The sequence below is a fragment of the Capra hircus genome, chromosome 15, assembly GCF_001704415.2.
Source record: "Capra hircus breed San Clemente chromosome 15, ASM170441v1, whole genome shotgun sequence".
NCBI classification, from domain to species: Eukaryota; Metazoa; Chordata; class Mammalia; order Artiodactyla; family Bovidae; genus Capra; species Capra hircus.
Window position 1 is genome coordinate 5,621,850 of NC_030822.1, and position 140,586 is coordinate 5,762,435.

At 49.3% G+C, this 140,586-nt stretch overlaps 4 protein-coding genes across 14 annotated transcripts; 3 read left to right on the plus strand and 1 right to left on the minus strand.

Moving 5' to 3' along the window:
- Positions 10,827–78,069, plus strand: CELF1 (CUGBP, Elav-like family member 1). 11 transcript variants are annotated; one of them, XM_018059102.1, is made up of 15 exons: positions 10,827–10,935; positions 43,082–43,122; positions 57,496–57,683; positions 59,184–59,266; positions 59,799–59,847; positions 61,737–61,871; positions 62,426–62,505; positions 63,060–63,221; positions 65,601–65,676; positions 67,098–67,226; positions 67,601–67,714; positions 68,407–68,592; positions 71,191–71,334; positions 71,785–71,951; positions 75,180–78,069. In XM_018059102.1, the coding sequence occupies exons 3-14, from the start codon at positions 57,506–57,508 to the stop codon at positions 71,910–71,912; spliced, it is 1,464 nt and encodes a 487-aa protein (XP_017914591.1). In that variant the 5' UTR covers positions 10,827–10,935; positions 43,082–43,122; positions 57,496–57,505; the 3' UTR covers positions 71,913–71,951; positions 75,180–78,069. The 11 variants fall into 11 exon arrangements, with proteins under 11 accessions (XP_017914591.1, XP_017914588.1, XP_017914590.1 ...); XM_018059099.1 differs by lacking the exon at positions 43,082–43,122 and adding an exon at positions 49,328–49,479 and having other exon boundaries at positions 10,832–10,935; XM_018059100.1 differs by lacking the exons at positions 10,827–10,935; positions 43,082–43,122 and adding exons at positions 48,670–48,746; positions 49,328–49,479.
- Positions 90,307–102,647, plus strand: RAPSN (receptor associated protein of the synapse). Its single transcript, XM_018059103.1, has 8 exons — positions 90,307–90,648; positions 91,216–91,554; positions 98,487–98,645; positions 99,143–99,241; positions 99,319–99,441; positions 99,999–100,052; positions 101,746–101,945; positions 102,329–102,647. The coding sequence occupies exons 1-8, from the start codon at positions 90,457–90,459 to the stop codon at positions 102,399–102,401; spliced, it is 1,239 nt and encodes a 412-aa protein (XP_017914592.1). The 5' UTR covers positions 90,307–90,456; the 3' UTR covers positions 102,402–102,647.
- PSMC3 (proteasome 26S subunit, ATPase 3) lies at positions 109,779–115,721 on the plus strand. Its single transcript, XM_013969885.2, has 12 exons — positions 109,779–110,044; positions 110,296–110,379; positions 111,008–111,133; positions 111,573–111,677; positions 111,785–111,847; positions 112,088–112,225; positions 112,612–112,755; positions 112,881–113,029; positions 113,890–113,986; positions 114,191–114,336; positions 115,104–115,185; positions 115,561–115,721. The coding sequence occupies exons 1-12, from the start codon at positions 109,967–109,969 to the stop codon at positions 115,669–115,671; spliced, it is 1,323 nt and encodes a 440-aa protein (XP_013825339.2). The 5' UTR covers positions 109,779–109,966; the 3' UTR covers positions 115,672–115,721.
- On the minus strand, positions 118,776–125,990 carry SLC39A13 (solute carrier family 39 member 13; the record flags this gene model as incomplete). The annotated part of the gene is given in 10 exon segments (NM_001286991.1): positions 118,776–118,932; positions 119,025–119,124; positions 119,301–119,433; positions 119,750–119,800; positions 120,491–120,580; positions 120,691–120,795; positions 121,443–121,567; positions 121,789–121,902; positions 124,029–124,337; positions 125,924–125,990. Coding segments are annotated over 9 exon segments (1,095 nt in total). The 3' UTR covers positions 118,776–118,856.

Consider the following 140,586-nt stretch of genomic DNA (forward strand, 5'->3'; position numbering starts at 1 on the left):
TTATCCATTCATCCCTTCGGTTGTGAATCCCAGCCCTTAATTAGCTTGGGCAAAAAGCTATATTGAATTTTCTTCTTCTTTTTTTTTAATACTTATGGCTGTGGTGTTGGAGAAGGCTCTTGAGAGTCCCTTGGACTGCAAGGAGATCCAACCATTCCATCCCCAAGGAAATCAGTCCTGAATATTCATTGGAAGGACTGATTCTGAAGCTGAAACACCAATACTTTGGCCACCTGATGCGCAGAACTGACTCATTGGAAAAGACCCTGATGCTGGGAAAGATTGAAGGCAGGAGGAGAAGGGGACGAGAGAGGATGAAATGGGTGGATGGCATCAGTGACTCAGTGGACATGAGTTTGAGTAAGCTCCGGGAGTTGGCGATGGCAGAGTCGGACACGACTGAGCAACTGAACTGACTGGTGGGTCCGCACTGTAGTGCACAGGCCGTCTCCAGCTGCAGCAAGTGGGGCCGCTCCCTCTCTGCGTCGCTCAGGCTTCTCATGGCAGTGCTTTCTCTTATTGCCGCTCACAAGCTCTAGAACTCTGTGGGATCTTCCTGGATCAAGGACTGAATCCTTTTTCCCTGCAGGGGAATTCTTTACCACTGAGCCACCAGGGAAGCCTGAGAGACTATTTTTAATTTTAATAACTACTGTTAAATTTTCTTCTAACATCGCTATATCTGTATACATTAAGTGCCTGTTGTACGTTTTTTCACAATTCTAGCAACCTTCTAAATTTAATTATTTAATTTAGAGGACTTCCCTGGCAGGCCAGCGGTTAAGACTCTGAGTTTCTATGGCAGGGGATTTGGGTTTGGTCCTTGTTTGGAAACTAAGATTCCTACATGCCCTGTGGTGTGGCCAACAAGTTTTCTAAAAAGAAAATTACTTAGTTTGTTTCCCATGCTGACAGTAAAACAAAGTACACATTGTTTTAATTAGAATACCTTAATATTCACGAGTTAGGTTTGAACATCTTACTTTTGCCACTATTCCTGTTCTTCCTAGGCACTGTGTGTTTATTTCTTTTGCAGGTCTGGCTAATGGGTTGTTTGTTGTTACCCTCCCTGGCCATAGAACTTGCACAAATTCTCAGTGTATGGCTTGATAAATTTTACATTATCTACACACCCATGTGAACTCTACCCAGAATAAGATACAAAACATTCCAGTAACTCCAGAAAACTCCCTGGAGCTCTCTCCAATCAACAGTCAATGCCCTCTCCCTAGCAAAGTGGAAGTGAAGTCCCTGAGTCGTGTCCGAATCTTTGGGACCCCATGGACTGTAGCCTACCAGGCTCCTCCGTCCATGGGATTTTCCAGGCAAGAGTGCTGGAGTGGATTGCCATTTCCTCCTCCGGGAGATCTTCCCCACCCAGGAATCGAACTCGGGTCTCCCGCATTGCAGGTAGACGCTTTACCTTCTGAGCCACCAGGAAGATCTAGATTTCCCTAGCAAAGATAACCTCTATTCTGACCTTTCCTCCTTTTTCCCGCCCATATTCAAATTTCAGTTGAATAAATGCATACAGCGTATGCTCTTTTCTTGTGATTTGCTTTGCTCCATTTTATGTCTGTGCAGTTCATCAATACTGTTATATACAGTTGTGGTTTGTTCCTTTTCATTGCTATGTAAGTAGCCTGTTGTAAGTATATTCCATAATTCATTTATCTATCATTTCCAGTTTGGGCTATTATTAATAAAGGTACTACAAACCATTTTTTTTGGGGGGGTGGGAATAAGTATTCACTTGTACTGGGAGCAGAACTGCCCTTTGTCACGGGGTACAAGGTCATTTAGCTCGTTGAGTTTAGTGAAAGTGAAAGTCGCTCAGTCCTGTCCTTTGCGACCCCATGGACCATACAGTTCAGTTCAGTTCAGTTCAGTCGCTCAATCGTGTCCGACTCTTTGCAACCCCATGAATCGCAGCACGCCAGGCCTCCCTGTCCATCACCATCTCCCAGAGTTCATGGACCATACATTCCATGGAATTCTCCAGGCCAGAATACTGGAGTGGGTAGCCTTTCCCTTCTCCAGGGGATCTTCCCAACCCAGGGATTGAACCCAGGTCTCCTGCGTCTACATCACAGGCTGATTCCTTACCACTGAACCACCTGGGAAGCCCATATGTTTGACAAGAAACTTGTATTCAAAATATGTAAAGAGCGCCTCCAAAACAAACAAGCAAAAAGACAAAGAGAGAAAAAAGATTGAATAGGCGATTCACATACACACAAAAATATCCAAATGGTCAGTAAGAATTATGTATGTAAAGTAGGCATTGGGGGAAAAAAAATTTAACCACAATAAAATATCACTCCACTTGTACCAGAATGACTAATATTAAAGGACTTGAAAGGGGCTTCCCTGGTAGCAGAGTGGTTGAAAAATCCACGTGCCAATGGAGGGGACGCTGGTTTGATCCCTGGTCTGGGAAGATTCCACATGCCTCAGGGCAACTGAGCCGGAGTGCTGGTGAGCCCGAGCTGCACAAGAAGAGAAGCCACTGCGATTAGCCCTCGCTCGAGGAAACTAGAGAAAGCCCATTCGCCAACAACAGAGACCCAGCACAATTAAAAAAAAAAAAACTTAATTAAAAAACACAGAAAAAAAATTTATTAAAATATTAACAGAGCCTCCTACTCCTCACTTGGTATGATCATCCTTTTTAAAAAAATTTTTTATTTTTGGCTTCAAGTCAGTAGTTGGAACACTCAGGCTCAGTAGTTTCAGCTCACAGGCTTAGCTGCTCCAAGGCATGTGGGATCTTCCTGGACCAGGGGTCGAACCTATGTTCCCTGCATTGGCAGATGGTTCTTAATAACTTCCCTGGTAGCTCAGATGGTAAAGTGTCTGTCTACAATGCAGGAGACCCGGGTTCGATCCCTGGGTCAGGAAGACCCCCTGGAGAAGGAAATGGCACCCCACTCCAGTACTCTTGCCTGGAAAATCCCATGGACGGAGGAGCCTGGTAGGCTACAGTCCATGGAGTCACAAAGAGTCGGACACGACTGAGCGACTTCACTTTCACTTTCTTAATAATTAGACCCCCAGAGAAGCCCTCTTTCTTGGTTTTATCTCTTTCTCTCAACAAGCACACTCTCTAACAAAGATAGGATCTTAGTATACCTATTTGTCACCTGTTTTATTTATTTGATTGTGTTGGATCTTCGTTGTGACACCCAAGATCTTCGTTGCATCATGCCAGAACTTTCATTGCTGTGAACGGACTCCCTAGTCGTGGCCTAGCTGTGATACACACTCAGGCTTAGTTGCTCCGCAGCAGGTAGGATTCCTAGTTCCCTGACTAGGGATTGAACCCAAGTCCCCTGCATTGCAAGGCAGGTTCTTAACCACTGGACTACCAGGGAAGTCCTATCACCTGTTTCATTCACTAAGTATGTGTCATGAACATTTGCCCACAATTAAATGTTTTTTCTGTATTATTATTTGAAAAAAGCATATAATATGTGTGTGTATATATATATATAATATTCTAGGCTACGGATGTATCATACTTTATCACTTTTTGTGTCAAATTTTATGCTATTCTAACAATGTTATGATCCCTCTCTAGTCTTATCCTGATTATTTTCTCAAGAAATGCTCCTAGAAAGATATATAAACTTTCAGATTCCTCCAATCTGAATTTTACTCCCACCAGCACGTGGAAAAAGGCTTGCTTCCCTGAACCCTCATTAACAGTTTTAAAAACTAATCTTCCTCAATTTGGAAGGCAAAAAATTAAATGGGAACTTTTCATCCTTGTTTACCTCACATCAGGCTTTTTTTGCATTTGGACTGTTGAGTGTTTTTGTCTATATTGGGAAGCCCTTTGAAGTTCAAACAATCTGTAGTCTTCACGTAATTGTTCTGCCGCCCAGCTCTGGGCTTAGTGGTAATTAGAAAGGACCAGCCCTACCTCCGGCGGCAGATAGATGGGGAAAGATTCTGGTTGCCCGTCCAGAACTGTCTATGGAGCTGGACACTGAGAACCAGAGAGAGAAGAGGTTAGCAGGCCAGGTGTAGCCGAGGCTCATGGCAGGGTGCAGGGCTGACTGAGGGGGAAACTGGGTCTTGTTCTGATGGGCGGGGCCATGCTCAGTAAATCCTTAATCCAATTTTCTGTTGATGGGCGGAGCTGTGTTCCCTCCCTGCTATTTGCCTGGGGCCAAACTATGGTGGGGCAGCGCCACTTCAGACACAACTGGAGATGCTCAGAGAGCTCAAACAAACCTCATGCGCACAGAGGCTGAGACAGAACTGTGTTTGAGCATCTCCTGCAGAGGTACGGGCTGGCGGTGGTCTGCCGCGGGGACAGGGGCTCTGGGTGCAGCAGACTTGGGTGTGGAAAAAGCCCTCTTAGAGGAGGTTGCCATTAACCCCACCGTAGAGCTGCCAGAACGTACACAGGACTGGGAAATAGGCTCTTGGAGGGCACAAACAGAAGCCTGTGCACCAGGACCCAGGAGGAAGGAGAGTGACCCCACAGGAGACTGCCCCGGGCTTGCCTGCGGGTGTCGCGAGTCTCCGGCGAGGCTGCTGCAGGGCTGGGGGCACTGAGTGCAGCAGTGCATCATGGGACCTTCTGAAGGAGGTCGCCATTCTCTTCATTACCTCCACCATAGTTTGGCCCGGATAAATAGCAGGGAGGGAACACAGCTACACCCACCAACAGAAAATTGATTGAAGATTTACTGAGCATGGCTCCACCCATCAGAACAAGACCCAGTTTCCCCCTCAGTCAGTCTCTCCCTTCAGGAAGCTTCCATAAGCCTCTTATCCTTCTCCATCATAGGGCAGACAGAATGAAAACCACATTCACAGAAAAGGAACCAACCTAATCACATGGACCACAGCCTTGTCTAACTCAAAGAAACTATGAGCCATGCCCTGCGGGACCACCCAAGATGGGCGGGTCATGGTGGAGAGGCCTGACAGAACGTGGTCCACTGGGGAAGGGAACGGCAAGCCACTTCAGTATTGGTGCCTTGAGAACCCCATGAACAGTATGAAAAGGCAAAAGGATAGGATACTGAAAGAGGAAAGCCCCAGGTCGGTAGGTGCCCACTATGCTGCTGGAGATCAGTGGAGAAATAACTCCAGAAAGAATGAAGGGATGGAGCCAAAGCAAAAACAACACCCAGCTGTGGATGTGACTGGTGATGGAAGCAAGGTCCGATGCGGTAAAAATATTGCATAGGAACCTGGAATGTCAGGTCCATGAATCAAGGCAAATTGGAAGTGGTCAAACAGGAGATGGCATGAGTGAACATCAATATTCTAGGAATCAGCGAACTAAAATGGACTAGAATGGGTGAATTTAACTCAGATGACAATTATATCTACTACTGTGGACAGGAGTCCTTAGAAGAAATGGAGTAGCCATCATGGTCAACAAAAGAGTTAAAAACGCAGTACTTGGATGCAATCTCAAAAATGACAGAATGATCTCTGTTCATTTCCAAGGCAAACCATTCAATATCACAGTAATCCAAGTCTATGCCCCAACCAGTAATACTGAAGAAGCTGAAGTTGAAGACCTACGAGAACTTCTAGAACTAACATCCAAAAAAAGATGCCCTTTTCATTATAGGGGACTGGAATACAAAAGTAGGAAGTCAAGAAACACCTGGAGCAACAGGCAAATTTGGCCTTGGAGTACAGAATGAAGCAGGGCAAAGGCTAATAGAGTTTTGCCAAGAGAATGCACTGGTCATAGCAAACATCCTCTGCCAACAACACAAGAGAACACTCTACACATGGACATCACCAGATGGTCAACACCGAAATTAGATTGATTATATTCTTTGCAGCCAAAGGTGGAGTTCTACACAGTCAGCAAAAACAAGACCAGGAGCTGACTGTGGCTCAGATGATGAACTCCTTATTGCCAAATTCAGACTTAAATTGAAGAAAGTAGGGAAAACCTCTAGACCACTCAGGTATGACCTAAATCAAATCCCTAACGATTACACAGTGAAAGTGAGAAATAGATTTAAGGGACTAGATCTGATAGACAGAGTGCCTGATGAACTATGGACAGAGGTTCATGACATTGTACAGGAGACAGGGAGCAAGACCATCCCCAAGAAAAAGAAATGCAAAAAGGCAAAATGGTTGTCTGAAGAGGCCTTACAAATAGCTGTGAAAAGAAGAGAAGTGAAAGGCAAAGGAGAAAAGGAAAGATATACCCATTTGAATGCAGAGTTCCAAAGAATAGCAAGGAGAGATAAGAAAGCCTTCCTCAGTAATCAGTGCAAAGAAATAGAAGAAAACTATAGAATGGGAAAGACTAGAGATCTCTTGAAGAAAATTAGAGATATCAAGGGAATATTTTATGCAATGATGGGTTCAATAAAGGACAGAAATGGTATGGACCTAACAGAAGCAGAAGATATTAAGAAGTGGCAAGAATACACAGAAGAACTGTACAAAAATGATCTTCATGACCCAGATAATCATGATGGTGTGGTCACTCACTAGAGCCAGACATCCTGGAATGTGATCAAGCAGGCTTTAGGAAGCATCACTACAAACAAAGCTAGTGGAGGTGATGGAATTCCATTTGAGCTATTTCAAGTCCTAAAAGATGATGCTGTGAAAGTGCTGCTCTCAATATGCCAGCAAATTTGGAAAACTCAGCAGTGGCCCCAGGACTGGAAAAGGTCAGTTTTCATTCCAATTCCAAAGAAAGGCAATGCAAAAGAATGCTCAAACTACCGCACAATTGTACTCCTCTCACACGCTAGTAAAGTGATATTTAAAATTCTCCAAGCCAGGCTTCAATAATACATGAACCATGAACTTCCAGATGTTCAAGCTGGCTGTAGAAAAGAAGGAGGAACCAGAGATCAAATTGCCAACATCCATTGGATCATGGAAAAAGCAAGAGAATTCCAGAAAAACATCTATTTCTGTTTATTGACTATGCCAAAGCCTTTGACTGTGTGGATCACAATAAACTATGGAAAATTCTGAAAGAGATGGGAATACCAGACCACCTGACCTGCCTCCTGAGAAATGTGTATGCAGGTCAGGAAGCAACAGTTAGAAATGGACATGGAACAACAGACTGGTTTCAAATAGGAAAAGGAGTACATCAAGGCTCTGTATTGTCACCCTGCTTATTTAAATTATATGCAGAGTACATCATGAGAAACGCTGGGCTGGAAGAATCACAAGCTGGAATCAAGATTGCCAGGAGAAATATCAATAACCTCAGATATGCAGATGACACCACCCTTATGGCAGAAAGTGAAGAACTAAAGAGCCTCTTGATGAAAGTAAAAGAGGAGAGTGAAAAAGTTGGCTTAAAGCTCAACATTCAGAAAACGAAGATCATGGCATCCGGTCGCATCACTTCATGGGAAATATATGGAGAAACAGTGGAAACAGTGTCAGACTTTATTTTTTGGGGCTCCCAAATCACTGCAGATGGTGATTGTAGCCATGAGATTACAAGGCGCTTACTCCATGGAAGAAAAGTTATGACCAACCTAGACAGCATATTAAAAAGCAGAGACATTCCTTTGCCAACAGAGGTCTGTCTAGTTAAGGTTATGGTTTTTCCAGTAATCATGTATGGATGTGGGAATATAAAGAAGGCTGAGCACCGAAGAATTGATGCTTTTGAACTGTGGTGTTGGAGAAGACTCTTGAGAGTCCCTTGGACTGCAAGGAGATCCAACCAGTCCATCCAAAAGGAGATCAGTCCTGAGTGTTCAATTGGAAGGACTGATGTTGAAGCTGAAACTCCAATACTTTGGCCACCTGATGCAAAGAGCTGACTCATTTGAATAGACCCTGATGCTGGGAAAGATTGAAGGCAGGAGGAGAAGGGGACGACAGAGGATGAGATGGTTGGATGGGATCACCAAGTCAATGGACATTCAGTTCAGTTCAGTTCAGTTGCTTAGTTGGGTCCCACTCTTTGCAACCCCATGAACCTGAGCACACCAGGCCTCCCTGTCCATCACCAACTCACATAGTTTACCCAAACTCATGTCCATTGAGTCAGTGATGCCATCCAACCATCTCATCCTCTGTCGCCCCCTTCTCCTCCTGCCCTCCTTCTTTCCCAGCATTAAGTTTGGGCAAACTCGGAGTTGGTGATGGACAGGGAGGCCTGGTGCGCTGCAGTTCATGGGGTCGAAAAGAGTTGGACATGACTGAGCGACTGAACTGAATTGAGGTTGCAGGAAGTTTCTGAAGACTAGACAATTCATTCTTTTTTCTTTATACTCAGTACCTTGATATGTCTTCTTGTTAATTCAGCAATGTTTATTGATGAATCGGGGAGCTGGATGAAGGTGGTCAAAGGTACAAACTTGTCATTATAGATACTAGCAATATAATGTACAAGGTGATGACGATTGTTAGTTGAAATCTGAACATAGTTAAGAGAGATCTTGAGAGTTCTTATCACAAGAAAAAAACATTTTTTCTTTTTCTCCATCTGTATGAGATAATAAAGTTGATTAAACTGATTATGGTAATCATTTCACAATATATGGAAATTTAAAAAAAACGCAATATTTATTGATCACCTACATGGCATTATTTTAGGCCCTGAGGATGTGAAACAGACAGAATTCCTGTGCCCATAGAGTTTACCTTCTGGTGTGGGAAGAGTACAAATAAGTAAAATATGAAGTACAAAATATACTATGTTGGATGGTGATAAGTGGTTCAGATAGAAGATAGAAGCAAAGCAGGAAAGGGGGATTGGAAAGATGGGGGTATGTGTGTGTATTCTGAAATAGGGTAGTCAGGGAAGGCCCAGCTGAGAAGGTGACATTTAAATCAAGACCTGAAGGAGGTGAGGAGGTGAAACACATGGATATCTGGATGATTCAATGGTATACAAAAGAATGGAAAAGATTCTCTGCTTCAAAGGTTTCTACAGTCTACAGCAGCTGGGAGACAAGTATAAAAATAATTGTGGTAGTGTACATGATAGCGACTGAACAACAACAACATATGACGACCTTCTATAAGCTGTAATGGTCTATAAATGGAAGACGTTTTCAGTAAATTACACATAAAACTATTAACAAGAACAAGATCATGTATCAGCATTATTTGTTGTCACTAAGTCCTGTCCGACTCTTTGCAACCCCATGGACTGCAGCACGCCAGGCTGCCCTGTCCCTCACTATCTCCCTGAGTTTGCTCAAACTCACGTCTGTTGAGTCGGTGATGCCATCCAACCATCTCATCCTCTGTTATGCCTTCTCCTCCCGCCTTCAGTCCTTCCCAGCATGTCTTTTCCAATGAGTCAGCTCTTCGCATCAGGTGGCCAAAGTACTGGAGCTTCTGCTTCAGCATCAGTCCTTCCAATGACTATTCAGGGTTGATGTCCTTTAGGATCGACTGGTTTGAGTATCGGGCTTTCCTGGTGGCTCAGAGGTTAAAGCATCTGCCTGGAATGTGGGAGACCCAGCTTTGGTCCCTGGGTTGGGAAGATTCCCCTAGAGAAGGAAATGGCAACCCACTCCAGTACTCTTGCCTGGAGAATCCCATGGAGGGAGGAGCCTGTTAGGCTACAGTCCATGGGGTCGAGTTATAATGTATATAAAATGATAAACTATACAATACAACTAGAAAATCTGATAGTATACAATTTAAGGGTTAATTGTTTAGATCTACATGGTACTAGAAACACTGTTCCTATTTTTTTTTTCCTCCTAAGAGAGGAAAGAGGTGCTTCCAACACATGGGAAAACACTTGAGGCCTGTGCTTGGAAGTCCACTTATTTTTTTTTGTGGTAAGGTAGGGTATAATCAGTATTTGTGGGTAGAATAGTTATTGCTCTCAGAAGCCAGATGTTTCGGAGAAATCATTTGCAAACCCATGAGTTATTTGCATGTTGTTGAGGTCAAAAGGTCTTAGAACTAAGTTTTCTTTCTTTCTCTGCATTTTACTGTCCCACAAGATGTAGAACTTGTGGGAATAAATGACGTTGACCTTTTAAACAAACAAACGAAAGAAAGAACAAACTATTGAACTATTTGCATTCTACCTAGATCCTGGGATTTCTGGGTCACTCTGAAGAAGGTCTTCAGGAACCTAGCCTTGGTTACAGAAAAAAAAAAAATTTTTTTTTTCACCGGAAGAAGCAGGTTAGGGCTGGAAAAATCAGTCTTTTAGTAGAACTCTTATGAGCTTCCTGGCGCTCCAAGGATTTTTGCAAGGTTGTGAGTTCACCCAGCTGATCATCCTGCCAGAGGGCTTTCGTCTAACTCTGAAAGCTTGCAATACACTTACAGTCCACGTCTCAGCAGACAAGGAAGGCCCTGATCCCGTTGCTTATCATCTGGGTTAGAAGGGAGGGTGTGTCAGGTGCCCAGCGCTGGCCAAGCACCATCCCATTCACTCACCCATTCATTCAGCAAGTATTTTATTATGCGCATATTCAGCGCCAAGCAGAGGTCGGCGCCCGCCAGTTCGTCCGGAACTCTTGCGGGTGAGGGGCGCAGAGCCGAGAACTTCCAAGTTTTCAGGCCGGGGGTCTTCCCCGCGTCTTCCCTCCAGCGGAGTAACGAGACAAAGACTTGCCCTCGCCGGAACCCTCGGCCCCCAGGGCTCCCGCGCGGCTGCTTCTCCACTCCCCCGCCCGAGGGGGCGCTGCAGCGCCGGGCGCTCGGCCCGCCCCTGCGCCGGGCCCCGCTCGGCTCGGCGCTGCGGGCGGCACCGCGGCGGTACGTTCCCCCGAGCCGCCCTCCCCCTCCGCGTCGGCCCTCCCCGCCGGTGGTAGGCGCCGGAAGTGCCGCCATTTTGGGGTGTTCTGCTCTGGCGGCGGCGGCAGCGGCGGCGGCGGCGGGACGCGGCGGCTCCCCCGGGACTCGGCCTCAGCAGCGAGGCGGCGGCGGCGGCTGCGGAGGCGCAGGCAGCAGCTGAGGCGGCGGCGGGCTGAGGTGCAGCCGCTGGTGAGTGCGGCGGCCGCGGGATAACGGGCCGCGCGGGTGGGAGGGAAGGGGCAGGAGGGAGGCGCCGCGGGGCGGGTCCGGTCCGGGCGGCCCCGCGGGGTCAGCAGGGCCCCTCCCGGCGCGGCCGCTCCGGCTTCCCCGCGGCCCCTGGAGGCAGCTCCGCGGTCTCTCCCCGGGTGTCGGGGTCCTCCGCTGCCCGGGTCCCGGCGCGTGCCTCGGCGCCCAGGGAGACCCGCCCTCCTCGTGGCCTTGCCCCTTGCCCGCGCCCTTTGCCTTCCCTCTCGGGGCTCCGAGGGCTCGGTTCCCTGCCCCGGGGGTAGCTTCGTCCTCCTTTTTTCCGGCCGCCGTGCCAGACCGAGGCTGCCTGCCCGGGACACCCCTTCCCTGCGCCTGTCGCCCCACGTGTTCTCGGTGCTTATCCTTGGGGTAGGGGTGGGGTGTCCCCAGGACCCCCGCCTCTGGAGGGCCGCGCTGCTTCTCTGGAGCTTCGGGAGCCCCCCAGTTCCTCGCCCCAGATCCGCTAGGGCCTTGGCTCACCCTCCCCCCACGTCAGGTGCTCACCCAGTCATGGCCTAGTAGCTGGGCTGGATTCTCGCACCCGGGAGCGCCGAGAGCACGGCCGGGTGCTTTCTTCCTTCGCTAAAGGACCTGCTTTTGGAATTGAAGCTTCTGGCGTCTTCGGTTGCGGTTCTCCGGGCAGGATGTTGTTTTAATTCTCGAGGACGGTTGTCCAGGCTCGAAGCAGCTTCTCTTTGGTTTAGGCTCATCCCCGTAGTGGAGGGGCAGGTGGTAGGGTTTTGGTCGGAGGAGGCTGCTTTAGCAAAATGGAATCCTTTTTTTTCTTTTTCTCGCCAGCAAAGTTAATGCTGTACTTTTATTACCTTCGAGTGAGAAGGCTGCCTAGTAGTGTCAGTCAGCGTGGAGTGCTTTATAATGCTTGCAGTGTAAGAGGTTACAGACACCCGATGAATCCTTTGCGAGAACTTCACCCCTTAATAAAGGTCTTTTCGCTTTCTTGGATGCTCTGTAGGTTGAAGAGGCTTTAGTTGGATTCTCTGGCCTTTTCCACAAGTGTGACATCTCTCGGAGGGGTATGGCCAAGTTTCAGTGTCTCCTGAAATTCTCGCTGAGGAAGGGTCGTCTCTGAGAACCACCAAGGGTTCTTTCCACTTTAATATTCACGAGTCCACTTGGAAAATAATCCAGTTGCCATAGCGTGCATAAACTATTGCTCCAGCTCCCTCCCCTACGGCTGTGTTGTTACATTCTTCTAACTTTACTTATAAGTCTGCGGTTTCTCCTCGTAAGTTAGCAGAGATTGAAGCGCTGCTGGTAGGGAAGCGAAGCCGGAGCTTTCAGCTGTTGCTTCAACCAGGAAGTTGAGTTTCCCCAGCGGGCTCTTGGCTCTCGACTGCCCACAGCCTCTTTCCATTGAAAATGGCCCTTGACCCAGAGCACAGGCCTCAGCTTCTTTCCAATTATTCATTCACTTTTGCCCACGGGGTTTTCTTCTCCTCAGTTGGTATCTAGACTTAAAATCCATTCGCTGCTGAGGCTAGATGAGCTGGTGAGATAGAATAGCTTTTCCAACCACTTCACTTTTCAGATGAGGAAACGGAGCCTCAGCTTCCAGATTACTTGCTTAGGACAGTTTCAACATAGATTAAAAATATATATATATATATGTATATATATGATGAGCAGTAATGCAGATTGCTCTTTAAGATGTGGTGGAACGGAGAGGACTTGAAGTTGGAAGGCCTTAATTGTCATCCCTGCTCTGTTACTAGCCATACAGCCTGGACCAAGTGTCTTGCTTTGCACCTCAGTTCATTCTCATCTGTGAAATGTAGGGAATCATGACTGTTTCACATGGTACCAGTTCAGCTTCAGTGCAGTAGTGTGGTATCAGAGGCAGACAGTGAAATTTTAAGCCAGAATGATTTATTCTTCTGACAGTTATATTTCTTATTACAGAAGTTACAAATGCATTATTAAAAATGCAGATACGCCAGAAAGGGAGAGCTTTACCCTTAGTTTCACCACTCAGAGGTGATTGGTAATGTTTAGTCTTTATGTCACTATCTCTTTTTATATGTAGTAGAAAAATTTATTATTTTATCAAAATAGGCTTATCCTAGTTAATAGTTTTGTGATGTGTTTCTAGGATTTAATAGTAGGTGATAGGCATTAACAACTACATATTAAATGATGCTGTGTTTATCGCTCCAGCACATGTGAGTTAGGCCAGAGGCTATCCCAGCATGGGAGCTGAGAATTTGCTCTTTTAAATATGCTGGGCTGAAAGGAGAGGAGAGGAAGGGCAGAGACCTGACATTTATTATATGTCTACTGTGTGATTTTTTTTTTTTTTTTCCTTTTTAAAAATATTTTGGCTCTGCTGCTGAACGTAGAATCTGAGTCTTGAATTCTGTGCCCTTTCCTGTGACTGCCAGCGTAGCTTCTTTAACTTAACTTTCCTGGGAGGCCAGACATAGTACATAACAAGGAACTGGGAGGTTAAAGGTGGTGGTGATGTGCCTTGGGGAGGGAAGAAAAAGGGCTGTCACATGGAGGCTGGGGTGAAGAAGTTGGAGGAAGCAGAAGCGTAGGATCCTCTCTGAGCTCCAGGATCTGGGTACTTCCAACATATTGCTCTCTTTTCTTAAACCAGCAAATGATAGAATTTGGTTAAACTCTGTTTCCTCTGCTTTTTTTTAAACAGCTTTATTGAGATGTAATTCACATACTGTACAGTTTTGTAGTTTTAGTATATTACATTATTTTTAAAATTGTGATAAAATCTAACACAGTTTTGCCATTCTAATCATTTTTTTAATGTGGCATAAAGCGCATAACCTGAAACTTACCGTCCTGATTATTTTTGAACGTATAGTTCTGTAGCATTAACTTGTTATTGCCAAGTGGTGTCTGACTCTTTTGCAACCATTTGTACTACAGCCCGCTAGGCTCCTCTGTCCATGAAATTTCCCAGGCAGGAAAACTGGAGTGGGTTGTTGCCGATTCCTCCTCTAGGGGATCTTCCCAAACCAGGGATTGAACCCATGTCTTCTGCAGAGAGGAGAGTTGTTTACCACTGAGCCATCAGGGAAGCCCCTGGCATTAAGTACATTCATATTAATGGAAAATAGATCTCCAGAACTTTTTCATGTTCTAAATCTGAAATTATATATCCATCAAACAACTCCCATTTTCTTCCTCTTCTCCTCACCCCAGCCATTCATAACTGCCATTCTGCTTACTACTTCTATGAATTTGACGACTTTTCTATTTATAAGTGGCTATTTGTGACTGGGTTCTTTCACTTACTAGAGTGTCTTTAAGGCTCATCTGTGTTGTAGCATGTGGCAGGATTTCTTTCCCTTTAAAGGCTGAATAACCTGTTATGTGAATATGCCACACTTTGCCTGTATATTTGTCGATGGACACAGGTTGTTTCCGCCTCCGGGCCATTGTGATTGGCGCTGCTGCGAGTATGGCTGTTCAGTCTCTTCCGGCTGGTGCTCAGGAGTGGGTTGGCTGGAGCGTGGGGTGGTTTTCTGCTGAAGTCTTTGAGGAGCCTCCGTACTGTTTTCCAAGGATTACACTGTCACACCATCCCACAAGCAGTGCGCAAGAGTCCATCCATCTCCCCAGGCTCCCCAGCGTTTGTTTTCTTTTTTTGGCCACACCATGGGGCATGTGGGATCGTAGTCCTCCCCCCGAGACTGAACCCTGCCCCGTGGCTGGAGCACAGAGTCCTCGCCACTGGATGCCAAGGTTCTTCTCTGACCGTAGTCATTCTAACGGGTGTGAGGACCCCGTGTGGTTTTGATTTGCATTTCTGACTAATGATCAACATCTTTTCATATGCTTGGTGACCATTTCTATATCAGCTTTGCAGAAATGCCTGTTGAAGTCCTTCGCCCATTTAAAAAAATAAAAAAATTTGGGTGGTGTTGAGGTGAAGCTCTTCATTTGCTCTGAATGTTGGCCCCTTAGCAGATGTCTGAGGCTCACACACACTTTCGCCCGCGCCTTTCCACTCTGTCGTGTCCTTTGTTTTTGCTTTTGTAGCCCGTGCTTTTGGTGTCCCATCCCAGAAACCACTGCCCAGTCCAGTGCCCTGAAGCTTAGCCCCTGTTTTCTTCTCCGAGTTTCATAGGTTTAGGTCATTTTCACCTTTTTTTTGGCTGCTCCATGCCACTTGGCTTGCAGGATCTCACTTTCCCGAAGAGCAGTTGAACAGGGGCCACAACAGTGCAAGCCCGAAATCCTCAGCACTAGGCCGCTAGGGAGCTCTCCCCATTTCAAGAGTGCGGTGCAACAACACGAAGCACATTTGTTGCGCAGTCGTCGTCTCTGCCTGTTTCCAAAGTGCTTTCTTCAACCCGAGCAGAAAATCTGTAACCATTAAGTAATAACCATCCATTGCTCCCTCCTCCTAGCCCCTGGTAACCTCAGGTCTGCTGGCAGTCCCTGTGAGTTTACCTGTTGTGGATATTTCATGTAATTGGAATTGTGCAGTGTTTATCCTTTTGTGTCTGGCTTATTTCATGTGGCACAGTTTTCAGAGTTTGTCCATGTGTAGCAGGTATTAGGACTTTCTGTGGTTGAAGTCCTCTGCTGATTGAAGTCAGGGACATCTTCATCTTGGTATCTTGCCCTCTCTTGGTGCTCCCTAAAGGCTCTTGAATTGGTTAGAATGCTTGCTCTTCATGGGAATTGCCAATTACAGGGGGATGTCCACAGATTCCCTCAGATCTTTGAAACATATCAGTGTACTTAAAAGTATGTAACAGTAACCCAGATCACGATTATCAGCATCACTTCTAATTTGTGGTTTATATGTACAGGAGAAGCACCGCATGAAGAGAAAGAAAAGGCAAGTTTCTGCTCTTACTGTGTAACTTGCACGAGTGCTTTTTGCTCCAGGGGTGGGCAGGTATCCCGGTAGTCCATACTGTGTAGAGGAAAAGTCTATAGACCTGGCGTTTAATGGCCTACTTAGAATTAGTAATGAATACTTTAAGGGTTAGAGCCTTCTGAAGGTTATCATAAGCCTCCGAGTCTGTTTCTGTATATTCAGAGTATTCTCACGGTGAAAGGCTTTCTTCTTACGATGAGCTTTTCCTTGTTTATTTGGAGGCTTATAACTGATTTTGAGCTGCTTGACTGTCTACTTTTCCTCTCTGCTTTTTGGACGTAGCCTCCAACTCCTTTTTTCTTCCTCTCCACTAACAAAAGGAGCGTGATTAATATTAATTCTTGGGACGTGAGATGAACTGGAAGTTTTATTTGGTTAACTCTGTTGTCCTAAAGAGGTGTTACAGGCTTCCCAGTACTTGATGCACGGGATTTTACTGTAGTGTTAGCGAGGAATTTATATACCCCCCCTTTTTTTTAATGATTTATTTAGGGTCATAGTTGCTGCGCTCAGGCTGTCTAGTTAGAGAGAGCAAGGGCTACTCTTTAATTCTGGTGTGTGGGCGTCTTGTTGCGGTGGCTTTCCCAGTGGCAGAGCACGGTCTCTTGGGCACACAGGTTTTGATAGTTTTGGCTCTCGGACTCCAGGGCACCCAGTAATTGTGGCGCATGGGCTTAGTTGCTCTGAAGCATGTGGGATCTTCCTGGTCTAGGGATCAAACGGGTGTCCCATTCATTGCAAAGTGGATTCTTAATGACTTAACCACCAGGAAAGCCCCTTACATTCCTCTCTTTCAAACAATATGAACCATTTTTTTGTTCAGAACTATTCCTTGATTCTTGATAATTTTTGGTAATAGTTAAAAGTAGACTGTATCATGGAAGTTCAAGTATTTCACTATATGTTTGAAATAACAATTAACTTTATATGTAGGCCTTCTTAGCAGAACTTACAAATTCTGCTAATTGATTGCTATTAATATAATCTTGTATTTACCTGCACACCTCTTCCTAGAGGTGCCATGGCCTGCTGAAATGTTCAAAGAGCAAGTAAAATACAAAATTTTTATACTAATTTTTTAATTGAGGTATGGTTGATTTACAGTATTATGTTTCAGATGTACGACAGTGATTCACAATTTTTAAAGGTTTTGCCCCATTTATAGTTATCAAATATTGACTGTATTCCAAAACAAGAAATTTTTTAACAAAACGTGGAGAATTAATCTCATAATTGAAAGTTGATTCTAGGATTTTTGAGTTTTTAAAATTGGTTTGAAATCTGGTTTGAATGATGTGACTTGAATAGGGTTTATGAGCAGAGCCTGGCAGGGGTAGGTTTGACATCTCCAGCTTTGGGCCTTAAATTGGTAATATCACTGTGTGACCGTAACATTTCTGGCCCCCCCCCCCATCTTTAAAATGGAGATCACCTGGAGTGGTGATGTGAGGATTGATTGAGATAACTTGAGCTGGGCGCTGAGTCGTGCCTGGTACAGTGCTGATAATGCTGTTTCCTTTTTCCATCTGTAAAAATGGGCCTACTGCTGCTTCGTTGCTCAGTAATGCAGTTAAGCCAAATGAAAGGCGCAGTTAGCAGGGCTCGTGTGCCGCACGTAGACGGTAGCTATGCCAGCGTTCCTTCCTTCCCCCCTTCAGGTGTGTTCTCTTGCTCATTTTCCTTTGTTCATTGTGGCTTAGGGATAAGATTGTTTCCTAAAGCCTGATTTGTGCATCTGAATTGTTTTGCTGGGAAGAGTGTGCTTTCCTATGGAAACTTTCAGCTCACTGTTCCCTGTGGAATCCTTGGCTAATGTGGTTCCGTGACATCTTCACTTTGTGTATGTCACATAGAGTTTGTTAATAGGCAGTCTTCTGTGTTCATAGAAAACTGAAAAATACAAATGAGTATATTACTGGATTTTCTCTAGGGACACCTGGTTATAGATAACTAGTTTTAGGCTTGCGGAGAGGGTGGACTCTAATATTTAGAGTTGTAATGACAGAGGATGAGATGCTTGGACGGCAACACCGACTCAATGGACATGAGTTTGTGCAAGCTCTGGGAGACGGTGAAGGACAGAAGCCTGGTGTGTTGAACACCACGGGGTCACAAGGAGTCAGACAGCTGAGTGGCTGAATGAAGAGATGAAAGAGTTAATTGGTTGTGGCTATTTGCTTAGTAAACTATTGTATCAAGAATTCCTATCTCAGTTTGTAATTTACTGAAGACAGTTTTCTTGATGAGATCTTTATAATTGTAACTTGTCCTTGCCTTGAAATTGGCAGTTGGCAAAGTCTCCTTAAAGTACTGGTTTCCTAACAGAGTTAATCAACAGAACTGTTGTGTAGTTTGTTTGGATTTTCCGGGGGGTGCACGCAGCTTGTGGGATTTTAGTTGCAGTTGCCCAACCTGGGATCGAACCTGGGCCCACTGAAGTGGAAGCCCTGAGCCTGAAACACTGGCCCGCCAGGGAATTCCCGTGCTCTGTAGTTACTGTTTAACCTGCTGCGCTGTGGAAGCCGCGAGCATACATTTATTTTTAACTTCTTTGAGTTCCAGACCTGTAAAAATTTTCAAGAATGTTTTGTATCCATGAACTCCACATTAACTTAACACATTCTTTCTGCTAAGGAAATCTTTAATTCTTCAAAAATGTTACCTCACAGGCTAGAAGGATAAATACCAAAGTTTTTTGGGGGGATTGCAACATGAGCAGTTTTTTTTTTCTTCATATTTGCCATTGTTTTTAAATTTTCATACAGAGAACATGACTTTCATAAAAGTTACATTAAAATTAGCCTGTATGCTCAGGAGATGAGAAAGTCTAGTTTGGGGAGACCGAGTATAAAATATCTTACATTAAATGATTTTAAAGCATTTCAATTCTTAGAACTTTGTGAAGTTCTGATGTAACCCTCAATCAGCTGACCTTTTCCCCACTTTACAAGAAATGGACTCACTTTTAGAACAGCATTTGAGTTGTAACATTTTGATTTTTCTTTTACTTCACTTAGAAAATGTGGCAGAAGATAGGAAGAGGAATGGTGAGTTCTGGTTTGGAGGCGGCAGTGAGATCTAGTGGATCTCAATTACTTGGTTTTCATATGCCTCTTTGGGGATGTGCTTGTAGGTTAGTGGTGTGGCTTTAGAAAGAACTGTTGGCTAGCTTTTTCTGGCCTCCATGGCTGTGTTCAGCTTTGAAAAAATGGAGTTAAATATCACTTCCCCCTCCACATTGAAACTCCATTGAAATTTTATCCCCAGATTGGGAAATGTCTTTAGTTTGGGGATTATACAAAATGAAGTTTTTTGGTTCTAAAGCTGTTTAATTTTATAGTTTTAGACATTTAATTTTGATAGGTCTGTAGTTTTCATTTACATAACATTGTTACTCTTCACCAAAGGAATCAGTGAATTAGAAACTGTCACCACTTTCTCATTGTTCTTTTTACCTTTTTGTTTCTTGTGAGATTGAGGCAAGCTCTCGAATGTGGGAATGTGTGATACTTTGGTGATAGTGCAGGGTAACTAATAGTCTACTGTGAGTAGACTGTCTTTTTTAACCCAGTAGTTTTTGGACATCTGTTAAGTTTTCGCTAGTTTCTGTTTTGTACAGATAATTTAGGCTTTTCCCAGTTGTTTTGTGCTTACAGCTTTTGTATGTGGGAAACATTCCTCTTTTCTGTTCCAGTCCCCTCCCCACGCACTACTGTCATCCAGCTCAGCCTGAGTTGTCTGCGTGGTAACCGTGCTGGGTTGGGTGGGATATTACCAGTGAGACACCTGTGCTGCCCTAGCGGCCGCCTGAGCCAGGATCTAGGGGATCCCGGGGGTGACAGGAAGTCAGGGTGGTGGTGACAGGAAGTCAGGGTGGTGGTGACAGGCACCTTGAAAATGCGTGGCCCACGTTCGGCAGCGGGCAGGTCACTGCTGCTCTTTGAAGCAGGACTGCTCTGTGGCCTATAATCCTTTTAAACCTCACGGCACGCTTTCAGCTAGGATATTTCACAGAAGATCTGTATGTGGTAAGAGACTGTCTGTTCCTTAGGTCCCTAATTCTAGACGTGTCGCCGAAGTGAGAGGAGCAGGCACTGCATCTTGTGCCCCTCGGCCCTCCCTGAACACGGCTCTATTTCCGTCTGTCGTTTGGTGCACAGCTGGCCTCTGTCATGAAGCTGTTCCTGCCCGTTCATTCTGTAGTGTGTCATAGGCTATTATTTAGTATTAATATATTTTTTCAGTGAGACTTTAAGTTTCTTTTTGAGGATGCAGACTGCCTTATTGCTTATTTAGTGTATTACACATCTTCTGAGGAGTCAGGCATGCAGTCCCTACACTCTGTGACCTAGCTCTTCTTTTAACAGTTTACTGGACCACGGGCAGGCACTTAGCCTAAGCTGGGCAAATCAGTTTCTCCTAGGAATTTGAGACTGGAACTGAGACGCATGCCTTCAGGGAACAAAGAGGTCCACCTGAATTCAGAGAACTTGGAACAGATAGGCAGATGCCAGGGTACTGCCAAATTCAGGCTTATATCTGTGGAAGCAGGGAGGCCAGTATGGGGGGGCGGGGTGGGGGGGTGGGGGTAAGATTTACCCAGAAGGAAGCGCTGCTGAGAGGCTTATATCTGTGGAAGCAGGGAAGGCCAGTACAGGGAGGGAGAAGTAAGTCGATTTATCCAGAAGGAAGCGCTGCTGAGAGGTACAGCCCTGGAGAGAGACCCACTGCAGACACGTGTGGAACGGAAGCCTGGGTGTAGAAAGGCTTTCCAGGTGTGGCCCTGTTACACTTCCTGCCTTTGGGTCCTGTCTTTTCAGTTAGTGCCTTTTTTGCTTAAGATAGTTTGGAGGAAATTCTCCTTAATTACAACCAAAAGAGCTTTGGCTAAGACGCTTACTGCAGAGCCCTGCCTAACATTTCTTTTTTTTTAATTTTAACATTTCTTAAAGTCATTTGAATCTTAGGAAAGTCAAGCCTGGGATCATGGCTCTTTGGAATGTTGCCTTTTCCCCTCCTCTCCCTGCCCCGCCCCCCCGGGCTGCTTGGGCCTTTTCTTCCCCACCTGTGTGGTGCAGACATGCATTTGTGCTCTCCCTTCTGGTGCAGAGTGCTTCTCTCATGCTTTGCCAGCTCAAGATGGAGGGCTCGGGCTTTTTTAAAAAACAAGTTTCTAATGATTATTTGTTTACAACTCGTTCTTAGGCATGTAAAACTGGTAATAAAGTAATACTGCTATTTAAGATAGGGAATTTAAAGTGAGCCATCATTTTTAAAGAGTTTTTTGTGAGGCATATGAATTAGATCCTTTATTCATTTTCTAGTTAAATAACACATTTGCTTGTTTCCTGATTGTTTTCTCTTTTGAGAAAATTGATGGACTTGAGTGGAACACAATAATGTGGGTTGAACGGCGGCTGAGACTCTAAACAAAGGGTGACGGTGAGTGGCTGTGTGCCCAGTTGGTGGAGTCTGTCTGGTCTCAGCTCAGTTAGGAGCTTCATGAATGGTCTGTGACGGGAGCGTCACAGTGATGTTTTCCTGTGTGAGAAATGTTAATGAGGGGGAGAGGGAAGCTCTGAGAAAGACAGTTTAATGCTTCTAATTTGACTTCTTTTTCTTCCTGCGATCATTTGGTTTCTGTTAAGTTGAAAGACTTTACACCAGAGAAATGTAACATTGCTCTATACTATTGAAACAGGAGTTAAAAAGAAACATGGATTTGTATACAGCCAGGAAGGTATATAGATGTGCAGGGCAGGAAGAGCTGAAAGTCACTATTTTACATTGAAACCCAAATTGTTGCAAATACAACCTCAGTAATGCTGTGCCTTCGCCTTGTGCCACAGCATGTGTATAGTACTGAGCCAAGCGCTGTTCATAGAAGACGTTTACATTTTTACAGTCCAGAGTGCTTACTGGTATAGGGCCCTTGCACAAAGTAAGTAATCGGTAAATATTGAAATACTGTATATCAAATGACAATTTTATGTTTGAGACAGTTCAGTTCTAAGGATTAGAAATAGGAAGGAAACTTTTAAGACTGAAATTCTGTGGCTCCATTTCTTTAAATCATTGTCTTCTGAAAATTGTCAGTACCTTAAAGCTCCAGAGAGTTTTCTGGGGGGATAATAAAAGCCACTTTACATTGAAAGAACATTAAGTTGGCTGAGATTTGTACTATAAAAGCCTTTGTGTATCCTAAAGCCTCACGCCGTTTGCTGCCTGGACAGAGTCAGAGGCTCCTTGACAGCCCAGATTCTGGCTCTGTTTTCTGCAGCTCCAGAAAATAAGAAAAGGAGAATCTGATACTGTTGGCAGTCTGTGCTCTCTTGCTTTTCTCGGCCAAGACATGCATTTAAAAATAAAATCAAGGAAATTGTAAACCAGTAGTAAAAACAAACAAAGCACCCAAGAGTTTGCCTCTTCCCAGGTCCTGTGACCTGAGTCTCTCTCTGTCTCTGGATGTCTAATAGTGAACTGATGTGTCAGCACTCTGCTTTGGGCTTGTCTTTTGTTCTTCCAATTTAAAGTTTATGGGAAATGATCACGGAAAGACGCCATGTTTACTATTTCATTATTGTTTGTATCAAATGCCATGTTTCTTCAATAGCCTCTGGATGCAAGTCTTTTTTTTTTGCTTGCAAACTTTACTGAAATAATCTGGGTTATAGATTGTGGAGATTGGATTGGGAAACTGCTTAAAAATAACCCTCTTGGACCTGCTCTAGGAAAGCTTGGGTGAGTAAATGCATCAAAACCGGATGGAGTGTTTCTGTGGAATATCCTGATGCCTGTTTACTTTTAGTTGCTAGTGTAGCTTGTCTCCTTAGGTCTTTTTTTTCCCCCTATTTAGACCTGTAAATTTGTGATTTGTTTTTTAGGTTATGAATTCTGTTTCAACACATTTTATCTTACTGGTGTTTATATTTAGGTTTTTCAATAATTATTAGTGTGAGATCAAAGAAAGATTTTTGTGAGTACAGGGACACGTCTTTCAGCTTTGTTCCAAGTACCTTGTGGCTCTTGGGGTAATTGTGCATCAGGCCTCGGGTAGGTGCAGTTTCAGACTATTACTGTGAAATCAAGTGCTATTTTTATTAATGTTAATTTGTCTGGTGTAACTTTGCTTTGGGTTAAGTAAGGCATAGAGAAATGTTTTATTCTGAATTCTGACGGCTCCTCTTTTCTAATCAAACCGGATCCACAGATTAGCCTTGTAAATGACCTTCTTTCTTAAGGTATCTTCTAACAGAATGGGTCTCGGGGGAGCCTGAGCCCCAGCACACACTTAGCTGGGAGTGACAGTCCATCTCCCTTTGTCCATACACAGCAGATTTGGAGGCAGACCTGCAATTTAAACTCTGTTCTGGTCTGAACAGTGTGATTTATTTTATAATAAGTTTTGTTTTTATGATTATTCTCTGTAATGTATTTCTGACAGAATCGTGTTAGCGAAGCTGAAATTTCTTGAGGAGAATCTTGATTTGGAGAACTTTGAAGTCTTGATGGGAAAACACTAAATACAGCTCCGCGGTGTGGTGATCTGAAAAGAAATGACAGCATACACAGGTCATGAGCCTTCAGTGGGCTTGTGCTTATTTGCTTCTATGAATAGAGAGATTAAAACTTGACTGTAACTCATAAGAGTGTCATTAAAACAGGTAATATTTTGTCAGAATTGTATGCCACTTGGGAAATGATCACAGAAAGACACCAGTGTCTCTGCTATCGTTATTGCTTTTATCGTGCCATTTTTAATAGCCTCTGGGTGCACTTACAAGTCTGTTTTTAAGAATGTGTGTTCATTTTCGGCTGTGCTCCGTCTCTGGTGAGGTGCACGGGCTTCTCACTGTGGTGGCGTCTCCTGCTCTGGAGCCGGGGCTCTGGACTCAAAGCTCCTGGGCTTCAGTAGGTGCAGCTCCCGGGCTCTGGAGCACAGGCTTGGTGGTTGTGGCGCGTGGATTTAGACGCCCCATGGCCTGTGGGATCTTCCCAGATCAGGGATTGAACCTGTGTCTCCTGCACTGACAGGCTGATTCTTTAGCACTGAGCCATCAGGGAAGGACCCCCCCCCCCCACCTTTCTTTTTAAAGCTTACAAACTACTGAATTAATCTGGATTACAGATTGTGGTTATGGGATTGGCAAACTTCTTAAAAAATAACCCTTTAGACCTGCTACATTTCTTAAAGGCAGCTTGCCAAAGAAAAAATAGATCAGGCTTTCTGAATTGGTAGATCCAGACCATCAAAAAATGCTCTGACCAAAAGGGGGGAAAGCCTGCTGGATCTCCCCCCCCCCCCCCCGCCCCGGGAATCCTAATGGGTCCCCATGGTAACAACCTCCTTGCTTACAACTTGTCATTGTAACTGTCACTGGAGTTCAAGAAGAGCCAGTATATCAAGAACTGTGTGGCATTAACTACTCCTTGGTAAAATGCTGTTGCACATTTGCAACAAGCCAGAAATAGAAAGTTAAAGGTTTTAATTTCTGTGTTCCATTAATTAGATGCTTTAAAAAGCTGCCTAATTATGGTAAGGTGCAGTAGTGGGAAGGTGGTGGGTGGCCGAGGCAGGCATAGGAGGAAGCCGTAGGCTCAGAATGTTAGGATCTTCATTTTCTTCTCTCAGTCTTTCATTTTGAAAGAGGAAAGTGAAATGCCTTATTTAAGTTCACATAGAAGTGGAAGCAGGATTCCAACCCGTGGCTTCTAATTTTCCAGCGCTGTTCTGCTCTCTGCCTACACATCACACTTGCTTTGCTTCTACTTTTCAAAAACCGAGTCTCAGTTTCTGAGGTTAGGAAAAGACCTTAGAGGTCATGAAGGGAAATTTTCCACCCAATGGAGGAATCCCTCCTACAGCATCCTGAGCAGCTGGCCTCTGCCTCTTCCCTCAGCTGGGGTTTACCTGTCTAGTTAGTGAAAACCCCACTTCCTAACTTCAAAGAGAAGATAATTTTACATGGCTTTCCCATTTTAAAGCTATAAGCTTTGTTTTTCTACCTTACAAAATAGCAATGGAAAATCAGACCTGAATGGTTTTCATTAGCCTGTTTATCTCCAGTTAAGTCATCTTGTCAGTCATGACAAGACAGAATAATTTGTTGAAGAATTATGTCGTGCCTAAATCGTAGAACTTAGAAAAGATAATGCCATATTTGGAACAAGCTAGTCCTTTAACAGCTGGGAGGGAAGAGATAATAAATGCTATATTCAGCTTAAAGTATTTTATAATATGCTTATTAATAAGATGAAATGATGGTGAGCTGAAGAGTTTTGCTGTTCTTAGAAGGCCTCAAAAGAGGCCTCAAAGTATTTTAAAAGCAAAATCAAGAGCTAAATAGGCAAGGTGTTTTGTGGGGGTTTTTTTGGTGGTACATTTGTGACCATTTCTGTCATTGTTTAGAGTAGATTCATTTACACAGAAGTGAGTTTTGGATTCAAAACCAATATTATTTTGGTAATTATTAATTGCATGTACCGAAAAAGGATTTTTTTAGGTCTGTTTTCTGGATATCGTTGTTGCTCAATATGCCAGTCATTTGATGTCCCATCAGTAAGTGCTTCAGCTTTTATTTCACTTTTCTTCTTTCCTAACTACTGGAAGGGTAGTAACAGGTAAACATTTAAGATTATTAGCCTGAGGTTTTGTTTTTTTTAATACCTTTTAAGCAAAGCATAAATGCATATTTTCTAATAAAGTATACAAAAATGATTTCAGTTTCTTATAACCATGGATATTTTTTCCTCGAAGAATTTAGCATGTCTAAAAATGGAGAATTTGGCTCCAATGTTAATTTTTCTTTTTGTCTTACCAGAAAATTAAAGTGAAAATGCTGTTGGCAGTCTTTTGCTGTCTTGACTTCAACACAGTAGAGAATGCTATAATGAAAATGTGGCTGAGTTTTTAGTATTCTGGAATTTCATGACCACCAGCACCTCTTGGTTATGCAGCCAGGATAATTAAGGTAATCAAATATTTTAGTCGTTAGCAGGTGCGGCCTGGCTCTGAGAGACATATCTAGTCCCAGCTTCAACCCAGTGCCCTTTTCCCTCATTTACTCCAAAACATATTATTTTTGTTGGTTCTGGTTCTTAATTCGACCCGTGGGTTTTTGCATGAAAGTTCATTGTGCAGTTTTTCTTGATAAGAAAGTATGCTGGATTACAGTGTAGTGATCGAGATTAGCTGTTGGACCTCGTGTTTCGGGTGGGAGGTGGGGAATGAGAGAGGAGGGAGGAGAGGAGGAGAAGGATGAGACAGAGAGAGAGGGAGAGATGGCTGCATCTGTGCCGAGTTGTAGGCAAGAGAACTTGCGTTGGGAACCTCAGTGAGGACGGTGACTCATTTGGGTCATCCAGCTATCAAGTGGTAGGTCAGGGCGGGACTTTGAGTCCACGCCCCAAATTCCGTGCCATTTTCCTTTGCTTTTCTTGCTTTTAGAGGCTCAGACTCATAAAAATAATGAAAAAATTCATTTTTATAACCACTCTCTTTCATGTGGCGGTAAATTTTTAATTGTTAATCAGTCATGTAAGTTCAGTGTCTCATTTTTAGAAGTTCTCACCTTGAGTTAAGGGGGAAAATGGGCATATCTGTGAACTGCTCTGACTAGGTTTGTTTGTGTACCTTACCTAAGCTGTTTTTACCTGTTTTCTTGTTAAGAAGTAGGAGTAGTTTAACCCTAACAGAAGTGGCATGGAAGTAATGGTTTTAAGGTAGGTAGCATTCATAGCACCTTCAGGTCTTTGCAAAGAAATGTATGGCATTCCTATGGGCAAATAAATGAGGGCATCCCTCCCACGGGTCATTCACTAGATGAGAAAACTAGAAGTTGCATCCTTATTTGGTTCCTTATGAGAAATGGTGTGGCATGAAAGGCTGCTGTCTCCATTCCCCCTTCTCCCTAAGGTCTGGCCCTGATCTCTGCTCCCAGGCCCACAGCCGTCCTCTTGGCTGTGACCTCACCTAATCCTAAACAGCCGCCTTCCACAAGCTCCTAGAGAGAGAGAGATGGCCAGTCTCTCCTGGCTGGCTTGCAGCCAGTGCCGCCTCACCAGGTGGTCTGCTCTGTGGCCGTGTCCTCTTGTGGCTGGGCCCACATTAAAGCCTGTCCCAAATGCCGTCTTGATATGTATGTCCTTGCTAGCAGTCTTGTTTTTTAAGCCTCCATTTACAGGTTGATTCCCAGTGGGGGCAGAGCCATGTTCAGAAACTTTCTGATAGCCTGATTTTTCTTGTCTTTCATCTCTTTGCTTCTATTTATGTTCTTTGTGCCTCTTTCTTGAGCTTGCGCCTTCTGCATAGCTGACTCTATTATATCATCTTTGAGGCTGCAAAATAAAAGTTGGAAGATTTGAAAGTTAAAGTTCCCAGAATAATGTTGTCGCCCACATTGCACATATGTCACATTTTGAGTTTACTAGTTAAGCCTCTAAATATGCGCTTTATATACAGTATGTGCAGTGTGATGACTTTGGTTGCCATGAGAACCTAAAAATTTTAGGCTTAAATGGTTCAGTAACAGACACATTTTTTTTCTCTTTCATTGTCTTAGAGGTAGGCTAGCTTTTTCTTTGATCTAATGTACTTTTTACAAATTGAGGTATTAGTCAGTGTCTGTTCTCAGGTATCACCTCTTGCTGACAGGGTGGGTAGCTTCTTTGTTTCTCTATTATCAGTCTCCTTTATTCCAGTCTTCCATGCTCTAGTTTTTTCCCTGTCTGTCTCCTATTACTTTGCTACAGGATAGAATTAGAAGTAGGAAACTGGAAGCCTTGCCTTCTTAGAAAAAACAGTATACCTGGTAAGAGAGGAACTGTCTAGTGGGACAACCCTAAGCACATCTACCGAATTCCACTCATGTAAGCCTACTGTGATAAGCTGTGGTGGTAAAATTTGCTTAAGGGAAAAAAAAAAAATTTTTTTCCTGAACCAATGTACTAGACTTCTTCTTCTTCTCTTTTTTTTTGTAGTTGAGGTATGGTTGATTTACAGTATCTCGAGAATTTTTTAAAAAGAATTATGATGTTAGTCTGTCATCTAAAACAATTCAGATTCCACTTGAATTGGAATATATTATTTTGAATAATTTCTTGGCCAGAGTGACTTGTTTATTTTTGACTAAGTTTAGTCATGAAGATTCCCTCTTTTTTGGACTAGGAAGTAGAAGAGGAGATGACGGTATGTTAACAAACTATATATCGTTTGCTCTTTGATTCTTAAACCTGTTTTGCATCATAGACCCCCCTTTGATAGTTCATGGAACTATTTCCCTACAAATACAATTTAAGTACATAAATATTTTTGCATATATATGTAAAATTTTGCACATAATATAGTAAAATTTATGGAATCCATGAAATACCCGGGAATTCTGTAGGTCTGTGGACCCTAAACACGGACTCCTGATCTGGCCCAATGCCAGTTTTCACCTGAGAATGTGGGTATCGGGAAAGAAATGACTTGCCAAAGGCCAAACTATAGGTGTGTTTAGCCATGTTGATTTGTGGTTATGCTTTAATCACCCTTGGTGTATATAGTTGTGATGTTTTGCATTGTGTTTATTTTTACATAAGTAATCTTAATGGATAATTAAAGCTGTGATGTCATCCAGAAAGTAGCATATTAGTCCACAGTACGCTACATTTCGGGAAATCAAAGTTCCTGTAATAGGCCCGGTCAGAATAAATTAAGTGTATAAGCCACCAGCACGGCTACGAGGTTTTTAATGAAACGTTGAGCAGTTGCGCATCTGCGATTTGTGGGACATGCCTGGACTGCCTCTGCTGCTGGGATCCTGCTGTGCTCTTCTGCAAGCACATCAAACAGGGTGTGGACAAGGCTCTGCCTTGCACCAGGGGATCCAGGAGGTGGGATTGAGAGATCAGTGTATCTGTGATTGGGCCTTTTGCTCATCAGTACTGAATTATGTACAGAAGGCACAGAGAAGATTTCGAATGGTTAGTTTGCTTATGAAATACAGTAAAGTAAATAATTAATGGTGGACCAATTAATTTTAAGGATTTGAAAGGTTTTCCTTTTTTGAGTTTTAGGGAAAGCATTTTGCTGGGGTGCTACCCAGCATGTTTGAGTATTTATGTCCCATAAGCTGGAGGATTGTGCACACGCGTAAAGCAGGCATTTCAGTGACAGAGAGGAACTAGGCAGTGCTGTCTTCTCCAGAGCTCCCCTTCATGACTGGGTGACTTAGCAAGTGTTTTGTCATCAAAGATATTAAAATACACACTCAGTATTGGTTGATTCATTGAGAGCTAAAGTACAGAATCTTTTGAGGCCATCAACAATGCATTTCTTTCATTCTCTGGCTGCGGCACCCCCCCCCCCCCGCCTTTCTTTTTTTTTTAACCATGCATTTCTTATCTGTGGAGAGTTTACTCTGGCCACAAATGAAGCTTTTCATATATGCTTTACATTGAGATGAATGTGAATGAGTTGTTCCAAGTAGAATAATTTTTAGAACATAAACATTTGATGTTTGGGAAATACATTTTAAAAGTTATACATTGTAAAAGTTATATCAGGATTTATTTTAACTTGTAAATCAGAAGAGCACAAGAGACCCGAAATGTAGTCTGAGAGTTGGAATGAGAGTTTCATGCTGAAGACACAGCCGAGGGGCCTTCACACAGATGTGGAATAACGTTTTTTGCATGTTAAATTCCAGAATTTAAATGGCCAATTAAACCTTGTGGTGGCTGCTGCTGATTGGGTAAGACGCTGCCCTGCTAAAGTGCTCACAGTGTCTTTCCTGTCTCCTGGGGCAGGGGGATTCTTGATGTATAAGTGACTGAAATTATTGGGAGGTTCCTTGGCTGAAATAGAATCTCAAACCTTTCTTCAGGTAACAGCCTGTGTGTTTCTGTTTTTTGTCTGGAGCATGTGAACACAGTGCATGTGTGTGAGATAATTGGGCTTTCACTGGCGGCCCCCTTTCAGCAGCCATGTATGGATAAAGCTGTTCAGGTCCCTGCTCCTCCCTCCGGAGCAGGATCTGTTCTGCTGAAGCTGCTGCTGCGCTTCTCAGCTTTCTATATTTGTCCCGCAGCGGCAGGGGCAGCCCATCCTGGCTTCGGCCGGCTCAGGGCCCAGCCGCGGCTTGCAGCGTGTGCTCTTACCTGCTTGCATCTGCCTTTGTACATTTCTGTCGGGGACTGAGTTTTCAGATTAAAGAGGTGACCTGTTTGCCTTGTTTTGTATTGCTTTGTCAGTTATAAATGGTAAAGAATGTTTCAGAATCTTGAGGGTGGGGTGAGGAGGAAAGATTTGTATTATTTAACAAAGTATATTAGGGAGAGGATGCCAGACTGATTTTAAACATAGTGTCAGAAGTGACTTTGTTCTCTTAGAAACTTTTCTCATTAAAGTAGTAGCATTTTTTCCCTTTCGTTTTTCACTAGTCACAAGGCCCAGTTCTTCGGGGTGAAAGTGAATTCTTCCTGGCACGTGAATTTCCTGATATAAGAATTGAGTAAAAAAGGCTGAGACATCTACCTCCTTATGAAATGATCTCATACGCATCTTTTTGTAAGAGGGGCTTCCCTGTGTCTCAGACTGTAAAGAATCTGCATGCAGTGCAGGAAACCTGGGTTCGATCCCTGGGTCCAGAAGATCCCCTGGAGAAGGGAATGGCTACCGACTCCAGTATTCTTGCCTGAGGAATCCCATGGTCAGAGGAGCCTGTCGGGCAGCAGTCCATGGAGTCTCAAAGAGTCCAACACAACTGAGTGATTAACACTTTCACTTTTATAAGTAGGGGCTAAGCCTCTTCCTTTGACCTTTTCTTGGAAAAGGAACTGGGAAATGCCCCATTTCTCTGGGCTTTGCAGTGACGATGCTGTTTGCACCGTTTCAGAGGGCTTTGTCTAGTCTGGCCTTACAGAAGGCTCGTGATATTTTTTTGGTGTCATGTCTATTTAAGGACATGACATGTAGACGAGTTCAGGTTATTCCAGAGAGTACTGGGTTTGTTATATATTTAAGGAGTACTCTCTTGCTTTGTTGTATGGTATTCTAATTAGCCAGAAATACATACCTCATTCTTGGTCAACTCAAGTCTAAATTCAAGTTGGTTTCTTTGTTTTACACTTGCCTTTTACTCCCCTCCCCCAACTCCCCATGAGTCATAAGCATGCCAAGTTGGGAATAGACCTTGTCAGCTGAGTAGGGATGAGACACTTCTCTGCACATATTTGTAACTGGCTGGTGAGGAAGGTAGAGGACTTTAAATGCTAGAGAAATGCGTTCACTGAGGCAGCTGCTTCTGTGGCTGTGTAGTGTGGCTGCAGGGTTCCGTGTGACTGTTCACTGATGCAGTCTGCCTTTCAGGCCCTTAGGAGTCTGTTGTCCTGTGACTCGTTTGCCTGTGACTTTTCCGTTGTTGCCTTCAGGGGTGTGTATTTGTGTAGGGCCTAGGACCTGGTACTAAGTCTCTCATGGGTCCCATTACTTTCTGAAATTCTGTTGAGTGTGTCACTGAGTCGGCTTCACCTTCTCCTTGGCAACTCTTAGTCCCTGCCTCATTTTACCTTTCTACTAATGTTTTCTCATTTATACCGTGAGTCACTGTATACTCTCTTTAGGGGCTGTCACCGGAGATTAAAATCAGTGGCAGCTCTCAGATTTTAGAGCTCAGTCTCAGTAAAGGACACCATGATTTAGCACATGTCTTATTTCAGCTTTTCCTTGATCTTCTAAAAACTTTTATAATTTCCCTAGTCTCATTTTATTGGTTGGTATTTTTTCATTGTATGCTTCCATAAACCCTTTTTGGTATGATGGTAATAAGTAAATGTTTATAAATAAATAAGTGCTTTAGAACAAGGGGTTCAGTCTTTTGTAAAGAGGGTTACACCGACACTGGACTCCTAACAGACGCAGTTGGAGGTTTGTCTGCCAGTCTTTGCCTTCCTATCTCCCTCCCTCCCTCTCTTTCTAACTGGTGTTTCTGTATAATCTTAGGTGCTCCATTTTGCCGGGGTTGGCATCCGCACACTGCAGTATCTAAAGTAGATAACCAACAGGGATCTACTGTCTAGCACAGGGAACTCTGTTCAATATTCTGTAATAAACTGGATAGGAAAAGAATTTGAAAAATAATAGAAAAATATCTCAGGTGCTCAATTTTGAAGAGAAACATTCCTGTCCTGCCATAGGCGTCAGCCTCAGTGCTTGGCATAATCATGATAGCAGAAGTTTATTGAGTACCCTGTGTGTGCCAGGCACGGTTCTAAATGTTGTATATACATGGATTTTTAAATTCAAACAAACATCTTCTAAAGTAGATACAGTTGCTGTGACCATTTGCCAGATGAGGTAACCTATAAAAAAGCTAAGCAATTCACCCAAAGCTAAACGTGGCTAGTAAGGTCGAAATTGGGACTAGAAAGCAGTGGTGTGACTCCAGAGTTTGAGGGCAGGGTGTATTACTGGCTCTTAGTCCATATTTGACTAATAATTTTATTAACATTCTGAATTTTATTTGGAGATTTTTGAATCATGAGTCATCTAACCCATTTCATTTTAGAATTTCCTTCTAAAAATGACTACAATGTATGACTTTGGTTTTGCAGGTCACTGTCAGCTAATTCATTTATTGATAAGAAGCTGGAAGGCAAGTAAAGTAGTGAGCCTGCAAAGCACACCCCAGATTACTAATTTATCTCTGCTAGTGCCAGACTGTGTGTTGAAGATACTGAAAGCAGAGTTAATTTTAGCTTCTTTAACTCTGGGGCCCTACACTACCCGTCTTTAAGAGATGCCTTCGTAGGGGAGCATGAGGAGCGAAGCCTGGCAAATTTTGCCTGATCCATTAGCTGTAATCTATGTGATGGTAACAGGATAATAAATATATTTAAAAGAAATGATGATGGTAGAATTATTGGTAGGCAGAGTAATTTCAGTGGAGGGTAGCAAAAATGTTCTTCTAATCTTAGACAGTGTGGTTAACTAGCACGGAAGTGTGATTTAGACAGCGAAGGAAGAGCCCGCTCTCCTGCAGTGTTTGTCTCTCTTGAATTGATGACAGATTTCCCCTGACCATATATGCTTTTCCCTTATATATATGCTGTCCGGGGTTTGTTGTTTGCATAAATCTTGTCTTCTGAACAAGGACAAGGATTGGGCCTTTTTTGTACCCCCACTGCTTCGAGAGTTAAATGTTCTCTATGTGCATTTTTTGATGGATAGCTCTCACATTTTGTAAGGAGCTTGTTTTTGTAAAAATGAAATCAAAGCACTGACAAGTTTAATTTTGTGGAACAGTGGGATTTTTTTAGAAGTGATTTGAAGGAGGTGACAGAGATCATATAAATGGGTGTTTAAATGTGAGAAGCACTTTTAGGAGCACAGTTCGAGAGTGATGAAAGCATGATAATTGAAGCCGCTTTTTTAAAAAGTGACAGTATTAAAGAGATATATAGAATTTGCCCTAGGGCTGCACATCCTTCGGGACGCATCAAGCCATGCTGAACACGTGCCGTGATTGGCTGAAGTAAAGGTATGATTTTCGTATCTCAGGGAGCATTTGCACGGAACGAAGTGGTTTCTGGTTTTGTAGAATTATGACCTTAACAGAAAGAGGTTGAGTAGAGTTTCCTGCTTTCCGACTGAAGAGGACACGCCTCCTGAGACAAGGCCGTATGGAGGCGTCCTGCTCGAGCGCCATGTGCTGAGGTTGAGGTTGGGGCAGGTGATGCAGGCAGGGTTCCTGGCCGCTTGGTCAGGGATTTTGGAGATGGTAGGAGTTAGATGCTAGGCTGTGGAAGGACCGTTGAATGTGATGCATATTGGGCATGTCCGCCTAAGAGTTGAAGTGAGCTCAGTGAGAGACTGTTGATGTATTTGGGAGTGTGGGGATAAGATAAGGGAAGAGATAGGAAGACGCTGACTTCAGTGATACCTCAAATTTGATCTTAACCTCCTGAGATTAGGAAGAAGGAGACAAGCTGCGGTGTGAGAAGCAGGATTCCAGATCCCTGGCCTCGCTTGTTCCCTAGAGACTTCAGGTGAGGTACGGCAGGACTGCTCAGTTAAGCCCCTCCGTCGTGTCGACTCTCTGTGACCCCATGGACTGCAGCACACCAGGCTTCCCTGTCCTCCCAACTTCTGGAGCTTGCTTGAACTCATGTCCATTGAGTTGGTGATGCCCTCCAACCATCTCATCCTCTGTCGTCCCCTTCTCCTCCTGCAGGACTGTAGGATTTTTCTATTTAAGCTTGAAGCTGTTTTGATCCCTTTTTGAGATACTAGGCCAAAAGCTGTATTTATAGAACTTGTTTTGACATATTATCTCACCCTGTCCCCAGCCTTCCTTACTGGAATCCAGCTAATGTTGCACTCTGCCTGGCAGGAAGGATTGATTGAAGAAATGTACACATATATATACAGCTGAGTGATTGGAAATAGCCCCAGACTTTGTAAATAGGCCGGCTGTAAGGTTTGCAGTCGGTTAAGTTGCTGGAATAACTTCACATGGTGTAATTCCTCAGCTCACACGTGGTGGGTATACTGCTGGTTCACCGGGACATTGGCTGTTTCCACACGTTTCTGGAAAGCAGGAAAAAAAATAGAGAACAAAATGCTTGGTTTGTAACAGATTGAGTTAGGATTTTTCTTTACTTTGTCCCTCATAACTTCCCAGAGTTTTCTTTAAAAAAAAAAAAAAAATTCTGTAGAATAGATACAGCGTGTCCATATGTGGGTGATTCAGTCAGTATTCCACTGCTGCAACCGTGCTAGCAATGTTTCTTCATCTTTTGGGAGATACTCTGTTCTGTTTTATAAATATTCTATTTATTCTTTTTTTTTTTCCTTTGGTCAAACTGCGCTGCTTGTGGGATCTTAGTTCCAGGGATTGAACCCAGGCCCTGGTGGTGAAGGTGCCCCTGGACACAAAGGAGTTCCCGGTCCTCTCCTGTATAAGTACACCCTCCTGATCAGTACTTAGTGGTACACTGAAACTACCTTTTCTGTTTAATAGCTACAGAGGTATTGTGTCTCTATACTACTGGCAACCCACTCCAGTACTCTTGCCTGGAAATTCCCATGGGCAGAGGAGCCTGGTAGGCTATAGTCTATGGGGTCACAAAGAGTCAGACACGACTGAGTGACTTCACTTTTCACTTTCACTACAGTTTATTTAACCAGGATCCAACTGATAGGCGTATGTGTTTCCCTTTTTTTTTTTTTTTTTTTTTTTTACTGTTATAAACAATGTCCTTATGAATGGTCTTTTGTGTATGTCAAGTATAAGTTTATTTGGAGGCTGTATTTCTGGAACTGGAGTTGCTGGATTCAAAGTGCATATATAGTTGTCAATATTGATACACATACTTCAGATCATTTTTTATATTTTGCAAGTGATGTCTGTTGAAGACTAGAAAGATTTTTAAAAGTTTTTATTAAAGTATATTTGATTTACAGTGTTGTGCTGATTGCTGTACAGCAAGTAATATATGTATTCTTTTTCATATTTTTTTCTATTATGGTTTATCACAGGACATTGATTATAGTTCCCTGTGCTATATACAGTAGGACCTTGTTGTTTATCAGAGTAGAAAGATCTTAATGCAGTGGCAGTCAAACCGCTAGCCCAAACAATTACTGGAATGAAGAGCATATGACCTGAAAGGGAAGATTTAAAGAGACCGTCCTGAGATAAGCTGAACTATCAAAACCAGCAACCATTATTGCTGGAGAAGAGCCACATTGCCTAGAGCAGGCAGGTGTAGCCCCTCCTTTTTTAAAGTTTTTAGGGAACATGGTGATGGTAGCTGAATCTGTAAGCCAGATATATTTCTTTCACTCTCAAAATGTTAGTTTCACCCATTTATGATCTCTGCCTTAGAAAAACATTTGTGGTCCATATCTCATTCAGTCCTTGTCTCTTTCACCTTCTCAGGTAGATGTCATGAGACCAGTCACAAGAATCAGCCAATAAATTCCAAGTAGTTGTTATACCTAAAGTTTAATAATCACCTCAGAAAATAAAAGCAATAATATTTTGAGTGTGCCCCCTCCCCCCGCAAAAAAAGCACATTTTGCAAGCAGGTGTATTTTACCAAATAAAGCCCTGTGAGTCCAGAATGTACAAGTTTCACTGGCTGGCTGTGGAACCTGCGTCACTCAATCTGGTATCTTCACTTTAGTTTCCTCATCTGGAAAATGGGACTAAAAATGCTGAAGAATCTCTTTTGAGCACTCAGAAGAATAATTATAAAGTCATCTCCAGAAGGTTGTGTATTACAGAAATGACTCTTCAGAGACATCAAGATTATAAGGTAATTTAAAAAGTAACTCTTGACAGTGTTTTAGGGAAAAAAATCAGTCACATTCTGCCTACATGGTACTAACATATGGCACAGCCCTCATGAGCTGCACAAGTGGGCTGAAATCAAAATGCAGTTGGAGAGAGGAGCAGCAGTGACTCACTAGATGAGACAGATATGGCCTTACGGCAGGGCAGGGGAACCAAGACGGAACTGGTGGTCTCCGAACATGCCAGATTTCAGCAGAGGATACGCGAGGATTCCAGGGCAGGAGAAGGGCTGAGCCCCGAGATTCGAGATTCGGTGCTCCGGCAGTGAGTCAGGCCCCGAGGCCCTCTCTCCCCAGTGCCCCGACTTCTTCCACACTGTGGGGACCCTGCGCTGCCTCGGACTGCTGTGTCTTTGGAGGTGGAAGCCACTTGGGGCTTCCCTGGTGGCTGAGATGGTGAAGAAGCCACTAGGCAAATATTTAACATTGTTATCACTGGAACATCGGGTTCAAACTAGAAAGACATGTAGGAGAGTTGGCAGTTCTGCCCAGAGAAGGCTACTCGGAAGCTCAGCCACCATTTGTCAATTGCTCCTGCTCCATCAGGCGGTCCTGTTGGCCGGGACTGACGGCGCTGCCAAGGAGACAGGAGGAGCTGACGGCAGAACGAGGTTCTAATTCACTGCCCCCACCCTCCCAAACAGAGAGCTGGGTGGGGAGGAGAGGGGAGTGCTTAATGGGGATTTGAGAATCACTTAGAGATAGAGGTACTTGGGGAGGAAGTACGAAGAGGTGTGTGTGTGTTTTTTTTTTTTAATGTATTTTGCATTTCCTGTCTGCCTCACCAGAGCACCTCCAAAATGGAATGGAGGTGAACTCTTGTTTCCATGTGTATGTAATCATGTGAGAAGGTCATGTGACTCAACAGGAGATGAAACTGCAGATCAGGGGAAGGAAGAGCAGAGCCCAGCTCACCACCATGCAGCTTCTTTTTTTTTGGCGCCATTCTATTTTGTGGACCACTTTTTGTAACAGTTTCAGATTTAATCATTATGTTAGCTTTGTCAAATAGGTGTTATATTTATTGATTTCTGCATACAGATGATATTGGCAAAGTCAGGCTTTATACTAATTCTGACTCTTAATTCTTAAATATGCACTACTCACAAGAAAATGTTTATAACAATCATGTTTTAAGTGTTGTTATATTGCGTGATAGTGTTAACACTACTGAAAGTGAAAGTGAAGTGTCTCAGTCATGTCCGACTCTTTGCGACCCCATGGACTGTAGCCCTCCAGGCTTCTCCATCCATGGGATTTTCCAGGCAAGAGTACTGGAGTGGGTTGCCATTTCCTTCTCCAGGAGATCTTCCCAACCCAGGGATTGAACCCGGATCTCCTGCATTGCAGCAGACGCTTTACCATCTGAACTACCAGGGAAGTGTATACTAAAAAATGGTTAGATGGTAAATTTTTTGTTTTGTTTGACCCTGCTGTACCTCACAGCATGTGGGATCTTTGTTTCCTGACCAGGGATTGAGCCCATGCCCCTCTGCATTGGAAAGTCCCTGTGTATGTATTTTTTACCACATTTTTTTGTTTTCAAGCTGGAGAAAAGTTGTTGCCTCTAAAGAAAAGATGAGCATACTGGCCAGTGGTGAAGGAGATGAGGTTGAGATCTGTTTATAAACTTCTCTCCTAGGGTCACAGAGAGGACACACACAGATGACTCAGTCAGTAAAGAATCAGAAACCCCAAACTTGAGTCTGAATCATGGAAATAGTAGCCACAGAGCAAGTGTCGTAAGGCGGGGAAATGGTTTTTATACACCCCACAGAGAAAGTGTCGAGTTTATCCCTGCTGACCAAGACAAGTCAGAACTAGGCCTGATATAGTGCAGGACCCAAGCTGTTTAACATGAAACAGTTTACTTTGTGGAAGGAGGTGCTCTGGGAGTGAGGAGAGTGACAGGGGGGCATTTTTTTGGTGTTTCCGTGCATCTGTTTAATTTACCTAATCGCCTGTTTTACAGATGAGCGAAACAGTTAGTGGTTAAATAGTTTCTCAGTCTTGTGTCCACCTATTTGCTGCTGAGTTCTTTTACACATGTTATTTTATTGAATGCTCAGATCACTGAGGTGGGTTCTACTCACTGTTGGTTGTGGCATGTGTGCCCAAGATCCTGGATTAGGATCTGGTGGCAACTGCCGTCCACCTGCTACAGGTTCCTGAGGGAAACAGAGCAGCCAATCTGGGCAAACCCCACTGGATTTAGCACTAATCCCGGTGGGGTTTGGCATCAGGAAGAGCTTGGTTAGGTAGGACAGCTTCCAGAGTTGATCCTTTCATCTGGCTGTTTGGCTTTTTAGGGTGTGGGGGTGGAAGAACATGCAGTTTTCCAAAGCAGTAAGCCCAGCGTTCTTACTGACCCAGCCACACGACAGGAGGAGAAAGACGGACAGGAGGGCATTGCCTGCAATCTAAAAAGTGACAGACAGTTTTTAAAGGAGCACAATTTTTGTAAGTCATTCCTATTATTCGTTTCCTCTTCCACTGAGAGACTTGTACAGTGACTTGGTTATGTTCTGGGCATCCATTTGGTTCCTTTTGAGGGGGGGTAAAGTTAAGTTCTCTTTTACAGGTGGGGAGACTGACCCTTAAGAGATGTTAATGAACTTGATCAGAGTCACATGTCTCCTGAGTAACAGGAAGTTTTCACTCTTGCTGCTGCTAAGTCGCTTCAGTCGTGTCCGACTCTGTGCGACCCCACAGATGGCAGCCCACCAGGCTCCCCTGTCCCTGGGATTCTCAAGGCAAGAACAATGGAGTGGGTTGCCATTTCCTTCTCCAGTGCGTGAAAAGTGAAAGTGAAGTCCATCCATGGGATTCTCCAGGCAAGAGTACTGGAGTACTCTTGCCTAACCCCAGTCAAATCTGTCAAGACCGTTGAGACTTTGGACGTTTACCTACTTACAAGATTTGCGTTAGAAAAATGGTCAGATTTGGCTTTAGGGAACTCAGCGTTTACGCAGTCTTTTCTGTGGTTTCTGCACAGGATCTTCCTTATAGACAGCTGGAGTGAAGGAGAGGCTCTGGGAAAGATGGGACTTGGAGACGAGAATTGATGATGGGTTTCAGTGTCAAGGGTACAACCGCCTCTCTTTATGTTCCATCCAGCTCCGTTATTGCCTGGATTCATGTGATCTTGAGAGTTACTGTGTTCCTTTGTGCCTCGTCTTGTCTGTAAATGGAGATAGAATAGGCAGGAGGATTAAGTATATAAAGGACCGAAAAGCACTGCATGGTGTACAGTAAATACTCAGAACGTGTTAACTTCTGTAATTGTAGCCTCTTGTACATGACTGGACATTTCTCCCTACTTTCTGGTGTACAGATTTTAAATACATATCCCATTGGTTTGAGGATGCACACACTTACTGCCATTGATGGCATCTTAAATTTCTTGATTTGTGATAACCTGTTAGATTCAAAGAGAAAAATCTGTTCAAGAAACTATTCATCTCAAAGCTAGACATAAAATTGGTGAATTACCTATTGTTTTGAATTATCCAGGCCTGTTAATCAAATGTCCAGGAGACCTAGGGTTACCCTGAGGGCCAGAATAGGCAAACAGGTAGGATCTGCCGTGCCTCTGTCTGTCTGCCACCTGAACAGCTTTACATTCATGTTTATGGGGAAGACACTTCATTTAAAACCATTTCAAAAGCCCCTCATCTGGATCATTGTTCTGTTCTTCTTTAGCTCCCTGCTGTATTATTAACATATTAATCATGTCCAGGTTTTGTTAAGAGCGCTTGCTCACAGTGGTCAGTTAGTGAGTCATGCTGGTGAGGCTGGAGTCATGGGTTTAGGCCTCATGCAGGTCTGAGCATCACTGAGCCTGGTGCCAGCCTCTGTACCTGGAGTCTGCCTCAGTGCACACGGTGTAAGAGCTGTTGGTGGAGATTGAGTCAGTTGACTCTCTGTCTTCCTTTGAAGGACTGTGTTCTGTTCTTCAACATACAGGCCAGCAGAAAACTCTAAGAAATAAGGTTCATTACCTTGCCTACACTATGGGAGGTGTGTAGGAGATCTGAGACCTTTCCTATCAGATCTCCTTGTGAGAGGAGATACTGTTCACTCTTGCATCCTTGAAACATGTCACGATCATATAAAAGTTCCGAGATATATTCCAAAACCAAATATAAATGCTTTCCAGATTGTGTGTTGTGGGATAAGTACTTTGTTTTTCAGAGTCCTCTGTCCCATTTACTTAGAAAGTATAATTTTAACTCGAGCAGGTCATGCTTTGAACATGTGAATATCACAAGCAGACAGTCCTGCTCGTTTCCCTCAGTGCTGTCTTGCCCCCACCCTTGTCTGTTGCCCCCTCACCCCAACCCCACCCACCTTTTTGGTACTCCTTTTCTCCCTTGACTCTTCTTCTTTACCCCTCTTTGAGACTACTTCTGTGCCTCCGCACATGGTGATTGAAAATACAAAGGTAATGTTAATGGAAACAGACGTTGTGGAGCCCCAGGGAAGCATAGAGCAAAGGCAGTTCAGGCTTCCGCACAGCTTGCAGTGCATTTTGTTTGGTTCCCTACATAAACGAAAGATGTAGAAAATTCAAACCTAGGGACTTTTCTGGTGGTCAAATGGCTGGGACTCCGTGCTCCCGAGTTCGATCCCTGGTTGGGAAACTAGATTCCACTAAGAGTTCACATGCCACAACTAAGACCCAGCACAGCCAGATAAGTGCATAAATACTAAAAGAAAGAAAGAAAAAGAATATCAGTTAAAGAAAATCCCTCAAACCTAAAGCTTTTAATTTCCGCATAGCTTTCCTGTCTCCCCAAAGCGTTTCTGTTCTTTTACAGACAAGGCAACAGAATGTAAGAAAAGTAAAACTGGAATGACAAAGCTTTTTAGAGAAAACACCTTGTGTATTAATCTTCGCACTGTCCTCCTTCAAGTGACGAGGGCCTGTGTGGAGGAAGACAGTGTGTCCTTTTTTTGTGCGCTTACGTTTCCTTTAGAAAGTCTTTGGGTGACTTAGTAGGATGATTAATCTCCTACTTATGTGTGTGTGTTTAAATAAATAATTCCGTTTTCCTTCTCTCCTGGCTCTGCACTTAGGCGTTCCTAGTCCCTGCAGGGCTGCCATGCTCGCTGGGGCCTTGACGTGTGTCCTTCCTACTTTAATGTGATTGCTCCTCCTTAACAACCCCAGCCTGCATTTAGCTCTTTGTGTCCTGGAGGTTCCCCAGCCAGCATGCAGTGTGGGTCTGGTCTCACAGGGTCACACAACAGTAGTGTTTCTCAGCTGTTCCGTGTAATATATCGGGAAACATGACTTTTATCTGGTCTTTTATCTGCCCTTTATATCTTCCAGAATCAAACTGACAAGTAGACACTTAGCTTGTTCTCTACTGTCTTAACAAGCACCCAGAGCAAGCTCAGCACAGACACTGTCCCTATACAAGTCTGTGCGGCCTGGATGGGTTCTCTGTTTATCAAGAGAGATGGACTGTGGGCTCTGAAATTAGAATTCCTCATGTATTCAGTAGATTACTTTAGCTTTTGAATTCCGAGAGTAGTCCCCACCTTGGAATGGCCATAATGATACAGGATTGAATGAGGTGTTATGAACTTCCTCTTAATAACTTTTGATGATGTAGGCAGGTCCAGGACAGTGCTTTTAGTGTTTCTGTGTGTTTGTCTTAATGTAAACTTTACATTAAGATGGTTGGAAGCATCATTACTTCATTAGCAAAATTGGAGACTGGTTAAGTCTGTATGAAGCGTCAGTTAAGTATTCATGCACCCATTTTATGCCAGTGAAGAAATGTCTTTGAGTTCAATGAGGGTAGGTAGAGTGCAGTGTCTCATGGTGAGTTCTGGTTCTGGCTTTGTCTTTCAGAATTCTTGACACTTTCCCTGGTGGACTTGGTGACTTTCTGCAGTTCTCTGTAGCCGGGGCCAGACAGAAGTACAGCGGCAGGAGTTGTAGATGGACTTTTGTAGGAATTTGGGCAACTTTTATAGAATCAGTCTTTACTTGCAAGATTGTTCCATATGTGTAAAAATGAAGTAGATTGGTGTTTTGGTTCCTCTGTTTGCTTTTACCTTCAGTTAACTTCCCCATCTTCTGATTTTTCTTTTTTTTTTTTTGGTTTCAGTGGTTCACCACTTTCCTGAGGCCATCAGTATGCATTTACAAGGCAGGAACTGCGGGTTACTTTTGAGGAGTTTTATACCTAGCACCAGCCTGTTCAGGACAATTGTTTTGGGGAAATAGCATGGCTTCTTCACTTAACAATACGATCTTTAACTGCTCAGGGCTTGCCTTGTGGCTCAGCTAGTAAAGAATCGGCCTGCAATGCGAGAGACCTGGGTTTGATCCCTGGGTTCGATCCCTGGGTTGGGCAGATCCCCTGCAGAAGGGAAAGGCTACCCACTCCAGTATTCCGGCCTGGAGAATTCCATGGACTGTATAGCCCATGGGGTCGCAAAGAGTCTGACACGACTGAGCGACTGTCACTTTAACTGCTGAAAGGATTAGACAGCCTTTAGCTTTGTGGTAGTTCCCACCCAAGAGCAGATGCTAAAAGTGATTGTTTCGGTGACCTAGATGTGCTGTAGTTCAGTCTCATAAATTCTAGTCATTGATTTGCTATTTGTGGTGACATTTTGGGGTAAGCATCTTTTTAATAAACCTTTTAGCACTTTAGTTCTCCATTTTTAACTAGATGGTGTTCTTAAATTAACTTGGAGGTGTTAATGTGATTGTGTGTTGTGTGCTTTCACATTGGGAGAGGGAGTGTTTACCTTCAGTCTCGGTGACAAAGGGGCTTTTGTTTGAAAAGAAGCTATGTATCTGAAATTGTGAGAAATACAGGCATGGTCCACTTATTTTTCTCTCCTTGGTTTTTTAGAGTGAAGACAGTAGTCCAGAGAGGGAGGTGGAAAGCTACAGGTATGGGCTAACTGCTGGGTGGTTGTGCTCTGGTTAGCTTTTTAACCTTCCTTCTTGCATGAGGCCTGTTTTGCAGATGTGAAAAAATTGCCTTCAGAAAGGTGACGGATTTTTTTCTACATTTTGGGATTAAATTTCTTGTTCCTGGGAAGCTAGATTTTTTTTTTTCTCCTTCCCAACTTTCTCCTTAGCTGTTTACCAAGGCAGGCTTATCTCCCATTTGAACTAGCTTCTGCCTAGTTCAAATAGTTGGAGCTAGGCGGGGGGTGTAGAAGGCATGGGGAGAGAGGGAGGGCACGTATGTATATGTGTATATATCTACACACAGCAGCTGCCTGGCTGGCTTCCTTTCCCCTCTCTACTTCATAGCTGGAAAAGGATTCGTTGCTCAGTGCTGTCCGATTCTTTGCAACCCCATCAGCTGTAGCCTGCCAGGCTCCTCTGTCCATGGAATTCTCCAGCAAGAATACTGGAGTGGATTGCCATTCCCATCTCCAGGGGATCTTCTCGACCCAGAGATCGAACCTGGATCTCCTGCATTGCAGGCAGAATCCTTACCATCTGAGCCACTTCATAGTTAGAAGACCCTAAAAGTGAAAAAGTGAAGGTGCTCAGTAAGTGAAGTCCTCCCGACCGAGGAATCGAACCTGGGTCTTCTGTGTTGTGGGCAGACGCTTCACTGTCTGAGCCATGGTGGTTTATTGGAAGACCCTAAGTAAACTAGAACAAAGATGAGGATAAAACTCATTGAATTTCACAAAGATGATACAACCCTCTTGGAACCAGAATTTGTTCAACATACTGATTTTTAAGTCAGCACTGGAACCTAAATAAAGCTTCAGCTTACAGTATATTGTTATCAACTAACAGTTATACTTAAATTCCAGAACTAGTTGGGGACCTGAAAATATGACCTGATTTAAGGGGTGGTCACAGTTTGACAGGATGATTTATTTGGTCAGGTGTGTCCCAGAAACTCCGTGGACGTCTCTGAGCTGACACTTTGGCTGAGAGAACTAAGCATAGAAGAATGTCTTTCTGCTCGGACTTTGGCGCTGACTGGGGAGGAGATAGGTGATTAAAGACAGGGAAAGGAGATGGAACACTTTTAGATTTCAAAAGTAAATATTCCTCCCTTCAGTCTCGTCCTATCTTTTTAATGTACCATATATAATTTACAGGAAAACAGTCTTAGATGTAACAGTTACTAAACTTAGTGCTTCTGGTCTTACTGTGGTTTTAGATTTGGAATAGAACTTTTTGTTTTTTAAACAATACTTCTATCCCTTCTTTAACCCCCTAATTCCTTCTTTAACCCCTCCACCCCCCTCTTCAGAATTTTTTCATTGTCTAGACTCTCATGGAAACCCAACAAAGGTTTTCTGTTTTAAGATATGCTCAACTCTCACATGTTTGCAAAAAGTCTCCCACAAAGTGAGATGTCACAGAGATGATTAGCAATTTAGGTCAGTGTATTTTTGCATATGCAAAGTACTAGCTTGGGAGTTTTAGGAGACCCACTAATTACATTAGAGGTACTAAACTTTAGAAGTGAAATTCAAGTCCAGAAAGATTTTAGGCTAAATTTTAAGTTGTTCTGGTTGGTTATTTTCAAGTAGTATCAGTTCGTTGCTTCTGAGGGGATATCCAGTCCACTTCACTGTGTTAGGTTATGACTTTTCCCTGGATTTTTGCACTTTTCCTTAAATAGACTAATGATGGAGTTTTTTTTAATAACATAGGCTCTCTTTTATAATTTAGTAGTAGGCTCTCATTTTCCCTATGCTCATATAACCAGACTTCACATTTTTGCCTTTTAAAACACATTGAGGTTATTGAGATGGAAGTATAAAATCCCTTCACCTGTCATTGAACTCCTGGTTACATCAGTCAAGATCGACAGCCTGACATTTGCACGTTCCATGTGGGCTTTTTTGCTTAACTATACTTTGCTTTTTCTTTTGACAAATCGAATGCTGTGATTCTAGCATTTCTGTCTTCTAATCCGGTTTTTGAGCTGTTTATTCCCTTCTGATGCTCTAAATGCAGGGTGCGCTGCTCTTTCGAGGGTGTCCTGCTCTTTCGAGGGTGTCCTGGATCCTCTGGCAGTATCCACAGGGTTCCATAGGAACACAGGGCAGAGCACCTGAGGGATTCAGGAAGGCTTCCTAGGAGAGATGATGTGTGTGTGTGTGCGTGCATGCGTGTATGTGTGCGCGCGCGTGTGTGCCCTAAGGGATTCAGGAAGGCTTCCGAGGAGAGATGATGTGTGTGTGTGCGTGTGTGCATGCGTGTGCACCCTAAGGGATTCAGGAAGTGTGTGTGTGCTTGTGTGCATGTGTGTGTGTGCATGTGCGCCCTAAGGGATTCAGGAAGGCTTCCTAGGAGAGATGATGTGTGTGTGTGTGTGCACGCGTGTGTGCCCTAAGGGATTCAGGAAGGCTTCCTAGGAGAGAGATGCGTGTGTGCGTGCGTGCATGCATGTGTGCGCGCGTGTGTGCTCCCTAAGGGATTCAGGAAGGCTTCCTAAGAGAGATGATGCGTGTGTGTGTGCGTGCATGTGTGTGCGTGCATGCGTGTGTGTGTGCCCTAAGGGATTCAGGAAGGCTTCCTAGGAGAGATGATGCGTGTGTGTGTGCGTGTGTGTGTGCCCTAAGGGATTCAGGAAGGCTTCCTAGGAGAGATGATGCGTGTGTGTGTGCGTGTGTGTGTGCCCTAAGGGATTCAGGAAGGCTTCCTAGGAGAGAGATGCGTGTGTGTGTGCGTGCATGTGTGTGTGTGTGCCCTAAGGGATTCAGGAAGGCTTCCTAAGAGAGATGATGCGTGTGTGTGTGCGTGCATGCGTGTGCGTGCATGCGTGTGTGTGTGCCCTAAGGGATTCAGGAAGGCTTCCTAAGAGAGATGATGCGTGTGTGTGTGCGTGCATGCGTGTGTGTGTGCCCTAAGGGATTCAGGAAGGCTTCCTAGGAGAGATGATGCGTGTGTGTGTGCGTGCATGCGTGTGTGTGTGCCCTAAGGGATTCAGGAAGGCTTCCTAAGAGAGATGATGCGTGTGTGTGTGCGTGCATGTGTGTGGGTGCATGCGTGTGTGTGTGCCCTAAGGGATTCAGGAAGGCTTCCTAGGAGAGATGATGCGTGTGTGTGTGCGTGCATGCGTGTGTGTGTGCCCTAAGGGATTCAGGAAGGCTTCCTAGGAGAGATGTGTGTGTGTGCATGCATGCATGTGTGTGTGTGCGCGTGCGCGCCCTGAGAGATTCAGGAAGGCTTCCTAGGAGAGATGATGTGTGTGTGTGTGTGTGTGTGTGCGCCCACGTATGTGCCCTAAGGGATTCAGGAAGGCTTCCTAGGAGATGTGTGTGTGTGTATGCGTGTGTGCATGCATGCATGTGTGCGCGCACATGCGTGTGCGCGCTGTGTCCGACTCTTTACCACCCTATGGACTGTAGCTCGCCAGGCTCCTCTCTCCATGGGATTCTCCAGGCAGGAATAGTGGGGTGGGTTGCCATGCCCTTCTCCAGGGGAACCTTCCCGACCCAGGGATCGAACTCACGTCTTCTGCCTGCGTCTCCTGCCTGCGTCTCCTGCATTGGCAGGTGGATTCTTCACCACTGAGCCACCTGGGAAAACCCCAATATCTTATACTCTGATCATTTTTAATGATTTGGGTTCTTACTGTTATAACAGATAACAGACTGATTGTTCCTACCCTCACATAATCAAGCCTTGAATTATTGCCCTTAGGAAAAAAGAGAATATTCAAGGCAAAGAAAACTGAGACAGCCAACCAGGGGAAGAAGAGGAAACCATGCGTGTAAATTCACAGACGTGGTTAAAGAGAGACCGAGGGAAGGTTAGGGCCTTCTGTTGCAGTGGACCCTGGGTTTTAGGCCTAGGCTGTGTTTCTGATTAAGAACTTTTAAACAACTGCTTACGGATAGTTTGCTATGAATAACTTTTAATTCTCCTTTTTAATTTCCCTCTGACAGCTGCATTTTTGTATTTCCATAATTGTTTTTATCGTCACTTTGTGACCCTTTTCTAAAATGGAGTGACTTGTGATTAATTTCTGTTCTTTCTTTTCCTACAAGCATGTTGAATTTAATTATACCGAGATAATTCTTGTGACCTGTTTAAAGAGAATTCCCCCTCCCTCCATGTAATAACATTTCCACCTTGTAGGTTTTTAAAACATTGCAGCCCTATCCATCATAAAATGAATTTTAAAACGTTGCAACCTTTGACTCGGTAAAAATTACTATGAGGAGTACACATCCTTTGATACACTGGCCAGTACTCTCGTTATAGTTGTGATTCTGATTAAAATAGAGATGTAGTTAGGAGTCATGCATTTTTGGTGAATAATAAAAGCATAGCAACCAGTGGACTTCCTGAAAACTTGATTCATTTTTAAAGGAATCCTGGAACTAGAAAATCTAATTTGATTAACTGATCTCACACAGTTACTCCTTAGTCAGGTGCTTCCCTATAGGAAGAGGCGTGTGATCGGTTCCAGTGCTCTTAGAAACCGACCAGACAGGCCAGTCGCTCCGCCAGCTCCAGCTGGGGCTGCCTGCTTTCTCTCTGGCAGCCGGGCTCCGCGAGCTCTGGGTGCCGGTTGCAGGCTCCTCACTGGCAGCCTGGTTCTGCTTCCTCTGTTAATAGGGTGGCAGAGAGCTCCTGTCTCTTCTGTCTCTCTAGGAGATCGGGTGGGCCAGGGTCTCTGACAAAACGGAAAGAGCAGTTACCTACTGTTTTAGTTCTAAATTTTGGGTGGTTGTGTCTGGATATTGGACAGAAGACACAGCTTTTACCTTTCTCAGTTAGATGTAGACAGGTGTCAGCCTTTGTTAGACAGACTGGAACATTTAGACCTGTGCCGTGACATAACTGCCTTTCATTATTTTTTGTTTTAACGTCATTCTGTATCTTTAGTTCATTTGTTTACCTCTTTACATAACTTCTTTTTTTCAAAGTTCCCTATATTGTGATCTGAGCTTGAGTGAAGTGAAACCTTTGAGGTAAGGCAACCCTAATGGTAAAAATGGAAAGAAGTCCTGTGAAATTTGGGAGCCTTCAGAGATAGTTTTAGAGTCACTGCCTAAATATTGAAATGCCACCATTTGTTGTTTGGAGGGATGTGGAGCTAAATTGAGAATGAGAGTACCACATCTGCCTTGACTGCTAAGTTTATCTATCTCTGCTGCTCACCCATAATAGAATTTTTATGTGTGCATTCATTAATCTTGGTTTTAGGAACAGTTTAAAAGAGGGCAGACAGTGAAGAGGCTTGGTCTGCGTTCCTCTCTCCTTTAAGTATTTGAGCGTTCGTCCCTGGTAGGCCCCAGGTCTTCTTCACTATCATCACTGTGGTGGCTTTTGTTTGTTTTTCTTTTGTTTCTCTAGAAAGGTTAATACTGAATAAACTGTTTCTTAGTACTCTGTCAGGAGGCAGAATATACTATTTTTATTTTTTGTTTTTTAAATTTTCTGACAAATTAAGATTCAGAGTTCCTAAGGAAGTTTTGCCTTGTGCTCCCTAAGTGAATGCCGCCGCAGCAGCACTTTTTAAAGCCCTTCACTGCGATAAAGATCATCAAGAAAGCAAAGTTGGTCCAGCGCAGAAGGTAATATTAATATAAGAGCGGTATGTTTCTGGTGGCCAGTTCTTCAGCCAGCTTGCCTCTGGCCTGCTTCTGATGGGTCGTCTGAACCATTTAAGGAACTCCTTAAATGACTCTTTGGAGGTTAGTTTGGAACCCAAACAGTGCGTTCATTCCAAGGCTAACCCACCCAGTTCTTTCTAAAACATTTTCAGACTACATGCCGTGAACCGCGCCCCCCTCTTCCTTGTGCTCAGGTAGTTCAAGCTTGGGGGGTTCCTCGGAAGCTGCTCGGCGGGGAGCAGTTTGGAAGGTGGAAGCAAGTCTGTGTCTCTTCTGCTCTGTTAGCCGCCGCTCTCTTCATGGGCCTGACACTGTGGATCTGACAGTGCGCTTAGTGCTGCTTCGCCAGGGAAAATCACACAAAACCAGCCTGGCGCATCAGCACTTCCATTGTGTGCGGGGCTGAGCCTCCCTCCACATGCTCACACCCCCTGTTTAATCCCCTGCTCCCTGCCCCTTCCCCAGTCCTGCCTGCTTCTGTGGCACTCACTGCTGGCGTCCCTGAGCTCCTGTTTCCACTTTGTGTTTTTTGTGGGGCCCAGGAAGCTAAAGCTGTGTATATTTGTGGATCAGACAAGTGCAGCAAGTTAATATCGTTGGCTTCTGAAGGGGAGAGTGAGGTGATGGCTGCGTTTAAGTTGGATTTCCTTCCAGAGATGATGGTGGATCATTGCTCTTTGAATTCCAGTCCTGTGTAAGTATTTTTGTTGTCTAATATTTATCATAAGTAGAGGACTTGGGCTGTTTTCTTTGTTACTTGATAAAATGAGTCCCTTTGCTTAAAAGAGGGAAGAAAAAGACTGGGTGAGGAAGCCAAAGTCCACACTATTGTTATTTCCCTATTGTAGTCTGATTCTCTCATTACTGCTGACTTCCTGTAGCTGTAACTAAGTTTTGTACAAAAGGATGCATTTGATGTATGACCAGCAGCATCAGCTCAAGTGTGCTGGGCTTAGTTCTTCTGTAGTTTTCCTATCTGATAGATTCTAAGGTATTTTTTTAAACCTTAGATTTATTGCTTTGGGTTGGGTATACAATTTCAGATCATCTTTTGGGAAGCTATTTATGTATGTTTTATTTCTAATGATCTAATTTTTATATTCATATCACAGAGTGATAGCTAGGGTGTGTTTAGCAGTGTATACAGAATACTGTATTGATGTGTAAGCTAACCCTGAATCTTGACCCTCCCCCCCACCAACTAATTGAACACGCAACACACTGTGTGGTTTGGGGACATCAGATGTGCCCCACCCCAAGGACGGCAAACTAAATTAATCTCGATTGGCAAATTGCCTAAATAAATTTTGAACGTAAAAAGTGAGAAGCCTGATCAGTTTGCGTTATTGTTCACCGTTGTATGCAACTAAAATGCCAGCCTGGCTCTGAGTTGTACCTGTAGGGAGCCTGAATTCTGGGCTCTGTATTAAAGAGCACACTTCTAACCCTTGATTTGAGTTACTTTCACCAGGCTTCAGAGTACCTTGTAACCTAAGTGAAAGAGACTTAAGTCATTCAAAGCCAAGAATATTAAATGGTAGAATACCCCCTAGATCACAGGGGGAGTGCAAGTCTTTGACATTAGGCCTCAGTGTGCAGATCTGCCTTGGGATTCGGTGTAACAAGTGTGGTGGTAGCAGATTCTCAACAGTTCTTTGTGGGGTAGTTTTGGGGGCCTCAAACAGAGTTGGCTCGCTCATTTGAAACGGGTCCTGCGCCTTCTCTGTAGTCTCCACAATAATGGTGATTTAGAAGTGTCTTTCTATGGGAGTTCTCTTCACTGCTAAAATAAACTTTAGCGGTAGATTACAGGTGAAATCACAGTGAATGCCGTCATAAAAGCTGACCGTATAATAAAAATATTCCCACATACCAGATGGACGGTCCCTAGAGTTAGCTGTCTCCCGTTGTCTGTGCATTGCCGTTGCCTGGTGTTCCGTCCTCCGATCCAGTGCTCTTCCTCAGCCTGTTTCCTCATCTTTTACTAGGTCGGCCTAATTCAGTATCCCATGAGATCTGGATCATGGACCACTCTGTAAAAGTCACCTGGAATTAAAAATGCAGGTTCTGGACCCACACGCTGATAATTCTCATGCTAGAATGGGCCCGAGAATCTATTTTAATAGTGTCCCATGTGGTTTTTATGTACACTGAAATATGAAAACTAATGGACTTAGTACAGTGCTCATTCTGAGTAGAAGAGAGTACTCTGTTAACATTATTATTTTTTTCCAAGAGCATTTGCTTTTGTTCATCATCCGTCTTCACAAAAACTTTGTGAGGTTAATTGGGCATAGGCTATTGCCCCTGTTTTACAGATGAGAAACCCAGCTGAGAGAGGCTATGGCTGACTGAACTGAGGACAGCTGGTATCAACCTTGGGCCTAAAATACAAGTTTGATGGTAGCCTCTTTGTTCTTTGCCTGCTGGACTTGGCTTCCTCGGGTGCCATTAAGCAGTTGTCGCCCGCTCTTCTCGTGACTGCAAGCCCTCTGGCCCACTCGCAGGGGCACCACACGAGTGGAAAGAAGAAGGTTCTGGAGAACGGTGGGTGCTTGCCACCTCTTGGATTCTCAGCTCTTCTTTTCACTCAAATGGCTTTAGCAGTCGGCTCGACACCACTGGTTTTCTCTCTGAAGTGACACTGCCTGGGAGTAGGACCTAGCAATGTATCTGTTCCGCAGTTTCAAATTACAGCAGACAAAAATTGCTGCAGGAGCTGTGGAAGGGCTGAGGGGGCCCGCTCCCTAGCTCCCTTTCTTGTTTATGGAAAGAGGTGTTGCCGATACCTGCTCTGTGTAACAGAGGAACAGGGAAGCTGAGGGGCACTTGGCTTGCGCCCTGGGACAGAGGTGTTCTCTAGGCTGGGGTCATCTCTCAGCCCTGACCTCTTAGCGCCCCTGTTGTTTAAGGGGGCACTGGTACGCTTCTGTGATCCTCAGATCTTTATGACTGTCCCCTGATGTCCCTTGAGTTCTGTGTACCTAGTCTCGTTGCCCTAGAGAACAGCTGGTAAGTAACTTAGGCCAGTGTTTCTGGGTCCTCTTCATGCTGATGTTCTTCTGTGCACATTGTGAGCCAGAGGACCAGGTCAAGGTCACGGGTGTCTGGAGACTGGGATGCAGCAAGTGTTTATGCCTGCTGGCGAGGTAGAGGGATTAGTAAGTATGTGAAATTTTTCTGCTTGTATAATGAACAAATGGAGGTCACCAGGTAATAAGAAGGGAAGAGGGGAAAAAGTGAGTAAAGATTTTGGAAATGATTTTTGGACAGTTGTGAAGGTAGTATTTGCCAGCTTATTTGGCTACAAGGAACAGATTCCACTCAAGCTAGTATATATGAAAGGCTTTTCCTGTAAGGACGCAATGGGCTGGACTATAATATATCAGGAGCTCTACCCCTCAAAGACGCGAAAACTCCGGCTTTTGGAGCCAGGGCACACGTTCGGCTGTCTGCACGTGCCTCTGCTGTTCATCTCCTGGATGGTTTTGGTTGCAGTGTGACTTGGCTTTGCCATTGCCTTTCCAGGATGTCTTGACACTGCCCGTGCCCCTCCTCCCCCGACCGTGCAGGTATAATTAACACAACACAAAGTTTACCCTTTTAAAGTGCACAGTATCAGTGATTTTTAATTGATTTTTTACTATATCCATAAAGTTCTGTGATTATTACCACTGTCTAATAACAACTTTTTCATCACCCCCAAAAGAAACCCTGTACCCTTCAGTGAGCATGCCCTCCCTTTCTCCCCGCCTCGAGTTCCCATTCCCAGGCAACCACTAGCCTGCTTTCTGTCTCCATAGGGTTGCCCATTCGTTTCACAGATGTAGAATCACGCAATATGTCACTTTTTGTGATTGCTTAATGTTTTCAAGCTTCAGCTGTATTGTAGCGTGACTCCGGTTCTTTCTTGCCACTGCCCTTTCATCTTAGCTCAAGCTGTCCTGAGTTGCAGCTTTTCCTCCTGCAACTTCATCACTGACTGCCTGTTTCTGTCAGTGGGTTCTAGGTTCTGTAGAGCAGTCCTGGGCAGCAGAACTTGCTGTGACGTTAGAAATGTTCTTCTGAGTAGTCCCTGCTGGTCCAGTACTTAGGACTCCAGGCTTTCACTCCTGAGATGCTGGGTTCAACCCCTGGTGAGGGAACTAAGATCCTGCAAGCCGCACGGCATGTCCCCACCCTCCAGAAAAGTCTTCTGTCTCTCATATACTGTGTAGTCGACACTAGTCACATGTGGCTAGTGCCAGTTGAGAAACTGGATTTTAAAAATTAAATAGTCACACGTGGCTGGTGGCTGTTGTCTTGCTCAGGGCAGCTATAGGGTCTTGCCTAGCTGGCCTGTGCTTCTGTTTTAAGCATAGGGCACAGTCTTGGGTTTCTAGCCAGCCGGTGGACCATCTTGTTAGGTTAAGATCTGCCTCCTGGTCTTGTCATCAGGGGCCAAGGGATGGGAAAAAAAGTAGAACAGAACATTAACTCTGCCCTCTGAGCTGGGAAGTTTTGATAGGAAAAGGTGAAGACAGGGGTTAAGAGTTTGGAATGGAAATGTACTTTGGCGACACAGCTCTTCAGTTCCCCGCCCCGTCTCTTCCAGATTGGTTGTTTCCCTTTTCTGTGGTGGGTTCCATCAGGAATCAGGTAGACAAGACAGCCTCTTGTCCTGATCCCTCCTAGTTTCTCATTCTTAATGAGTCACGAGTTGGCTGCCAGAGCCAGAAAGATAAAAAGAAGCGGATACCATGCCTCTTTCCTGAGATGCTGGCTGCCTTCTCGTCTCCCTTCTTCCCCTGTTGCCGTGGGCCTGCTCTTCCTCTATTCCACCCCACTCCCCAGTCAGCACTCTGCTGGCTGGCAGTGCTCCCACAGAAGAAAGGCGTCTCCACTGACCAGCCTCTTAGGAATGACAGGGACGTCATATATAACTTCTCCAGGGAGTTTGTTGAATTCACTGATTCTTGAATGAATGTAATAAATATGTTTAATTTATGATTACTGACTCTGAGGAGCTCTCCATCAATGGGCAGGTGAGACACAAATTTGAGAATGTGGTAGGTGATGTGCAGAGTAAAGGCCATACCTGGATATTGTGGGATCCTTGGCATGTCACGCTGGGAGTCTCGTCCCCAGGTGACTTTTTTATGTAGTGGTTACTTCTAAGGACAAGTATGTGTCCTTCTAAGGGCTAGACGTATGTGTGGAAGGTTGAGAATGGAAGAGCACTGTTGGTCGTCTCTTCAGACACAGTAACAGTCGATGATGAAGTTTGTGACTGCTTACTACATACATATGTGGTTGCTTTTCTCTTTTTTATCTCTAGCTGATACTGGCACTTACCTTTCTAATTGTATCTTTGTGTGCTCCAGAGAAATACCCCGTGTTTTCCTTATTCACTGATGCATACCACATCTTGAGCTCCCCTTGTAGCTCACTCAGTTGGTAAAGAATCTGCCAGCAGTGCAGGAGACCTGGGTTCGATCCCTGGGTTGAAAAGATCCCCTGGAGAAGGAAATGGCAACCCACTCCAGTGTTCTTGCCTGGAGAATCCCATGAACAGAGGAGTCTGGTAGGTTCCCAGTCCATGGGGTTGCAAGAGTCAGACACGGCTTAGCAACTAAAGCACCACTGCCACACCACGTCTAACGCTGTGCTTCCGCTGTGTGAAGAAGAGCTCAGTAGTAATGGGAGGAAGAAGTCAGTCAGTCCATAACTCCAGCTGGATGATGTCCACTGCATCTTGAGCGTGGCCTGATCATTTGCTGTGCTCTAGAAGTGCTTCTCAAACTGGTGAAGGGCCATGTCCCATCCTCCCTCCACCCAGCTTGTAAAATACAATAAGATAATTTCATAGAAAAACAAAATAATGAGGTAAAGGCTTACATTTTGCATATCTTTTTAATATTCAGTTAACCATATGTAAAATTATGGAGTGTGGTTCTTGTAAAAGGTTCTGATGGTTAAGTTTAAAGATTGCCCAAAGTTCTTAGGGGAGTCTTCTGGTTCTTGGATAGGTATACTCAGGGGGAAGGGTGATTCAGGCAGAAGGTGGGCATGAAATGAGCAGGGTTTGGGGAGTAAAGAGAAAAAGGAAAGGCACTTGTCTGGAATGCTGAATCTCCACCGAGCTTTTGGATAAATCACAAATCATATAGGTCGACTACATTTATGCTTTTGCACTAAAAAGCAATGTAAAAACTTACAAGTGGTACACAGATACAGAAGGAGGGGACAGACTGAGAGCCTCCAATGTTACACAAGCGAATGGGCTCCTGCCTCTTCAGAAATAGCGCTCTGCTTCTTTACGGTCAAAACATTCTAAGCACCGTTTATTTGGGTGCTATGTTAACCCTCCCTGGAATAGAAATGTGATTAAAAATTAGCAACATTTTAATAAAATATTGAAGTGAAAGTAAAGTCACTTAGTCGTGTCCGACTCTTTGCAACCCCATGAACGGTAGCCTACCAGGCTCCACCGTCCATGGGATTTTCCAGGCAAGAATACTGGAGTGGGCTGCCATTTCCTTCTCCAGGGGAACTTCCCAACCCAGGGATCGAACCCAGGTCTCCTGCATTGCAGACAGACACTTAACCGTCTGAACCAAGTGGTAATTAAAGTTGTGGAGCACGGGTGGTAGGAAGTGATTCCCATTTTCTCACTGGTCATAGGACTTTAAAAAAAAATTCATGATAGAATGATTTCTGTTACAACATTGGGATTAATCTTTTAGAAGTAGCTATATTTCTGCAGCAACTTGCCAAACGTGGTTTTAAATTAAAAGGGAAAACCAGTAAAACAGTATATTCCAAGATGCTTAAAAGGGGGGGAAGTAGATTGTTCCTATGACAGTCACAGGAGAGAATACCTGCTCTCTGGTCTGTGAGCCCTTTGTGCACGGCATTCATTTTTATCAGGCTTAGGTGCTTAAATGGAATTGTTGAGAACAAGAAGTGCTTCCCACCCCACATCTGGGTAGTTACCAGGCGCCAGTCCCAGGTGTGACTATAAGAATATGAAACGAAGCCGCTTCTGCCCTCGAGGAGCTCTCAGTCTTGCTGGGAGAGGTAGCTGGAGCTGGAGCGTGCTAAGAGGTGTTCAGTCCTGTAACTGAGCTGGAAATTCTGTGCTGCTTGAGTCTTAATGGAGCTGACTAGTCAACCTGGGGGAGAGTGTGGGGAACCCTCATAGACAAAGCAACAGTGATTGGTTGATATGAGATTTATCTTACGCTTTCTGATGTTTAGCACCTAGACATGAAAATAGCCCTGTATTCAGTTACAGGAGGTGTAGAAATTAGAGGATGAGCTGCTAGATTCAGCATTCTCAAGGATTTTCAAATGCCAGTCAGAAGGCAGCAGTGTGAGAAAATGCGCTGCTGCTAAGTTGCGTCAGTCGTGTCCGACTCTGTGCGACCCCATAGACGGCAGCCCACCAGGCTCCCTGTCCCTGGGATTCTCCAGGCAAGAACGCTGGATTGGGTTGCCATTTCCTTCTCCAGTGAATGAAAGTGAAAAGTGAAAGCGAAGTCGCTCAGTCGTGCCAACTCTTAGTGACCCCATGGACTGCAGCCCACCAGGCTCCTCCATCCATGGGATTCGCCAGGCAAGAGTACTGGAGTGGGGTGCCATTGCCTTCTCCTGGTGACAAAACTTACTGTTTATCTTTTAAAGAAAAGTGGCGTTTTATTTGAGGTTGAACATTAGAAAGAATGCATGAAAGAAAGAAAGACACATTTGAACATGGTGATGTAATTTCTGGATTTATCAAACACTGACAAAAGTTAACCATGCTAACTATTTGGAATGTCAGGTGTTTCTAGTTTGGATAAATGCTCAGAATAAGATTGTGAAAAGGTGGTAGGAGAAGCACTTTGATTCATTCTGAATGGAAACATTTAATAGTGTAAGAGTTTCCCCCATGGTTCTTGACAGTGGCAGGGGTAGGAATGAAGGCATTTAAACAGGAGTGTTACAGGTTTGGTGCGATCAGATTCGAGGAATTTGTGGACATTATAACAGTTAGAGTTGGTAAGGGAATTAACTGGTAAAATCTTGGAGAAATAGCAGCAAATCGGATTACTTAGAAACAGAAGACCCTAGAATGATGACATCATTGTTTATATAACAATCGTTTGTAAAAGTTTAAGAGGTTTTATTTTGTTTTGATTGGAGGGCCTCACTCAAGAGTACCAGGATTATGCATGAGACAGCAACACCCAAAGATTAATGTTCTAGTCAGTTCTTAGGCCTTGGAAGTCCTGGGTTCTGTTCTGACATCTACTGAGAGAAAACTTTTCACCCATCATTGTGTAGATTGAGAATCCTGAATCCTGCCCATAAGCAGTAGTCTTTTGTGATTTTGTGGACATTTTATAAAATTTTATTAGCTCTACTTAAAAATGATTAAAGCTTTCTTTAGGAACTTTACCTCTTAAGTTCTTCTGAGACTTCTCTAGCTAGACAAGGAATGACTGGCGTCCGTTTCATGCGTTAAAGCCCGGGGCACCCTAATCAGAGTGGTGCCTTTAGCCTGGGGTCAGATGGAAGGGGTGGCATAGTGAGGGGCGGCTGGGGAGTCTGGCAGATTGAATGTAAGTAGAGAAAAGAAGTGGGTTTTTTCCCCCTTACTTCTTCAGGAAGTAGTTGAGACTTTTAAAGAAAAGAACTTTCTCTTAGAAACAACATGAATACATAATAGAAATTTCATTTTACGCAGCTCAAAGAAAATGAACGGCACCCTGGACCACCCAGATCAACCAGATCTTGATGCTATCAAGATGTTTGTGGGCCAGGTTCCAAGGACCTGGTCTGAGAAGGACTTGAGGGAACTGTTTGAACAGTATGGTGCTGTCTATGAAATCAATGTCCTAAGGGATAGGAGCCAAAACCCTCCACAGAGCAAAGGTAAGGAAGGGCTTTGGGTTCATGTGTATTTGCAGTCACACACATGCTCTGCCTCGTTGCCAGAATGCACTTGTGGTCATGGCGGGGGTGTTGGCGGGGGGATCTGACTGTCTTTTTGTTGCAGCTATATCTCCCAGTCCAAACACGTTTAATGGCTTAAAAATAAAAGAAAATCCTCATGAGTGACATCATGAGGATAATTTGTAAGTTGGATCTTGGGCAGTCATTTTCAAGATCTGTAAGGTCAAGAGACAGACTCCTGTGAGTGTCTCGTTTGATCCTGGTAATGGAGTGACAGAAGTAAAGTTGAAGTAAACCAACCACGTCGGCGGTTTTCAGTGTTTTAGCTAGGGCAGGTGAAAAGGGGAAGACTGTCCAGGTACGCGTGGGCTTTTGCTGGTGTTACAGAGGCCTTCTGGGATGGCTTAGCAGCTAGGAGGGGCTTGTTTATAGATCGCCTGGTTGTTATAGCCTACAAAATGAACAGGGGAAGGAAGGCAAGCTGCCTCTAGAAATACCCAGCAGAGGAGAGGGTTTATAGGACTGATAGTAGATCAGGTGTTAGCTTTGCCCCTAGACACATGCAGATATACACTTGTTTTCCCAGATAACCCATTTCAGAGTGATTTTCTATGGAAGCTGTCCTATAGTACAGAGGTAAGCAAGCGTGATTGTCGTGCTTAAACCAGCTTAATAGCGAAGAATCTAGAGCTGAGGAATTATTTTTTATTTGTGGCGTAGTTAGCCAAAAGTAAAAGGTATTATAGTTTCCGAAAATGACTGTCAGTGTAATATACAGTAATTTAAAATCTTAATTGCAGGGTGATTTTAAAAGAAATCTATATCATATCTTACGGGACTGCGGGCCTAAGATTTACAAAACATACTTATGCCCTCCCATCCCCAGTAAAGACACAGAGCACAGAGTCCCAAGGTCTCCTCAGTCAAGTGCTGTTGGACATGTAATTATATTTGATGAGAACCAAGAGTCCAAGAAATAGATACTAAGAGATCCTTGCTCTTAAGTCATTTTATAATTTAATAAGTGATGATTATGTTAAGGCATATGGTAGAAGCTGGCTGCAGTGTAAGGCCTGTTCTGAGAAAGGAGGAGTTGTAGACCACAGGCTGTAAGAGGGCAAGGCTGAGTCTTCGTGCCCAGCGCACTGCCTGGGCAATGGAGGGCGGGCTGAATGGCGTGGTTCTGTGACCTTTGTAAGGACAGCCATCTTGCCAGAGAAGTTATAGGCACAGCTAAAGAAGAAGACAACCAGGTGATGATAGCAATAAAGAAAATGGTAGAAAATCTTTCTTTTTTTTTTCTCTTCCTTGTTAGATTTTCTCCATCTCCCTCCCTCCCCTCTCACCACCCACCCACCTATTTGAATAAACCCAGCCCTGGCGTTTGACTTTCAATGTATCCCTGGAGGAGGGAGTGCTCTCGTAAATTATCTGCTTTCAAAGGACTGGTTTGATTTCATTAAGTATTGTTTATTGCAGGGTGCTGTTTTGTTACATTTTACACCCGAAAAGCTGCATTAGAAGCTCAGAATGCTCTTCACAACATGAAGGTCCTCCCAGGGGTAAGAAACTCCTACTAGTAAGTGGAACGGCGGTGGCTTTGACGCGTGGAGCACACTTACGGGGGGAACGGGGTGACTGCCACAGCAACTGATGCAAAGGAGGAATAAAGGGAATGTTTCAAAGAAGATAGATTGAAAGTGATTCTCAGCCAAGAGAATTTTGACTTGTTGACTCACATTCTATTTTGAAGTTCTGTTGAGGAGAGATAATGAGGCAGGCGTGAGTTCAGAGACAGTTCTTCCTTTCTTTGGTGCGTCGGGTCTCGGTTGGTTGCGTCATTGCAGCGTACGGACTCTGATTGTGGCGCATGGGGTTAGTTGCTCCAAGGCATGTGGGATCTTAGTTCCCTGATCAGCAGTTGAACCCACGTCCCCTGCATTGCAAGGTGGATTCTTAGCCACTGGATCACCAGGGAGGTCCCCAGAGACACCTCTTAAAGCTCGGTTTTGGTATTTCCCTGAGAGTCCTCATCTGTGTTTCTGAATGCCTTCAGTGTGTGTAATGCTAATAGTCACGTGTCTTCCGTTTTAGATGCATCATCCCATACAGATGAAGCCTGCTGACAGCGAGAAGAACAACGGTAAGCGAGCACGTGAGCGAGTCCTCCCCGTATGCGGTTCCTGCGGGTGTGTTTGCTGCCCTCAGGCGTTTGGGTTGCATTGTGCGCTGATTGCCCTTCTGTGGAGGTATAATTGGCGTATGATATGTCAGTTGCAGCTGTGCAGCATGATGATCCAGTGTCTGTGTGTGCTGTGGAGTGACACTGCGGGAAGTCTCGATCTGTCACCATGCACAGTTACCAGAGTTGTTCTTCTTGTGATGAGAACTCTAAAGATCTGCTTTCTTGACAACATTGAAACGTGCAATGCACTATTAACTATAGTCACCATACGTCCTCGTGACTTATTTTAAAACTGGAAGTTTATGTATAATAAGCTTATTAATACTTCTTGGCCTCCTTTCCCGATTTTGCCTGCCTCCTTTCCCTTGCTCCTGACAAGCACCAGTCTGTTCTCCACGAGCTCAACTGTTTTTTTGTTTGAAATATTCATATTTAAAAGAGAGCAATGCAGTATCTATCTTCCTGTGACTTACTTCACTTAACAGAATGCCTTCACGGTGCATTTCTGTTGTCACATAGGCCCACATTTCATCTCTCATGGCTGGAGAGTAATTGTGTGTGTGAAATGCCCCTTTTCCTGTATCCCTCCCTCTGTTGATGGATACTTAGGTTGCTTCGGTACCTTTGCTGTATAAACATGGGTGTACATAGATCTTTTCAAGGAAGTGTCTTCATGCTCCTCAGATGAGTGTCCCAGGTGGGGTCGCTGGGTGATACGGCGGCACTCATCCCGATGTTCTGGAGACTTTCTGTGCTCCTTTGCACAGTGGCTGCGCCACATCGGTCCTGCCAGCAGTGAACAAGGGCTCCCTTTTCTCCACAAATTCACCAACACTTGTTCTTTTTTGTCTTTTCGATAATAACCATTCTAATATATGGGATGATATCTCGCTGTGGTTTGAGTTCCCTTTCCCTGATGGTTAGTGGTATTGAGCGTCTTTTGTGTCTCTGTTGACCCTGCATTGGAAGTATGGAGTCTTAACCACTGGACCACCAGGGAAGCTCCTGGGGAAGCTGTGGGTTTTTTTTTTGTTTTTTTTTTTTTCCGCTTTTGGTGTCGAATCCAAAAAAAATCATTGCCAAGACTCATGTGAAGGAGTTTACCAAGCCCAACTCACCTAGGAGTCTCATGGTTTCAGTTAATCTGTTACTTACTCAGAATTAATGCATTTTGAGTTAAGTTTTGTGTCTGGTGGAAGATAGTGATTCAGTGTTGTAGGTAATCTGTCATCTGAGTTGTTCTTTAAAATAAGCATGGTAAATAGAGGCGATAAATAGAGTTGACAGGGAAACATCACAGGAACGTCTGAGAGTGAACTGGAATGCCTCTCATCTGCATAGTTCCTTACCAACCAGAATAAGGAGGAGAACTGAAGAGATTCCCTCCCTAAAAAATTAGGAAGAAAAGCTTAGTCCTCAAGAAGATAACCAGAATATGAAAGTGGACCATTGCATTCACTGAGTGTGTGTTCTGCTTCTTTTGTCTTATCAGTTAAGTGTGAGCACTCATCCTTTGGTACAACAGTGTTTCTGGTGAGAGCAGACCTCGCTAAGTACAAGGCAGGATGCTGAGTACTTGGTGTTTAATACCCACAGCAACCTCCGAGGTGAACCAAGTTTCCTCTAGTAATCACACGAGGAAATAGGCACAGTAGGGTTAAGTAACTTCCATGAGACCCTGAAGCTACTATATTTCATCTAAGTGCTCCCAGTTATGACTTATAAGAGCAGGTGCTAAGTTATGAAACAGAATGCATCTTAAAGTCAGTGCTGTAGGTTGGCAGGCACAGCGCTCTGCTGCACCGCCTCCTGCAGTAACGGCCAAGCATTTGTGTTCACTCTCTCAGCAGTGGAAGACAGGAAGCTGTTTATCGGTATGATATCCAAGAAGTGCACTGAAAATGACATCCGAGTCATGTTCTCTTCGTTTGGACAGATTGAAGAATGCCGGATACTGAGGGGACCTGATGGGTTGAGCCGAGGTGGGTACACTTGTAACTTTTAAAGTACCTTTAGTACCTTTAAAAGTATTTATCTTAAATTTGGAGTTATTTTTAATTGGATCAATGGAAACCAGTGATCTCCAGCTGCCGTGAATGATACTGTCAAGATGGAGAGGGTTGAGTATGGTGTTGTGTTTCTAGGTCCCGTTGTGATTCCTGTCAATTGATCCCAGTTCCCCCAAGGAATCTGCATTCTGCACTTAAGTGTCGTGCATTAAAATTTTCTGTTTCTGTCTTTGGAGAAATTCTATGCCCAAGTGCGAACACCCCTTTCACGAGAGAAGCTAGAGAATGTGATTCCTCCTTTATCTGTCAAGCACTTTCTCTCCTGTTTGTGCTTCCCTGATTTCTCCCTGAAGCGTGTATCGCCTGGTGATAACACATCACCTTCCCCACTAGATCGTGAACTCCTGAAGGCAGGAATCACGTCTGTATGGGTAGCATGGCACTTGGGCACGTAGTAGGTGTTCAGTAAATGTCGGTCAGATAAATCATTAAATGAATGGATGAGCTATTTGCTCTTCTCTCACCAGGTTGTGCGTTTGTGACTTTCACAACAAGAGCCATGGCACAGACAGCTATCAAGGCGATGCACCAAGCGCAGACCATGGAGGTAGGCGCAGGCGGGTGAAAGGGAGGGCTCCCCAGCGCCAGAGCGCCAAGGCCACTGAGCGCCGAGGCCCGGTAGTGTGTGTAGCATTTGCTTGCCCTGAAAGGTGCTGTGTGCGAAGTCACTCTAGTCACATGCGACACTTTGCAACCCCGTGGACTGTAGCCCACCAGGCTGCTCTGTCCGTGGGATTTTCCAGCCAAGAGTACTGGAGTGGGGTGCTGCTGCTTCCTCCAGGGGCTCTTCCCGACCCAGGGATCGAACCTCGGTCTCTTAGTTCTCCTGCACTGGCAGGTGGGTTCTTTCCCACTGATGCCACCTGGGAAGCCCTGAAAGGTAAGCCAGCCAAACATCCGAAACACTGGTGCTTTCTTTAAAGTTAGCACAGTGCAGCTAGTTCACCCTTTCAAGTTACCTTTTGCCACTTGGTGTCTGTCAAAGAGGAGAATCATTTGGCACTGAATAGAATGAGAGTGTAGCCCATGGGACCCTGGAAAGGAGGGTTTCCCTTCACCCAGAATGAGGAATTTGACCCTTTGGTTTTGGTGTTTTCATAGGGTTGCTCCTCCCCCATGGTGGTAAAATTTGCTGATACACAGAAGGACAAAGAACAGAAGAGAATGGCCCAGCAGCTCCAGCAGCAGATGCAGCAAATCAGCGCAGCCTCTGTGTGGGGAAACCTGGCTGGTCTAAACACTCTTGGACCCCAGTATTTAGCAGTGAGTCCTGTGGTTTGCTTTCTGCAGGCTGTGCAGGCTCCCAGCTGTTTCTTCTCCTGCTGTCTCTAGCTAACACATATAATAGCACTCACAGCTTTTAGTGTATCCCAGGTTTTACAGAAAAATTCAGGCCACACGGTGTCCTTGTCACGTGAGTCTCGCGTACGCGCTGGCTCGCTCTCTCGTCACACATTGCTGGTTATATTTTGAGCTTCTGCTCCAATTAGAGTGAATTCCTAATTTCCTAATACAAAGATTTGGAAACATGTGTCCCTGTCCCCAAGGAAAAGAGTTCCTGGGGAATTCTTAGCTACCAAGTATCTCTCTCCATCTCTTTCTTTTGTAGATGTAGAGGCCATCAATAAAATTCTTCCTGAGCCTTCCATGAAGAGTATGACAGTAGATTTTCCCATTGACAGAGAGGTCAAGAGATTAACATGGACATTAAATGAGTATTACAGGTGTCTATTTGAGTTCACTAAATAGTAAATAGATTTCCTTTAATTTGAATTCTCTCTTGTCAAGTTTGAGTCATATAATCCAAAAGCAGGCTCTAATTTGTTAGATTATTAGGTCTGCAGTGTATATTACAGGGGATTATCACTGCTTTAACCCTCAAAAGAATCACAGATGGCACAAGACACTTAAAACTGTCTCATCTTAGAATCAGAAAGAACAAGTCATCTGTGAAGCTACCAAAGAAGGAAAACAAATGGTGAAGCCACCAGGTAGTATGGATAGCCTGAGAATACCCACAGAAGTATAGTCATTCATTCCTCATCCTTTAACATATTATTTTACATGGAGACAGGAGAAAGGCAGTGGTTTCTGCCCTCGGTGCCAGGTTTTGGCTAATTTGATGCCCTCTGGTTTCTATGTTTCTAAAATATTAGAGAATTATCTTTGCTAGTATTTCTCTGAAATCAGAAAGCCTAGATGGTGGTTCTGTTTCTGCAGATTAAATTGTTCCTTGGTGCTAGAACATTGCTTATAAGTTGAGAAAATTCAGAGATTTTAGTCTTCTGCCAGAATGATAATGCTTTGGAAATTATCTCCATGGCGTGTGCTTGCTTTTCTTAGAGGGTTTGGCACCTTCTTTTAGGGAAGATTCACCTTTTTGTCGTCATTACCACATCTAGCGGGCACATGATGGTATATGTTGAGAGCTGTGGCCTCTTTGTTTCAGTTAAACATGATCCCTGCACTCAGAGCTGGTCTCGTTTAGGAAGGAAGTGCCAAGTACAGTATGTACAGCCCACTAGTTGGGACTGAGCCCATTGGCCAGGATATTGAAGAAGACAGAAATAAAGACGTGTGAGTGATGGACTGTGGAAGTGATAGCACGCCATCATTAATTAGGATGCACTAGAATGTGTCAGCTTGAAACCAGGGCAGTAGTTCTTAAATCTTCCAGGTTGTGGAGCCCTTTGAGAAGCTGATAAAATTCTGTGTGTGCACACTTTTTCATCCTACTTCTGGAAGTTTGTGAACTTGCCTGAAATGCCTGTAGACTGGAGAGATTCATGATGACAGAGGAGCCAGGTCAGATGTTTCTAGGAATGGGTAACAGATTGAACCGAGGATCCAGAAGCAAGAATACCAGCCATTCAGTGATTGGGTTTGAATGGAACAAAAGGTTCCAGCAGGTTGTTTAGATCAGGGTTCCAGTTTGCTAGGTACAGGGTAAGGCCGTGGAGATTCATAGCTTATGGACAGGTCCTCTCGTTGTATTTGTTACGGAACACTCATTGAAAGAGAATGTTCCGTGGATGAGTGCAGCCTGCGCTGTCATTTGGTCATCTGCAACAGTGAGGTGAATGGGGCTAGATGAACGAGTAGTATTTTAGTCACGACAAGGTTGATCTAGTCACAATTTCATCGTGGCTGGTAAAGGATACTCTGAGAAAGAGCCTGAAATGGTCCCACTTGGCATTTTAAGTAGTCAGCTAAAGTAGAAATTAGGTCTCCAGATGGGAACAGCCTATAAAATAAGGTGTATGGACCTGACCAAGGAGGATTTGGGAGAGAAGTTAGACATGGCAGTCGCTCGTCTGCAGACGCTCCTGAAGTGGGCTGCATGGCTGCCTGAGCTGAGCTCGGGTCTCCCCTCGCGCTCTGTCCTCTGCTGCTGCGCTGTGTTGCCAGGGACTCGGGCCTGACTTAGGATGCAGCTGACATGGCCGTCCTCTGCGCCAGGGCTTCAGCTGGGTTATGCTGTCGTAAGCCTCATGTTTTTGTTGTGTTGGCTTGGGTTCTTGTCTTCGACTTTCTTCTCTCTGGGGGCCTCTGCACTCTCGCTTTGCTGTGCTGTAGAGTTATCCCAGATGCAGAACCAGCCCTCACTCTCACTCTTGTTCTGTTTTTTGGTGTAATGTCTAGCTTTATTTGCAGCTCCTTCAGCAGACTGCCTCCTCTGGGAACCTCAACACCCTGAGCAGCCTCCACCCGATGGGAGGTAAGTGTTTCACCACTGCGGAGGAGCAGCAGCAGCCAAGCCAACAGACGCAGCTAACAACAGTCTTGAGAGTTTTCTACTGTTCGTGCAGGAAAAAAAAAATTCCCCCTCATTACATAAACCTGACATTAGATGAACACCCTGGGACTCATGCCTCCTCTCTCGAAGGCGGCCCGTTTAGTTACTGGTGTCATAATGCTCTGCAGCTGTCTGCTCCCCACCCTTGTAAGTCTCTAGTAAGAAGAGCTGTTAGTACCTGCAGACTGTCTGCAGCCACTTTGATAAGGAGAAAATTGCACGAATTGTTTCCACAATAAAGTGACTTTTCCAGTGATTCTCAGAGGAAAAGTATAAGATGGCTTCTGTGTGTGTGGCTTGCCCTGCAGCTGCTAGAACCTCGAAAGTTAGTGTCTGATACATGTTATTCCTTAGGTAATTACTATTTTTGGTGTTAACAAACACCAGAAACTTAACTGACAGATGCCCAAGTTGTTAACAAAGACGGCTCCACAGGCAAACCTGAGGCAGGGACAGGGCCGCTCCAGAGCCGCCCAGCCCCACCCCCTCAGCACTGGGATACGGCCAGGCAGGTGCATCTGAGGAAGGGCTACTCCTAGGTGAGGTGCAGCGTGCCACTGGGGAAGTCTGATGGATTCATTTTTTGTCCCAGGGACTCAAAGGTTGCTGTGTTTTCAGAAAGTTGCCAGATTGTAAATCTGTGCTGCAGCCTCTCTCTTCTCATTAACTCCCCACCCCTGCCCATCTGCCTTTCCCCTACCTAGTGAATCGTTTGCCACACGTCGGTGCAGTGCAGACTTTTTCTCTCCTTTTGCCAGTGTTGCTGGGTTCCACTTGGAGGTCTTCTCCTCGGAGTTTGTTTTCTCTTGTTTTTCTGAGGATTAGGCTGCTATTCAGGTGGTGGTTCTTTCTTTGTTCTCTCTGCTGTTGCAGTTTTCACATGTCATCCCTCCATGGTCTTCTGGATCTCTGCTACATTTTCTGCTTGGTTCGCCTCCATTGCAGAGCAGATCCCCTGTAAAGCATGAGTGAAGGCTCAGATACAGATGTATTCTCTGCCTCGGGCTTTCCCATTGTTCTCTTCAGTCTGCCTGTCTCCATGGTAGACCACAGAATCCACCCCTTTTTTTCTGATTTTCTAATTGCCCATCCATTTATTAATGCTCACTCACTCGGGCTGGCCTGCTATTGTATTAGACATGTCTTATCTGAGGAAATGTCTAGTTTCTTAATGAGTTGAATGGTATCTGAGTCTTTTTGGAGCTCTGTAGTGTTGCCTGTAAGGCTTATACCTGGAATAGTTCCGCTTTGGGATGAGCCTTCTGCCAGTCTGCTCGGTCATTGCCGGAGTGGATATAGGGCACTCTTAGCTGCTGGCTGATCGCTTGCTTTGGATGTTGCAGGGTTAAATGCAATGCAGTTACAGAACCTGGCTGCACTGGCTGCTGCAGCTAGTGCAGCTCAGAACACACCCAGTGGTACCAGTGCTCTCACCACGTCCAGCAGTCCCCTCAGCGTACTCACCAGTTCAGGTAAGCATGTGATAGCGGCCGGGCGCCCTTGTGGGCCTTGGGCAGAATCCCACGTGAGGATTATGTTGTTCTGGAGAATAGTTAACACCCATTTCCAAAGGGGTCAGATCATGAACAGTAAAGTCTCAAATGTCTTCTTCTGAATTAAGAGAGCTCTCATAGTTTTCAGTTAGTTGTAATCATCGCTTCTGTGTACTGCAGGAGCATGTTGTTTCCAGAATCATTCACTGGGGCGAGCAGAGGGCGGGGGACTTGGTAACCGAAAGCCCCCCTATAAAGAGAATGAAGAGTTGAGTGACGCGGCTTGTGCTTTGGCTCCTGTTGACACGGGAAGGCAAGTGTTGGTTTGAGTTTAACTGGTGGGTGTCTGACAGCAGGGTCCTCACCGAGCTCCAGCAGCAGCAGCTCCGTCAACCCCATCGCCTCCCTTGGAGCCCTGCAGACATTAGCTGGAGCAACAGCAGGCCTCAACGTCAGCTCTTTGGCAGGTGAGGGCCAGTCCCTGGAAGTCATCCAGTCACTCTGTGCAGGTAGCACATTTTAAACTGCTCTGGTAGGGACACTTAGAGTGAATGGTGGGGGGTGGCCCAGTGGAGTTAGAAATGAGTGTGGGGTTTTGAGTCAGACCTGACCCTGTACCTTAAGACCACCTTTCTAAGGGCATTTTCTCGTCTGTGAAGTGGGACTAGAGTTCTCTGAGGATTGTCAGGTAAAATGAGAATCCAGTGCAGTGCTGAGCACATCGCCTAGTACAGCGTCTGACCGTGGCACACGCAGTAAACGTTGGCAGCTACCCCGATGATGGGATTCACCCACCTCTGTCATACAGTGTATGCACTGGTTTTAGGCCCCAGGCCTGGGACTATTTTACCACATTCCATTCTTAGGAGAAAATGGCAGCGAATCCAGAGAAGAAGTGGGGCAGGTCACGTGTCAGTGGTATCGCTTCTTGTGCAGGTTGGAGGATGAGCTGCCTCTGGGTGTGGCCGTTTAGAATGTCCCCGTTAGCCATGGGCCCTGGTGACTGTCCTGAAACCTGACCCGTCAGATGGCTGTTCCTTCTCAGGGAGAAGCTAAGGAGGAGATGACAGGGTGTACTTGGGCATTTGTCTTTCGCATCAGTTGAGTCTTTCCGATTTGTCGCTCCTCCTCCCCCACCCCCACCCCCACCCCCACCAAGGGATGGCTGCTTTAAACGGTGGCCTGGGCAGCAGCGGCCTTTCCAATGGCACCGGGAGCACCATGGAGGCCCTCACGCAGGCCTACTCGGGGATCCAGCAGTACGCTGCCGCAGCACTCCCCACCCTGTACAACCAGAGCCTGCTGACACAGCAGAGTGTCGGCGCTGCTGGGAGCCAGAAGGAAGGTGAGTGCGGGGGCACTGGAGTCAGGGCGGGGTGGGCACACTCTCTGCACCAGCACTGAAGGGCAGGCAAAGCCCAGGAGAGCTGTTGAGGTGGTGAGGCCAGCACTGCTCTTTGGCATGGTCAGGGGTGGACTGAGAAGCTGCGGTCCGCACTGGAATGTGTTCTGGTTGTGGCTCGTCTCAGAACCTCTGTACACCCTCCTCGAGTGGGGCTACAGCTTTCAGGCGAGGGGACATGCTGGCCTCACTGTGTCTGGTGCCGTTTGGCAGTCTGTTTTTGAGAGGAAGTCTTCTCTGTTAGAAGTCTGCTAGAGGATGTCTTCTCTCTTAGAAGTCTGCTAGAGGAAGTCTCTCTTAGAAGTCTGCTAGAGGATGCCTTCTGTCTAGGTGTCCCCTTAACCCTGTCATTTGGCGTTTTCCTAACTTTCTCATCTGTGCTTTTCCTTACTGAGGACAAACCGAAGGATGATGAGACAGAGTTACAGCCTGTGGGCTGATGGAGTAGGGAGTAGGTGCTTTGACACAAATGGTATTAAATTCAGGAGAGGCTTTCTAAGCAGAAAGAGGCCTGAAAGTGGTTTGTGTGAGTAGAAAACCCTGCTGACATCTCTGTGCTCTTATTTGATGGGTTTTCATAGCCAGGAGCTGGCAGGATCTAAGCGTTCATGTAGGAAAAGACAAGCATCCTCTCTTGCTTTAGCCCCAAGGAGCCCCGGTGCAGCATGCCCTCCCTGCTCTAAGCTGGACATTTACCACCTGCCCTGGGCTGTGTTGTCCGGGAGCTCCTGGAACCCTGGAGACAGGCGGTGAGCAGAAGCGTGAGGTGTTCCAGTGGTGCTCTGAAGAATAACACACAGGAAAGCAGAAGAGAGTGCCGGAAGGATAGCATTTTCCATAGAGGTTTCTCCAAATGGACGTTTTAAGCGCAGACCTTAGGGAGGGAAGGAGCGAGCCGTGTGTGTATCTCGGGGAAGAAGAGGAATGGGGCAGAGGGGCAGCAAGCGCAGAGACCACGAGGCAGCGTGTGCCACAGTATCTGACGACAGTAGGGAGGCCGGGGCGGCTGGAGGCTGGCTGGACTGCCACTGTAATAAAACTCTTCTTCAGTGCGTGGTGCGTGTATACAACAGGCTGTACCCAGCCGTTAGAGAGAATGGAGTAGTGCCATTCGCAGCTACATGGACGGGCCCTAGAGAGCATCATGCCGAGTGAACTAAGGCAGAGAAAGAGGAATGTGGTGTCGCTCATATGGGGAGTCTTTAAAACATGCTGCAGATGAGCTTATTCACAAAACAGGAGGAGTCACAGATGCCGAAGGCAGGCTTGTGCTGACAAGGCGGGAGGGGTAAGGAGGGGCACACCGGGAGACTGAGGCTGACACACACACACACCGCGGCACGTGAAGCAGACCAGTGCGGGCGGCCGTGCAGCACAGGGGACTCTGCTCAGTGCTCTGAGGACCTGCATGGGAAAGAGCCTCAAAAGGCGGGTCTGCGTGTGTGTGCGCGTAGCTGGTCTACTTGGCTGCACAGCAGAAACTGACACCACATTGTGAATCAATTATACTCCAGTAAAAATGCTTGTTAAAGCTTTTCTTTCGTTGGGAAGTCCTTGAGTTGAAGAGGAAAACATACTCTGTTTTTGAGCTTTGGTTACTTATCTTATATAGTGAAAGTCACTCAGTCGTGTCCAACTCTTTGCCACCCTGTGGACGATACAGTCCATGGAATTCTCCAGGCCGGAATACTGGAGTGGGTAGTCTTTCCCGTCTCGAGGGGATCCTCCCAATCCAAGGATCAAACCCAGGTCTCCTGCATTGCAGGCAGATTTTTTACCAGGTGAGTCACAAGGGAAGCCCAAGAATACTGGAGTGGGTAGCCTATCCCTTCTCCAGCAGATCTTCCAACCCAGGAATCGAATCAGGGTCTCCTGCATTGCAGGTGGATTCTTCACCAACTGAGCTATCAGGGAAGCCTGATTATTTATCATAGGCATGTATTTTAAAAATACATGTTTACTGAGGCACAATTTACTTATGGTAAAATTCACCCTTTGGTGAATATAGCTCTGTGAGCTCTGACGAGCACATGTAGTCACGTTCCTGCCACCATAGACGTAGAATATCTCCATGACCCCTAGAAACTCCCTCCTGTCTCTCTGTTGTCAGTCCCTGCCCCACCTGACTCTGGCGACTACTGACCTCTTTGCTGGCCCTCTAGTTTCTAGGCACTCTTTTGAAACCCATTTTACTTATAATCTCTTTCTACTGGTTTTTTTTTTTTTTTTTTTTTTTTTTGCTCCAAATGCAAATCTGCCTGCTACTGTCCCAGCATGCCATCCTCCCACAGGGTCAAATTCTGCCCTCTGTCGGTGAGACAGAGCATGAGAATGGTGAACAGGAAAGAGGGCAGGAACCTGTTGCAGAGATTGCCCTTCAGCTCCCTGCTTTGTGTTTGGAGAATCATTTTAGTTCTCCAGACACATTTCTGTGTTTTGGGGGATGCTGAGAGTTTTAACACAGGTGGAAATGGGGCTCAGCTGGTGCGGGGGAGAGTGTGCTTGACCCTGATGCCGCTTCAGTCAGTGGGAATCTTGCAGGTCCGGAAGGAGCCAACCTGTTCATCTACCACCTGCCCCAGGAGTTCGGAGACCAGGACCTGCTGCAGATGTTTATGCCCTTCGGAAACGTCGTGTCTGCCAAAGTTTTTATAGACAAGCAGACAAACCTGAGCAAGTGTTTCGGTATGTTGGTGTTTCTTCTGGTGTGGGGAGGGTTGAGTGTCCAGTGAGCGAGAAGGAGAAGGGGCTGACAGCAGGAAGAGCTGAGTTTGACTTTGTTTAGGTTTAGTTTAACTTTGCTTTGAGTAGATTACATTACCTCGTTTTGAGCCTCAGTTTATTTTTTCATTTCTCTAAGTGGGAATGGTGATTTGTACCCACACTGTCGCTCCAGAGGTAAAAATAATGTATGAAAAATGGCTTGGCCAAAAAATACTTGAGGATACCGTGTAGATGTCAGCTGATACTGTTAGGAACCTGATTTGTTTCATGTGATGTAATTTCAAGAAGTCTTCCTGCTGAGAAGAATTGAGATTTGAGACTCAGCTCATGTAAGGATCCTGCTGCATAAGGAGGACTGAGGCTGTCCTTGCCTCTTCACGCCCCTCACTGGGTTTCTGCTCGGACACACAGGTTTTGTAAGTTACGACAATCCTGTCTCGGCTCAGGCTGCCATCCAGTCCATGAACGGCTTTCAGATCGGCATGAAGCGGCTTAAAGTGCAGCTCAAACGTTCAAAGAACGACAGCAAGCCCTACTGAGCGTGCTCCCCTCTGAGACTGGAGTGAGAGGGTCTTCTGGTAAGTGGGGGAGGAGCACCCTTAATGATTCGAAGCCCTAAGGCTGTGTGTTGACAGCCCTGGACCCTGATCCCTGCCACTCTCGCAGGCACAGCTTGCCCTGAAGACTCAGCTACTGCCTTCTGTGGGAATTTCGCTTCGTACAGAGGACAAGTTTGTGCTTTGGTTTCCAGTGTTTTACTTTGGAGTTTAGGTGCCATATCCTGAGTTTTTTTTTTTTTTTTCCTTTATTTAAAAGTTTGCTGTGTTTGTAACCAGTGTGTGTTGAGAAGGACCAACATCAAACTGCCCTGGGGGAGGAGGGGAAATGGAAAAACATTAAGAAAGAGGATCAGAATTTGCCCCAAACTATCCCAAGAAAGAGGACGAAGTTAGACGAAAGTGGACCCCCAGAATCTTCTGAGCACGAGAGTGGGTGACGTGAGAGCTGATACCCAGCAGCTTTTGGGGGCATAGCAGGTGGGGTTGGCTTTGGAGAAGGAGAGTGACTTGAAACCCGGCAGCCCTGGGAGCTGGAGGCTGAAACTCCTCTGTAACCGCCTTCACTGGAAAGTCTGCATTCTTGCCAGCGATTTTTTAGATTCTCATCTAGGATTTCTGCCCGCTTACCTAAGAAGGGGTAACAAGTCTCTGGAAATAATGCACCTATTAAATTAGCCTAACATGCAAAAAGCAGGGATTTGTCATCCATTACCCAGCCAGCCATTGGTGTTGGATCAGCCCTTCCTTCCTGGCTGGTGGCTCTTAGGAAGAAACAGCCAGTCAAAGGGGTTGTGTATAGTTTATTTCAACACCAGACCGCTAGACCACGGCCCATGTCTACCAGGCCCCTTTAAAGAAGGCCTCTCGGGAAGACACTGTCGGGTTTCCTGTTTTGGAATTGACCACAGCAAGGAATGTCACTTCCACCCCCAGCCACAGTTTTCTCGTGAGGGTAGATCCAGGAAGGGCTATGGGATCTGGCAGAAGGGAGCTTCTCTCCTGAGCAGAGCGATTAAAAGCTGTCGCTGGGGGAGGAGGAGCCTGCTTCTCAGCGTACCTGAGTCCTGGGGTTCCTTTGAGCCGGTGCTGCATTTCCCGGTGGCCAGCACCCAGTTCTTAAAAGGATTAAGCTGTCTGCGGTTGCCTCCTTGGTTGAGATGGCCCAGGCGTGGCGTCTGAGTGGAGACAGGCCCCTCTTCTGCCCCTCCAGCCCTGTGCTCTGCTCTTGGTGACAAAGGCGACGGCAGGACGTTTACAGCCTCCGTGTGCGCTCAGTGTTCATTTACCTCAGTAGCACCCTGTTCATTTTCGTCCTCGTGCTTACAGTCAGCTCCCTGCTGCCTCCCACAGGTCTCACTCCTGCCTGTGACCCACACAGCCTCCGGGCTCAGCCTCTGCTCCAAGAAGCGCTGGTAGTGGGGAGGCCCGGGAAGGACCTGCTGTCGGCAATGTGTCCCTGGGCAGAAGTGGCCCTGTTAGGATATGACCCGCAGCCAAGGCCAGGGACCGTCCCTGGGGTCCTCAGCCTCACAGACGCCAGCCGTGCCCCCTAGCGGCAGAGGCGAGATCACAGGGGTTGCTTTGCTGTCAGTCAGGGGCGGTCTGCTTGCCATTCTGTCCTCGGGCCTCAGGTGAGCGTTGACCGGCTTGCTGTTGTGCGGGTAGTTGGTGGTGGTGGATTATCCCATTGAAGCTGGGACAGTTGTTCCCTTCTCATAGTGATAACTTGGGTCTGTTGTCCTCTAAGAAACATGAAACATACTTCTTAAGCTGAACCACGTAAACTTGAATTCTGCGCACTGGGAGAAATGTGTCCTGTGTTTCAAGGATAAAACTGTTCCAAAGGCTTCCAGGGTCATGATGGGATTTTTTTTAATAAATGCAAAAAATAAAAATAAAAAAGAAAAAAGAAAACAAAAAAAGAAAAAAATGCTAGGTTGGGGAGGCGCTGTTCTGAATCCCAACCGGCTGGAACCAAGAATGTCGTTTCTATTTTTATAGAAGTTTTATACAGCTCCGGGGTGGAGAATATTTATTACCTAAATTATATCTCTGGAAAAGGCCAGGATTTTATAGAATCCAGAATGTGATTGTTGTACACACAGGGTGCTGTGTATGATTGAAACTACTGACTTTCTGTGGCCGTCTGCAGCCCAGCTAATCTGCCCGAGGGGGAGGCGTTAACGCTGTGAATTGGCGGAGGAGAGAGCTGTGCTCCCCAGGTTGCTGCCGGTCTCACCTTCTGTTCTGTCTTCCTCCTTGGCCCGCGTGGGGTTTTCCAAAGCCCGGAACTCCACTCTGTGCCCACCTTTGTCCCTGTCCCTCCCTCCTCCCCCATTTCACTGTTACTTGCATACCTATTTGTCCTGGGCTCCGGAACCCCTTTGCTATTGGCATGAAAGTTAAAGGTGTAATCCGCCTGCCTCTGATACCAGACCCCGAGGTTTCCTGCCTGCTGTGGGTTCCCTCGGCTGCCCCGGCCCCGCGAATTCCCATAGCAGCGCCGCCCTCGAGCACAGTTCTCTCCCCGGGCCAAAGGTGGTGTTGTGGAGAAGCTGCTCCCCCTACAAGTCTCACGGTGTGAAAAGGGTTCAGCTCGCAGAGGGGAGACTCGCAGTCAAGTCTTAAGCAGTGCTTTTCTGTTGTGGGGGTCTCACTTATATAATTGTGTTTTCTGCTGTAGCTTTGTTTCTTCCTTGGGTTTCATCATGAAATTGATTTGCCTTGAATGCAGCCAGACACTGTCTCCTGGGTCCCGCAGGAGTGGCCAGGGCCCTCGTGGAAGCTAAGAGCTTGGATTTCTGGCAAGAGGGCCATCCCTATAGGAAGGGGGAGAAATTCTGGCCCTCTCCCCCAAAGAATTCACACCCCCCGCCCCCCCACAAGCCAGCAGCTCCAGCTGTCTCCCTGAGTCTCGACCAGGAGTGAGACTCGGGAGGCTGAGGCTCTGCTCCGCCCGAGAGCTGCTTTTCGGATGCGCTTGGGCGCTTCTGGGGAAATCCAAGCCTTAGGTTCCCCGTGTTTCTGGCAGTTGGATGTTTTCTTGGTGTCCTCCATGTCCTTTTTGACTTTCCCGTGTCCATTGTTAGCATGTGCAAGAGTTCCGTCATTGCCCAGCCTCCCCTGCCCGCCTCCTCATTTCAGGGCTGTACACAGTGAGTGTTCCTGTTCTCTCTCTCTTTGTTTGGATGTATTGCTCTGTGTAACTCAGTGGGTCTCCCTCTTTCTGGTTTGTTTTTTTTCTAGATTCCTGCCGTTTGTTCATCGTTGTGCCTAAAGCATGTCGATGTGGCGTCAAGTACATCGTCCAAATCCCTGTCTCTTCAGCTTCTCTGATGCTTGAACTCTCACCTTTGACCTTGTGTTGACCTTTGATGCTGATGTGTATTTTTATTATGTTTGTTTCTTTCTTTGTTTTTTCTTTTTTCTTTCCTTTTTTTTTTCTTTTGTGCTGCCAAATTGGTTTTGCTAGAACGACTGCTGAAGGGGAAATATTTAAACTTGCATTTGAATATAAAAAAATCTATTTTTCTAGAACTTCATAAGATAACCACTTGATTTTGTGATTCCAATTCTTTGTAATTGTCTTCAGAGCAGCCCTACTAGCACATACCGCGTGGTGTTTGTATTTCTGTGAACACACAGCCAGTCCGCTTCTAGGCTTTGTTTCTCGGTGTGTTTAGTTTTAAAGACAACTTTGGAGTAAACAATGAAATAAAAGATGTCACTCAAACCTTTGAGGCTCCTGAGCACATTTTGCTGATACAGTTTGTAGGGCTTGAGGAGACTGCATGTGTTCCTATTTTTGTTTTTTTTCTGAGTTCGCAGCTGCAGAAAGCCCCTGAACCCTTTTTCCTTTCTGACCACCGGCTGCAGCTGGGCCCAGGCAGCCCCCGCCGCCTGTGGCCCTGCCGGGGAGCGCCCTTGTGGGGAGCCTGCGGGCCCCCCAGCCCCGCCGCGCCCGCCCCACACCTGTTCCTGCCGTCTCCACAGCAAAATGTGATGCTTCGGGTTTTTTTCTGTTTTTGTATTGTTTTTGTGTTTTTGTTTTGGATTTTTCCCTTCCTACTAAGATTGTGCCCAGAAACCCGAGCTCTGCGTGTTTCCTGCTGTTTCTTCACACCTCCGTGTTTATCACCTCCACCTCTCTGTTTTCTATAGTTTGTGCAAAAACTGACCGATTTAAAAGGGTTTCAAAGAAGCTGTTTTAAATTGTTGTGGGGTTGATTTTCCCCGGGTTGTGCTGTTGTGTTCTGAAGCGGCAGCTTCCTCCTCTCTCGCCCTTAGAGCGCGCGCCTGTGCATTTAGACTGTCTCCCCACCAGGCCTGCAGGCCTCGGGGGGGCCTCCGGGGCCGGCTGCTCTGCTCAGAGATGGGTGGGAAGGGGGTCCAGAGAGGCACAGGAGCAGAGAGAGCACCCCGGGGCGGCTGTGGGCAGCAGGAGGCTGAGCGCGCTAGGGGCCCCGGGCTTCCCTCGCCCCCGGAGGCGGAGAGTGCCCTGAGCCTCTCAGAGGGGGCCGTGCCTGCACCAGGCGCCAGTGCCCCTGCCAGCGTGCTGTGCAGCCCCCGGCCCCCGCCACCCCACTCTGGCTCTTCACTGCAGCTCTGCTCTTGCTTAGCTGTTGGGGTGGGGGTCGGGGCGGGTTTTTTGTGTTTATTTTTTTTTAACTGGGTGAAGAGCCAGATAGCTACTGTCCCCGGGTGCCAGGCAAGCCCCGGTCCTTGGTTCCCTGAGGGGAGCCTGCCCTCCTCTCTTGGGGCACCATCCAGCCTCAGGGTCTGCAGGGACTTGAGTGAGAGTGTGCATGGTAAAGGGTGAGGCCAGAGGAGACGTGAGGTCGCAGGGTGGGTCTGTGGAGGTCAGAGGTTGCAGGGCGGCGTTTGGGATAGCTTCCACCCAGGCCTGAGCGGCTGGTGGGCTGGTGGGCTGGTGGGTGAGTGAGCGAGCTGGGAAGCAGGGCTGTCCAGGGAGGGGCGGGGAAGGTAGAACGCTGTCCGGGTCCTCCTCGCTGCAGGTGAGGGTCTCGGCAGCGTCTCTGCCCCGGGACCGGGCAGGCAGCCTAGTGTTAGCTCGGGGGCCCCTTACCCAGAGGAGAGGGTGGCCAGGTGGAGGCCCAGTGGATGGTAGGCTGCTTCATTTCTTCAGAGGGGTGAGTGGATGGAAGGAGGCCAGGAACCCCAGCCTGAGCGAGACCGCCGCGCACCCCACAGTCTGACTGCACAGAGCGGCCTCTGTGGGCAGAAGGCGCCGAGGCTCCCCTTCCTGTGTATTCAGAACCCATGTTTGCCAATATATTTTGCTTTCAATTCCAAGAGGAGCTCTGGGAAAACCTGTGGATAAAACCAAATGCCAAATGTTGGACGTTGTTTCCTTTTCCTTTTTCTCTCTCTGATTGTTTTAATTGTTTTGTGGTGGTTTTAATGGATTTGAGACCCTGGAGCGGCAGCTGCCTTTCTGATTTCCAGCTGCTTTTTGTGAATAATTTAAAAAGAAAAAAAAAAAGAAACTTTACATTTTGGAGACAAACCTGTGTGAGTTTTTTATTGGTACAAACGTTGTATTTAACACTAGGGGTTTTGTACAGTTTTTTGCCTTTTCTACTAGAAAACAATGTAAAGTGATTTCACAATGTGAAGAGAAAAAATTGCCACTATGACCAAACGCACAGTCTGTTCTGCAGCAACAACGGGATTCAATCAACTCAAAGTCGTGATTCAGCCGTAGAAATGCTTTTTCTTTACCTTGTTTGAGCTTTTCCTTTCTTTCCTGTTTTGATTTGCAAAAGAAAATGTCTTTTTTGTGTGAACTTGTGTTGTACTATGTAGAAAATTATGGATTTTACTTTAATGGTTTAAAAAAAAAAAAAAAAAGGCAAGAAGAGCCCCTGTAGCTTTTCTGACCTGATCACAGAGTTTGTGTAGTGGATTAAAAAAGAAAAAAAAAATTGTTACAAGTTTGGAGCAAGGGAGTATGTGTTTAAAAGGAAATCTTCCTTTTTTGTGTGTTTTTCCTTTTGTCCCAATGGGGAACCTAAAATCTGTTTTAATTGCACAGACACACGGACAAAAAGTCATTTTGTATCTGCCAAGTGTGGTACCTTCCTTTGTTTATTTGCTATTAAACTGTTTGAGAAGAGCTGCCGTTGTCTTCTGTGTTACTGATTGCTGGGGCAGGTGTGGCCTTTGGGGCAGATTGGCCTTCCTGAGGAAGGGGTGGGCACTCTAGTGTGGTTTCACTTTGATGTGCCTGTTAGTATCCAGTGGGACCACCCCAGACTCCTGAAAGAACAGGATTTCTTTCAGAAAAGTGCCTTCTGTGTGGATCCTGCATTCTTCTCAACGGACCCACTAACCAGGAGGCCCTTACACAGCTTTTTGGCAGCCTTCATTTCTGTGCTTCTTCCATCGCCAGTAGTGGACGCCACCCTGCAGGACTGGCCCAGACCTGTGAGTGCAAGTCCCTTCCTTGGCTGCGGGGTTCCTGCCCCCAGGGAGGCAGCCAGCGAGCACCGAGGTGCCGCGTCGGGCCTTCTCGCTCCAGACCAAAGTGCGTGGGCTCCTTTTCCCCTCTTTCCTGACCTCAGGACAAGGTCACATTTCTAGGGTTTCTTGGGTTTACCTCTCAGTAATTCTAGATCACTTTCCAAGTGAGGCCCATACCGAGGCTTCCCCTCCTGCCTCTGTGGACTGTGGATGCAGTCAGCCCCTGGGCCGGGAAGCTCGCCCCCTGGCTGAGGCATGAGCTTGTCTTGCCCCTTCCTACCGCGGTCAGCATCACTCCCCTGGGAGGCCCATCCTCGTGAAGCTGGCGCCTGTGCAGGGGCCTGCAAGCGGCTCTGGCCAGTAGGTGGGCCAGGCCTCAGCCTTCTCATCAGGCTGGCTCCGTGTGGGGTGGGTATGGAGTAGTGTTTGCCACAGTGGGTTGTACTGGGTGCTAGTCCAGCAAGTGTTTATGCAGTCATTGTCCCAGCTTGTGTTCACTGACCACCGTCCTAATGCTGCGGGGAACACTGGACGCACTAAACGCTCTCATCTTTATAACCCCTGGGGGGCCTACTGTTCCCATCCCCACCAGGCAGATGAGCAAACTGAAGTTAAAAGAAATTGGGTTGTGGGCCTCTCTGGTGATCCACCGGTTAAGACTCCATGCCTCCACTGCAGGGGGCATGGGGTTGATCCTGCGCGCCACATGGCATGGCCCCCAGGATAAATAAAAATAAGAAAAATACTTAAGAAAAAGAAATAGTATCGGGGTGAGGGGAGCATTAATCTTGCCCTCTGCAAAAAAGATAAGTCAAGTTTATTTACAAACATCTAGTATGTTGAGTTCAAGAGTTTGATCCTTTTTTCAAAGAGATTGCACCTCTTAAAATGCTCCCCTTCATATCTTGTCTCCTGAATTCCCCACCCGGCCCCAGCCATGCCGCACAGCTTTTGGAATCTTACTTCCCCAACCAGAAATTGAAGCCCAGGCCCTCAGTGGTGAAAGCACAGAGTCCTAACCGCTGGACCACCGGGAGTTCCCTCTTGGATTATATTTCAGGTCGTGAGTGTCTTGGTATGAAGATCAGCAAATCCAGATCCAGGCTACAAAATTCACAGCTAGTAGCTTCCACTTGTTTTCCCCCGAAAGTGGGGAAATCTTCCCACGGACGCTCTGTCCCAGCGTTGCAACGCCGGTGGATCTCTGCGAAGGTCTTGGAGCCTGAAGGTGGAAGTGACCGCAGCCACCCAGCAAGACTGCCTTTCCCAACCACCCCATCCCCCTGTGTCCAAAGTACTGCCACACTCCTTTGAGTCTTTTTGTCCTGTGCACATTTTAGAAATAGAACTAGGAACTGAAAAAAAGGAGACACTGAGTTGCTCTTGGGAAGTGGTGTGCACCGAAGAGTCAAACCAGGTCTGCCTGACTTGCAGGCCCTCATCCTAGAGAAGTAACTCCGTAGAAGCGACTGAGTCTGCTGTGCTTACCTGTGCAGACTCATCACGTGTGATCAGCGTGCTGTCCTCTAGGCTCAAGGGGAGGGACCCTACATCCCTCTGACTCCCTCAGTGGTGCATTTATCTCAGCTTTGTCTTCAAAGTGACTCTCAGTCACTTTAAGGGATTCACTAGTAACTCAGTCTCCAAATTGTTGGTCAGCATGCCCCTGCGAGGTGCCACTTCCCTTGAATACTGGGGTGCTTCCTAAACGTCATTCCTGCCACACAGTTCTTTCTTTAGATCAGTTCAGTCACTCAGTCATGTCCGACTCTTTGCGACCCCATCAGCCGCAGCATGCCAGGCCTGCCTGTCCATCACCAACTCCCGGAGTTCACCCAAAACCGTGTCCATCGAGTCAGTGATGCCATCCAGCCGTCTCATCCTCTGTTGTCCCCTTCTCCTCCTCCCCTCAATCTTTCCCAGCATCAGGGTCTTTTCCAATGAGTCAACTCTTCACATATGGTGGCCAAAGGATTAGAGTTTCAGCTTCAGCATCAGTCCTTCCAGTAAACACCCAGGACTGATCTCCTTTAGGACTGGTTGGATCTCCTTGCAGTCCAAGGGACTCTGATCTCCTCCATCACCTGTTGCCACTTAAGCTCATCTTTACCTTGTGTTTAATTTTTTTTTTCCTTTTGCATTGTGGTAAGTTAACAATTTCCTATCCACACCATTTTTAGGGAAACAGTTCAGTGACATTCAGTACATTGCCAGTGTGGCACTACCATAGCCACTTAATGTTTTAAGTCAGCTTGAAACGCACCTTTGGTAACTTCACCTCCTTCGGGCCGTTGGTATTTGTGAAGTCACAAGTTCGATGCCCTAGTTGTATGTTTTAAAATAACACATCAAGGGATTTACCTGGCAGTCCCGTGGTTAAGCCTGGGGTGGCACAGGTTCGTTCCCTGGTCAGGGAACTAACACCCCACATGCTGCTTGGCCAAGATAAAAAACACCTGAGGCTACGTGATCATCGGGACACAAAACGGCCACACGGCACCTTCTCAAAGGATCTGTGTTTCACACTTTGGGAATTTGGACCAGGGTGAGGAGTCGGGCTTGCCCATGGACTCTTTGGGACCTGTTGCCTCTGAAATTAGAAGGCGCTTGGTTGAACCTGAAGCTGTCTCCCGCCTGACCCGGATGCTCTGATTCACAGTAAAGAATGAGGTGGTAGATCTCTTGAAGTCTTTGCGTTTGGACTCCTTCATTCCTGAAACAGAACTTGACTTAAAAAGTACGACTTGAACATCTAGTTTAACATCATACTTAAAGGCTGTTATTTCTCTTTAAAATTTACCAGAAAGGGATTATGTCAAAGGTATTCTTTTGAACCTCAAAAAATTGTAGGCTGGTGCATCTCTGTAATCATATAAACTGTTTATATATATATGTTAAAAAGCTCCCATTCAGTCACCTTTATTTTTTTTAAAAATAGACTCCTCAGGCATCTAATTTTTGCCACACTCCTAGTTCCCAGCTTACTGGCTTTCTCAGTCAGCACACGACCCCCCCCTAAATCTCCCAGGAACATCACATACTATGCTCACCTGAACATAGCAGTCCCAGATGAAGATGAGCCATCAGGAAGGAAATGAGAACGCAGGTTTGTCCATTCACCTCTGGGAATGTCAAACTAATGTATGATGACATTGCCCTTTCATGAGGGACTATGACTCGGCTTTCTCTTGGACCTCCTGCATTTTTCAAGCTCTTCCTCAGGAGCCCTTTCCAGCCTCCCCCCCCCCCGCCCCCCACCATCTGGTGTTCAATTTCTTTTGCATACGTTGACTTTCTCTTTACTGGCACAGGCTCCAGCTATAGAAAGGGCTCTTGTTCTTCTAAATCACAGTCAGATCTGGGGATGGGAAAATGAACACATTTCGGCCAGGAAGACCTCGCCCGATGCTCCAGCCAAGTCCATAGGACCTCAGCCCCACTTCCATCCCCACGCCCCCATGAAGGCTCCCAGGGACCTGAAGCCACCTGTGGTTTTGAGTGTTTTCGAACTGCTTTACTGAGATGTAATTCACACACTCTAGAGTCTGCCCACTAAAGCAGCCAGGTCTGATTTTGAGTATTCTGTACCATCACCATAACCTAATTTTAGAACATTTTCATCACCATAGAAAGAAACCCTGTACTCCTTAGCCATCAGTCACCTTCTACCCCACCCCCACCCCCCCTTCCCATTTCCAGCCCCTCAGTCCAGTTCAGTTCTGTTCTGCTCAGTCGCTCAGTCATGTCTGACTCTTTGCGACCCCATGGACTGCAGCACACCAGGCTTCCCTGTCCATCACCAACTCCCAGAGTCCACTCCAACTCATGTCCATTGAGTTGGTGATGCCATCCAACCATCTCATCCTCTGTCATCCCCTTCTCCTCCCGCCTTCAGTCTTTCCCAGCATCAGGCTCTTCTCCAATGAGTTGGTTCTTCTCATCAGGTGGCCAAAGTATTGCGAGTTTGAGCTTCAGCATCAGACCTTCCAATGAATATTCAGAACTGATTTCCTTTTGGATGGACTGGTTGGATCTCCTTCTGGATTTGTCATATAAATGCAGTCACGCGGCACATGCCTTTCTTGTTTGGCCTTCACTCAGCCTACTTCCTGAGGCATCTTTTCCTTTCCGCACTAGCCTGGGTCTGCCTGCTCCTGCCGTTTCTAGCCCTTCTGAGCTTGTGTCCTATTGTTTCTGTGGCGCCCACAGCCACAGCCCTTCTCCCAGCTCCTCCTGCCTGACCCGGAGTCTCTTAGACCTGCCCTGCCTGCATCGTCCACTATGATTACGTTAGCCAACAGAGCTACTAGTTAAGAATGAAGACTTCCTTTCTGGACTTCACTGGCTAAGATTCCATGCTCCCAATGCAGGGGGCCCAGGTTTGCTCCCTGGTCAGGGTTCTAGATCCCCCATGCCACAACCAAGAGTGCTCACGCCGCAGCTAGAGTCCACACGCTGCAACTAAGGCGTGGCACAGCCAGGTAGAGACGTATCGTTTTAAAAATAAATAAATTCCACCTTTAGAATGAAGCTTCGTGAAGGCAGGGACCGGGTGCAGTGGCGTTCTTCACTGGAGCCCTGTTGTATTGTCTGGTCGCTCAGTCGGGTCCGACTTGCGACCCCATGGACTGTAGCCCTGCCAGGCTCCTCTGTCCGTGGGGTTTCCGAGGCAAGAATACTGGAGTGGGTCGCCATTTCCTTCTCCAGGCCACCTTCTAGACCCAGGGATCAAACCCTGGCCTCCTACATTGCAGGCAGATTCTTTACCACTGAGCCACATGGGAAGTCTCACTGGAGCCCTAGGGGCTGGTAGATAATAAGCATCCAGGAGACATTTAATGGAAAAGTAAATAAATATCCAACATGAAGAAATAAATATCCAAAGGTGACGGTTGCTTCTGTCAAGAGCTTCCAGGTGTGTTTCTATATTACGTTAGATTTTTATTTAGACATCCATCCACTCCAGAAAAAAGGGAGGAACATTTCACACCCGCTTATAAGCCACTAGCTACCAGCCAGTACCCGAATTCTCTGCATGTCCCTTAGAGACACTTGGCAGGAGTGCTGCTAATACAGCTTCCTGCTTCTTGAGGAGACTAGTGTACCACCTGTTCCCTGGGCCCCTCTGCTGCTGGAGCGCCCCTTTGGCAGCCAGGGAAGGCCCTTGGCAGCGGGGAACCTGTGTGTGGCCCACCAGCCCGGAGAGTGTCACCAACCTAGTCATCCCTGCAGTGAAAAAAGCGCCCTGAGCCTGGGGCGAACATGACTGGCCTTTTTAAAGGTTATAAGGGTTGAGGGGTTTTTTTGTTGTTGTTGTTGTTTTAAATGCAAAATGTATATAGAAGAAGGTTTAGTGTGTGGTGGGGAAAGCTTATGTGTGTTTAGAAGCCTCTTCCACCAAATGAGATCCAAATCCCAGATGGCGCCCGTGGTAAAGAACCTGCCTGCCAATGCAGGAGACTTCAGACACATGAGTTCGATCCCTGGGTGGGGGAGATCCCCTGGAGGAGGAAATGGCACCCCGCTCCAGTATTCTCGCCTGGAGAATCCATGGACAGAGGAGCCTGGAGGGCTACAGTCCATGGGGTTGCAGAGTCGGCCACGACTGAGCATGCGCACATCGCTGTCCCATAGCTCATTGATGACTGTCAAACAGATGGGGGAAGTACGCTTCCAGAATTTCTCTCTATACAAAGGTGTGCATACATAATTTTTGTTAATAAAAATGAGATCATGCCTTAATGTACAGAATGTTCTGCCGTCTGCATTTTTTTTTTCAGTTACTGTTCCATGGGCACCCTTCCATCTGGTATCTACAATTTTCACTTTTTAGAGGCTTCATAACATTTCATGGTTTCTCAATGACTTTCCTATTGAATGCAGGTTATCTCTAAATTGTTCACTATTGTAAACTGAAGAGCCAATTCAAGGGAAGTTCAGGGGGTCCTCTAGAGGGCTGTTTGTGCCACGTCTTGTTTTCAAAGCCAAGTTCTTCCTTTATCATCTTGTTTGGTTTTCACAGAAACCTTCCCATGAAGGTAAATCCCCATTCACAAACAGGAAAACGAAGTTTGTTGAGAGGGACAGACATCTCAAGGATACCAGTAACCATGGCAGAAGGGGCCTGGGACTGTCACCTCCGGTTACACTTGTGCAGGGGCTGTAAAGTCAGGGGCCTGCAGGGGCCAAGCCGGTGATTCAAGCCTGCAAGAGGAGGCCAGTCTAAGATGGTAAATGACGCTTGGCTTCAGTGTCGAGGCAAGAACAGCAGGAGGTGGGGGCTGCAGGTGAAGGGGGACCTTGTTGGTCTCTTGACTTCAGACACCGACCCCTTGAGCCCAGACACTGACCCTTTGACCAGTTGACTGTGGACTCACAAGCCCAGGGATCACTTGAGCTTCCAGTCTTCAGGAGAAACAGGAAGTGCAGATTATTACATGAACTCTCCCAGGTAGCAAATGTAGCCACCTTATGTGGGAATCTTCAGCAGGCCAGATTGTGAGTCCCACTTCAGGCCCAAATTTCATTTTCTGCTTTCAATTATCAACCAGGGCACTAAAAGGTAGGCCATGTAGCTGGTACGCGACACAGCAGGCACTGGAACAACAAACCCCCAGGCCCTTGCTGTCCCATCACCCTGTGAGGGCAAGTGGCCCAGACAGAGACTCATTTTGTGACTTGCTCTCCTGGATCAGCCTTTGTTGCTGGGCTTTGTGAGTAAGGCTTGATTCTGTTCACCTTCTCCTTAGCCTTTTTTTTTTTTTTTTAAGAGCAATTTTTAAAAAATACTTATTTTTTTATTTATTTGGCTGCTGGGTCTTAGTTGCTGAATGCAGGATCTTTGATATTCATTGTGGCATGGGGGATCTTCAGTTACAACATGTAGGATCTAGTTCTCAACCAGGGATTGAACTTGGTCCCCCTGCATTGCGAGCCCAGAGTCTTAGATCCTGGACCACCAGGAAGTCCCTCCTTAGCCTTCTTTGCATACATTTCTCCTGGCCAGCCAGGTCAGAGCCTGGACAGGGTTCCCAGTGGGCTTGGTGTGTCTGGCGAAAATCACTAAGCTTCCTGAACATGGCTATCTACGTCCCCTTCACTTTTCTCCCTCTCTCCTGGGACAGTGTCATGATCAAGAGTAAGACCCCTGGAGTAACACTGCTTGGGGTCCACTGCCTGCTCTGTCTCGAGGTTGAGGTGTGGCCTTGGGCAGGTCACTTCACCCTTGGGTGCCACCCAGTTATCTGTAAGCTGGAAGAAGTGCTCAGCTCGGGCAATGTAAGCCTCCTTTTGATCTCCTCTAACTTTGCCAGGGGCTGAGCAGATGCTAGTACAAAAACCACCCTTTGCCCTAAAGGAGCATGCTGCTGCTGCTAAGTCACTTCAGTCGTGTCCGACTCTCTGCGGCCCCATAGACAGCAGCCCACCAGGCTCCCCCGTCCCTGGGATTCTCCAAGCAAGAGCACTGGAGTGGGTTACCATTTCCTTCTCCAGTGCATGAAAGTGAAAAGTAAAAGTGAAGTCGCTCCGTCATGTCTGACTCTTCGCAACCCCATGGACTGCAGCCTACCAGGCTCCTCTGTCCATGGGATTTTCCAGGCAAGAGTACTGGAGTGGGGTGCCATTGGCTTCTCTGAAAGGAGCATGACCCTGACGTAACTATGTTTGGAAATCAGCAAATGGCTCACTTGGGAGCAGAGAAAACTTGGTCAGGTTTTTGAGTTTTGAAATCATTTGAGTTCCCAGGTACCTGGAAGGCTGTGGTCCCAGATTCCTCTGGGATGCTGAGGCAGAGTGCCCATCTACTTCTTGCCAAAGACTCAAGGCAGACTCGGGGCGCTGGACTGTATCTCAACCACAAATAGGAGAGAACCTGCTGGCTCTTCAGCACTTTCCCTGTGGGGTCAGCTTCCTTCCCCTCTGGAGATCAACCCAGGACCCACCTGTCCCAAGACAGTACTGTGCCAGTGGCTCCCAGCTCTACCCCTTTGCCCAGCTTCCTGTGCACCAGGTTCGAGAGCACGTCCCCCAGGACTTCCCTGGTGGTCCAGCGACTAAGAAACCTCCCGCCAGGGCAGGGGACATCAGAGCAACTAAGCCCGTGCACCCAGAGCCCACGCTCTGCAACAAGAGAAGCCACGGCACGGAGAAGCCGGCCCACCGCGGTGGAGAGCAGCCCCTGCTGCGCCATAACTAGAGCAAGCCCACACGGCCCCAAATAGACTTGACTAATTCATTAGACGGGCTTCCCTGGTGGCTCAGACGGTAAAGACTCTGCCTGTAATGTGGGAGACCCAGCTTTGGTCCCTGGGTTGGGAAGGTCCCCATGAGAAGGGAATGGCTACCCCACTCCAGTATTCTTGCCTGGAGAATCCCATGGAAAGAGAAGCCTGGCGGGCTAAAGTCGGGGTCACAAGGATTCTAACCTGACTGACCAGTTAAATAAATTTGAAAATTGAATTTAAAAAAAAAAAAAAAAAGCAGCACTTCCCCTGGGATAGCCCAATGTCTTTGTCTAGTCCCAAGGGCCTATTCCTCTATCCTGGGGCATGGACCCTCCCCCCCCCACCCCCCTGCCGCCCCATGCCCAGACTGTCCCACTCTGGACCTGTTTTGCTCTCAGCAAACAGGAGGCAGTGATCTCTGCCTCTGTTCAGCTTCCCCAGGATGAAGGAAGCATGGCAGTTTAGCTGTAAGCCTGGAGCAGCTACTTTAAATTTCAAAATTAAGCTTTCATTCCTCCCTGTTTTTTCCCATCCATTCATTTAACATATTTATTGAGTGGCCACTGCATGCCAGGTTTTGCTCTGGAGACAGGTCAGTGAAAAATGAGATAAAGTTCCTGCCCACACATTTGAGAGGGGCAAACAGATACTAAGCCAATACCCTCATCAATGAATATAAAATTATAGAGATACACCTTGTATCAGAATGGAATTTAATTCTCTGTGAGTATCGTGAGCTGGTCCATCCCAAATGGGCTTAACTGGGCAGTAGGGAGGGGAAAAGGGACCATCAGGGGCAAAGGCCCTGGGGCACTCAGATTCCTTACAAGTTGAACACAGAGTTACCTATGACCCAGCAATTCCGCTCATAGGTATATACTCAAGAGATACGAAAACTTGTCCACATGAAAACTTGTGCATGGATGTTTAAAGCATCATTATTCATAATCGGAAACAACCCAATGTCCATTAACTAATGAGTGGATAAGCGAAATGGCATAAATTCACAGTGAATACTGAAAGTGAAAGTCGCTCAGCCGTGTCCGACTCCGAGACCCCATGGACTATACATTCCATGGAATTCTCCAGGCCAGAATACTGGAGTGGGTAGCCTTTCCCTTCTCCAGGGGATCTTCCCAAGCCAGGGATCGAACCCAGCTCTCCCACATTGCAGGCGGATTCTTGACCAGCTGAGCCACGAGGGAAGCCCCAGAATACCATTCAGCCAAAAAAAGGAATGAAGTACCACTCACGCTACAATATTGAAAACACTGGGCTGAAAGGAGCCAGTCACGAGGGGCCGCGTGTTGTACGAGTCCATTTATATGAGATGTCCAGGACAGACGAGTCCGCAGCAAGTAGGTTGCGGTTGCAGGGTGTGTCCGTTTGCTCAGGCTCCCGTAACGCTGTGCCACAGACGAGGGGGGGTGGGGGGGTGCTTAAACAACAGAAATGTATTGTCTCACAGATCTGGACGCCAGAAGTCAGAGAGCAGGTGTCACACCGGTTAGTTTCATTCCGAGGCCCCTCTCCTTGGCTTCTCAATGGTCCTCTTTCTCCCTCTCTGTGTGTCTGTGTCCTAATCTCTTCTTACGACACTAGTCGTATGGGATCAGCGCCCTCTCTAGTGACCTTGCTTTACCTCTTTAAAGATGAATTCCTGGCAGCCCCGTGATTAGGACTCTGAGCTCTCACTCCTGAGGGCCCAGGATCAATCCCTGGTCAGGGAACGAAACTCCCACAAGCCAGGCAGTATGGCGAAAAAGAGATGGTGTCTCCAAATAGGTCACATTCTGAAGTCTGCAGTCAATATCACATATGAGCGGGGTGACTGCTAATGAGCACAGGGCTTCTTTCCAGGGTGATGAAAATCTTCTGGTGTTAGTGCTAGATCAATGTTCAACTTTGTGCATACAGGCACACCTCAGAGATACTGCAGGTCTGGTTCCAGACCACCACAGTAAAGCGAACATCACCATAAAACGTCACACAAGTATTTAGATTTCCCATTGCATACAAAAGTTATGTCTGTGCCATATTGCAGTCTATTAAGTGTGCAATAGCATCATGTCTACAAAAACAATGTTCAGACCTAAACTGAAAAATACCTTATTGCTGAAAACATAACCATCAGTATCAAAGATCACTGATTACAGGACATCCCTGGTGGTCCAGTGGTTAAGACTCCATGCTCCTAATGCGGTGGGCTCAGCTTCAGTCTCCGGTCGGGGAACTAAGATCCCACGTGTCCCACACACAATATGGCCAAAAGGTTAACAAAACAAAATAAAACAAAAAAAAAAGATGTTAAGCCAAGGGCACTGATTACACGTCACCGTAAGAAACGTAATGAAAGAGCTCCAAATACTATGGGAACTGCCAAAATGCAACACAGAGACACGAAGTGAGCTTGTGCTCTTGGAAAAATGGTGCCAGTAGACTTGCTCGATGCTGAGTTGCCGCAAACCTCCCGTTTGTAGAAGACAAGCATCTGGGAACTGCAAGAAAATGAGGGATGCTTGGATGCTAAAAGCCACTGTCCACTCTGAAAGGACAACTTTGCCCTGGGGCAGGAGGGAGCCTGGTTTGCAGATTGCAAAGAGAACGATGCAGTGAGATGAGCTGTTAATTTTGTCAGAGCCCTCTCTCAACCCCGGGAGACTTCACGGGTCTGCCTGCTCCCTCTATAAGACCTTGCCCTTCTCCATGGTGTCTGGCATTCAAGCTCATTATAAGGCACTCTTTCAAACTGGCATTGGAATTTTGTATTTTTTGTTTTTGTATTTTTTTTAGGTGAAGTAGAAAAGAATAGCTTTATTGCTTCGCCAGGCAAAGAGAGCCACGGAAGACTAAAGCTCAGAACTGTGCGTCCCTGCTACTGGATTTTTTTTTAAACCTTCAAAAACCAATTTCTACTCCTCGTAGACAATTTGCCATGGAGCAGACGAATGCTGCTTGAGATAACCTCTTGCTTATTGTCACATGGTGCTTCCCGTGTGTCAGGCACTGTTCCAAGTCCCAGCCAGCTACTAAGGCGTATAGTTCCAACAGTCCAGTGAAGTGGGAACCAGTGCTCTCCTCCCCAAAGGCATGCTGCCCATAGAACTAATAAACGGCAAAGGCAGCATTCAAAAGTTGGCAGCCTGGTCCAGGGTCCACACTGTTACCCATCATAGGTGAGGGTTTATTAGCTTATGACAGTTCCATTTTACAGATGAGGAAACTGAGGCCGAGAGGTGAGCAACTTGTTGGCTGGGCTGGGCTGAGCTGTGGGTGAGGACTCATTGGGATAGGGTGGGCCTGTGTGCAGGTATGTGGCTTCCGTGGCCAGTTCCTCTCAGAAGCAGAGCTGGGGAGGGTGGCTCTGGGGATGGTGGTGAGGCGGCAGAGGAGGGCTCAGAGCTGGGCATCCACTCCAGCCTCCCTGCTGCCCATGTGCCCAGCTTCATCCCTGCTTACTCCAACTCTCAGGCTGCAGGGAGAGCCTGCCCTGCCAGGGGGGCTCACGGGGCTGGGGTCAGAGGTGCTAAAGAGATGCCCGAGGGGGTGCCTGGGGCAGGAGGGGGCGGGCACCTTCCTCCCAGCTCTGCAATGGCCCGCGTGACCTTGTGGCTGACATTCCTTGGCGGCCACGTGGCCCCAACTGGCAGGGACAGCTGCGCACAGGGGCCAGACCGGCTTTGTTCCCAGGGTGGCGCCCGCTCTCCATTTGGGCCCCGCGCCTGTTTGGGGCTGGGTGGGCAGTGGGCACCAGGAGTAGGGGGGTGGTCCCATGAGAGCCTAGAGGCTCAGGGCCACCGGGTGTCTCTGGGAGGATGGGGCAGGACCAGACGAAGCAGCAGATCGAGAAGGGGCTCCAGCTGTACCAGTCTAACCAGACGGAGAAGGCGCTGCAGTTGTGGATGAAGGTTCTGGAGAAGAGCTCAGACCTCGTGGGGCGCTTCCGCGTGCTCGGCTGCCTCGTCACGGCCCACTCGGAGATGGGCCGCTACAAGGAGATGCTCAAGGTGGGAGCGCGTGGCCAGGCTGGGCAGGTGGGGCCCGGCGGGGCTTCTCCCAGGCTTCCCGGCCCCCTCCCGCCTCCTCAGACTCGCCCGTATCCCCCAGGCTGGCGGCCAGGTCCTGAGGCCCTGAATCCTCCGCATCTCAGGCCCTAGGTCTTGGATGCTCCGTCTTGGCTTTGGATTTGGGCCCGTGGCCTTGAGCTTTGGTGTCTGAGGTTCTCAGCCTTGCGGTTTGAGGCACTCAAGGCCAGGTCTCAGACTCGAGGCTCCAGTCCTCTCCTGTGGGGTTCTGAGTCTAAGCCTGGGGAGGGGGGCACTGGCTCCAGGTTTGAGGCTGGGGGGCTGGGCGGGTGGTGGAGAGTGCAGACCAGTTCCGGGATGAAGTTGAAAGCGGGGGGTCTGGGTTTGGGAGATGAAGGCTACCGGGTTGCAGCTTCCAGTCTGGCTGGGGAGCCTAGCACATATCTGAGGCTTGGGGTGGGCGCTCTGGGTCTGAGGCTCTGGGCTGGGGGTGGGGGGGGCTTGGAGGGGCACAGGCTGAGTGCCCCGGCCCACCCCCGCGGGGGGCAGTTTGCTGTGGTCCAGATCGACACCGCCCGGGAGCTGGAGGACGCCAACTTCCTCCTGGAGAGCTACCTGAACCTGGCACGCAGCAACGAAAAGCTGTGTGAGTTCCACAAGACCATCTCCTACTGCAAGACCTGCCTCGGCCTGCCCGGCACCAGGGCGGCTGCCCAGCTCGGAGGCCAGGTCAGCCTGAGCATGGGCAATGCCTTCCTGGGCCTCAGTCTCTTCCAGAAGGCCCTGGAGAGCTTCGAGAAGGCCCTGCGCTATGCCCACAACAACGACGACGCCATGCTCGAGTGCCGCGTCTGCTGCAGCCTGGGCAGCTTTTACACTCAGGTCAAGGTGCGCCCCGGGGCCCCCGGGGGAGGGCGGTGGAGGCCCCGGCTCCCAGAGAGCCTCCTAGGGGCCGTGCTCCCTGTTGCCTCACCGTGTTCAGTCCTCCCATATAAGTAGGGACGAGGCAGATGGGAGTCTGAGAAGAGAAGGACTTAGCCGGGAGGAACAGAGATGGCCAGGCTTCCCAGGTGGCACTAGTGGTAAAGAACCCACCTGTCAATGCAGGAGACATAAGAGATGCGGGCTCGATACCTGGGTCGGGAAGATCCCCCTGGAGGAGGGCATGGCAACCCACTCCAGTCTTCTTGCCTGGAGAATCCCAGGGACAGAGGAGGCTGATGAGCCACAGTCCACTGGGTCGCAGAGTCAGACACAAGTGAGGTGACCTAGCGTGTAGAGATGTGGCCAGGCAGGGCAGAATCAAAATTCCAGCTTCAATCTGTCTGACTTCCTGGGGGAGTGGGAAGCTCCCATGTGAGGACAGGCCTTAAATCTGTACTACTGTGTGTTTGCTGTGTGATCTTGGGCAAGTCACTTCTCTCCAAGCCCATGAAATGAGGGCGAATGGAACCCGCTTTATAACATGGTTTTAAGGATCATTCTTCAAACACATATTGAGCATCTATTGTACCCCAGGCACTGTTGGTCAGGATACAGCAGGGAAAATAAGAGCCAAGTGCCTGGGCTCACGAAGCTTGCTTTCTAGCTGGGGGAGGAAGTTGAATCAATATAATCAGCAAAGCCAAGTATACAGCGTGGTGGAAAGTGCTTAGGAAAACGAGGGGCAGGGAAAGGGGGTCGGAAGGGCTGAGGAGGGGGTGTTGCAAGTTCAAACAGGGTGGTAGGGGTGATGTCTGATGACTTGGAGAAGAGAGGGTGGGCCATGCAGAATGAAAAAGGGAGTGGTAAAAGCGTAGCTCTGCTCTTGGGGGAGCTTACCTTGCCTACTCCAGGAAGGGTGGAGGCCAGCGTGGCTGTCGCAGGTGTGTGAGAAAAGGTGGGAGGTGGTGGGGTCCTGGGGGTTAGGGGAAAGGGAGATAGGAGAGAGAAGAAACTGATGGAGCCAACCACCTCAGGCTTCAGGCCCTGAGCCTTTGCTCTCCTTCCCGCAGACATCCAGGCTGCGCTCGGCCCTTGGGGCATGTCAGCGCCTGGCACAAAATAACGCCTAGTAAACCTTGCGAAAGTCAAAGTGTGAAAGTGTGGGTCGCTCAGTCGTGTCTGACTCTTTGAGACCCCATGGACTGTAGCCCACCAGGCTCCTCTGTCCATGGAATTCTCCAGGCAAGAATACTGGAGTGGGTTGCCATTCTCTTCCCCAGGGGATCTTCCCAATCCAGGGTTCGAACCCACATCTCTTAAGTTTTCTGCATGGGTAGGCGGGTTCTTTACCACTAGCTCCACCTGGGAAAGCAGTTGGGTGTGAGGAGATAAGAGTCGTCCATGGATTGATGGATCGTCCTTCATCTGAGGATTTTGTTTGCAGCAGTAAGACATCTGGAGAAGCCATTCTGTGAGATCAAACAGGATTGGAGAGACATAGGCGTGTTTTAAAAACTTTTTTTTTATTATGAAGAAAATTAACCATACAGGAATGCATAGAGGATGGTATAATGAATTACCATATACTGGCTACTTATATTTAACAATTAATATTTTTCCATGTTTGATTTACATATTTTTCACTGAAGTGTTGTGATATAAAATTATCTCACATTATATCCTGTACATTATGGGACTTCCCTGGTGGTCCAGTGGCTAAGACTCTATGCTCCCAGTGCAGGGAGCTGGGGTTCGATCCCTGGTCAGGGAACTGGATCCCGTAGGCTGCAACAAGAGTTTGCATGCTGCAACTAAAGACCTGGAGCAGCCAGATAAATAATTTTTTTTAAATTATAGACATCACAAAATTTTACCCCGAAGTAGTTCAGTAAGCATTTCTGAGGAATAAGAAGACTATTTTCTGATATAAGGACACTTTATTATATAACCACAAAACTATTCTTACACACACCATGGTGAACAATTCTCTCTTAAATTTCTCTGTTTATCCTGAAAATACGCCTTAACTCTCAGCTTGTTTGAACTGGAACACAAGCAAGAACCACACACTGCAGTGATTACTATGTCACTTTCAATAGAAAGTTAATATACTACTCTTTATTCTCCATGATTTACTGAAGAAGCCAAATTAATTAATATTCCATCTCATTGTCTCATTGCCTCCTCAAGGAGTCACATAAGCTGTTTCTTTGTCTCCCTTACTCTCTATGAACGAGAATTTTAAAAATGACTTGGTAAGATCTAGGTCACGCATTTTTAAATTTTTTTTTTTTTTACTGTGGAGCCTTTATTGAATTCATTACAATATTGTTTATGTCTTGGGTTTTTGGCCACAAAGCATGTGGGATCTTAGCTGCCCAACCAAGGGTTGAACATGCACCCCCTGCGTTGGAAGGGGAAGTCTTAACTGCTGGACCACCAGGGAAGTCCTGAGGGTCATGCATTTCTGGTGAGGACCTGTACAAGCAGGACTGCGTGCTTCATAAGACACCATATCGACATCTGAGCAAGTGACCACCTGATCCCACCGCTTTCAGCTTTGCCTTCTTCCTTGCAGGACCAGCAGCTTAATTTGTGGGGTGACACTTTGTGAATATTCAGTTCAGCAACAGTATTTTCCATAATGGTTTGAGCATTTTCTGATGTCTGTTGCCTGAATCAATTCTGTCAACTCTCATGAAATGGTGACTTCCAAGTTCTATGATGCCTTCTACAATTATTAGCTGGGATTTTCCTATAAGGAAGAACTTTCCCTCATCAATTAGAGCTAGCTGATTACTCTGAAAAACAGTTCCTAAAGGAAAGGTAGATAAATCCTTTGTCCCTCTCCTTTAATTGCCATGTTTCAGGATAACGAGTTGATGTGATAGTTGACTCCAGTGATTACACTTGTTTTGCTTCCTCTTTTTGTTATTTCATCATGAAATCTTGGACTTAAAAAAATATTCAGTAGTCTTCAGTCAGTTGCAGTCATTGTTCCTTTTGATACTCATGTTATCTTAATTTTAGTCAGTGGAATTCTCTTTAGCATGACCCCTATGTCCTTTTGACGAGACTTCCTTTAGTCTTTGAAAGAAAGCATTCTTGTTTTCTGGCACAACAATCTGTCCCATGGTATTGTGGAGAGTCGGCCCTTGATATTCTCAGGGGATTTGTTCCAGGATCCCCGAGGACACCAAAATCCAGGAATGCTCAAGTCTCTTATATAATATGGTGTAGTATTTGCATCGGAGAAGGCAATGGCGACCCACTCCAGTACTCTTGCCTGGAAAATCCCATGGACGGAGGAGCCTGGTAGCTGCAGTCCATGGGGTCGCTAGGAGTCGGATACGACTGAGCAACTTCCCTTTCACTTTCCACTTTCATGCACTGGAGAAGGAAATGGCAACCCACTCCAGTGTTCTTGCCTGGAGAATCCCAGGGACGGAGGAGCCTGGTGGGCTGCCATCTACGGGGTCGCACAGAGTCGGACACGACTGACGTGACTTAGCAGCAGCAGCAGTAGCAGTATTTGCATAGAACCTGCATATATGCCTGCAGTGGGTCTTAGCTGTGGCATGTGGGATCTAGCTCCCTGCCTCCTAGGGAGTCTAGAGTCTTACCCACTGGACCACCAGGGAAGTCCCCCCTCCTATATTCTTTAAATCATCTCTTGTTGTTGTTTTAGTCACTAAGTCGACAGGCCCATGGACTGTAGCCTGCTAGGCTCCTCTGTCCGTGGGATTCTCCAGGCAAGAATACAGGAGTGGGTTGCCATTTCCTTCTCCAGGGGATCTTCCCCAGCCAGGGATCGAACCTGCGTCATTGGCAGGCAGATTCTTTTCCACTGAGCCAACAAGGAAGCCCAGATTATTTATAAAACCTAATACACTGTAAATGCTAGGTTAATAGTCATGTGCCTGGCAACTGCAAGCTTTGCTTTTTTGGAACTTTCTGGATATTTTTCCCCCAATATTTTCAAGCTTTGATTGGATGTGGAACCCTTGGGTTACTGAGGCCCACTATATTTCCTGCTCCAGACCAGTAAAGACCAGATGCTCATTGCCACTGGCTTGTTATTGCTACTAAATCTCCTTGGTTTCGAGGACAATTGGACTTTATACTGAAATCTTCAACTCAAGCCTAATGTTTCAGGATTTCCTTTATTTCAAACTTGATTCTTTTTTTCTCTTAGGCTGAAAATCTTGGTTTCTAACAACATAATTAAATATTTACTTTATCTTACAAAGTACACAAAATAATTCCAAGACAATATACCACTATTGCTGAAAAAAAATGACAAATGAGGTTTAAGACTTCTCTGCTGTTCTTTTGTCTTTATAATATATCCCACTATGGTTGAACTGTTCAAGTGTATGTTTTAAGGTCATTTGAAATAACACTTGTTCTGTATGGTTATATTAATAAGAGCGTATATAATATATTATGGCAATTATGAAATCATCATAATATACCTTAATTATAATTATATTATTATTATAAATTATATTTTAATTATCTAATAATTATATTATAATTATATTATGTAGAATATATAATATATACAATATATAATATAAATATTTATAAATATAAATAGATATATAAATATATGATACAATTAATACATATAATATAATATTTAATATATAATTAATATGTTATAATTATAATTCTTATTATAATATAATAAATTGTTATAATATATGATATGATATGATATAATTATATATAATAAAAATTATATTGTGAATTATATACAATTGTGTTATATAGTTATATTGTATAAAATTATATTCATATAATTATATTATAATTATATTATAATTACATTATAATATATAATATTATATTTATATTATATTACATTATAATTATATTTATATAATCTTATATTCATATTATTATATTATATATATTATGATAATTATATTATGCAGTTCAGTTCGGTTGTTCAGTCGTGTCTGACTCTTTAGCAACCCCATGAATCGCAGCAAGCCAGGCCTCCCTGTCCATCCCCAACTCCTGGAGTTCACTCAAACTCATGTCCATTGAGTCGGTGATGCCATCCAGCCATCTCATCCTCTGTCGTCCCCTTCTCCTCCTGCCCCCAATCCCTCCCAGCATCAGAGTCTTTTCCAATGAGTCAACTCTTCTCATGAGGTGGCCAAAGTATTGGAGTTTCAGCTTTAGCATCAGCCCTTCCAATGAACACCCAGGACTGATCTCCTTTAGAATGGGCTTATTGGATCTCCTTGTAGTCCAAGGGGCTCTCAGAGTCTTCTCCAACACCACATTTCAAAAGCATCAATTCTTCAGCGCTCAGCTTTCTTCACAGTCCAACTCTCACATCCATACTATATTATTATAAGAGTAATATATTTATATTATAATTATATAATATTTATATTATAATCACATCATATTTAATTATATTATAATTATATTGTATTATAATTACAGTCATATTATAATTAAGTTATATTTATATTGTAATATAATATAGTTGTATTATATTTTATTTATAATATAATTATAGGTATTATAATTATATTACATTATATTATAATTATATAATTATAATATTAATTACATATAATTAATATATAAGTATATAGTATAATTAAAATTATATTATATAATGTATAATTAATATACATTTAATATATATAATTATATAATATACAATATACTATATAAATATATTATATATAATATATTAATATAATACGTATAATATATTTAATATATAATTAATATAATTTAAAATATATAATATATTACAGGTATAATGATATTATTAATTATAATTAAAATAATTGTAATTTTATATAATATACAGTTAAGGTTGTTTCTATTTTCTAATCTTAGGTTTTTTTAAATTAAATTTCCTATTTTCAAGTCTGTAAAACATTTGCATGGCTTCGAATTAAAAAGTACATAGTATATATTAAGTTTATTAGAAACAGGTCTATATTGGGGTTACCGAGAGTTCTCTTTGGGTCATATTAGCTTGTTCGATATCAAATGAAAATTCCAGTCGCTTTTCTACAAAAAAGAGCAGGGAATCGGGGTTGTAGCTGAATGGGACGTGAAGTCAAAGGTGGCTGTTTGATTTTTAGTTTTGTTTTCCACGTGAGGTAAGACATGCCAGACTGTGTTTTTACGGAGATGGGATGACTCAGTAGAGAGATGGGGAGGGTTCCAGAGCCCGCCTGGAGGCGGTTTCTTTAGTTTGAGGGGGCAGGGAGGAGCAGGAGCCGGGCAGTGCGGGGACAGGGCCGGTGGGCTTGACCGAGAAGGCGGGTGAGGGAGCGCGTCCCCGACTTCCCTCTGTTTCCTGACGGAGTGTATGGTGAGGTCATGTGCTCGTAACTGGCAGGCTGAGAAGACGTCCGGAAGTCTGAGGAGAAGGGAAGCGGGAGAGGATGATTTCTTTGCCTCGGTGAGTCTGTCCTATGTTCTTGGAGCTGACTCTGCTGGCAATCCAGCCTTCAGTGATGACCGGCCGCCAGCGGGGGGTCAGGGTGGGCTCGGACAGCCCCGCCGCCACACCTCTGTGCATCTCTGCAGGCCAGGGGCCCAACCGGGACTGGCTGAGAGGAGAAGCCAGTTGCCTTTCTTGCTTCTCATGCTCATTCATTCATTCAGCAAATACTTTCTGAGCCAGGAACTGTGCTAGGCTCTTGGCATACGTCGGAAAACCAGACGAAAATTGTTACGTTCATGAGCCCACCCCTTTGCAAGGCTGTTCCTCCTGCGTGGATCACGGTTTTCCTGGACGCCAGGATAAGTGAATGAATGAGCGAGCACGCGGCGGAGCGCTCCACTCAGGGGCAGCTCCCGCCACTCAGCACGCGCCCTCCCAGCCCGGCCCCTCCCTTTGTTCCCTGCAGGACTACGAGAAAGCCCTGTTCTTCCCCTGCAAGGCTGCGGAGCTCGTCAACGACTACGGCAAAGGCTGGAGCCTCAAGTACCGGGCCATGAGCCAGTATCACATGGCTGTAGCGTATCGCCTGCTGGGCCACCTGGGCAGCGCCATGGAGTGCTGTGAGGTGGGGCGCGGGCGGAGGACGGCGGTGTGGGCGCGGCCCGGGCCCGGGGCTTCCTGCTGCCTGCCCGCCCAGCCCGCTGAGGCCCCCAAGGCTGGCTCCTGGTCCCCCTCTCTACCGCTGAGCCCCTGGAGGATGTGCTTGCTCCTCTTACCCCGTCTGCCCCAAATCTCATTCCCTGATAGGCTGTTCCCAGCGGAGGGGGCTTTCCTTTGCCCCCCGCCCAATACCCACTCTGTGGGACACTTTTAAGTTGGAAGCCAGCCAGGCTGGAGTTCCACCGACCTATCCCGCTTAATAACCTGGGGACCTCGGTCAAGCCACTTCCGCTCTCAGAGACTCAGTCTCCAGGGCTGTCTGTCCTCAGTGGTTCGGTACACGGGGACTCTGCGCCAGGAAAGGGGTACTGGGCTCCGAGGGTGTCAGAGGGGCCCACGGGGCGAGGATGCCTCTAGGGTGGGGGGCAGACGCGCAGGCCTGAGGGACCGGCTCCGTCACAGGAGTCTATGAAGATCGCGCTGCAGCACGGGGACCGTCCGCTGCAGGCTCTCTGCCTGCTCTGCTTTGCTGACATCCACCGGAGCCGTGGGGACCTGCAGGTGAGGTCATCGGCACGCAGGGGGCGGCGGTGCGGGCCAGGCCGGGCCTGATCCCACCCCCCAACCCGGCTGCGCAGACAGCCTTCCCCAGGTACGACTCCGCCATGAGCATCATGACCGAGATCGGGAACCGCCTGGGGCAGGTGCAGGTGTTGCTGGGCGTGGCCAAGTGCTGGGTGGCCAGGAAGGCGCTGGACAAGGTGAGGGGACTCCTGTCCTGCGGCCCCCAGCTCTCCCCAGCGCCCCCACACGTCAGCCAAGGGTGTGTGGATCTGCTTCCCGACTGGGCTCTTTCAGACCCCTTATCAGCCTCACCCCAGGTCTGTGAGGCCAGGGCATCCCAGGTCAGTTTCCAGGCTCAGAACAGGGTGTGACTTGCCCAATCACGCAGCTCGTAAAGGGCCAGACCTGGGGTTGGAACTCGAGATGCTTGAACTGCCTCCTATGATTTCACATGGAGTAGGAAACCCAGGGCAGTATTCTTGCCTGGAAAATTTCACGGGCAGAGGAGTCTGGCAGGCAACAAGGGGTTGCAAAGGGTCGGACACAACTGAGCAACGGAGCCTGATTTCATAACCCCATCGTGAGATAGGAGTGTTCTTCCCATTCTGTATCCAAGTAAACTTAGGCAGCTCAGGCCAGTGTACCCCAGCCTCTTCCTCTCCCCAGCCCCGCCCCTGCCTGCCCTTCCTTCCCTACAAGCCGAGGCCTCCGTCCGACGGCCCTGCCTGCAGCTCTGGCCTGTCTCCCCTTCCAGGCCCTGGATGCCATTGAGAGAGCCCAAGACCTGGCCGAGGAGGTGGGGAACAAGGTCAGACCTGATTCCGTCTGCTGGGTCTGGAGTCAAGAGCCCAAGGTGGGATCTAGGGTGGCTGGGTGGCTGGGTGGGGAGACCACCCCCACCAGCCTGCTCGTGCCCTGAGTCCTTCCCGATCTCCAGGAGGTGCCCCAGTCACCCCCTGACCCTGGCTGTTTCTCCTCCACTCAGAGAGCAATTGGAGGGGCGGGCAGGGTGAGAGTTCCGTAGCTCGGGGGACATCAGAATTCCTCAGAGGATTCTTTCTCTCTTTATGGAAAGCTTCTTTCTTTCTGGCTGCGCTGGGTCTTCATTACTGCTTGGGCTCTTCTCTGGTTGTGGCGCACAGGCTCCAGGGCCCCTGGGCTTCAGAAGGTGTGGCCTCCCGGGCTCTGGAGCACGTGCTCAGTACGTGTGGTGCACAGGCTTAGCTGCTCCATGGCACGAGGGATCTTCCCAGATCAGGGATCAAACCTGCGCTCCCTGCATTGGCAAGCCAATTCTTTACTACTGTGCCACCAGGGAAGCCCCCCTCAGAGGTTTCTTGATGGTCATTAAGACTCTGCCAGTGATAGGGAGGTGGGTACCCCAGGGCTTTTCCAGCTGTGGGTTCCAGGACTCACTGGCTTCCTGCAAGGTGGGTACAGCAAGCCCCCTTTTACAGGTGAGGAAAGTGAGGCTCAGAGAGGTGCTCAAGGTCCCATACCTGATAACTGACCTGTGTTGCGGGGGACTGCCCGTGAAGGGTTAAGTCTTGGGAGCTGCTCGGCGTTATGCAGAGCCTTAGGCACGTCCCTAAGCTCCCTGTCCCGCCCCCCTGAAGAGGTTACTACCCTTAAGGCTCCGGGACGTCTCGGTCTTGCAACATTTCATAGAAGATAGATTAGCTTATTGATAGAAGATAGATTATCTATTTGTGATCTGCACACAATGGTAAGGGTCTTGTGATTGTATCTGGAGATTAATATACAATCCTGTGAATGTCAGAAGTCACGTACTTTATCCTATATATACTGCAGCACAATAAAGGAAGGCATCAGCCATTTTGGTCTGATCCTCTCAACCCCATCTTTTGTCTCTCTCTTATTTTTCTTAGCGGGGACGCTCCGTTCTCTCCCTGTGCAGGTGCGACTCTTGTTTGTGCTGGCCGCGGCACTGTGTTAACTCCACAGCCTGTGTTCTTCCCACAGTCTATGCAGCCTCTTCAAATTTCATCATCCTATCCAAACCTTTTGAAAATAGCCTCAGAGTCTTCTAGAAGATGCACCTTTCTCAGAGGTCAGGGCATAGTCTTGTTAAAATGCCAAATATACCTGCCTTGGCTGGACCACAGCTGCTCTGGCTTACCCAAATATCATCAGAAATGCCGATGAGCTGCTGTGGGTATGCAATGAACAGAAACGGAAAGCAAATTAGTAGTAGGGCATCGAGACAGCAGATTTGGTCAATAAAAATCCTTCAGAAACATGAGGTCCCCAGTCGCTTCTAGGAGTAAGGATCACTGATTTCGCCGACCCCCTCATTCTGCATGAAGGGAAGCTAAGGCCCGGAGAGGGCCAGACATTTTTCCTAGGGCTCTCAGCAAGGCAGGAGCGTGGCAGGACAGGGACCCTGTGTACTGAGCGCCCTGTGGTCCCGGGAGGACAGATGGCGTCTCGGGACAGCTGCTCACCGGCACTGACCTGGTCTTGTCCGCCCCCCGCTGCAGCTGGCCCAGCTGAAGCTGCACTGCCTGAGCGAGAGCATCTACCGCAGCAAAGGGCTGCAGCGGGAGCTGCGCGCCCACGTCGTGCGTTTCCACGAGTGCGTGGAGGAGACCGAGCTCTACTGCGGCCTGTGCGGCGAGTCCATCGGCGAGAAGAACAGCCGTCTGCAGGCCCTGCCCTGCTCCCACATCTTCCACCTCAGGTGAGCGCCCTGCCGGCAGGCCCTCGGGGGCTCCCTGGGGCCTAATCACACTTAGGCGGTGCTTTCAGGGCCTCCTGGGTGCCTGCTCTAAGAGTTTCCTGTCTAATCACTCATCAAACCCTCCCAGCGGCCCTGTTTTTCTCCCCAAAGAGACCACAGAGAGAGAATTCTCGAAGGTCATGGGAGAGCGGCGCCCAGGGCCAGAGGTGCCCCCGTCACCCATGCCTGACCCCTGGCCCAGGCTCTGGCCTGCTGGCCTCCCCAGGCACAGGGCCAGCAGGGCTGCCTGCCGCGGGGAGGGAAAGAGGGAGCCAGGTCCAGGGTGGGTGGCCAGGCCTGCCGAGCGGACCGCGCCCTTTGCAACAACCTCCCACCCACCCAAGGTGCCTGCAGAACAACAGGACACGAAGCTGCCCCAACTGCCGCCGCTCGTCCATGAAGCCTGGCTTCGTGTGACCCCGCAGGTCGTGGACCTCACCTCGCCTCCCCTGCTCCTTCTCTGCCCTCACGCTGGAGGGCCCTGACCGGCTGAGCCCCTGCCATGCCTGTTTACTCCTGGGGCAGGGGCTGGGGGGGCGCCTCCTGCGGCCTCGGTCAAGGCCCAGGGCCTGCCCGCCGCAGTTCTGCCAGGCCCAGCTGCCCTCCCCCCTGCCTCTCTGGACTTTGCTCTTTCTAGAAAAATAAAACCGTTTGTACCTCGTCCCATTGATTCGGATGTTCCCTGCCCACGGACTGCCCAAGGGTAGGGGAGAGCAGCGGGCTTCCTCAGACACCCCCGTCTCTCTGCACACATGGACAAGCGCCTCCACTGCCCTCCCGGCTTCTCGGGCTGCCGTGGGAGCTGGAGGCAAGATCCTGCTGGTGAGCAGCACCTTTAAGTGCTGACACGCTGGGCTGGGCAACAGGATGCGGCACAGAGTAAACACAGCAAGCCAGCCACATAGAAAGTCTGCCGGAGGACTCCCCTGGGGCCCAGTGGATAAGAGTCTGCCTGCCAATGCAGGGGACATGGGTTCGATTTCTGGTTCGGGGAGATTCCACATGCCACAGGGCAACTAGGTCGGTTCATCAAAACTGCTGGGCCTGCGCTCTACAAGAGAGTACAGGAGAGTACCCCCAGTCGCTGCAACTGGAGAAAGCCCGCACGCAGCAATGAAGGGCCAGGGCAGCCAATAAATAAACAGAATAAATGTTGTCTATTTTTAATTGAAGGATAATTGCTTTACAATATTGTGTTGGTTTCTGCCATACACAACACGAATCAGCCATAGGTATGCATACATCCCCTCTCTAAAACACAAGACTTCTAGTCAACTCAGGCTGCCATAACACAATACCACATACCAGGTGGCTAAAATCATCGGAATGTATTTCCTTGCAGTTTTGGAGATTGGAAGTCCAAAATCAAGGAGCCAGCAGGGTTGGTCCCCGGTGAGGCCCCTCTTCCTGGCCTGCAGATAGCCCTTTCTCAGTGTCCTTGCATGGCGTTTTCTTTGTGCTTATATGTAGAGAGGAGAGAGAGAGATTTCCCTCTCTTTAATCCCATCATGAGGGTCCCACTCTCATGATCTAATTGAACGCTAATTACTTCCCAAATGTCCCATCTCCTAATCTGTCACACTGAGGGTTAGAGCTTCAACATATGAATTTGGAGGCAGGGATACAAAATTCAGTGCATAGTTTTGATTAATTAAACCAAAATCCATACTGATGTTAATAAATAAGTGAACAAATTAAAATCTTAATTAAAAAAGAATGAGATATTTGCATAGTTTCAAAGTACTTCCTCACAAAATACTTGTTAATTTCAAGGGGGAAACCTCACCATGGAGAAGGTTTGTAGAACCAGATTAATCACTGAGAGAGATCGACATCTCCAGTAATGAAACAAAACGAAATCAGCTGCTACCTGCATGAACGGAGTGAGAAACTCAGTGTCTCTTCTGTGACGCCCCTGCAAGGATGAATGACGTGAATGTAATAATGAGGACACACCAGGTAAACGCAAATGTAGAAATACTCTGCAGGACTTCCTTTGCAGTCCAGTGGAGAAGAACCCACCTGCCAATGCAGGGGACATGGATTCGATCCCTAGACTGGAAGATTCCACATCCCGTGGAGCAACTAAAGCGCCCCCCCCCCCAACCCCACCCGCACCAGGACTGCTGAGCCCACAAGCTGCAACTGCTGAAGCCCGGGAGCCCTAGAGCCTGTTCCCTACAGCAAGAGGCTGCAGTGAGAAGCCATGCACCGCAACTAGAGAGGAGCCCCCGCCCACTGCAACCAGAGAAAGCCCGTGAGTAACAGTGAAGACCTGCCAGGACTAAAGAACAAACACATTAATTAATTTCTAAAAAGACTCTTAACGTCAGTGAACCGTGAACTTCGTGATGTTCAAGCTGGTTTTAGAAAAGGCAGAGGAGCCAGAGATCAAATTGCCAAGATCCGCTGGATCATGGAAAAAGCAAGAGAGTTCCAGAAACACATCTATTTCTGCTTTATTGACTATGCCAAAGCCTTTGACTATGTGGATCACAATAAACTGTGGAAAATTCTGAAAGAGATGGGAATACCAGACCACCTAAACTGCCTCTTGAGAAACCTATATCAGGTCAGGAAGCAACAGTTAGAACTGGACATGGAACAACAGACTGGTTCCAAATAGGAAAAGGAGTACATCAAGGCTGTATATTGTCACCCTGCTTATTGAACTTATATGCAGAGTACATCATGAGAAACACTGGGCTGGAAGAAACACAAGCTGGAATCAAGATTGCTGGGAGAAATATCAATCACCTCAGATATGCAGATGACACCACCCTTATGGCAGAAAGTGAAGAGGAACTAAAAAGCCTCTTGATGAAAGTGAAAGAGGAGAGTGAAAAAGTTGGCTTAAAGCTCAACATTCAGAAAACGAAGATCATGGCATCCGGTCCCATCACTTCATGGGAAATAGATGGGGAAACAGTGGAAACAGTGTCAGACTTTATTTTTGGGGGCTCCAAAATCACTGCAGATGGTGACTGCAGCCATGAAATTCAAAGATGCTTACTCCTTGGAAGAAAAGTTATGACCAACCTAGATAGCCTATTCAAAAGCAGAGACATTACTTTGCCGACTAAGGTCCATCTAGTCAAGGCTATGGTTTTTCCAGTAGTCATGTATGCATGTGAGTTGGACTGTAAAGAAAGCTGAGCGCCAAATAATCGATGCTTTTGAACTGTGGTGTTGGAGAAGATTCTTGAGAGTCCCTTGGACTGCAAGGAGATCCAACCAGTCCATTCTGAAGGAGATCAGCCCTGGGAATTCTTTGGAAGGAATGATGCTAAAGCTGAAACTCCAATACTTTGGCCACCTCATGCGAAGAGGTGACTCATTGGAAAAGACTTTGATGCTGGGAGGGAATGGGAGCAGGAGGAGAAGGGGACGACAGAGGATGAGACGGCTGGATGGCATCACTGACTCGATGGATGTGAGTCTGAGTGAACTCTGGGAGATGGTGATGGACAGGGAGGCCTGGCTTGCTGCGATTCATGGGGTTGCAAAGAGTCGGACACGACTGAGCAACTGAACTGAAAGCCAGATTTTTTTTATTTTTGGAAAGAAATATTCTAAAAAGTAACTGTAATCTTTAAAAGTGTCAAGGTCATGAAGCAAGGGAAAGACTGAGAAACAATCCCAGATTGAAAGAAACTAAAGCCCTACAACTAAATACAATGCCTGATTCTGATCTTGATTCTGGACTGAATCCAAGTCTGAATGCAGTCTGTCCTTTAATGCTGTGAAGAACATTATTGGGACAAGTGATGAAATTTGAATGGAGTCTAAGGGTTAGATGGTAGAAACATATCAAGGTTAACCTACTGGTACTGAAGTTGTATTGTGATTAAGTAGGAAAATGTCCTTGTTTGTAAATTCCCACCAAAGTATATGAGGTGATGTGCTATTTAATCAATAATATTCTCTCAAAAGATGCAAGAAAAAAATTATTTATACTGTATTTGCAACTTTTCTTTAGGTTTTAGATTTTTCAGAATAAAAATATATAATTTAAAAAAAAAAAAGACTAGCACAGGGTAAGCGGTTGAGGAGCATGGGAGCAGAAAAAGCCCAGGAGGTGCAGGCTGAAACATTAAAAGGCTGTGCGAGTGGGTCTGGGTGAGAAGGAGGCATTTAAGCAAAGACTTGAAGGAGCAAAGGTTAGGGAGTGAAGCAAGAAAATATCCTGGAAAGAACATTTCAGGACAGCAGAACAGAGTCCAAGGTAGGAGTTGGCCCAGCCTGATCTCGAAGCCACGAGGAGCCATGTAACTGTGAGCAGGGGGAAAGGAGTGGGAGGCGAGGTCCTGGAGAAAATCGTGGGGGAGGGAAAAAGTGGTGCCAGTGGTAAAGGACCCGCCTGCCAAGGCAGGAGATGTAAGAGATGTGGGTTCCATCCCTCGGTCGGAAAGGTCCCCTGGAGGACGGCGTGGCACCCACTCCAGCACTCTTGCCTGGAGAGTCCTGTGGGCAGAGGCGCCTGGCAGGCCACAGTTCATAGGGTCGCACAGAGTTTGGACACAACTGAAGCGACTTAGCACGCAAGCCCGAAAACCCCCGCAGGACCTGGGAGGCTGTTTCAGGGAGCTTGGCTTTTACTCCAAGTCTCGCAGCTGCTGCAGGGTTTTGAGCAGAGGAGTGACATGATCTAACGAGGCTTTAAAATAATTCCTTTGGTTGCTGTGCTGAGAACAGAGTACACAAGACAACTGGCCAGGATGCTTCAAAAATGTCGATGTCATGAAAGACCAAAAAAGATTGGGAGGTTGTTCTAAACAGAAGGAGACTGTAGAGACCTGACAAATGACTGCCATGTGTGACTTTTAACTTGATATTGGATTTTTTTTTTAAAGGCTCTAAGGCATCTTTTGGAGATAATTGAAGAAATTGTATGGACTGTATATTAGATTTTATTGCCTCAATATTAAATTCTTTAGGTATGACAATATACTATGCGAAATGTATTGGAGTTCCATTATTAGAATGTCTTTACTCTTAGGAGACACAAGTTGAAATATTAGAGGTGAAGTAACAAGATGTCTGCAATGTACTTTGAAATGGTTCAGAAAAACACACAGACAGCAAAAGAAAATACAAATCAATTAGTGAATCTAGGCGAAAGCTACATAGGTATTCATTGAGCTCCAAATGAAATATTCTTTCATTTCTTAAATATATTTCACAGTTTTCAAACTAACAGATTTTAAGAAGTATTTTAGTAGGGGTCCCCAGAGGGACAGATCCAACAGGAGACATACATGTACGTAAAGAGATTTATTATAAGGAGATCAGCTCATACAATTACAGAGGTGGGAAACCTCCATGGTGGCTGGGGTAAACTGGCAAACTGGAAACCCAGGAATGTTGCTCGTTTAGTTTCAGTCTTAATCAGAAGGCCTGAGATCCCATGGAGCTGCTGGCATACATTTTAGTCTGAAAGCCAACAGGCACAAGACCCTGTTCAGTTCAGTTCAGTTGCTCAGTCGTGTCTGACTCTTTGCAACCCCATGGACTGCGGCATGCCAGGTCTCCCTGTCCATCACCAACTCCCGGAGTTTACCCAAACTCATGTCCATTGAGTAGGTGGTGCTATTCAACCATCTCACCCTTCTCCTCCTGCCTTCAATCTTTCCCAGCATCAGGGTCTTTTCAAATGAGTCAGTTCATTGAATCAGGTGGCCAAAGTATTGGAGCTTCCGCCTCAGCATCATTCCTCCCAACAAATATTCAGAACTGATTTCCTTTAGGATGGACTGGGTGGATCTCCTTGCAGTCCAAGGGACTCTCAAGAGTCTCCTCCAATACCACAGTTCAAAAGCATCAATTCTTCAGCGCTCAGCTTTCTTTATAGTCCAACTCCCACATCCATACATGACTACTGGAAAAACCATAGCTTTGACTAGACAGACCTTTGTTGGCAAAGTAATGTCTCTGCTTTTTAATAAGCTGTCTAGGCTGGATCATCAAAAAAGCAAGAGAGTTCCAGAAACACATCTATTTCTGCTTTATTGACTATGCCAAAGCCTTTGACTGTGTGATCACAATAAACTGTGGAAAATTCTGAAAGAGATGGGAATACCAGACCACCTAAACTGCCTCTTGAGAAACCTATATCAGGTCAGGAAGCAACAGTTAGAACTGGACATGGAACAACAGACTGGTTCCAAATAGGAAAAGGAGTACATCAAGGCTGTATATTGTCACCCTGCTTATTGAACTTATATGCAGAGTACATCATGAGAAACACTGGGCTGGAAGAAACACAAGCTGGAATCAAGATTGCTGGGAGAAATATCAATCACCTCAGATATGCAGATGACACCACCCTTATGGCAGAAAGTGAAGAGGAACTAAAAAGCCTCTTGATGAAAGTGAAAGAGGAGACTGAAAAAGTTGGCTTAAAGCTCAACATTCAGAAAACGAAGATCATGGCATCCAGTCCCATCACTTCATGGGAAATAGATGGGGAAACAGTGGAAACAGTGTCAGACTTTATTTTGGGGGGGCTCCAAAATCACTGCAGATGGTGACTGCAGCCATGAAATTAAAAGACGCTTACTCCTTGGAAGAAAAGTTATGACCAACCTAGACAGCATACTAAAAAGCAGAGTCATTACTTTGCCAAAAAAGGTCCGTCTAGTCAAGGCTATGGTTTTTCCAGTGGTCATGTATGGATGTGGGAGTTGGGCTGTGAAGAAAGCTGAGCACCAAAGTATTGATGCTTTTGAACTGTGGTGTTGGAGAAGACTCTTGAGAGTCCCTTGGACTGCAAGGAGATCCAACCAGTCCATTCTGAAGGAGACAAGTCCTGGGTGTTCATTGGAGGGACTGATGCTGAGGCTGAAACTCCAATACTTTGGCCACCTCATGCGTAGAGTTGACTCATTGGAAAAGACCCTGATGCTGGGAGGGATTGGGGGCAGGAGGAGAAGGGGACAACAGAGGATGAGATGGCTGGATGGTATCACCGACTTGATGCACATGAGTTTGGGTGAACTCTGGGAGTTGGTGATGGACAGGGAGGCCTGACGTGTTGTGATGATTCATGGGGTCGCAAAGAGTCGGACACAACTGAGCAACTGAACTGAACTGAGGTTGGTCATAACTTTTCTTCTAAGGAGCAAGGTTAAGAACTGATATTTCAGTGTAAGTCCCAAGCCTGGATCCCTATTCTTGGGTTTCCCTTGTGGCTCTGTCAGTAAAGAATCTGCCTGCAGGGTGGGTAGACCTGGGCTCGATCCCTGGGTTGGGAAGATCCCCTGGAGGAGGAAATGGCAACCCACTCCAGTATTCTTGCCTGGAGAATCCCCATGGACGGAGGAGCCTGGCGGGCTGCAGTGCACGGTGTCAAAACGAGTCGGACATGATTGAGCGACTAAGCACAGCACCCAAGCCTGGAAGAAACCCAGCTCAAGGCAGTCAGGAAGAAGGAGTTCCCTCTATCTCTGAGGGTATTCAGCCTTTTGGAGCTATTCAGGGCTTCAACTGATTGGATGAGGCCCACTTATTTTGGGGAATCCCCTAATTCCTAACTAGGCCAATTCTGCAGTTGAAAGACCGACCCCCTCCACCCGGCCTCCTTCAAAAGCGCCCTGTGACCCGCCTGATTAGGACTACATTTCCCAAGGGCCCCGGGGACACCGGGTCGCGTCTCCCTCCCCTTTCTATTTCTTCTCCCCGCCAGGTCCCGCCCCTCTGGGCGTGCCAGCCAATGGCGCACCCTCCTCTTGCTGCGGCACTAACAGGACGAGGGCGGGAACGTTTCAGCAGCCGCGGGGGCCGGCCCTGTGGCCTGCGCTTCATCTTTTGAATCCGGGCAGCAGATTCGCCGCCGCAACGCGGCCCAAGCTAACTTTTTTCAAGAGTCAGGACTCGTTGACGGAGTCTCACTAGTCAAGAGCAGACGTAAAGAGAGGTAATATTATAATATTAATCTCTCCCCGCGGCTGCCGCCCGGTGCAGTCTTCAGGCCGCTCTTGCAGATGGTGAATCTGCTGCCGAACCTCGAGAGTCCGGTGACTCGGCAGGAGAAGATGGCGACCGTGTGGGACGAGGCTGAGGTACCCGCTGGGGAAGCTGGCGGTTCTGGAGCCCGGGCCACGGCGAGACCCCGCTGGCGGGAGGGGAGGCGGTGGCTGCGGGGGTCAAGGTCGAGCCCGGTCCCGGGATTGGGGCCGCTTGGTATGCGGTCGCGACTCCGTTCTGGGTTTTTTTTGCGGATAGTGGGTTAATTGAGGCAAAGAGTTGGCTAACTCACAGTGCTGAGTTAACTGCCTTGAATTTAAGGAAAAAAAAATTATTTTTTTCACAGCAAGATGGAATCGGGGAGGAAGTTCTCAAGATGTCCACAGAAGAGATCATCCAGCGCACACGGCTGCTGGACAGTGAAATCAAGGTGGGCAGTGAAGCCCCCTCTCCCTGCCCGCGGCCCCCCGCACACGGCAGGCCCTGGTGCTCTCACGTCGTCCCCAGCCTCGCTCGTAGAGGTGTGGGGACTGCGGTTTCCTCCTCAGACCAGAAAAAGAGAAAACTAAGTTTTAAAAGGGAGGGGGAGAGGGCCGGGGTGGGAGAGCAGGCCTGAGAGAAGGAATTGGCTGACTGCTGTTCCCAGCTTGGTCTTTCCAGTATTCCTCTTGAGAGGCTGTCTTTTAAGAAACCCCCATTTTACAGATGAGCAAACTGAGGCTAAAAGAGGTGTTTTTGTTGTTGTTGTTTTGTGTTTTACTGTGGTAAGATAAGGAGCCTGTAAGGAAAGGCAGAACCTGAAGCCCGTGTGTGCTCAACTCAAAGTCTGGCTTTTTCCCTTTACTACAACTGCTTACCCTGGAGGTTTCCCGTCGGGCCTCCTGTTTCGACCTTTACTGGTTGTGGACAGTCAGGCTGAGCATTCAGAGAGCCTTTGAGCTGAGTGAAAGGGGTGCAGGAGGGTTCCTCCGGCCGCCTGGATAAGGTGCTCCAATTAAGTGGCCCTCAGATAAGCTGAGGTAAGGCTGAGTATTTCCTTCCATTCACCCTCATCCCAGATCATGAAGAGTGAAGTGTTGCGAGTCACCCACGAACTCCAGGCCATGAAGGACAAGATCAAAGAGAACAGCGAGAAGATCAAAGTGAACAAGACCCTGCCGTACCTGGTCTCCAACGTCATCGAGGTGTGTGTGTATGTGGAGGGGAAGAGGGGTCAGTGGGGCTTGGAGACAGCCTGCCATTGGGGAAAGAGTGGGTGGGCCTCTTGAGGCCTAAATTGCATGTAGGATCTAAACCTCTTAGGTTCTCCTCCCCACTGTAAGTTTTCAGGGGAATATACAGGCCTGAAAAGGCATTGGAAGCTTCATGTTTCTTTTTCTACTGGGTATTTTTGCTCGGGGGACAGATGAGCTCTGTGCAGGGAAGCAACACCTGAGCAGAGATCACACTAATCTTCCGATTTATTAACCGTACCTTTGCTGGGCTCGGGGCTAGGCTGAGGAGTGAGGTAGGGATGGTGAGCCCTGGGAGTGTTGAGGTTGTCTAGGCCCCAGAAGTGCTGGGCTCTGCAGAGTACAGGGGGGCTGAGCAAGGCCTCTTGATATGAGCATCTTCCTCTTCCAGCTCCTAGATGTTGATCCCAACGACCAAGAGGAAGACGGTGCAAACATCGATCTAGACTCCCAGAGGAAGGGCAAGTGTGCGGTCATCAAAACCTCCACACGGCAGGTGAGGCTGGCTCAAGAGGGGAGTGCAGAGGCTGGGGGTGTGTGGGACAGGACTCGGGAGCCTGCCTGAGGGCAGCGACTGAGGCTGCACCTGGAATCCTTCTGCAGACCTACTTCCTGCCTGTGATTGGCTTGGTGGATGCCGAAAAGCTGAAGCCGGGAGACTTGGTGGTGAGTGGTGTCCCTGAGCCCAGGCGGGCCTTTTCCAGCCAGGTTTCTCCCACTGCTGAGCCGAGCCCCTGGCCCCGGCTTAGGTCACTGTGGGTCTTGAACGTTTGCAGAGCTGCCTGCCCTTTGACTCTTGTGTTGCCCAGTCCTGTGGCTCTCCTTTCACTCTGGACACCTGTCCCCCAGTCACTTAGGTAGGCCTTGCGCTGGGACAGAGCTGAGGCTTTCATGCTGTGTCCCCAGGGTGTGAACAAAGACTCCTATCTGATCCTGGAGACCCTGCCCACCGAGTACGACTCGCGGGTGAAGGCCATGGAGGTGGACGAGAGACCCACGGAGCAGTACAGTGACATCGGGGGCCTGGATAAGCAGATCCAGGAGGTGAGGGAGGCCCGGCGCCTCGGTGGCCCAGCGCTGCTCCTCCCGTGCCTCTTACCCTCGCAGCCTCTAGGGAGGCAGGGAAGCGGCCATGGAACAGTTTGGAAGACTGAGCTCTGGAGGGTCTGAACAACTTGCTCAGGATCTCAGACGGTTAGGGCCAGAGCCAGGACCGGAGCTCAGGCTCCTGTTCTTAGACCGTCCTTCTGCCCCGTCCTGCTGTTCTGGGAGTCCACCGCCAGCCTTGGTGGGAGTGAGCATTCTGTGTCCTCTGGATGTGGGGCAAGGAGACGGCCGTGTCCCTGAGTTGAGTGGGAGGGCTACAGATAGGGTTAGGCAGTGGGAGCCCACAGGGTTCCCTGTCCTCACCCAGGTCTTCTTCCTGGCAGCTAGTGGAGGCCATTGTCCTGCCAATGAACCACAAGGAGAAGTTTGAGAACTTAGGGATCCAGCCCCCAAAGGGCGTGCTGATGTACGGGCCCCCAGGTACGGGGAAGACCCTGCTGGCCCGGGCCTGTGCTGCGCAGACCAAGGTGAGTGCCTTGGGAAGGATGGGGGGAGATGGGCAGGAGCTGAAACTCAGCCGGGTGGGCTTGAATTGAAGGGGCCTCTTGTCGCGCCTTTGGCCTGATTCTGTCACCCCCCCCCCCCCCCGCAGGCCACCTTCCTGAAGCTGGCCGGCCCCCAGCTGGTGCAGATGTTCATCGGGGACGGTGCCAAGCTAGTCCGGGACGCCTTTGCACTGGCCAAGGAGAAAGCGCCGTCCATCATCTTCATTGATGAGCTGGACGCCATCGGCACCAAGCGGTGAGGGGTGCGGGGTCCCACCAGTTTGGGTCTGGATCCCCGCTCTTGCACCCTGCTTGCCCCGGGATGCTGGCAGCTCTGCCCGTGTGCTTGGGCTTCCTCATGCTCTTTGACTAGCTTCCCCGCTTCGTTTCTTTTCCCCCACCATCCTTTCTCCTCACAGGTGCCAGCAGGTTCCCCTCAGAGCTTCACTCACCGGCTCCCCCAGCCCCTCACGCAGGCAGAGCCTGCTTTCCCCTGCCGGGCCTCCCTGCTGCTCCGTGGCATAGTCGCTGGGCTCGCCACGGCCTCCAGGGCCCCTGTGTTGGTGCCCCGGCTCCCCTCCATCCTCACCCCGTCCCTGCCCTCACCTCCCCGCCGCCCCTGGCTTCCTCCAGGCGGCCCCTGTTTGCAGGCCCACTCGTTGGCAGAGATTCGCCACCTGCTCTTTTCTCTCTGGAATGTGCTTTTCCTTTTTCCCTGATCTCCACTGGTCGGTTGCCCAGCGATGTGTTTTCAGCCTTCAGATCTCAGCCTGAGGGACATTTCCTCAGGGACAGCTACCTGGGCCCCCTGTTGTATGCCAAGTCTGGGCCAGATCCTGTATTCCTTCTGAATTTTAGCTCAGTTTGTGATGGCACCTTCATCAGGGGTGCAGGCCAAGCAGCGGGTTTTGCTCACTGCTCTGTCCTCAGTTTGGCACCTGAGCCCAGGAGCTCTCACCTCTGACACCATTTCTGTGCTGGTCCCTGGGCTGGGGACCCCCAGGCTGAGCGGGACTCCTCTCAGCCCCGGGATGGGTTGGGTTGGGCTTCCGGTGGTGGAACAGGGGAGGGCGCCCCCCGAGCTGTGGCCTCACCAGTGTCTCCTTTGGGGCCCAGCTTCGACAGTGAGAAGGCCGGGGACCGGGAGGTGCAGAGGACCATGCTGGAGCTGCTGAACCAGCTGGACGGCTTCCAGCCCAACACCCAAGTGAAGGTGAGTGTTGTCTTCACAGGGGAAGAAGGGGCGCTGAGGTCCGGAATCTCCTGTCGTTTCACTGGCGCGGCTCAAGTTAGAGGCGGTCTTGAGTATCCGGTGCCGTCTCACCTGACCCGGGCCGCCTCCTTGCCTGTCGGGGCCGTGCCTGTCGCCAGTCTCTGAAGCTCCCTCTTCATTCAAGCAGCCACGTCTCCTCCTCAGGTCATCGCGGCCACCAACAGAGTGGACATCTTGGATCCCGCCCTGCTCCGCTCAGGCCGCCTGGACCGCAAGATCGAGTTCCCCATGCCCAACGAGGAGGCCCGGGCCAGAATCATGCAGATCCACTCCCGGAAGATGAACGTCAGGTGGGAAAAGTCCCGAGCGAGGCGCTGAGACCTCAGGGGCGGCAGAGCCGTCCCAGTCCTCCTCGTACTGAGCTTCCCCGGGCTTCCCCTCTCCCTCCACCTCCCATTCACGCAGCGCTGTCCCCACAGCGGCCTCCGTTTCTCCCAGGTGCCTGACCTGACACAGAGCCTTACTGGGGCCCGGGATCCTTAGCGTTCACCTGCACACACACCCCTGCCCCCGGGATCGGAAGGCGAGCTGGCCCAGGCCGTTTCCTGGCCTCCCCCGCTGCCAGGGGCCAGGCAGACCTGGGTTCAGATCTGTGTGACCGTCCGCAGGTGGCATAAGCCTTGGTTTTCTTCCTGGGACTTGGGGGTGAGAGCTGCAACCTCCTGAGGTTGTGATAATGTCAGGTGCAGTGCTTGGCGCAGGAGGGGAGTCGGTCCAGTGCTGCGCTGGTGCAGGCCCTGTGCTGCCTGAGAGACAGTCGGATGGCTGTCTTCTGTCTCCATGACCTTCTGCTCCCCCCAGACTGGATCCTGGGGTCCAGGTGCATCTCGAAGGCTGGAGACATGAGAAATGACTTGGTCAAACCTACTCTGACCTCCCTCCCTCATGCCTCCCCCCTGCCCTGTGCAGAGGGACGGAGGGACGAGGCCCAGTGGGGAAGGGACTCGCCTGTGATCCGGGCGAGTCAACCTCGCTGCCTGAGGGAGCGTGTAGGGGACAGCTGCTCTTCCTGCCCCCCTCCCTGTAAGTCACTGAGTCTCGCCCCACCTCCCCACAGTCCTGATGTGAACTACGAGGAACTGGCCCGCTGTACGGATGACTTCAATGGGGCCCAGTGCAAGGCAGTGTGTGTGGAGGCGGTGAGTGTGGGCCGCGGAGGGTGGGCGCTTCATACCACCTCCCTGCTTAGGCTGGTGGAGGCGGCCGAGGGTGGGGCTGAGAAGGTGGAGGCCTCCGGGAGCTGGGCTGGGGCTTGGGGAGGGGCCCAAGAGCCTGTCTGTTCTGGGGCGTGGGGAGGGGCCCAGAGCCTGTCTGTCTGTCTGGGGGCTGGGGCGTGGGGAAGGACCCAAGAGCCTGTCTGTCTGTCTGGGGGCTGGGGCGTGGGGAAGGACCCAAGAGCCTGTCTGTCTGTCTGCAGGGCTGGGGCGTGGGGAGGGACCCGAGAGCCTGTGTGTCTGTCCTGGGGGCTGGGGCATGGGAAGGGACCCAGAGCCTGTCCGTCTGTCTGGGCGCAGGGCATGATTGCGCTGCGCAGAGGCGCCACGGAGCTCACCCACGAGGACTACATGGAGGGCATCCTGGAAGTGCAGGCCAAGAAGAAGGCCAACCTGCAGTACTACGCCTAGGGGCCTCCTGCTGGCAAACCTGCACAATAAAGGATGCTTCTGTTCCTGCCGCCTGTCTGTCTTGCCTTCCCTGGGCCTTGGGTAGAGGAGTAGGGTTGTATGCTGGAGGCCCTTCCCTGGGTGCTGCTGCTGGAAACCTGAGCGAGCCATGGGCCTCAGACCAGTTGTCAGGGCAGGGCCCCCTGGCAGGGATGGGTGTGTGCCCCAGCTGCTCCCTGGGGTCTCCTGGCCTCCAGACCCCTCTGACTGCACACTCCCCACCCCGCCTCTCAGTCTGAGCTTCTGAAAATTCTTGTTAACCTGCAGCTCACCTGAGGGGCCCACACAGAAGCCAAACTAGTGTTTCCCTTCCTTTTGAATCTTGGTGCTCTGGCCCTCGACCTTGCTTCCTGGTAAAGCCAGGCCCTGGGCCTTGGCTCCCTGGTTCCTGGCTGCCAAGCCTTCTGTTTGTCTCCACATCCTGGTTCGCTGTTGGCCCATTTCCTCCCGCTGAAAAATGAGCTTCAAGCAGATCCACTGAGAGCCCTTCTAGGCCTAACCCCGCTCACGCTGTGTCCTCTCCCTCCCCCGGTCCTGCCCCCAGCCCTGTCCCTGTGACGCCCCACGTCCTGTCAGAGCCCTTTACCATCTTGCTGGTCATCTGCCTGCCACCCACCCAGCTCTGCCGCCTGAAAGCTGACCGGGTGGTTCACGGCTGGCTGAGGGCTCGGCCTGGGCCACATGCTTTGCGGATCTTGCACATAATTGTATCTGGTTAATCTCAGCCACCAGTAGGGCAGCCCTATTTTATGGATGCATCTGAGCAGCTGGGCCAAGACCACACAACTCTTAGATGGCATAGCCAGGATTCAAACCTAGGAGTGAACACAAAGCCTACTGTGTTGTCGTTAGCAGGTTTGACTCCCTCCCGCCCCCTCAAACAGCCTGGTAAAACAGCAACCCTTTGAGAACGCCCCATCGGCTCTCACTTGCCCCCTGGCAAGAGCCCCTTACCCTCTTTTTCCATCCCCTCTGAGAGGCCGTGTCCACACTCCCAGAACTGCTGCCGCCTGCCAGCAAGTCCGGAAGCCCCTCCCTCTCCCACTGCCGCCAGCCTGAGTCAGGGGGCACCCCCGCTGCGCGCTCCTTGGTGATCGGTCCCACTGACTTCCACCCCCCCCCCCACCATTCCACAGCAGCCCCAGCACAGCCTCTGATGGGGCTCTGTCCCTCTCCTGGGCGTCCCCACCTGAGTGAGGCCTCAGGCTTCTCACCCCTGACCTCGGAGCCCCCATCTGTAAATGGTACCTGGCTGCCTCCCTCAGCGGGCTGAGTGCACTGAAGTCCCGCGCCTGCTGAGGGCTGGTGGGGACCCTCCATTCATCAGGCCTGGGCCCACCAGGCCCTGGCTGTCACGAACAGGTAGACCAGGTCCCTTTTCACTGAAGATAGTGAGTCAGAGCCAGGCCTTCCCCGCCACGGAGCCAGCCGACCTTGGCGTCACACCCTGAACCAGACTCCGTGCTCCCCCCACCACCTGCAGAAGGTGGGAGAGGAAGCGGGCTCCCCATCCGCCTTCTCCCAGGAAGCAGCTCCTGATGCTGGCTTTACTCAGCCTGTTCACTGGAGGGGAGGGTGTGGTTTAGAATAAAGATCTCATTTTTTCTTTTTAACAAAAAATAATTTCATGGAGGCCAAACCTGGAGACGACTTTGTGGGTGGAGCTCCCTCCCGTGGTGAAGTTGCTTAGGCCAGGCTGGGAAGAAGCCCTTGGTTCACAGGTCTGCGAGAACACCAGCCTTGGGGGTGACGTGGGCTACAATAGCCTAGAACCAGGCTTGTTTTATTGACATAAGCTAACAACAGAACAAGCCAGAGAAACGTGGAATGTTTATACCCTGTTCGGAGAAGCAGCTCAAGAGAGTGCAAAGATGAGCAGAAGGGCTGAAGGTGGGGATGACAGGCTGGGCAACCTGCAGGAGCTGTGCGCAGAGCAGCCAACCTGGCGGGGACACGAGGTGCCCGGCTTTCGTGTGCAGAACAGAGGCAGCCAGTTCGTGTATATTTATTTGCATCTCATCTATACAACAAGTTATTTACAGATACAAACGGAACCACAGCAAAACTGCTATAAAACCGATCAGCCCCTCCTGATGGCAACTCCTCCCGACGCCCACGGCCAAGCGGCGGGGCTGGAGCCTGGCTGTGGAGCAGGCCAGCTGAGTACCTGGGCCTCGGCCAAGGGAAATAGCTGGGGATTATGGCTTCAGCATTCTCCCGGAGCACATTCCTGAGTGCTGACAACGTGGAGCCCTCACCGCCCCCACCCAGCCCCACCCGCGGCGGCGGCGGGGGAAGGGGGCCTGTGGGGGGGGCGGGCGGGCAGCCACCGTTCCCTGTCTTCCTGTCCCTAGAGTGTCTGCCGGACCCCGGGCTGGCAGGAGCACCCAAGTGGATGGGGAGGACACTGGCCTGGGGCTGCTTGCTGCCCTGCTGGCTGCTGTTTGGCAGCTGGAGGTGGCAAGAGCTGCTGGCGCTGCCAGGGAGCGTTCGCAGCGGGGGAACAGGAGCCGGCCCAGGGCTGACGGGGAACAGGTCTTAGAAAGCATCTCCCAGCTCCGTGCTGGGTGGAGCAGGACCATCAGCGCTGAGTGGAGCTGGGGGCGAAGCAGCCGCCTCTCCTCTCTTTGGCCTCGGAGCTGGTGAAGGGAGGACCGGGCCACGGCCGAGAAAAGGTGCCCAGCCTTGGTCCCTGGCTGCTCGGAGCCGGGTGCACGCGCCCAGGGGCTTACCCCCAAGGCCCAGGGGCCCCGAGGCCTCAGCGGGGGACAGCCTTGGGGCTCGCTGCAGGCCTGGTTCCTGGGGCGGCTCGCTCCTCCCAGCGTCCTGCGCAGACGCCTCTGCTTGGGATTGGCGCTCCCTGCCTCACTGCTGACTCCGGGGGTGCAAGCCCACGGGGTGGCAGGGGGAGACCAGTGGGCGGGCCCGGGCGTCAGGGATCACAGTGTCGGCCTCGCACACACCTCTGGCCACATGTGCACAACACGCACACACACACCCCACCCTCGGGTTGGCGGCGCACTCGCTCTCTGACACACGCATATTCACTCACTCACTCACACACACACACACACACACACACACACACGGTCACAGAGTGAATCCGAGTCTCTTATTGCTGTGCAGGGGTGGGGCGCCGGGGACAGTCACTCCACGAAGACCGAGAACAGCACCATTACCACGATGCCTGCACAGAGCAGAAGCACCTGCTGCAGGGAGTGCCTGCGGGCGAGAGGGCCGGGGCTCAGGGGGCCGCACGGGCCGACGGGCAGCGGGCAGGGGCCTGCCAACGGCAGTGCCAGTGGGCAGCTCACCACGGGTCATCTTCCTCCAGGAGATCGGGCAGCACGTTCACCAGGGCGATGTAGAGAAAGCCGCCGGAGGTGAAGGGCAGGATCCAGGCCACCGTCTCCTCTGCAGCAGGGGGAGGAGCCCTGACTGGCTGGGGGTGCTGGGCGGCCACGTGTACCAACCGACCCCCCTCCCGTGAGGTGGACCCGGGCAGAGCCGGGCTTGGATACCCGGGTCAGGGCAGCCGTGCCCTTCGGCCAGAGCCCCTCTGCAGACCGCCACCACCCCCACGCCCGTACCTACTCCCTTGGGGGACTGCGCACAGATGGCGAAGCAGGCGCCCAGCAGGCCCCCCAGTGCCGTCGAGAGCTGCAGCTTGGCTGCGCTCCATCGGTCAAAGCCGGCCCGGAGCAAGATGGCAAAGTCGCCCACCTGAGGGGAGGTCCAGATGATCACTCTGGGCCCCGGTGGGGCCAGACGCCCTGAGCATCTCAGGTGTGGATGGGTCCACCAAACCCCGAGCAGCAGCCCCATCGCTGGGACCCCCGGCCTACATCCCCTCTGCTGAGCCCCCAGTCCCGAGGCGGCTGGGGCGCGGCTGCAATGGTGGCTGTGGCCTGAGTAGACTGAGGGGCCCCAGGCCTCTGGTGCAGCCCCCCAAGCCAGCCATTGCTGGGCAGTCCCACCCAAAGTACCCCCACCAGCTGCACACCCCCATGGCTGATCACGGGGACCCTGCGGCACTCACCTCATGGGGGATCTCATGCAGCAGGATGGCCATGGTGGTCAGGAGCCCGATCTGGAGGGAAGGGAGTGGGGGGGGGTCTGTGTTGAGGGCACCCACCTGTCCACTCATCCTACCAGTATCTGCCCTGGGTGCCTTGGCTGGACACCGTTGGGCTCCTAGAAATACAGACGCGAATACAACAGACCAGGAATCCGCCCCCGAGAAGCTAACAGTCGGTGGGGGGAGAGGCAAGGGCCCAGTAAACACAGAAGGAGCCGTGTGACTACACACCGTGACAGGGGCCACGGGGACCGGATGGACTACGTGCCATGGGACGCGAGGGGCCTGACAGATGAGGGGTCAGCAGAGGCCTCTTTGAGAAAGTGCTTTTGGAACGGAGGCCTGAAGGATGAGAGTGGGAGAAAGAACATTCCCAGCAGAGGCAGCAGGGAGGAAGGAGCCACCAGAGGGGGATGAGGTGGGCCAGTTCCAGGGTGCTGGACCTCGGGGCCCAGGCACAGAGCGCAGAAGGAGCAGGAGTGGGGAGAAGCGTCTAGAAGCAGGCAGGGGCCGAGTCTAGCAGCTTGGCTGAGGCCCGTGGTCCCAACGAGGAGTGTTTGCAGTAAGGAGGCTGGGATAAGGTGCTGGGTGCGGGGAGCGTGGAGGAGGCAGGTGGACTGGAGGCAGGGCCACCGGGTCAATGCGGGCCCCACATGCCCATCACGCTGGCCTGCGCCCCCGCCCCGCCCCAGCCCCACTCACCTTCTTGCTCACTAGGAAGCTGGCGGCCACAGCCAGCCCGTGGGTGAAGTTGTCTATGGTGTTGGCCAGCAGGTTGAGATAGCCACTGACCTGGGTGAGGAGGGACAGGGTTGGGTTGAGCCGGGCAGGCGGGCCTGAGCCGGGCCGGCCACTCGGGGTGGGGCAGCTGTAGGAAGGCGGGCCCCAAGCGGGCCACTCACTTTGATGTTCCGGACCACGGCGCTCAGGCCGGGCTCTGCAGCCGGCTGGGCCAGATAGTGGCCTCCATTGAGCGCGGCAGCAGCTGCGGGATCTTTGCTGGGGGCCTAGGGCCAGGAGAAGGGGGGAGAGGTGACATTAGATGCCCCCTACTTGGCCAGGGTAAAGGGAGTGAGACAGGGGAGACCCCTTTTATCTGGCTAGACCTCACTGCTCAACCAGCTGGGTGACCCCAGACCCAACAGGCCCTCTGCCCTCCATGCTGCTGTCACTATCATCCATGGGGACAAGTCACAGCAGGGGCTGGGGCCCGGATCCTTCCAGACAAGCTGGCCCAGCCTCCTAGAGCTCCCAGGAAAGGGCCGAGAGACCGTCTTTTTTAGGGCTTGACTCAAAACCTGAATATTCATTGGAAGGGCTGATGCTGAAACTCCAATACTTTGGCCACCTAATGCGAATAACTGACTCACTGGAAAAGACCCTGACGCTGGGAAAGACTGAGGGTGAGAGGAGAAGGGGACGACAGAGGATGAGATGGTTGGATGGCATCACCAACTCGATGGACGTGGGTTTGAGTAAACTTCGGGAGTTGGTGATGGACAGGGAGGCCTGCCGTGCTGCAGTCCATGGGGTCACGAAGAGTCGGACACGACGGAGGGCCTGAACTGAACTGACTCAAAACCTGGGCCTCCAGGCCCTAGCACCACCACAGAACGAAGGCTGACCTGTGTAGGCTCTGGAGTTTGGGGCTCACCTGGCTGTTCTCCTCCTTCCCTTTTCTGTCCAGGAACAACTTCTCCAACACCAGGAAGGTCAGGAAGCCAGCAATGACCCACAGTCCCAGCTGCTGTTGCTGCTGCAGGCTCCGCCCCTCACCACCTGCAGGGGGCAGCACTGACGAGCCAGGCCAAGCCAGGGCCACAGATCCCGGGCGTCGCCATTGGAACCGGGGCACCGGGACCGTGATAGAGGTCCAGGAACCCCTTTCCCAGTCATTCTGCAGAGTGGGCAGGGCCTAGGCCATTCCTGGGCCTGGACACCAGCTCCCACCCACTGCCCACCACCCTCCTGGCCTCCCCCCAGCCTGTGGCCTCACTCACCAGAGCTGGCACTGTTCGTGTAGGCCCACGCCTCGGGGAGCAGGTGGAGAAACACATTGCCCAGAAGTCCCCCCAAGGCAAAGCTGAGCAGCTGTTTCAGGCGCCGTGCCCCAGCTACAAGGCAGAGATGCGGGACCTGGGAACCGAGGCCAAAGTCCCTGGCCTGACCCCTTCCCCACCCAGCTTACTGGGCTCCTAGTGTGATCCCAACCAGACTGCACCTCTCTAGAAGGCTGGACGTGGGCTGCTGGCCTCCCCGGGCCCCCAGCCTCCAGCCCCAGTAGGGGCTGGTGTTCAGAAGGAATTCACCGCGTCCTGCAGGGCGCCTGTGGAGCCACTATTGCTCCAGGGCTAAGACAGCGGACAGGCCCCAGCTCCCAAAGCCAGCAGCTGCTAAGTCTGGGCAGATTATTTCCAGGACTCAGTCTTATCATCTGTAAACTGGGGACAATTATATCTATCTGACAGTGAGTGATCTTGAGGAAATGAAATGACAACATGTACGGGAAATGCTTATTAAAGTGGAGTTTTTCTCTTCTCAGCCACTGATACTCTCAGCAAAGTGGCAGAGATCTGACAACTTGTGCAGACTTAGAATACCCAGAGTTGGAAGTGCCCTAAAGGGGCTGTCGCAAAACCCTTGGTTCAGTAGACAAACTGAGGCCCAGAGGGAAAAGGTGGCTTGGTGGTGGGGGTATGATCCCAGGGTAGCTACTGCTTCCAGGCTGTGTGACCTTGGGCTCCTCGAAGAACTTCTCTGTGCCCGTGCGTCCCCATTTGTAACACAGAGCTAACAATCTAAGTCCTCCCTAGGCTGACCCCGCAGGGACACCATGAGAGGGGCAGGAGCGCCGGGCCTGAAGAGGGCTGTGCTCACAGCTGCGGTGCCAGCCCTCAGCCCAGTGCCCAGCACGGCTGCATGCATGTCCATCTGCTGAATGAACGGTTCCTAAGCCTGGCAGGCAGCACAAGTCCCTGGGGGACCCTCGCTTCCAAGGTTCCCAGGTCTGGTCCAGAACTTCCATGACATTGTCCTGGCTGGGGGCGACAGGCACCTGCATCTGGTCCTGTTTCACTTTCATCACAGAATGTCACTGTGGACATGCGCACATGGTAGGAAGGGGAAGCCAAGGAAAGCCCTCTGCCACGCCTGCGCTCACCTCCCAGGTGCCCTCCCTAGAGGAGGCGGGCTGCCAGCCTCTCGGTGTTCCAGGGAAGGCCGCCCTGGGGGCTCTGGGTCTGAGCACCCTTTTGCACACTGAATGGGGGCTGAAGTGAGAGGCGGCGCTTTTTACAGGGCACTGGCTGGTGAACATGGAGCCCCTTCCCAGCGCTGGGCAGTCTTTTTTTTTTTTTCATGTTAACTGCTTAATTTATGTGTGTTGGGCCCACCACCCCTACCCTTGCAGGGGTCACCATGGCACCACGTGCCACACGAAGCCAGCCTCGCTGTGGTCGGAGCCCGGGACGTAAGCCTGCACACTCCACGCCTAAGCATGGTTGAGACAGCAAGGAAACTCTGGCCAGAGGTGACACCTAGTCCCCTTGCTCATCAGGTCTGTGTATAGCGTTTCATGTATCACCCCAGAGGTATAACATCAGGACGGGCTGAATAGCAACCGTCTTCTCCTGCACCATCCCACCCGCTCCACCAGTACCACTACCTCACGTCTCAGTAAGATCCCAAACCCACAAGGTGACACTCGGGGGAGGCAGGTCCACTTGTGTTCAAGAACGCCCCCCTCCCAGGTCTGGAAGCCAGGGTGGACGATATCCCCCAGGCTTTCCAGTGGCTGGGCAGCCTTCCAATCGCTTTACCGATATTAGTTCATTTAATCGTCACAATAACACCTATGAAGTTTATACTGTTATTATCCCCTTTTTTAAGGTTGGGACCTTGAGGCAGAGCCAAGTTAAGGAACTCACGCAACACTACCCAAAGTGGCAGAGCCAGGCTTTGAACCCCAGGCAGCCTGGCGTCCTATTTCCAGCCTTGCCTCTTGCTTCACAGTGAACGTTCGCTGACGTTCATCTTTCAGAATAAACAGGTGCACAGACGGATGAACAAAGAAGCACGGCGCAGCCCGGCTCACTGGACCGCGGGGAAGAGCTGTACTCAGTCCAGCCCTCTGCCTCAGACACGCTGCCGCCCGGGACGAGACCCGGCTCTCCCAGGAAGGGCAGCGGCATGGTTCCCCAGTCACCTGCTGCCCCTGGGTGCCGGAGGGGGGATCACTCACCTTCTGAGCGCAACGTGGTCCCCATCTCCAAGGGAATGACAAGCAGAGGGAAGACCCCGCTGAGCCCCACCATGAGCGAGCCCAGGAGGGAGCAGATCCACGTCTCCAGCCTCTCTCCACTCAGCAGGGCCCCCCAGGACTCACTCTCCTTATTGTCCAGGCGACAGGCTGCTGCCACCCCCCGGCTCCGGAGGGCCTGCTGGGAGCCCCCAGCCCCTCCCAGGAGCTCCAGGGCAAGAGCCACGAGGAAGAGGAGCCTCTGTCCCGCCATGCCGATGCCGGGGCAGGGACATCCAGGCATGCCACGTGCTGAAAAAACACACAAAGGCCGCTTGCATGAGCAGCCACTGTTGGCCGCGCACCTGCTTAGAAAATGTGGCACCTGGACCCTCCCTGCGCTCCCGGTGGCCACGGTGCCCACCCTCCTGCCTGCCTCCCCCAGGGCCTCCAAGGACCCCTGTGAGGGGTGCACAGAGCAATGGGGCTCTGCTCCTCCACACCCCACTTCCAAAGACCACACACTTTTTTTTTCCTTGGGAGCCAGTTCCAGACTTTGTGTCAGCCTGTCCGCCTAGGGCTAAACTTTCCTTAATGACAGGGTGAGGCGCTGGCTGGGTTCCCTTCAGCCACCGGCAGGCCCGCTCCATCAGGGTGTCTGGCTGCCAGGGGAGAAAGCTTGGCTACCAGGATGCGCCCCAATGAGGACACCCCCAGGGGCGGCGGCTGGCGGCACTGTCTAGCTTGACGGGACGAGCTTAGGAAACTCAGGTGGCGGAAGCCAAGCAGCTGGGCTAGGTCAAGACCATCAGGGCTTCTTCCTAGGAAATGAGTCTAATATCCCGGGGCCCGGAGACAGACAGGAGGCGAGGTAAGACAGAAGAGAGAGGCTCCTTCAGTGACTAGTAGCCTCCCAGATGCACGGGGCACGGACATCCAAGACCCACCCTTAGCTCTGTGCTCCACGCTTAAAGCTGCTGGGCTTGCGGCGCTGTGTGCTCAATAGCTCAGCCCTGTCGACTCTTTGCGACCCCGAGGACTGCAGCCTGCCAGGCTCCTCTGTCCATGGGGATTCTCCAGGCAAGAATACTGGAGTGGGCTGCCGTGCCCGCCTCGCCTGACTGTGGACAAGTCCCTAAAGCTCTTCTCTGAGCCCTTAGTCTCCTCCTCCTCCGAGGGAGATCAGTATGGCCTCCCTCACTTGGTCGTGATGGTGAGATGAGTTTGCCCATCGGGTGAGCCTGCCTGGCATGGTGAAGGTACAGAGAGCCCTCCTCACGTTAAGGGGCAGCCCGAGTATACCCAGCGGGCAGATCACAGGATCTGGATGTGAGTCAACCAAGAGGGAAGTTCAACCTGGAAACTCAGGCATGAGGTTTAAATGTGGTCGGCCCAGCCTCAGGCCGGCTGTGACCTTGAGCCGGTGATGTCCTTGCCTCAGTTTCCTCATCTCCTGATGGAGGTGGGAGGGAGGGAAAGCAGCTGGAAGAGACGCTAGGGTCTGGGATCTCCAGGCCATAACGGGACCCTGATGAAACCCACTGGGCTCCACTGGGGACCAAAGGCGGGACTGCGGGCAGGAGGCCGGGCTTGGGAGGCAGAGGCGGGTCACGGTTAGAGGTGAGGGGGCCCCAAGTGTGGAACAGGAGATGGGGGGTACCGAGAGAGTCAGAGAGGAAGAGAGAAGGGGGGAAGCAAGAGCGGCAGAGTGAAGAGGGGGAGAGCCAAAAACAGATGCGGAGCGGGGAGAGATGGGGACGACGCGTGGGACACAGAGGAGAAGAGCCCAAGGAAGTTTTAAGTCCCGCGCGAGAGGCCCAGGTCTGACCTGGACCAAGGGGATCGGCAGAGTCCGTCCCGTCCGGGGCTCCGGCCCCGGGCGTCGGGCGGTCACTCACCGTGCGGCGGCGGCGGCGCTCCGGGCGGCCCCGGCCATCCAGCTGCTGCGCCGCGCCCCGCCCCGGCTCTGCCCCGCCCGGCCCGGCGCCCCCCTCCGCCCGGGCCCGGAGCCGCCCCCAGCGCGCGGCCACGTCACACGGGACCTGTCCGGAACCCGGCGCGCCGCGCGCCGCGGGGTCGCGGGGGGAGCGGCGGCAAAGGGGCGCGCTTCCGCCTCGAGGCTGTGGGGGACCCAGGAGGCTGGCGCACTTCCGCTCGGGCCGGACCGGGGACGGCGGCGGGGAGCGTCGGGCGGAAGTGGGAGCCCCGTGGGCACCCGGCTCGGCCTGGCTGCGCGAGGGTGGAGGCAGCGGCCCCCGCAGGGACCGCGAGCGGCCGGGGGACTTGGGCTTGCGGGGCCCGGCCGCCGCTTCCTCTCTCGGGCGGCGGTGCCGGCCGCGGCCGCACGGGGGCGCGCTCGGCCGCTGGACGGCGCCGCCCCGGGCCGGGGTCCGGGTGTGCGGGGCGGGGGACAGACAGCTGCCGTGCTCCCGCTCTGAGTCAGCCGGGCCTGGCTCCTCCATGAGCCAGGGAAAGGAGAAGTGCCTGCCACAGGGAGGGGCCTAGCCCCGGGAACCTCAGAAGAGGGAATTTTATTCTTACTCATCGAATTATTTTTATGCTTTGGTTTTTCACTGGGAACCTCAAGCCTTTTGTCTCCAGGGCTTGTAACCCTTTGGAGTCCAATGCACGGTGGCCCGACGTTGCTGCCCGGTAAACTCCAAACCTTGGGGAGCAGAGACTCTGTGCTTCCGTCACTTTAGACGAGGGCAGCAAACAGTAGCATCGTTATTATTGCAGTTTAACTGAACGTCTATGACGTGCCATTCACTCTGTTCGTACTGTCTTCACTGAATCCTCGGGTCTGTCCCATTAAGGTGGGGACTGTTAGCTCAGGGTCGCACAGATGGCAGAAGCCCGATTCAAACCTGGGTGTCCCTGGACCCAGAGTATGTGAGAGCACCTCTCACTTGCAGGATAGTGGAAATCTGGTTTGGCATTTCCACTTTTGCATTCTTCTTGGGGAATCAGCCAGGACCATATAATACTAGGAAAGGGGCACTTGGGTGCCCCCTTGGGTAGGGATTGTGTCGGGGGTGGGAGTCTCCGAGCCTCTGACCCTCATCTGCTCCTGCGGTGGGTCCATGTGTCACTGTTACCGGGGGCTCCGATAGCACAGGGCTGTCACGTGCTACACCAGTTGCCCTGTTCTACTGCACTCGCCCACGTTTGCCCTTCCTAGACCCCCAACTACACAGCGGATCAACTTTCCTCTGAAAGTCCTGTCTGCCTCATCCGCCAGGCCCTTAGGTCTGCTGGGGCGCCCTCCTGTTCCGCTTCCTGAGTTCTGAAGTGGAAGCCCCAACTTACTTACTTTGTAAAGGGAGGAAGACACTCAGGGATGCTGCTTTGGGATCTCTAAGATGCCCTCCCTACCTATGCAAATCACTCCATCACATGCAAAGCACTTCACAATATACAAATGATTTCACAATAACACAGTCAGCATTCCCGCCACTAGGAGCTGAGGACTGCTGGCCAACAGTAAGGGGATGGGCAAGACCCTGCTAGAAACACCACATGCTGCCTTCTCTCTGCCCTTTCCTATCACTCGGGTCAGAATTTCCATCATTAGATTCCTTAATGTACTGGGGGTTGGGATGACACTGGAAAATGGTCATGAGCCAGAAGAGCCCATCTAGAGTTCAGTGGGGGAACCAGAGAGAGTGTGGCTGTTTAAAATGGTGAGTTCCATCTGCCAGGGCTTTCCGGATGTAGACAAGTAAGAAAAGAGAAATGTAGAAATATCTTTAAATATATCCGCTAGTTTAAACTCATGACAAGGAGGATGATTAGAGGTATTGAGAGATGTATATATATGTATATATATATATGCCCATGTATAATTGTGAGTAAATAAAAACTAGAGAAAATCAAGTCTTCCCAGGCGGTCCAGTGGGTTGAGTCACACGCTTCCAATGCAGGGGCATGGGTTTAATCCCTGGTCAGGGAACTAAGATCGCACAGGCCGCAGCTAAGAGTTCGCATGCCACAACTAAAGATCCTGCAATGCTGGGGCTTCCCTGGTGGTTCAGTGGTAAAGAATCTACCTGTCAATGCAGGAGAGACAGGTTCGATCCCTGATCCAGAAAGATTCCACATGCGGTGGAGCAGCTAAGCCCCGGTGCCTGTGCTGTAGAGTCCAGGATCCACAACTACCGAGCCCACACCCCACAAACACTGAAGCCCGTGGGTGCCTTGAGCCTGCTCCACAAGAAGAGACGCCACGACAATGCACTGCAGCTAGAGAGTAGCCCCCGCTGGCCTCAACTAGAGAAAAGCCCCACGCAGCAACAAAGACCCAGGACAGCCAATACGTAAATAAATGAAAGTATATTTTAAAAAGAATCCTGCATGCCACAATGAAGATCAAAAATCCTGTGTGCTGCAAGTAAGATGCTGCTGCTGCTAAGTCGCTTCAGTTGTGTCCGACTCTGTGCGACCCCATAGACGGCAGCCCACCAGGCTCCCCAATCCCTGGGATTCTCTAGGCAAGAATACTGGAGTGGGTTGCCATTTCCTTCTCCAATGCATGAAAGGGAAAAGTCAAAGTGAAGTCTCTCAGTCGTGTCCGACTCTTCGAGACCCCATGGACTGCAGCCCACCAGGCTCCTCTGTCCATGGGATTTCCCAGGCAAGAGTACTGGAGTGGGGTGCCATTGCCTTCTCCCGCAAGTAAGATGAGGCACAGCCAAATTCATGAAATTTTAAAAAGAGAAAAATTTAAAAACATACGTATGTAAAAAAGAAGGTGTTATAGTGATGAACAGGGGATGGCACGGGGGCCACGCCCTCCTCTCCTTGCCGAGCACAGACGATTGGCTTCCAACACATTCAGCAGTCGGTTTGGAGGCTTCAGGGACAGCCTGGGTCACGGCACTGGGCTGGCACACTCCAGCAGGGCAAGGTGAGCCTGGACACTGCCTTCCTCGTGGTTGGGAGGCATCTGGCACCCAGGGTGGGGGTGGGGGATGGCACAGACCAATTTCTCTGCTTTCACTGAGTTGCCTAGGGTCTGACTGTAACACGCTGTTCCTGGCTCTAGTACCTTTACCGGGGGCCCTTTCTCAGCAGCCTCAGCCCCCTTACTTCTGGAAGGTGGGACTGCTCCTCACCGGGTGGGCGATGGCCGGCACTGCCCAGGCCCAAACCCTCTCCTCCTCTGGCGGTCCAGGCTGGAGGCCTGGGGCTGGGCGCCTTCCTCCTGCTTCCAGAGCGTGGCCTCTGTGAGAGAGCCAGCCTTCTCTGGGCTTTCCATGGGGGCCTGCAGGGAGGCAGCAGTCCCTTGCTTGGAGAAGGGTGTCTGAGGCTCAGGGGGCCCAGGGTGGGGTGAGGCGGAGTGCGGGGCTCACCCAGGCCCCGCTGCTCTTACCGTGGCCTCTGGCTCAGTCTCTCCACACTGGATGTGCCCTCTGGAACCCGCGACTCAACTCTGTCTCCACCTGCTCTTCCCAGAGCAGCCTCAGCTCCCTGGGAGTTCCTGGGGAGCTGTCCCCTCTGAATCTCCAAGCCTGGCTGGCAGTGCCCCAGTGACTCCACCCAGGGGGTCCCTGTGGCCAGGCTCCCTCCCGCCCTGCCTCACTCCTTTCCTGCGGCCTCCCTGCCTTTACTGCGCCCATGTGACTCCCATCCCACCCTGGCAGGCCCGGCCTGGCCTTCCCCTTCCACCATCTCTGTCGATTGGAATCCAGCCTGTTTACAAGGAAGCCTTCTGGGTCTGTCCAGGCCCTCAGTGGTCGTGTCTTTGGAACCCGGAGCCCTGTCCCCTGAATACACAGGGCTTCTCCACCCCGACCCTCCTCAGCCTCACCCCACTGTGGGCTTCTGGAAAGAAAGACAAGCTCTTGCCAATAACCCTGAGGAGAAGTCTGTCCAAATCAATTTAATGTCTCCTTTTCCCTCTCTCCTGCCTCAGGAGCACAGAATGGGATGAAATCCCTGTGTGCCACACACTGTGTTGTGAGACTTTGCAGTGCTCTCTTTTATTTAATTTATGTATTTTTAAATATATATATATATATATATATATATATATCTTTCTTTATTTGGCGGTGCCAAGTCTTAGTTGCGGCAAGCAGGACCTTAGTTAAGGCATACAGGATCTTAGTTTCCCGACCAGGGATTGAAGGAGTCTCAGCTCCTGAATCACCCCCATTTAATTCACATTTATTCATAGATTTCCTTACGTGTTACCCCGTTCAAATCCCATATCTCTGCTTCCTTCTTGGGAGAACCTGAGTTTTAACAATTCTCTTTTTATTTTTAATAAACATGAAAAAAAAAAAGAAAAAGTAAACATGACAGGCAATATTCTGTCCAATCTGGCTTTTTTTTTTTTTAATAAAGAGCTGTTTTCTTTTACATTATTCAGATTTTTTTTTTTAACAATTGTTCTCATGTAGGTCCTGCCTAACTCTTAATAAACTTCAGTTCAGTTCAGTTCAGTTGCTCAGTCGTGTCCAACTCTGCAATCCCACAGACTGCAGCACGCTGTCCATCACCATCTCCCGGAGCTTGCTCAAACTCATGTCCATCAAGTTGGTGATGCCATGCAACCATCTCATCCTGTGTTATCCCCTTCTCCTCCTGCTTTAATAAGCTTACTTTTAAATACTTTACATTTTGCAGGTAGTTAAAAGAATGCATTTCATGTTACATTTTAGATGTAGGGCACAGGAAGGCAAATGATTTTTATGCACTCCTTTGATACCTGGTAAGCCAACTACATTTTCTTATTGGTTCTCGTCAATTCTCAGTATTACTCTTGAGTCTTTTGGGTAGGTAATCACATCATCTCCTAATAATAAAAGTAGCAGAAGGAAGGGACCCACATCATCTGTTGTAGAGATATGGTTTGGCTTGGTTTTGAACTTCGTAGGAAGTGTTTGGGGACTGGCCTTTTCCCTCAAAGATATGGGTACTAAGGGCTTCCCGGGTGGCTCAGACAGTAAAGAGTATGCCTCCAATGCAGGAGATCCGGCTTCATTCCCTGGGTTGGGAAGATTCCCTGGAGAAGGGAATGGCTACCTACTCTAGTAGTCTTACCTGGAGAATTCCATGGACAGAGGAGCCTGGCGGGCTATGGGGTCACAAAGAGTTGGACAGGACTGAGTGACTAACACTTTCATGGGAATAAGATTGATCCACAATATTGGGAGAAGCTAGTTTACTTGCACTGCTGAGCCACGTGCCACTGTGTGAATGAGTCCTCTGTAACGTGCCCATTCTCTTTGTCAATGGGCATTTGGGACATTTCCTAGATTTTTGCTATTCAGGACAGTGCAGCTTTGAATGTTCCCTGTCTCTTGGAGCACATGCCAAAGTTTCTCTTGATTTTAGCCTGGAGGGGGATCTGCTGGGCTTTACAAGATAAGGCCAGATTGTTTTCCCCAGAGGTTGTCTGGAGTTGCACTCTGACTAATAATGCACTGGAGATCCCGTGGCCCCACCTCTTCTCCAACGTTTGGTGCTGTCAGTCTCGTTCATTTTTGCCCTTCACATGGTGTAAAATAGCATCTTATTGTGGTCTTTATTTGCATTTCTCTCATTGCCAATGAGCTTGAGCATGCCTTAGATGTTGACTGGACAAACGTGTTTCTTTTGTAAAAAGGCCAGTTCATGTCTTATATCTGTTTTCCTGTTGCATGACGAGGGTTGTTTTTTTGCTGTTTTATTTTTTTCTCTATGGATTTGCAACAGTCCTTTATGTATTTTTGATGTTTATCCTTCATGAGTTGGACCTGGCAGACAGGCAGACGTCTCCTCCAGTTTGTGGCTTGCATTTCACTTTCTCTAAGGTGTCTCCACGTCTCTTCCCTCCCACACCTGTGCCAGGGATGCGAGTGTGCGTGCGTGCGTGTGTGCACGCGGGCGCGTGTGGTGTGTGTGTGTGGTGGGCTCCTGTCCCTCAGAACACCTTGCAGACCAACGCCACTGCCTCTCCTGCTCCCTGGGGCGTTAAGGGACCCCGGTAGCCCTCCCGTATTTGGTCGAGGGAGCCGGGATGGGGAGCCCCCGTCGGGGTTGGGGTGGACATGCTGCGGCAGGGAGGGCCTCCTCGGGTTGGTGCCCCCTCCCAGGAGTTGTTTATCACTTCCGGCTGCTCACCTGGGGCCCGGGCCCCTCTCTGCTCCGCTGGGCAGCAGCCCGGGCGCTCCCTGGGGGCGGGCGGCCGCGGGGGAGGGGCGCCCCCGGCCGGGCCCTCGGGAGGCGGAGGCGCGGGCCAGGCCTGCGGCGGGGGCTGGGCGGGGGGCGGAAGCTGCCCGAGCAGATAAGGGCCGAGGTCGGTCCTGCGGTGAGACAGTGCGGGACGCCGCCTCCTCCCCCCAGCCTCCGCCCAGCCCGCCCCCGCACCCTCCAGTCCCAACTCCCCGGAGCCACTTTCAGCCCCGGCGGCCCCCTCCCTCCAACCCCGAGGGTTGATCCTCTGCAGTCGTGGGGGATGGGGCGCCAGCCTGCACGTTCCGTTCCAAACTTCAGTCTTCTCCGTTGGAAAATGGGGGTGGGAGCTCCAGTTACCCACCCCAGGGCCGTTGGGGATGGGACAGGCACAGGTTGGTGAAATCCCTTTGTAGATCTGGGCCCTTTTGTAAAGAAGGGGTATCCTGAGTTCCTCGCATGGCCCCTGCCTGTTCTTGCTGACTCTCCAGGCTTGATCCCCACTGTGTAGATGAGGATTTGGGGGGCCTGCCCTAAGTCACAGAGCCGGCCATCAGCAAACAAGTGGGGAGTGGAATGGAGCTCTTTGTATTGCCCCCAACCCCAGGAACAAAGCTAGGTTTGGGTATGCTTGTACACTCTGGGGGCCCTCTTTAAGAAAAAGATTACAAAATCACAAATACAAATTTGCTGAGGCCTCTCCCCGGGCCTTGAAAGGGGTCCAAGCAAGCGAGAAGCGCAAGTCCAGCTTCTTGGTTTCCTGGCCCCACCCTGCAGGCCACCCCTCCCCTGCCCCCCAAACCCGGGAAGGGCTTACACCCCTCCTATAAGAGCCAGTCGGACACCAATATAGTTGCAGGGTTGGCCCAAAGCAGGACAGCTGGGGCCTAGAGGAGTCCCCACTGCAGCTGGGCGCACCCCCTTGCATGCTTAGGCGGCCCTCCGCCAGCCCAGCCCAGCCCAAGAGCGAGAGCAGTCAGGCATTTGGGGACTGCACCACAGCTGGGCAGGGCCCAGCCCTTCAGTCCCAGCCAGCCACTCAGGGCCTCTGACTTGTGGGCTGGCAGTGGTAGGGAAAATTCCTAGGAAAAAAAGGAAGGGGGGACCTGTCTGGGGCAGGGCAAGTGCATCTGACTTGGAGTCACATGGGCCTGAGGTTCAGGTCTCTGCAGGACCATGTGACCTTGGGAAGACTCCTTCACTTTGGTTTCTTCATCTGTAAAATGGGAGTAATAATAGTACCTACTCGTCAGAGCTGTAACAAGGCTTAAATGAGGCCATGCATGAAGAAGGGCTGAGCCTTTGGCCTTTAGAAGCAAATTTCCCTTCTGTGAAATCTCCAGGTCAGGAGAGGCATCTTTCTCTCCCTATTAGGGTTGTCACTTATGCACTGGGGGGTGGACTGGTGTGTCTCTGGTTGCAAAATTGAGATTTAGACCCCATGAATGTCCGGCAGCAAGGCCCTGGTTCTAACCACTAGGGAACACTGCCCCCTTGGGCCTGTCTCCATCCACTACTAGGTGTGCGTACACAGGGCAGGGAGCCAGGGGGAGCATTTGATTCAGGAGGCTGCTCACCTTTCTAGATTTTATAATCTCTGATCTTATGGTCACCTGAGGCTGGAATTTTTCTAACCCCAGCATACTGCAGCCTGAACCAGGAGAAGCAGGAGACTCTGGGGATGGAGACAGAGCCGGGGAACTGGGAACAGGTCATGACTGTGAACCAAGAACCTGCCCGCCAGTGCAGGAGATGTAAGAGACATGGGTTCTTTCCTTGGGTCTGGAAAATCTCCTGGAGAAAGGCATGGCAACCCACTCCAGTACTCTTGCCTGGAGAATCCCGTGGACAGAGGAGCCTGGTGGGCTATATACAGTCCATGGGGTTGCAAAGAGTTGGACACAACTGAAGCTACTAGACAGGGAAGCCTGGTGTGCTACAGTTCATGGGGTGGCAGAGTCGGACACGACTGAACAACTGAACTTAACTGAAGCTACTCCGCATGCATGCACACGTGAGCCTGGGCAACAGTGACATCCCAAAGGACTCAGATTCTTCCAAACAAAGAGGTACTGCTTCGCCTCACGGTTTGCTTAGGATTTCTCCTGGGTTAATAGACGAGAGAACTGAGTTCTCAGCTCAGAGCTGCCCCTCTCTAGCCAGCTGACCTCACACCAATCCCTCTGCCTCTCTGAGCCTCAGTTTCCTCATCTGTGAAATGGGGATAAGAATACTTCCAACTGCAAGGATTATAAGATATGGAGTGCACAGAGTGCCTGGTCAACACTACCTGTTGGTCAAACCGTGTGGCTGTCTGGGGATGAAAGGGGGTGTCTTGGGAGGGCAGGAAGTATGTGAGTAGAAGTGGGGAGTCCTGCCAGGGCAAGAGTCGAGCCTCCAAGGACCTTGCCTCACAGATGGAGTGCCTTGGGGTAGGGCTGGGAACCCCAGCTCTGGTACTCTCCCAGATCAGGACAGGTCAGAGGGAGGTCAGGGGCCCTGGGCGTGCAGAGAAGAGCAGGGAGCAGAGGTTCTCAGGCAGGTGAAAGGGAAAGGAGGGAGGAAGTGGGGGCTTCTGGGAGGAGACGGTGTGCGTTGCTGGCCACACGGTCACCGTGAGGCCCCAGACCATGACCTCCTTTGTCCTACATTACCGGCTTTCAAGTGAGGCCTTTCCCCAGTGGGGAAACCGAGGCTCCAAGGGGCGAGATCACTTTCCCAGGGTCACACACTGCAGGCTCCCCAATCTGTCTGGCTCTGCAGCCTGGACTCCCCAACAGTCACAGCCACTTTCTTATCTTATCTGCCTGATGAAGCTGAGTGAAGCAGCGTGATCTCAGAGGCGCAGAGGGATCCTGGGCCCTGCTGCTGTCTCCTAGGACCCCGAGCTCTAGGCTGCCAGCTGTTCAGGAGACACTGCCAGGAGAGCCTGGGGGCTGGGAGCCCAGGCAGGGCCCAAAGCATTTGCTCTGAGAGCAGAGACCCCTGGAGTAAAGGGGAGTGAGCCTGCCATCTCAAGAGGGTTCCAGTAAAGACACCCCAACAGCAGGGGAAGCTGGAGGCGTTGCTCACAACAAGGCCCAAACTAGCCAACCTATTTCTGAAATTCCTTCTTCTTGTCTTAAAAATTCATATAGATTTGTATTCTGTTAAAGAGGTGGGATCCCCCACCCCACGCACACTTAAAAAAACATCAGTTTCTACTCAGTTTCTACCTGCGCGGACACTCCAGGAAGACGTGATATCTTCAGTGACTGCGTGTATCTGGGGCCTGCCCTGTGGACCCCAGGCCCTGGGCCCCTGGTCTGGTTTGAGAAAGTGCAGGGACAGAGTTGAGGTCACCATCCTGCCTGTTCTCACCGTCTAGGGCTCTCCCCACCTCCACTCCGTGCCCCTGCCTCTTGCTTTGGCTCTCCCGTCTCCTTTCACAGACGTTTGTCCAGCCCAGCCCAGCCGTCCCACTGGGACTTCTCAGATGCTTCACTCCCCCCTCCTTCATGCCCTGAGGGTCCTTGTGCAGAGGGGCCCTACCCATCTTCAGCTGTGTGTGTAGGGCAGTCTAAGCCCTTGCCTCCCCAGATGAACAAACAGCCTTGTTGAATCTCCCCATGCCCATTTGGAGGAAACTGAGGCCCAGCGCTGAGAGAGGCTGGGCCTCCAGGGTTCCCAGGGGACCTCCGGGCGGGTGGGGTACCTCAGCCTAGGAGAAGGCACCCGATCCGGGGGCCCCCCGCCCCCCCGCCAGGGATGCAGGGAGGAGGAGGGAAAGCCATGGGGTGCCGGGGGCTGCAGCCTGGCAGGTCCCTGTGCCCAGGGTAGGGAAGTTTCTTATTTCTCCTGCTCCGACTTCCCCCTTTGATTTATTATAGCCATGAAATGCTCTGCTCTCTTCTCTTTTCCTTGCTGTCCGCGGGGCTGGAGCAGTGCAGGCCCTGCGGGACTCCCCTCTCCTTCCAAAGGGCGAGCCCGTCGCAGAGAGGTGAGTCGGGGCAGGCAGGTAGGGCTGACGAGGAGGGGCCCCGACTCCCACCCCCTCCCGGCGCCCCCAAGGCTGGCCCGGGGGCAGGACCCCAGGGGCGGGCACAGTCTCGGTCGGGAAGGGCTGGGGCCGGGCCGAGAGGGTGTGGCAGGTGTGGGCTTGACGGCAGACAGCTCCCAGGGGCTGTGGGGGTGGCGGGCTCTGAGGCTGCGGCCTCGGGAGGCTGGCGGATGGAGCCCGGTCAGGTCGAAGGCCGTCAAAGAGTCCTCCCGTGCTAACCCTTAGGCCCGAGAGGCGGCTTCTCTGTGACCCCTGACCCCATGTTCTGATTTCTCGACGGCCCGGGGGGCCTGGTTCAGCCGCCTCTGGGGGATGGGGCTGAGCACCCAGAGGAAGGCGGGAGGCCCGCAGCCCAGGCCTCGGGCTCCTCCAGGCCGCGCCCCTGCGCCCGTTGGACATCGGCTCGAGGCCGGGGCCAGGCAGCTGAGGGCTGAAGTCCGTCGGCCCGGCCCCCGGGGCGGCCCTGGCGGCCGGAGCGTCCTGGGCCGCCGCGGTGTGGTGCCTGTGGTAACGGGGCTGTTGGCGTTTTGCAATGGCCCGGGGGCGGGGAGGCTGCGCACACACGCTTCCTGTGGTGACTGGGTGCTTCCTGTTTTCTCAGGCGCCGGACTTGCTGCTGCCGATGTGGAAACAGGGGCAGCTGCAGCCGGGGTGGCTCCAGGCAGGGCGGCCCGCCGACTCTGCCCAGAGGGGCCTGAGTGGGCCCGCACCCCAGGCCCCGACCCGGGCAGTAGACGGCCAGAGTTACCCCCCAACCCCAGGGGCCCCATGCCTCCCATCTCCAACAGCTTCCGCCAAGAGGAAGGGGCCAGGCAGGGCTGCCGCCCAAGGCCGGGCAGGTGGTCCAGAGGGTCCGAGGTCCAGGGATGGGAGCTCTGGTCTCAGCTCTGTCCTTTGTTCTCTGAGTGCCTCTGGCCATCCCTGACCCACCCCAGGCCTTGGTTTTCCTCTTTCACGTGAGGTGATCATGGTACTCAGAGTCTAAAATCCCTCACCCATTTCAGCCCCAATTCTGACCTTCCTTGATTTTTTCCATCCCAAGAACCTCAGCTTTGAGGTCAAGATGGGCCCTGAGCCTGGGACCATCCGAGATGGGGCTTGGCATAGGCCTCAACAGAGAGGGTTTGGAGAGACTGGGGAGAGCACAGCGCTGGGGGAACCAGACTTCCAACTGAGGTGTGGAGGCCGGGAAAGGCCAGGACCTGGTTAGGGAGACAGGCTGTGGATGGGACAGACGGAGAATGGTGGCTGACAAGGTTGACTCGGAAGGGTTCAGAGCGGGAGAAAGATCTCCGGATCCTCTGTATTCCTACAAATGTTAGGAAAGGGTCTGGTACGCCCTCACATTCTCTCTCAGGAGAAAGACGAGTAGGGCTAGGGGCAGGGCCAGCCCTTCCCGTCTGTCCGGCAAGGAGGTGGGTGCCTGTGAGGCATGACACGTGGGCCTCGGGAGGGCCCGGAGCCTTCTCCAGGAGTCAGGTGCCTGGAGGTTCCACCACCAGGGCCAGGCCTCGGGAACTTGGCATTGCCTTTTCCCCGAATGTGTTTTGTTTTGTTTTCAAGCTGCTCTTGCAAGAAGGGGAGGGCAGATGACTTGGCTGCTTGTGGAGATTGCTGACAGCATCTGACGTCTGGAGGAAGAATTTCTTTGCAGGAAGGCCGAGGCCTGGGTGCCCCTGGGGGAACTGACCGGTCCACTGACTGAGTTCAGCCACCCCGCTCGGCCCAGGAGGTTCTGAGGGGCCCACTTCTTAAGTGGCTTCTCCTCAGTCTCAAGGCCTGTCCATCGCAGATGGCCAAGGACTGGTTCCAGCCAGAGAGGCCTCCAGAGTCCCAAGACCCTGGTGCTCAGCCTGAGGGGCCGGGAGGCCTGCCTGGCCTCTGCCATCCCGTCCCCTGCCTTGGTGCCTGGGCTCAGCCCAAGTGCTGAGTTGGCGGCTCCACAGCTGCTCTTCTGCCCACGGAGGCCCAGTTATAAATAAGCCCAGTGTTGGCCAAGTCATCAAGTTCTACCCCAGCTGTATTACCTCAGTGACCACAGGTTGGGGCTGCCCAGAACTGGGCCCGCCAGAACCTGCCCATCAAGGCCAAAGGCCGGGCCAGCCTCGATTCCCACAGTGGGGGGTCCTCAAACCCAGGGCGGGAGTCTGTGCAGCTTGCTGCTCAGACCTGGACCTGCCTGGACACAGGCCACAGAAGGGGCAGGGCCCATCCCGCCCGCAGAGAGCCAGCAGCTATTTACAAACCGAAACCGGGAGAAGCGAAGTGGCTGCGGCCAGAGTGGCTCCAGGCCCCCCGGCCCCCACTCCATCCCCCGCGGCCCCCTCCCCCGCTCCGCATGGCTTCCTCTTTCCTTCCCCACACAGCTCCCCAACCTCCCACTGCCCCGGCCAGCTCTCTCTGGACAACCTGCCAGGACCTCGCAGTGACCCCCCCCCGCCCTGACCCCGGCCGCTCATCCACTTGCTTGGAGGTGGGGGGGTCCCCTTCAACTCCTCACCGCCCCCAGGACCCCATGAGCCTGGGCTCCTTGGAGCAGCCCCCTCCCAGCGGGGCCCGGCCCACTCTGGCCTGCCCGAAGCACATTCCCACAGTTCTCAGTTCCCCTTCGTGAGTGGAAAAGCTCCAGCCCCAATGGCCGCCATGACGCTGCTCGGCCCTGCCCGACGGTAGCCGCTCCAGCGGCTCCTTAACCTTTCCCGGGGTGGGGACGATGGGGGCAAGGAATCTGGGATGCTGCGGTGGGCCTGGGGGCACCCGGGGCTTTCCAGGGGGCTTGTTTCTGGGCAGGAGGCCCCAGCCATCTACTGTCTTTGAGCTGGGTTTCAGCCCCCTCGTCCGGCTGGTGTAGGTCACAGGCCCTCTTGCGGGGCAGAGTTGAGCTGGGACAGACGGACGCTGGGCCTGAGACCACGGCTCTTGCTGCTTGGGAACCGCAGGCAGGACTGACGCTGCAGCAGAGGATTGTTCTAGGAAGAGACAGAAGACAGTGCATGGGACACCCGTTTCAAATCATGAACAAGCTGTCTCACGATGGTGCAGAGCGGGTTGGTTCTTTTCGTCCCCGGATAGAGCCTGTCCCACCGTCTCCATCAGAAATGGATGCTGGGGCGCAGAGGGCAAGGCACATGTCCCAGGCTACTCAGCGGGCAAGTGTCTGGACCGGGAGTCAGGGTGTCCCGACACCCAGTCCTCTTGTCTCTCCATCTGACTGGCTCTGGCTCTGTCTCATCCGCCCGTCTCCTTCCCAGGGAGGACACAAGTTTCCCAGCCCCAGGGACAAGGCAGGAAGCCAGGCTGGCATGAAGCTTTAGGGGGACGCAGGCCTTGGACCCTAGAGCTGCCAGACCTGGTCGTCAGCAGCCCAGGTCCCCCTCCGGAGGCTCTGCCTGCCCCACTCCATGCCTCCCACCAAGTCCCAGCTGAAGCAGAGCCCTGGCTCCCACCCTCACCCCAGCCCCAGGCAGTGGGCTGCGTTTCACCTAACTGCTCTGAATGTCAGAATCCTCTTCCGTGGATTGTCAGTCCTCAGACACAGAGCACCCACTCCATGCCAGCCGCAGCAGGTACAAACTGTCTCTGGAGCCAGGACATGGCGCCTGCCCACAATCCTATGCAGAAGGCAGATGAGTGACAAGATGCTGAGGACTCTGGGAGGGAGACTGAGGCTGGGGGACCCCAGGAGAAGGTGACGGGTGCTTCCCGGGGTAAGGAGGGGCCCCTCAGGTGGGATAGGAAAGAGGTTCCCAACAAAAGCCGGGGGGACAGGCTCTTCATGCTGAGTCCCACCCCTGGGCCTGGGCTCTAGTGGTTCCCACAGTTCAAGTCAAGTGCCCTTTCTTCCTCTGGGCCCGGTGAACTCCTATTCATCTGTCAGGACCCATGGACATACCATAGTATGACCAGGCCTGGCCTAGCTTCATGGCTCCTTGCCTCCTTCTTCCTACCCGGAAGCCAGGCCTCCTTGGTCACGACGCCCTCGCCAGCCCCACCCAGGCAGGCATCTGCTCCCGGGTTGGAGCCCCCGCCGTCCTCTGCTCCGAAAAGCACCGTTTCCCTTTTCTGGGTGACCACACGCCATGCACAGGGAATTTCCATCTCACCCTGCGGAGCCTCTGATTCACCCAGGCCCCTAATGCATTTAACTCCTTCCGGCTCCAGGCCTGTCTACTCCTTGCCCCTCGCACTTGCCCAGGGACCCCTAGTCTGCTTCAGACTAGCCTGGAATCCCGCAGCCTGGAAATCAAGTCAGCGCCTCACTCACTGGCCCCCTCAGCACCCTCCCACTCACGCACTGGGCACAGAGACCCCTGTCCTGCTGGCTCCCGGCACGCATGCTGGGGCAGCTTTGGGCTGAGAGCACAG

Coding starts and splice junctions, on each gene's coding strand:
- CELF1 (XM_018059099.1), top strand. CDS start 49,409: ATGGCTGCGTTTAAGTTGGATTTCCTTCCAGAGATGATGGTGGATCAT. Junction 59,848..61,736: donor TGACAGCGAGAAGAACAACG/GTAAGCGAGCAC, acceptor TCACTCTCTCAG/CAGTGGAAGACAGGAAGCTG. Junction 63,222..65,600: donor TTGGACCCCAGTATTTAGCA/GTGAGTCCTGTG, acceptor TGTAATGTCTAG/CTTTATTTGCAGCTCCTTCA.
- RAPSN (XM_018059103.1), top strand. CDS start 90,457: ATGGGGCAGGACCAGACGAAGCAGCAGATCGAGAAGGGGCTCCAGCTG. Junction 91,555..98,486: donor GCTTTTACACTCAGGTCAAG/GTGCGCCCCGGG, acceptor TGTTCCCTGCAG/GACTACGAGAAAGCCCTGTT. Junction 101,946..102,328: donor TCCCACATCTTCCACCTCAG/GTGAGCGCCCTG, acceptor CACCCACCCAAG/GTGCCTGCAGAACAACAGGA.
- PSMC3 (XM_013969885.2), top strand. CDS start 109,967: ATGGTGAATCTGCTGCCGAACCTCGAGAGTCCGGTGACTCGGCAGGAG. Junction 110,045..110,295: donor CCGTGTGGGACGAGGCTGAG/GTACCCGCTGGG, acceptor TTTTTTTCACAG/CAAGATGGAATCGGGGAGGA. Junction 114,337..115,103: donor TCCCGGAAGATGAACGTCAG/GTGGGAAAAGTC, acceptor ACCTCCCCACAG/TCCTGATGTGAACTACGAGG.